Here is a 144,179-nt window from a genome sequence, read left to right as displayed (position 1 = left end):
ACAGCACAGCTTTCATGTTGCCTCAGCAGTATAATATATAGCAACCAATCACAGCACAGCTTTCATGTTACCTTAACAGTATAAAAAATAGCAACCAATCACAGCACAGCTTTCATTTTACCTCAGCATTGGCTGCGGAATCTGCTTTTTTTTTCAATAACCAACGCATCGGGTAAAATTGGCGCGACTTTCCCGCCGGTTTGAAACCACCCTAGAGAAAATTAGGGCAAAAAGATGGAGAACTGGGAGGTGACCCGCTAATCTCCATGGTGCTGTAATTTGGGTAAATCCAATAGGAGGTGCAGCACGTTTCTGTAAAACCAATAGAGGGCGTTGTTATGTTACTGTAGAAACCAATGGACAGCATGGCAGAGGGGCGGAGAAGGGGTGGAGAGGAGGCAGAGAGGAGGTGGGAGCTCAGTTCTCGCTCCTGGCTCTTCCAGCCTCCCCCCCCCCCCCGCAGATGAGGACGACGTATATCGGCTCGGCGTGAAAACCGAGCCGATATACATTCGTGTGAATGTACCCTCAGTCTGTGAGGGGCCTGTGATGTGGATTATAAGCAGTGTCGTATCTCCGTATCCCCTGACTCACTCACCCCCTAGGTGTCTCCACACACTTTTCGGGTGCTCACCTTAAGGAGATACGACACGGCTTATAATCCACATCACAGGCCCCTCACAGACTAAGGGTGCATTCACACGAACGTATATCGGCTTGGTTTTCATGCCAAGCCGATATACGTTGTCCTCATGTGCAGGGGGTGGAGGCTGGAAGAGCGCAGGAGCAGGAACTGAGCTCCCGCCCCCTCTCTGCCTCCTCTCCGCCCCTCTGCACTATTTACAATGAGAGGAGGCAGAGCGGAGGCGGGGCTAAGTTCCAGGTATTAGCCCTGCCCCTGTTCCGCCTCTCCCCATTGCAAATAGTGCAGAGGGGTGGAGAGGGGCGGGAGCTCAGTTCCTGCTCCTGGGCTCTTCCAGCCTCCCCCCCCCCCCCGCATATGAAGACAACGTCTATCGGCTCGGCGTGAAAACCGAGCCGATATACGTTCGTGTGAATGCACCCTAAGCCAGAAGCCTGCTGCACACTGAGGAGGGCCAATCACCATGAAACAGTGTGTCTGTGCATGGCTTCCTGGCTTGGTTTAATATTCCCAATCATTGTTAAGGCTTGTGATAAATCACTTGGATTTGAAGGAATGCTGCATCCAATAGATGGCGCTATAGAGGTATTGTCTTATCCTTATTTGCATAGATATCCCAGAGGAGCTAGCATCACCTTATAAGCTTTCTTACTCATTTTTTAGGTTTTCAAACCCCTCTTCTGTGTGCAGTGCTTGGGTAGTGACTATACTATCCCCTGACCCATTTACCCCATGGGTGTCTCCACATACTTTTTGGGTGCTCTCCTTAAGGAGACACAACACCGCTTCTGACCCACATAGGAATGTGAACCACAGGCCAACTAGGGCTGAGGATGGGTGCATTGTCCAGTATCACATGTGTAGTCTAACAGAGCTTACTTTGGGTAAGTGAGAGTTTTGGCCCATGTGAAAGGGGAATTACTGTATGCTAAACTGTTCACTTCATTTTCATTACCTTCTATGACATTTATGGAAATGACACGGCACAGATTATTGTTAGGGGTTCCATCACAGTCCCCTTGTGTAGCCGCACCACCTCCACGCTCCCCTCATGTAAGCCCACTTTCCTAGTGTAACCGTATTGTCACCACACTCCCCACATGTAACCATACCACGGTTCGAAAAGTGTCATAAAAGAGCCTTAAAGGGGTTCTGTCATTAAAAACAAAAAAATATATACTTACCTATTGCTCCCCAGGCAGCCTGCTTACCTCTTCTTCTTATCCCAATTCTTCTCCTGGAGCCGCTTGTCACTTCGGTCACGTGACCTCCAGCAACCCGATTTTCCTCCATCCGGTCAAAAAGCGTACATTGCGCTACCTTCCGCTTCCTTCAGGTCAATGTACGCATACGTCACTAGTGACGTATGCGTACATTGCCTTGTCAGGAAGCGCGGAATGAAAGCAGCCGTGTGAGACAATGGCGCGACTGTGCATGCAGCTATCCTGGAGATAGCTATAGTCTATGGAATATACACGGGCTTTAGCCTTGGCAGTCGTCGTCATTAAAATCTATGTATAGCTACCTGCCATGCTGTCCATTGGTTTCTACAGTAACATTGCAGCGCCCTCTATTGGTTTTACAGAAACGTGCTGCACCTATGCTCCCTTTAATATATGATCCCCAGATAGGGGACGTATCAGATGCAACACGCTCAGGCAGCATTCCGGGCGTACCCACAATGCACTGAGGGAGCTGGAAGACCCTGGAATCTTCTGACATGCCTCTGCAGTCGAGTTGGATGCTGTCTGACAACATATATCTTCTGTGAGTACTGGTTCATAACTACAAGAGAAGTTACTTCAGCCGATACGCTTACAGCCATGTTATTGAGTCAGAATAGGAAGATAGGCCAGTACATTTCTGCCCAATTCCATCTCCAATGGAGACTGGCTGTAAATGGCTGCCATGCATGAGTGTTTATGGTTCCAAGCTGTACGTGTCAAAATAGAGCCTTAATGACATCACCAGTCAGCTTCAACTGTCAGACATCCAGGGTTATTGCATACAGTCTATCTATCTATCTATCTATCTATCTGTCTCTGTGTATAGATAAATATCTATATAAATATATAGAAATACATATATATCGATATATATTTTTATGGATTTCTACCCAAATATATGGATGTATACATATATAGATATATAGTCATGTAAGGCTGAAGAAAAGATGTGCCGTGCGTATAATTTCTTCAACCTATGATGTGTTTTATTTTCATTATTCTCAGTATTGCTAGGATCTTCCCGGTATAATATATAGCAACCAATCGCAGCACAGCTTTCATGTAACCTGAGTAGTATAAGAAGTATCAACCAATCACAGCACAGCTTTCATGTTGCCTCAGCAGTATAATATATAGCAACCAATCACAGCACAGCTTTCATGTTACCTTAACAGTATAAAAAATAGCAACCAATCACAGCACAGCTTTCATTTTACCTCAGCATTGGCTGCGGAATCTGCTTTTTTTTTCAATAACCAACGCATCGGGTAAAATTGGCGCGACTTTCCCGCCGGTTTGAAACCACCCTAGAGAAAATTAGGGCAAAAAGATGGAGAACTGGGAGGTGACCCGCTAATCTCCATGGTGCTGTAATTTGGGTAAATCCAATAGGAGGTGCAGCACGTTTCTGTAAAACCAATAGAGGGCGCTGTTATGTTACTGTAGAAACCAATGGACAGCATGGCAGAGGGGCGGAGAAGGGGTGGAGAGGAGGCAGAGAGGAGGTGGGAGCTCAGTTCTCGCTCCTGGCTCTTCCAGCCTCCCCCCCCCCCCCGCAGATGAGGACGACGTATATCGGCTCGGCGTGAAAACCGAGCCGATATACATTCGTGTGAATGTACCCTCAGTCTGTGAGGGGCCTGTGATGTGGATTATAAGCAGTGTCGTATCTCCGTATCCCCTGACTCACTCACCCCCTAGGTGTCTCCACACACTTTTCGGGTGCTCACCTTAAGGAGATACGACACGGCTTATAATCCACATCACAGGCCCCTCACAGACTAAGGGTGCATTCACACGAACGTATATCGGCTTGGTTTTCATGCCAAGCCGATATACGTTGTCCTCATGTGCAGGGGGTGGAGGCTGGAAGAGCGCAGGAGCAGGAACTGAGCTCCCGCCCCCTCTCTGCCTCCTCTCCGCCCCTCTGCACTATTTACAATGAGAGGAGGCAGAGCGGAGGCGGGGCTAAGTTCCAGGTATTAGCCCTGCCCCTGTTCCGCCTCTCCCCATTGCAAATAGTGCAGAGGGGTGGAGAGGGGCGGGAGCTCAGTTCCTGCTCCTGGGCTCTTCCAGCCTCCCCCCCCCCCCCCCGCATATGAAGACAACGTCTATCGGCTCGGCGTGAAAACCGAGCCGATATACGTTCATGTGAATGCACCCTAAGCCAGAAGCCTGCTGCACACTGAGGAGGGCCAATCACCATGAAACAGTGTGTCTGTGCATGGCTTCCTGGCTTGGTTTAATATTCCCAATCATTGTTAAGGCTTGTGATAAATCACTTGGATTTGAAGGAATGCTGCATCCAATAGATGGCGCTATAGAGGTATTGTCTTATCCTTATTTGCACAGATATCCCAGAGGAGCTAGCATCACCTTATAAGCTTTCTTACTCATTTTTTAGGTTTTCAACCCCTCTTCTGTGTGCAGTGCTTGGGTAGTGACTATACCATCCCCTGACCCATTTACCCCATGGGTGTCTCCACATACTTTTTGGGTGCTCTCCTTAAGGAGACACAACACCGCTTCTGACCCACATAGGAATGTGAACCACAGGCCAACTAGGGCTGAGGATGGGTGCATTGTCCAGTATCACATGTGTAGTCTAACAGAGCTTACTTTGGGTAAGTGAGAGTTTTGGCCCATGTGAAAGGGGAATTACTGTATGCTAAACTGTTCACTTCATTTTCATTACCTTCTATGACATTTATGGAAATGACACGGCACAGATTATTGTTAGGGGTTCCATCACAGTCCCCTTGTGTAGCCGCACCACCTCCACGCTCCCCTCATGTAAGCCCACTTTCCTAGTGTAACCGTATTGTCACCACACTCCCCACATGTAACCATACCACGGTTCGAAAAGTGTCATAAAAGAGCCTTAAAGGGGTTCTGTCATTAAAAACAAAAAAATATATACTTACCTATTGCTCCCCAGGCAGCCTGCTTACCTCTTCTTCTTATCCCAAATCTTCTCCTGGAGCCGCTTGTCACTTCGGTCACGTGACCTCCAGCAACCCGATTTTCCTCCATCCGGTCAAAAAGCGTACATTGCGCTACCTTCCGCTTCCTTCAGGTCAATGTACGCATACGTCACTAGTGACGTATGCGTACATTGCCTTGTCAGGAAGCGCGGAATGAAAGCAGCCGTGTGAGACAATGGCGCGACTGTGCATGCAGCTATCCTGGAGATAGCTATAGTCTATGGAATATACACGGGCTTTAGCCTTGGCAGTCGTCGTCATTAAAATCTATGTATAGCTACCTGCCATGCTGTCCATTGGTTTCTACAGTAACATTGCAGCGCCCTCTATTGGTTTTACAGAAACGTGCTGCACCTATGCTCCCTTTAATATATGATCCCCAGATAGGGGACGTATCAGATGCAACACGCTCAGGCAGCATTCCGGGCGTACCCACAATGCACTGAGGGAGCTGGAAGACCCTGGAATCTTCTGACATGCCTCTGCAGTCGAGTTGGATGCTGTCTGACAACATATATCTTCTGTGAGTACTGGTTCATAACTACAAGAGAAGTTACTTCAGCCGATACGCTTACAGCCATGTTATTGAGTCAGAATAGGAAGATAGGCCAGTACATTTCTGCCCAATTCCATCTCCAATGGAGACTGGCTGTAAATGGCTGCCATGCATGAGTGTTTATGGTTCCAAGCTGTACGTGTCAAAATAGAGCCTTAATGACATCACCAGTCAGCTTCAACTGTCAGACATCCAGGGTTATTGCATACAGTCTATCTATCTATCTATCTATCTATCTGTCTCTGTGTATAGATAAATATCTATATAAATATATAGAAATACATATATATCGATATATATTTTTATGGATTTCTACCCAAATATATGGATGTATACATATATAGATATATAGTCATGTAAGGCTGAAGAAAAGATGTGCCGTGCGTATAATTTCTTCAACCTATGATGTGTTTTATTTTCATTATTCTCAGTATTGCTAGGATCTTCCCGGTATAATATATAGCAACCAATCGCAGCACAGCTTTCATGTAACCTGAGTAGTATAAGAAGTATCAACCAATCACAGCACAGCTTTCATGTTGCCTCAGCAGTATAATATATAGCAACCAATCACAGCACAGCTTTCATGTTACCTTAACAGTATAAAAAATAGCAACCAATCACAGCACAGCTTTCATTTTACCTCAGCATTGGCTGCGGAATCTGCTTTTTTTTTCAATAACCAACGCATCGGGTAAAATTGGCGCGACTTTCCCGCCGGTTTGAAACCACCCTAGAGAAAATTAGGGCAAAAAGATGGAGAACTGGGAGGTGACCCGCTAATCTCCATGGTGCTGTAATTTGGGTAAATCCAATAGGAGGTGCAGCACGTTTCTGTAAAACCAATAGAGGGCGCTGTTATGTTACTGTAGAAACCAATGGACAGCATGGCAGAGTGGCGGAGAAGGGGTGGAGAGGAGGCAGAGAGGAGGTGGGAGCTCAGTTCTCGCTCCTGGCTCTTCCAGCCTCCCCCCCCCCCGCAGATGAGGACGACGTATATCGGCTCGGCGTGAAAACCGAGCCGATATACATTCGTGTGAATGTACCCTCAGTCTGTGAGGGGCCTGTGATGTGGATTATAAGCAGTGTCGTATCTCCGTATCCCCTGACTCACTCACCCCCTAGGTGTCTCCACACACTTTTCGGGTGCTCACCTTAAGGAGATACGACACGGCTTATAATCCACATCACAGGCCCCTCACAGACTAAGGGTGCATTCACACGAACGTATATCGGCTTGGTTTTCATGCCAAGCCGATATACGTTGTCCTCATGTGCAGGGGGTGGAGGCTGGAAGAGCGCAGGAGCAGGAACTGAGCTCCCGCCCCCTCTCTGCCTCCTCTCCGCCCCTCTGCACTATTTACAATGAGAGGAGGCAGAGCGGAGGCGGGGCTAAGTTCCAGGTATTAGCCCTGCCCCTGTTCCGCCTCTCCCCATTGCAAATAGTGCAGAGGGGTGGAGAGGGGCGGGAGCTCAGTTCCTGCTCCTGGGCTCTTCCAGCCTCCCCCCCCCCCCCCGCATATGAAGACAACGTCTATCGGCTCGGCGTGAAAACCGAGCCGATATACGTTCGTGTGAATGCACCCTAAGCCAGAAGCCTGCTGCACACTGAGGAGGGCCAATCACCATGAAACAGTGTGTCTGTGCATGGCTTCCTGGCTTGGTTTAATATTCCCAATCATTGTTAAGGCTTGTGATAAATCACTTGGATTTGAAGGAATGCTGCATCCAATAGATGGCGCTATAGAGGTATTGTCTTATCCTTATTTGCATAGATATCCCAGAGGAGCTAGCATCACCTTATAAGCTTTCTTACTCATTTTTTAGGTTTTCAAACCCCTCTTCTGTGTGCAGTGCTTGGGTAGTGACTATACTATCCCCTGACCCATTTACCCCATGGGTGTCTCCACATACTTTTTGGGTGCTCTCCTTAAGGAGACACAACACCGCTTCTGACCCACATAGGAATGTGAACCACAGGCCAACTAGGGCTGAGGATGGGTGCATTGTCCAGTATCACATGTGTAGTCTAACAGAGCTTACTTTGGGTAAGTGAGAGTTTTGGCCCATGTGAAAGGGGAATTACTGTATGCTAAACTGTTCACTTCATTTTCATTACCTTCTATGACATTTATGGAAATGACACGGCACAGATTATTGTTAGGGGTTCCATCACAGTCCCCTTGTGTAGCCGCACCACCTCCACGCTCCCCTCATGTAAGCCCACTTTCCTAGTGTAACCGTATTGTCACCACACTCCCCACATGTAACCATACCACGGTTCGAAAAGTGTCATAAAAGAGCCTTAAAGGGGTTCTGTCATTAAAAACAAAAAAATATATACTTACCTATTGCTCCCCAGGCAGCCTGCTTACCTCTTCTTCTTATCCCAAATCTTCTCCTGGAGCCGCTTGTCACTTCGGTCACGTGACCTCCAGCAACCCGATTTTCCTCCATCCGGTCAAAAAGCGTACATTGCGCTACCTTCCGCTTCCTTCAGGTCAATGTACGCATACGTCACTAGTGACGTATGCGTACATTGCCTTGTCAGGAAGCGCGGAATGAAAGCAGCCGTGTGAGACAATGGCGCGACTGTGCATGCAGCTATCCTGGAGATAGCTATAGTCTATGGAATATACACGGGCTTTAGCCTTGGCAGTCGTCGTCATTAAAATCTATGTATAGCTACCTGCCATGCTGTCCATTGGTTTCTACAGTAACATTGCAGCGCCCTCTATTGGTTTTACAGAAACGTGCTGCACCTATGCTCCCTTTAATATATGATCCCCAGATAGGGGACGTATCAGATGCAACACGCTCAGGCAGCATTCCGGGCGTACCCACAATGCACTGAGGGAGCTGGAAGACCCTGGAATCTTCTGACATGCCTCTGCAGTCGAGTTGGATGCTGTCTGACAACATATATCTTCTGTGAGTACTGGTTCATAACTACAAGAGAAGTTACTTCAGCCGATACGCTTACAGCCATGTTATTGAGTCAGAATAGGAAGATAGGCCAGTACATTTCTGCCCAATTCCATCTCCAATGGAGACTGGCTGTAAATGGCTGCCATGCATGAGTGTTTATGGTTCCAAGCTGTACGTGTCAAAATAGAGCCTTAATGACATCACCAGTCAGCTTCAACTGTCAGACATCCAGGGTTATTGCATACAGTCTATCTATCTATCTATCTATCTATCTGTCTCTGTGTATAGATAAATATCTATATAAATATATAGAAATACATATATATCGATATATATTTTTATGGATTTCTACCCAAATATATGGATGTATACATATATAGATATATAGTCATGTAAGGCTGAAGAAAAGATGTGCCGTGCGTATAATTTCTTCAACCTATGATGTGTTTTATTTTCATTATTCTCAGTATTGCTAGGATCTTCCCGGTATAATATATAGCAACCAATCGCAGCACAGCTTTCATGTAACCTGAGTAGTATAAGAAGTATCAACCAATCACAGCACAGCTTTCATGTTGCCTCAGCAGTATAATATATAGCAACCAATCACAGCACAGCTTTCATGTTACCTTAACAGTATAAAAAATAGCAACCAATCACAGCACAGCTTTCATTTTACCTCAGCATTGGCTGCGGAATCTGCTTTTTTTTTCAATAACCAACGCATCGGGTAAAATTGGCGCGACTTTCCCGCCGGTTTGAAACCACCCTAGAGAAAATTAGGGCAAAAAGATGGAGAACTGGGAGGTGACCCGCTAATCTCCATGGTGCTGTAATTTGGGTAAATCCAATAGGAGGTGCAGCACGTTTCTGTAAAACCAATAGAGGGCGCTGTTATGTTACTGTAGAAACCAATGGACAGCATGGCAGAGTGGCGGAGAAGGGGTGGAGAGGAGGCAGAGAGGAGGTGGGAGCTCAGTTCTCGCTCCTGGCTCTTCCAGCCTCCCCCCCCCCCGCAGATGAGGACGACGTATATCGGCTCGGCGTGAAAACCGAGCCGATATACATTCGTGTGAATGTACCCTCAGTCTGTGAGGGGCCTGTGATGTGGATTATAAGCAGTGTCGTATCTCCGTATCCCCTGACTCACTCACCCCCTAGGTGTCTCCACACACTTTTCGGGTGCTCACCTTAAGGAGATACGACACGGCTTATAATCCACATCACAGGCCCCTCACAGACTAAGGGTGCATTCACACGAACGTATATCGGCTTGGTTTTCATGCCAAGCCGATATACGTTGTCCTCATGTGCAGGGGGTGGAGGCTGGAAGAGCGCAGGAGCAGGAACTGAGCTCCCGCCCCCTCTCTGCCTCCTCTCCGCCCCTCTGCACTATTTACAATGAGAGGAGGCAGAGCGGAGGCGGGGCTAAGTTCCAGGTATTAGCCCTGCCCCTGTTCCGCCTCTCCCCATTGCAAATAGTGCAGAGGGGTGGAGAGGGGCGGGAGCTCAGTTCCTGCTCCTGGGCTCTTCCAGCCTCCCCCCCCCCCCCGCATATGAAGACAACGTCTATCGGCTCGGCGTGAAAACCGAGCCGATATACGTTCGTGTGAATGCACCCTAAGCCAGAAGCCTGCTGCACACTGAGGAGGGCCAATCACCATGAAACAGTGTGTCTGTGCATGGCTTCCTGGCTTGGTTTAATATTCCCAATCATTGTTAAGGCTTGTGATAAATCACTTGGATTTGAAGGAATGCTGCATCCAATAGATGGCGCTATAGAGGTATTGTCTTATCCTTATTTGCATAGATATCCCAGAGGAGCTAGCATCACCTTATAAGCTTTCTTACTCATTTTTTAGGTTTTCAAACCCCTCTTCTGTGTGCAGTGCTTGGGTAGTGACTATACTATCCCCTGACCCATTTACCCCATGGGTGTCTCCACATACTTTTTGGGTGCTCTCCTTAAGGAGACACAACACCGCTTCTGACCCACATAGGAATGTGAACCACAGGCCAACTAGGGCTGAGGATGGGTGCATTGTCCAGTATCACATGTGTAGTCTAACAGAGCTTACTTTGGGTAAGTGAGAGTTTTGGCCCATGTGAAAGGGGAATTACTGTATGCTAAACTGTTCACTTCATTTTCATTACCTTCTATGACATTTATGGAAATGACACGGCACAGATTATTGTTAGGGGTTCCATCACAGTCCCCTTCTGTAGCCGCACCACCTCCACGCTCCCCTCATGTAAGCCCACTTTCCTAGTGTAACCGTATTGTCACCACACTCCCCACATGTAACCATACCACGGTTCGAAAAGTGTCATAAAAGAGCCTTAAAGGGGTTCTGTCATTAAAAACAAAAAAATATATACTTACCTATTGCTCCCCAGGCAGCCTGCTTACCTCTTCTTCTTATCCCAAATCTTCTCCTGGAGCCGCTTGTCACTTCGGTCACGTGACCTCCAGCAACCCGATTTTCCTCCATCCGGTCAAAAAGCGTACATTGCGCTACCTTCCGCTTCCTTCAGGTCAATGTACGCATACGTCACTAGTGACGTATGCGTACATTGCCTTGTCAGGAAGCGCGGAATGAAAGCAGCCGTGTGAGACAATGGCGCGACTGTGCATGCAGCTATCCTGGAGATAGCTATAGTCTATGGAATATACACGGGCTTTAGCCTTGGCAGTCATCGTCATTAAAATCTATGTATAGCTACCTGCCATGCTGTCCATTGGTTTCTACAGTAACATTGCAGCGCCCAATATTGGTTTTACAGAAACGTGCTGCACCTATGCTCCCTTTAATATATGATCCCCAGATAGGGGACGTATCAGATGCAACACGCTCAGGCAGCATTCCGGGCGTACCCACAATGCACTGAGGGAGCTGGAAGACCCTGGAATCTTCTGACATGCCTCTGCAGTCGAGTTGGATGCTGTCTGACAACATATATCTTCTGTGAGTACTGGTTCATAACTACAAGAGAAGTTACTTCAGCCGATACGCTTACAGCCATGTTATTGAGTCAGAATAGGAAGATAGGCCAGTACATTTCTGCCCAATTCCATCTCCAATGGAGACTGGCTGTAAATGGCTGCCATGCATGAGTGTTTATGGTTCCAAGCTGTACGTGTCAAAATAGAGCCTTAATGACATCACCAGTCAGCTTCAACTGTCAGACATCCAGGGTTATTGCATACAGTCTATCTATCTATCTATCTATCTGTCTCTGTGTATAGATAAATATCTATATAAATATATAGAAATACATATATATCGATATATATTTTTATGGATTTCTACCCAAATATATGGATGTATACATATATAGATATATAGTCATGTAAGGCTGAAGAAAAGATGTGCCGTGCGTATAATTTCTTCAACCTATGATGTGTTTTATTTTCATTATTCTCAGTATTGCTAGGATCTTCCCGGTATAATATATAGCAACCAATCGCAGCACAGCTTTCATGTAACCTGAGTAGTATAAGAAGTATCAACCAATCACAGCACAGCTTTCATGTTGCCTCAGCAGTATAATATATAGCAACCAATCACAGCACAGCTTTCATGTTACCTTAACAGTATAAAAAATAGCAACCAATCACAGCACAGCTTTCATTTTACCTCAGCATTGGCTGCGGAATCTGCTTTTTTTTTCAATAACCAACGCATCGGGTAAAATTGGCGCGACTTTCCCGCCGGTTTGAAACCACCCTAGAGAAAATTAGGGCAAAAAGATGGAGAACTGGGAGGTGACCCGCTAATCTCCATGGTGCTGTAATTTGGGTAAATCCAATAGGAGGTGCAGCACGTTTCTGTAAAACCAATAGAGGGCGCTGTTATGTTACTGTAGAAACCAATGGACAGCATGGCAGAGTGGCGGAGAAGGGGTGGAGAGGAGGCAGAGAGGAGGTGGGAGCTCAGTTCTCGCTCCTGGCTCTTCCAGCCTCCCCCCCCCCCCGCAGATGAGGACGACGTATATCGGCTCGGCGTGAAAACCGAGCCGATATACATTCGTGTGAATGTACCCTCAGTCTGTGAGGGGCCTGTGATGTGGATTATAAGCAGTGTCGTATCTCCGTATCCCCTGACTCACTCACCCCCTAGGTGTCTCCACACACTTTTCGGGTGCTCACCTTAAGGAGATACGACACGGCTTATAATCCACATCACAGGCCCCTCACAGACTAAGGGTGCATTCACACGAACGTATATCGGCTTGGTTTTCATGCCAAGCCGATATACGTTGTCCTCATGTGCAGGGGGTGGAGGCTGGAAGAGCGCAGGAGCAGGAACTGAGCTCCCGCCCCCTCTCTGCCTCCTCTCCGCCCCTCTGCACTATTTACAATGAGAGGAGGCAGAGCGGAGGCGGGGCTAAGTTCCAGGTATTAGCCCTGCCCCTGTTCCGCCTCTCCCCATTGCAAATAGTGCAGAGGGGTGGAGAGGGGCGGGAGCTCAGTTCCTGCTCCTGGGCTCTTCCAGCCTCCCCCCCCCCCCGCATATGAAGACAACGTCTATCGGCTCGGCGTGAAAACCGAGCCGATATACGTTCGTGTGAATGCACCCTAAGCCAGAAGCCTGCTGCACACTGAGGAGGGCCAATCACCATGAAACAGTGTGTCTGTGCATGGCTTCCTGGCTTGGTTTAATATTCCCAATCATTGTTAAGGCTTGTGATAAATCACTTGGATTTGAAGGAATGCTGCATCCAATAGATGGCGCTATAGAGGTATTGTCTTATCCTTATTTGCATAGATATCCCAGAGGAGCTAGCATCACCTTATAAGCTTTCTTACTCATTTTTTAGGTTTTCAAACCCCTCTTCTGTGTGCAGTGCTTGGGTAGTGACTATACTATCCCCTGACCCATTTACCCCATGGGTGTCTCCACATACTTTTTGGGTGCTCTCCTTAAGGAGACACAACACCGCTTCTGACCCACATAGGAATGTGAACCACAGGCCAACTAGGGCTGAGGATGGGTGCATTGTCCAGTATCACATGTGTAGTCTAACAGAGCTTACTTTGGGTAAGTGAGAGTTTTGGCCCATGTGAAAGGGGAATTACTGTATGCTAAACTGTTCACTTCATTTTCATTACCTTCTATGACATTTATGGAAATGACACGGCACAGATTATTGTTAGGGGTTCCATCACAGTCCCCTTGTGTAGCCGCACCACCTCCACGCTCCCCTCATGTAAGCCCACTTTCCTAGTGTAACCGTATTGTCACCACACTCCCCACATGTAACCATACCACGGTTCGAAAAGTGTCATAAAAGAGCCTTAAAGGGGTTCTGTCATTAAAAACAAAAAAATATATACTTACCTATTGCTCCCCAGGCAGCCTGCTTACCTCTTCTTCTTATCCCAAATCTTCTCCTGGAGCCGCTTGTCACTTCGGTCACGTGACCTCCAGCAACCCGATTTTCCTCCATCCGGTCAAAAAGCGTACATTGCGCTACCTTCCGCTTCCTTCAGGTCAATGTACGCATACGTCACTAGTGACGTATGCGTACATTGCCTTGTCAGGAAGCGCGGAATGAAAGCAGCCGTGTGAGACAATGGCGCGACTGTGCATGCAGCTATCCTGGAGATAGCTATAGTCTATGGAATATACACGGGCTTTAGCCTTGGCAGTCGTCGTCATTAAAATCTATGTATAGCTACCTGCCATGCTGTCCATTGGTTTCTACAGTAACATTGCAGCGCCCTCTATTGGTTTTACAGAAACGTGCTGCACCTATGCTCCCTTTAATATATGATCCCCAGATAGGGGACGTATCAGATGCAACACGCTCAGGCAGCATTCCGGGCGTACCCACAATGCACTGAGGGAGCTGGAAGACCCTGGAATCTTCTGACATGCCTCTGCAGTCGAGTTGGATGCTGTCTGACAACATATATCTTCTGTGAGTACTGGTTCATAACTACAAGAGAAGTTACTTCAGCCGATACGCTTACAGCCATGTTATTGAGTCAGAATAGGAAGATAGGCCAGTACATTTCTGCCCAATTCCATCTCCAATGGAGACTGGCTGTAAATGGCTGCCATGCATGAGTGTTTATGGTTCCAAGCTGTACGTGTCAAAATAGAGCCTTAATGACATCACCAGTCAGCTTCAACTGTCAGACATCCAGGGTTATTGCATACAGTCTATCTATCTATCTATCTATCTGTCTCTGTGTATAGATAAATATCTATATAAATATATAGAAATACATATATATCGATATATATTTTTATGGATTTCTACCCAAATATATGGATGTATACATATATAGATATATAGTCATGTAAGGCTGAAGAAAAGATGTGCCGTGCGTATAATTTCTTCAACCTATGATGTGTTTTATTTTCATTATTCTCAGTATTGCTAGGATCTTCCCGGTATAATATATAGCAACCAATCGCAGCACAGCTTTCATGTAACCTGAGTAGTATAAGAAGTATCAACCAATCACAGCACAGCTTTCATGTTGCCTCAGCAGTATAATATATAGCAACCAATCACAGCACAGCTTTCATGTTACCTTAACAGTATAAAAAATAGCAACCAATCACAGCACAGCTTTCATTTTACCTCAGCATTGGCTGCGGAATCTGCTTTTTTTTTCAATAACCAACGCATCGGGTAAAATTGGCGCGACTTTCCCGCCGGTTTGAAACCACCCTAGAGAAAATTAGGGCAAAAAGATGGAGAACTGGGAGGTGACCCGCTAATCTCCATGGTGCTGTAATTTGGGTAAATCCAATAGGAGGTGCAGCACGTTTCTGTAAAACCAATAGAGGGCGCTGTTATGTTACTGTAGAAACCAATGGACAGCATGGCAGAGTGGCGGAGAAGGGGTGGAGAGGAGGCAGAGAGGAGGTGGGAGCTCAGTTCTCGCTCCTGGCTCTTCCAGCCTCCCCCCCCCCCGCAGATGAGGACGACGTATATCGGCTCGGCGTGAAAACCGAGCCGATATACATTCGTGTGAATGTACCCTCAGTCTGTGAGGGGCCTGTGATGTGGATTATAAGCAGTGTCGTATCTCCGTATCCCCTGACTCACTCACCCCCTAGGTGTCTCCACACACTTTTCGGGTGCTCACCTTAAGGAGATACGACACGGCTTATAATCCACATCACAGGCCCCTCACAGACTAAGGGTGCATTCACACGAACGTATATCGGCTTGGTTTTCATGCCAAGCCGATATACGTTGTCCTCATGTGCAGGGGGTGGAGGCTGGAAGAGCGCAGGAGCAGGAACTGAGCTCCCGCCCCCTCTCTGCCTCCTCTCCGCCCCTCTGCACTATTTACAATGAGAGGAGGCAGAGCGGAGGCGGGGCTAAGTTCCAGGTATTAGCCCTGCCCCTGTTCCGCCTCTCCCCATTGCAAATAGTGCAGAGGGGTGGAGAGGGGCGGGAGCTCAGTTCCTGCTCCTGGGCTCTTCCAGCCTCCCCCCCCCCCCCCCCGCATATGAAGACAACGTCTATCGGCTCGGCGTGAAAACCGAGCCGATATACGTTCGTGTGAATGCACCCTAAGCCAGAAGCCTGCTGCACACTGAGGAGGGCCAATCACCATGAAACAGTGTGTCTGTGCATGGCTTCCTGGCTTGGTTTAATATTCCCAATCATTGTTAAGGCTTGTGATAAATCACTTGGATTTGAAGGAATGCTGCATCCAATAGATGGCGCTATAGAGGTATTGTCTTATCCTTATTTGCATAGATATCCCAGAGGAGCTAGCATCACCTTATAAGCTTTCTTACTCATTTTTTAGGTTTTCAAACCCCTCTTCTGTGTGCAGTGCTTGGGTAGTGACTATACTATCCCCTGACCCATTTACCCCATGGGTGTCTCCACATACTTTTTGGGTGCTCTCCTTAAGGAGACACAACACCGCTTCTGACCCACATAGGAATGTGAACCACAGGCCAACTAGGGCTGAGGATGGGTGCATTGTCCAGTATCACATGTGTAGTCTAACAGAGCTTACTTTGGGTAAGTGAGAGTTTTGGCCCATGTGAAAGGGGAATTACTGTATGCTAAACTGTTCACTTCATTTTCATTACCTTCTATGACATTTATGGAAATGACACGGCACAGATTATTGTTAGGGGTTCCATCACAGTCCCCTTGTGTAGCCGCACCACCTCCACGCTCCCCTCATGTAAGCCCACTTTCCTAGTGTAACCGTATTGTCACCACACTCCCCACATGTAACCATACCACGGTTCGAAAAGTGTCATAAAAGAGCCTTAAAGGGGTTCTGTCATTAAAAACAAAAAAATATATACTTACCTATTGCTCCCCAGGCAGCCTGCTTACCTCTTCTTCTTATCCCAAATCTTCTCCTGGAGCCGCTTGTCACTTCGGTCACGTGACCTCCAGCAACCCGATTTTCCTCCATCCGGTCAAAAAGCGTACATTGCGCTACCTTCCGCTTCCTTCAGGTCAATGTACGCATACGTCACTAGTGACGTATGCGTACATTGCCTTGTCAGGAAGCGCGGAATGAAAGCAGCCGTGTGAGACAATGGCGCGACTGTGCATGCAGCTATCCTGGAGATAGCTATAGTCTATGGAATATACACGGGCTTTAGCCTTGGCAGTCGTCGTCATTAAAATCTATGTATAGCTACCTGCCATGCTGTCCATTGGTTTCTACAGTAACATTGCAGCGCCCTCTATTGGTTTTACAGAAACGTGCTGCACCTATGCTCCCTTTAATATATGATCCCCAGATAGGGGACGTATCAGATGCAACACGCTCAGGCAGCATTCCGGGCGTACCCACAATGCACTGAGGGAGCTGGAAGACCCTGGAATCTTCTGACATGCCTCTGCAGTCGAGTTGGATGCTGTCTGACAACATATATCTTCTGTGAGTACTGGTTCATAACTACAAGAGAAGTTACTTCAGCCGATACGCTTACAGCCATGTTATTGAGTCAGAATAGGAAGATAGGCCAGTACATTTCTGCCCAATTCCATCTCCAATGGAGACTGGCTGTAAATGGCTGCCATGCATGAGTGTTTATGGTTCCAAGCTGTACGTGTCAAAATAGAGCCTTAATGACATCACCAGTCAGCTTCAACTGTCAGACATCCAGGGTTATTGCATACAGTCTATCTATCTATCTATCTATCTGTCTCTGTGCATAGATAAATATCTATATAAATATATAGAAATACATATATATCGATATATATTTTTATGGATTTCTACCCAAATATATGGATGTATACATATATAGATATATAGTCATGTAAGGCTGAAGAAAAGATGTGCCGTGCGTATAATTTCTTCAACCTATGATGTGTTTTATTTTCATTATTCTCAGTATTGCTAGGATCTTCCCGGTATAATATATAGCAACCAATCGCAGCACAGCTTTCATGTAACCTGAGTAGTATAAGAAGTATCAACCAATCACAGCACAGCTTTCATGTTGCCTCAGCAGTATAATATATAGCAACCAATCACAGCACAGCTTTCATGTTACCTTAACAGTATAAAAAATAGCAACCAATCACAGCACAGCTTTCATTTTACCTCAGCATTGGCTGCGGAATCTGCTTTTTTTTTCAATAACCAACGCATCGGGTAAAATTGGCGCGACTTTCCCGCCGGTTTGAAACCACCCTAGAGAAAATTAGGGCAAAAAGATGGAGAACTGGGAGGTGACCCGCTAATCTCCATGGTGCTGTAATTTGGGTAAATCCAATAGGAGGTGCAGCACGTTTCTGTAAAACCAATAGAGGGCGCTGTTATGTTACTGTAGAAACCAATGGACAGCATGGCAGAGTGGCGGAGAAGGGGTGGAGAGGAGGCAGAGAGGAGGTGGGAGCTCAGTTCTCGCTCCTGGCTCTTCCAGCCTCCCCCCCCCCCGCAGATGAGGACGACGTATATCGGCTCGGCGTGAAAACCGAGCCGATATACATTCGTGTGAATGTACCCTCAGTCTGTGAGGGGCCTGTGATGTGGATTATAAGCAGTGTCGTATCTCCGTATCCCCTGACTCACTCACCCCCTAGGTGTCTCCACACACTTTTCGGGTGCTCACCTTAAGGAGATACGACACGGCTTATAATCCACATCACAGGCCCCTCACAGACTAAGGGTGCATTCACACGAACGTATATCGGCTTGGTTTTCATGCCAAGCCGATATACGTTGTCCTCATGTGCAGGGGGTGGAGGCTGGAAGAGCGCAGGAGCAGGAACTGAGCTCCCGCCCCCTCTCTGCCTCCTCTCCGCCCCTCTGCACTATTTACAATGAGAGGAGGCAGAGCGGAGGCGGGGCTAAGTTCCAGGTATTAGCCCTGCCCCTGTTCCGCCTCTCCCCATTGCAAATAGTGCAGAGGGGTGGAGAGGGGCGGGAGCTCAGTTCCTGCTCCTGGGCTCTTCCAGCCTCCCCCCCCCCCCCGCATATGAAGACAACGTCTATCGGCTCGGCGTGAAAACCGAGCCGATATACGTTCGTGTGAATGCACCCTAAGCCAGAAGCCTGCTGCACACTGAGGAGGGCCAATCACCATGAAACAGTGTGTCTGTGCATGGCTTCCTGGCTTGGTTTAATATTCCCAATCATTGTTAAGGCTTGTGATAAATCACTTGGATTTGAAGGAATGCTGCATCCAATAGATGGCGCTATAGAGGTATTGTCTTATCCTTATTTGCATAGATATCCCAGAGGAGCTAGCATCACCTTATAAGCTTTCTTACTCATTTTTTAGGTTTTCAAACCCCTCTTCTGTGTGCAGTGCTTGGGTAGTGACTATACTATCCCCTGACCCATTTACCCCATGGGTGTCTCCACATACTTTTTGGGTGCTCTCCTTAAGGAGACACAACACCGCTTCTGACCCACATAGGAATGTGAACCACAGGCCAACTAGGGCTGAGGATGGGTGCATTGTCCAGTATCACATGTGTAGTCTAACAGAGCTTACTTTGGGTAAGTGAGAGTTTTGGCCCATGTGAAAGGGGAATTACTGTATGCTAAACTGTTCACTTCATTTTCATTACCTTCTATGACATTTATGGAAATGACACGGCACAGATTATTGTTAGGGGTTCCATCACAGTCCCCTTGTGTAGCCGCACCACCTCCACGCTCCCCTCATGTAAGCCCACTTTCCTAGTGTAACCGTATTGTCACCACACTCCCCACATGTAACCATACCACGGTTCGAAAAGTGTCATAAAAGAGCCTTAAAGGGGTTCTGTCATTAAAAACAAAAAAATATATACTTACCTATTGCTCCCCAGGCAGCCTGCTTACCTCTTCTTCTTATCCCAAATCTTCTCCTGGAGCCGCTTGTCACTTCGGTCACGTGACCTCCAGCAACCCGATTTTCCTCCATCCGGTCAAAAAGCGTACATTGCGCTACCTTCCGCTTCCTTCAGGTCAATGTACGCATACGTCACTAGTGACGTATGCGTACATTGCCTTGTCAGGAAGCGCGGAATGAAAGCAGCCGTGTGAGACAATGGCGCGACTGTGCATGCAGCTATCCTGGAGATAGCTATAGTCTATGGAATATACACGGGCTTTAGCCTTGGCAGTCGTCGTCATTAAAATCTATGTATAGCTACCTGCCATGCTGTCCATTGGTTTCTACAGTAACATTGCAGCGCCCTCTATTGGTTTTACAGAAACGTGCTGCACCTATGCTCCCTTTAATATATGATCCCCAGATAGGGGACGTATCAGATGCAACACGCTCAGGCAGCATTCCGGGCGTACCCACAATGCACTGAGGGAGCTGGAAGACCCTGGAATCTTCTGACATGCCTCTGCAGTCGAGTTGGATGCTGTCTGACAACATATATCTTCTGTGAGTACTGGTTCATAACTACAAGAGAAGTTACTTCAGCCGATACGCTTACAGCCATGTTATTGAGTCAGAATAGGAAGATAGGCCAGTACATTTCTGCCCAATTCCATCTCCAATGGAGACTGGCTGTAAATGGCTGCCATGCATGAGTGTTTATGGTTCCAAGCTGTACGTGTCAAAATAGAGCCTTAATGACATCACCAGTCAGCTTCAACTGTCAGACATCCAGGGTTATTGCATACAGTCTATCTATCTATCTATCTATCTATCTATCTGTCTCTGTGTATAGATAAATATCTATATAAATATATAGAAATACATATATATCGATATATATTTTTATGGATTTCTACCCAAATATATGGATGTATACATATATAGATATATAGTCATGTAAGGCTGAAGAAAAGATGTGCCGTGCGTATAATTTCTTCAACCTATGATGTGTTTTATTTTCATTATTCTCAGTATTGCTAGGATCTTCCCGGTATAATATATAGCAACCAATCGCAGCACAGCTTTCATGTAACCTGAGTAGTATAAGAAGTATCAACCAATCACAGCACAGCTTTCATGTTGCCTCAGCAGTATAATATATAGCAACCAATCACAGCACAGCTTTCATGTTACCTTAACAGTATAAAAAATAGCAACCAATCACAGCACAGCTTTCATTTTACCTCAGCATTGGCTGCGGAATCTGCTTTTTTTTTCAATAACCAACGCATCGGGTAAAATTGGCGCGACTTTCCCGCCGGTTTGAAACCACCCTAGAGAAAATTAGGGCAAAAAGATGGAGAACTGGGAGGTGACCCGCTAATCTCCATGGTGCTGTAATTTGGGTAAATCCAATAGGAGGTGCAGCACGTTTCTGTAAAACCAATAGAGGGCGCTGTTATGTTACTGTAGAAACCAATGGACAGCATGGCAGAGTGGCGGAGAAGGGGTGGAGAGGAGGCAGAGAGGAGGTGGGAGCTCAGTTCTCGCTCCTGGCTCTTCCAGCCTCCCCCCCCCCGCAGATGAGGACGACGTATATCGGCTCGGCGTGAAAACCGAGCCGATATACATTCGTGTGAATGTACCCTCAGTCTGTGAGGGGCCTGTGATGTGGATTATAAGCAGTGTCGTATCTCCGTATCCCCTGACTCACTCACCCCCTAGGTGTCTCCACACACTTTTCGGGTGCTCACCTTAAGGAGATACGACACGGCTTATAATCCACATCACAGGCCCCTCACAGACTAAGGGTGCATTCACACGAACGTATATCGGCTTGGTTTTCATGCCAAGCCGATATACGTTGTCCTCATGTGCAGGGGGTGGAGGCTGGAAGAGCGCAGGAGCAGGAACTGAGCTCCCGCCCCCTCTCTGCCTCCTCTCCGCCCCTCTGCACTATTTACAATGAGAGGAGGCAGAGCGGAGGCGGGGCTAAGTTCCAGGTATTAGCCCTGCCCCTGTTCCGCCTCTCCCCATTGCAAATAGTGCAGAGGGGTGGAGAGGGGCGGGAGCTCAGTTCCTGCTCCTGGGCTCTTCCAGCCTCCCCCCCCCCCCCGCATATGAAGACAACGTCTATCGGCTCGGCGTGAAAACCGAGCCGATATACGTTCGTGTGAATGCACCCTAAGCCAGAAGCCTGCTGCACACTGAGGAGGGCCAATCACCATGAAACAGTGTGTCTGTGCATGGCTTCCTGGCTTGGTTTAATATTCCCAATCATTGTTAAGGCTTGTGATAAATCACTTGGATTTGAAGGAATGCTGCATCCAATAGATGGCGCTATAGAGGTATTGTCTTATCCTTATTTGCATAGATATCCCAGAGGAGCTAGCATCACCTTATAAGCTTTCTTACTCATTTTTTAGGTTTTCAAACCCCTCTTCTGTGTGCAGTGCTTGGGTAGTGACTATACTATCCCCTGACCCATTTACCCCATGGGTGTCTCCACATACTTTTTGGGTGCTCTCCTTAAGGAGACACAACACCGCTTCTGACCCACATAGGAATGTGAACCACAGGCCAACTAGGGCTGAGGATGGGTGCATTGTCCAGTATCACATGTGTAGTCTAACAGAGCTTACTTTGGGTAAGTGAGAGTTTTGGCCCATGTGAAAGGGGAATTACTGTATGCTAAACTGTTCACTTCATTTTCATTACCTTCTATGACATTTATGGAAATGACACGGCACAGATTATTGTTAGGGGTTCCATCACAGTCCCCTTCTGTAGCCGCACCACCTCCACGCTCCCCTCATGTAAGCCCACTTTCCTAGTGTAACCGTATTGTCACCACACTCCCCACATGTAACCATACCACGGTTCGAAAAGTGTCATAAAAGAGCCTTAAAGGGGTTCTGTCATTAAAAACAAAAAAATATATACTTACCTATTGCTCCCCAGGCAGCCTGCTTACCTCTTCTTCTTATCCCAAATCTTCTCCTGGAGCCGCTTGTCACTTCGGTCACGTGACCTCCAGCAACCCGATTTTCCTCCATCCGGTCAAAAAGCGTACATTGCGCTACCTTCCGCTTCCTTCAGGTCAATGTACGCATACGTCACTAGTGACGTATGCGTACATTGCCTTGTCAGGAAGCGCGGAATGAAAGCAGCCGTGTGAGACAATGGCGCGACTGTGCATGCAGCTATCCTGGAGATAGCTATAGTCTATGGAATATACACGGGCTTTAGCCTTGGCAGTCGTCGTCATTAAAATCTATGTATAGCTACCTGCCATGCTGTCCATTGGTTTCTACAGTAACATTGCAGCGCCCAATATTGGTTTTACAGAAACGTGCTGCACCTATGCTCCCTTTAATATATGATCCCCAGATAGGGGACGTATCAGATGCAACACGCTCAGGCAGCATTCCGGGCGTACCCACAATGCACTGAGGGAGCTGGAAGACCCTGGAATCTTCTGACATGCCTCTGCAGTCGAGTTGGATGCTGTCTGACAACATATATCTTCTGTGAGTACTGGTTCATAACTACAAGAGAAGTTACTTCAGCCGATACGCTTACAGCCATGTTATTGAGTCAGAATAGGAAGATAGGCCAGTACATTTCTGCCCAATTCCATCTCCAATGGAGACTGGCTGTAAATGGCTGCCATGCATGAGTGTTTATGGTTCCAAGCTGTACGTGTCAAAATAGAGCCTTAATGACATCACCAGTCAGCTTCAACTGTCAGACATCCAGGGTTATTGCATACAGTCTATCTATCTATCTATCTATCTGTCTCTGTGTATAGATAAATATCTATATAAATATATAGAAATACATATATATCGATATATATTTTTATGGATTTCTACCCAAATATATGGATGTATACATATATAGATATATAGTCATGTAAGGCTGAAGAAAAGATGTGCCGTGCGTATAATTTCTTCAACCTATGATGTGTTTTATTTTCATTATTCTCAGTATTGCTAGGATCTTCCCGGTATAATATATAGCAACCAATCGCAGCACAGCTTTCATGTAACCTGAGTAGTATAAGAAGTATCAACCAATCACAGCACAGCTTTCATGTTGCCTCAGCAGTATAATATATAGCAACCAATCACAGCACAGCTTTCATGTTACCTTAACAGTATAAAAAATAGCAACCAATCACAGCACAGCTTTCATTTTACCTCAGCATTGGCTGCGGAATCTGCTTTTTTTTTCAATAACCAACGCATCGGGTAAAATTGGCGCGACTTTCCCGCCGGTTTGAAACCACCCTAGAGAAAATTAGGGCAAAAAGATGGAGAACTGGGAGGTGACCCGCTAATCTCCATGGTGCTGTAATTTGGGTAAATCCAATAGGAGGTGCAGCACGTTTCTGTAAAACCAATAGAGGGCGCTGTTATGTTACTGTAGAAACCAATGGACAGCATGGCAGAGTGGCGGAGAAGGGGTGGAGAGGAGGCAGAGAGGAGGTGGGAGCTCAGTTCTCGCTCCTGGCTCTTCCAGCCTCCCCCCCCCCCGCAGATGAGGACGACGTATATCGGCTCGGCGTGAAAACCGAGCCGATATACATTCGTGTGAATGTACCCTCAGTCTGTGAGGGGCCTGTGATGTGGATTATAAGCAGTGTCGTATCTCCGTATCCCCTGACTCACTCACCCCCTAGGTGTCTCCACACACTTTTCGGGTGCTCACCTTAAGGAGATACGACACGGCTTATAATCCACATCACAGGCCCCTCACAGACTAAGGGTGCATTCACACGAACGTATATCGGCTTGGTTTTCATGCCAAGCCGATATACGTTGTCCTCATGTGCAGGGGGTGGAGGCTGGAAGAGCGCAGGAGCAGGAACTGAGCTCCCGCCCCCTCTCTGCCTCCTCTCCGCCCCTCTGCACTATTTACAATGAGAGGAGGCAGAGCGGAGGCGGGGCTAAGTTCCAGGTATTAGCCCTGCCCCTGTTCCGCCTCTCCCCATTGCAAATAGTGCAGAGGGGTGGAGAGGGGCGGGAGCTCAGTTCCTGCTCCTGGGCTCTTCCAGCCTCCCCCCCCCCCCCCCCGCATATGAAGACAACGTCTATCGGCTCGGCGTGAAAACCGAGCCGATATACGTTCGTGTGAATGCACCCTAAGCCAGAAGCCTGCTGCACACTGAGGAGGGCCAATCACCATGAGGGCGAGCACCCACTGGCGTTTTTTTACCTGCGTTTTGCGTTTTGCGTTTTGCGTTTTGCGTTTTCCCTGCACAGGCATAGAGATAACATGTGTTCCTGTCCACTGGCGTTTTTTTTGCGTTGCGTTTGCGTTTTTAACATAGGAGCTGTCAGTTGCATATGTGTCCTTATTTTTCTCCATGGAAATTAATAGAAAAGCCGCGAAAACGCCGCGGAAAACGCCGCGGAAAACGGGCGGAAAAACGCGGGAAACGCGGCGAAAACGCTGCGTTTTTTCCCCGCGGAAAACGCAAACGCCAGTGGGTGCTCGCCCTGAAACAGTGTGTCTGTGCATGGCTTCCTGGCTTGGTTTAATATTCCCAATCATTGTTAAGGCTTGTGATAAATCACTTGGATTTGAAGGAATGCTGCATCCAATAGATGGCGCTATAGAGGTATTGTCTTATCCTTATTTGCATAGATATCCCAGAGGAGCTAGCATCACCTTATAAGCTTTCTTACTCATTTTTTAGGTTTTCAAACCCCTCTTCTGTGTGCAGTGCTTGGGTAGTGACTATACCATCCCCTGACCCATTTACCCCATGGGTGTCTCCACATACTTTTTGGGTGCTCTCCTTAAGGAGACACAACACCGCTTCTGACCCACATAGGAATGTGAACCACAGGCCAACTAGGGCTGAGGATGGGTGCATTGTCCAGTATCACATGTGTAGTCTAACAGAGCTTACTTTGGGTAAGTGAGAGTTTTGGCCCATGTGAAAGGGGAATTACTGTATGCTAAACTGTTCACTTCATTTTCATTACCTTCTATGACATTTATGGAAATGACACGGCACAGATTATTGTTAGGGGTTCCATCACAGTCCCCTTGTGTAGCTGCACCACCTCCACGCTCCCCTCATGTAAGCCCACTTTCCTAGTGTAACCGTATTGTCACCACACTCCCCACATGTAACCATACCACGGTTCGAAAAGTGTCATAAAAGAGCCTTAAAGGGGTTCTGTCATTAAAAACAAAAAAATATATACTTACCTATTGCTCCCCAGGCAGCCTGCTTACCTCTTCTTCTTATCCCAAATCTTCTCCTGGAGCCGCTTGTCACTTCGGTCACGTGACCTCCAGCAACCCGATTTTCCTCCATCCGGTCAAAAAGCGTACATTGCGCTACCTTCCGCTTCCTTCAGGTCAATGTACGCATACGTCACTAGTGACGTATGCGTACATTGCCTTGTCAGGAAGCGCGGAATGAAAGCAGCCGTGTGAGACAATGGCGCGACTGTGCATGCAGCTATCCTGGAGATAGCTATAGTCTATGGAATATACACGGGCTTTAGCCTTGGCAGTCGTCGTCATTAAAATCTATGTATAGCTACCTGCCATGCTGTCCATTGGTTTCTACAGTAACATTGCAGCGCCCAATATTGGTTTTACAGAAACGTGCTGCACCTATGCTCCCTTTAATATATGATCCCCAGATAGGGGACGTATCAGATGCAACACGCTCAGGCAGCATTCCGGGCGTACCCACAATGCACTGAGGGAGCTGGAAGACCCTGGAATCTTCTGACATGCCTCTGCAGTCGAGTTGGATGCTGTCTGACAACATATATCTTCTGTGAGTACTGGTTCATAACTACAAGAGAAGTTACTTCAGCCGATACGCTTACAGCCATGTTATTGAGTCAGAATAGGAAGATAGGCCAGTACATTTCTGCCCAATTCCATCTCCAATGGAGACTGGCTGTAAATGGCTGCCATGCATGAGTGTTTATGGTTCCAAGCTGTACGTGTCAAAATAGAGCCTTAATGACATCACCAGTCAGCTTCAACTGTCAGACATCCAGGGTTATTGCATACAGTCTATCTATCTATCTATCTATCTGTCTCTGTGTATAGATAAATATCTATATAAATATATAGAAATACATATATATCGATATATATTTTTATGGATTTCTACCCAAATATATGGATGTATACATATATAGATATATAGTCATGTAAGGCTGAAGAAAAGATGTGCCGTGCGTATAATTTCTTCAACCTATGATGTGTTTTATTTTCATTATTCTCAGTATTGCTAGGATCTTCCCGGTATAATATATAGCAACCAATCGCAGCACAGCTTTCATGTAACCTGAGTAGTATAAGAAGTATCAACCAATCACAGCACAGCTTTCATGTTGCCTCAGCAGTATAATATATAGCAACCAATCACAGCACAGCTTTCATGTTACCTTAACAGTATAAAAAATAGCAACCAATCACAGCACAGCTTTCATTTTACCTCAGCATTGGCTGCGGAATCTGCTTTTTTTTTCAATAACCAACGCATCGGGTAAAATTGGCGCGACTTTCCCGCCGGTTTGAAACCACCCTAGAGAAAATTAGGGCAAAAAGATGGAGAACTGGGAGGTGACCCGCTAATCTCCATGGTGCTGTAATTTGGGTAAATCCAATAGGAGGTGCAGCACGTTTCTGTAAAACCAATAGAGGGCGCTGTTATGTTACTGTAGAAACCAATGGACAGCATGGCAGAGTGGCGGAGAAGGGGTGGAGAGGAGGCAGAGAGGAGGTGGGAGCTCAGTTCTCGCTCCTGGCTCTTCCAGCCTCCCCCCCCCCGCAGATGAGGACGACGTATATCGGCTCGGCGTGAAAACCGAGCCGATATACATTCGTGTGAATGTACCCTCAGTCTGTGAGGGGCCTGTGATGTGGATTATAAGCAGTGTCGTATCTCCGTATCCCCTGACTCACTCACCCCCTAGGTGTCTCCACACACTTTTCGGGTGCTCACCTTAAGGAGATACGACACGGCTTATAATCCACATCACAGGCCCCTCACAGACTAAGGGTGCATTCACACGAACGTATATCGGCTTGGTTTTCATGCCAAGCCGATATACGTTGTCCTCATGTGCAGGGGGTGGAGGCTGGAAGAGCGCAGGAGCAGGAACTGAGCTCCCGCCCCCTCTCTGCCTCCTCTCCGCCCCTCTGCACTATTTACAATGAGAGGAGGCAGAGCGGAGGCGGGGCTAAGTTCCAGGTATTAGCCCTGCCCCTGTTCCGCCTCTCCCCATTGCAAATAGTGCAGAGGGGTGGAGAGGGGCGGGAGCTCAGTTCCTGCTCCTGGGCTCTTCCAGCCTCCCCCCCCCCCCCCGCATATGAAGACAACGTCTATCGGCTCGGCGTGAAAACCGAGCCGATATACGTTCGTGTGAATGCACCCTAAGCCAGAAGCCTGCTGCACACTGAGGAGGGCCAATCACCATGAAACAGTGTGTCTGTGCATGGCTTCCTGGCTTGGTTTAATATTCCCAATCATTGTTAAGGCTTGTGATAAATCACTTGGATTTGAAGGAATGCTGCATCCAATAGATGGCGCTATAGAGGTATTGTCTTATCCTTATTTGCATAGATATCCCAGAGGAGCTAGCATCACCTTATAAGCTTTCTTACTCATTTTTTAGGTTTTCAAACCCCTCTTCTGTGTGCAGTGCTTGGGTAGTGACTATACTATCCCCTGACCCATTTACCCCATGGGTGTCTCCACATACTTTTTGGGTGCTCTCCTTAAGGAGACACAACACCGCTTCTGACCCACATAGGAATGTGAACCACAGGCCAACTAGGGCTGAGGATGGGTGCATTGTCCAGTATCACATGTGTAGTCTAACAGAGCTTACTTTGGGTAAGTGAGAGTTTTGGCCCATGTGAAAGGGGAATTACTGTATGCTAAACTGTTCACTTCATTTTCATTACCTTCTATGACATTTATGGAAATGACACGGCACAGATTATTGTTAGGGGTTCCATCACAGTCCCCTTCTGTAGCCGCACCACCTCCACGCTCCCCTCATGTAAGCCCACTTTCCTAGTGTAACCGTATTGTCACCACACTCCCCACATGTAACCATACCACGGTTCGAAAAGTGTCATAAAAGAGCCTTAAAGGGGTTCTGTCATTAAAAACAAAAAAATATATACTTACCTATTGCTCCCCAGGCAGCCTGCTTACCTCTTCTTCTTATCCCAAATCTTCTCCTGGAGCCGCTTGTCACTTCGGTCACGTGACCTCCAGCAACCCGATTTTCCTCCATCCGGTCAAAAAGCGTACATTGCGCTACCTTCCGCTTCCTTCAGGTCAATGTACGCATACGTCACTAGTGACGTATGCGTACATTGCCTTGTCAGGAAGCGCGGAATGAAAGCAGCCGTGTGAGACAATGGCGCGACTGTGCATGCAGCTATCCTGGAGATAGCTATAGTCTATGGAATATACACGGGCTTTAGCCTTGGCAGTCGTCGTCATTAAAATCTATGTATAGCTACCTGCCATGCTGTCCATTGGTTTCTACAGTAACATTGCAGCGCCCAATATTGGTTTTACAGAAACGTGCTGCACCTATGCTCCCTTTAATATATGATCCCCAGATAGGGGACGTATCAGATGCAACACGCTCAGGCAGCATTCCGGGCGTACCCACAATGCACTGAGGGAGCTGGAAGACCCTGGAATCTTCTGACATGCCTCTGCAGTCGAGTTGGATGCTGTCTGACAACATATATCTTCTGTGAGTACTGGTTCATAACTACAAGAGAAGTTACTTCAGCCGATACGCTTACAGCCATGTTATTGAGTCAGAATAGGAAGATAGGCCAGTACATTTCTGCCCAATTCCATCTCCAATGGAGACTGGCTGTAAATGGCTGCCATGCATGAGTGTTTATGGTTCCAAGCTGTACGTGTCAAAATAGAGCCTTAATGACATCACCAGTCAGCTTCAACTGTCAGACATCCAGGGTTATTGCATACAGTCTATCTATCTATCTATCTATCTGTCTCTGTGTATAGATAAATATCTATATAAATATATAGAAATACATATATATCGATATATATTTTTATGGATTTCTACCCAAATATATGGATGTATACATATATAGATATATAGTCATGTAAGGCTGAAGAAAAGATGTGCCGTGCGTATAATTTCTTCAACCTATGATGTGTTTTATTTTCATTATTCTCAGTATTGCTAGGATCTTCCCGGTATAATATATAGCAACCAATCGCAGCACAGCTTTCATGTAACCTGAGTAGTATAAGAAGTATCAACCAATCACAGCACAGCTTTCATGTTGCCTCAGCAGTATAATATATAGCAACCAATCACAGCACAGCTTTCATGTTACCTTAACAGTATAAAAAATAGCAACCAATCACAGCACAGCTTTCATTTTACCTCAGCATTGGCTGCGGAATCTGCTTTTTTTTTCAATAACCAACGCATCGGGTAAAATTGGCGCGACTTTCCCGCCGGTTTGAAACCACCCTAGAGAAAATTAGGGCAAAAAGATGGAGAACTGGGAGGTGACCCGCTAATCTCCATGGTGCTGTAATTTGGGTAAATCCAATAGGAGGTGCAGCACGTTTCTGTAAAACCAATAGAGGGCGCTGTTATGTTACTGTAGAAACCAATGGACAGCATGGCAGAGTGGCGGAGAAGGGGTGGAGAGGAGGCAGAGAGGAGGTGGGAGCTCAGTTCTCGCTCCTGGCTCTTCCAGCCTCCCCCCCCCCCGCAGATGAGGACGACGTATATCGGCTCGGCGTGAAAACCGAGCCGATATACATTCGTGTGAATGTACCCTCAGTCTGTGAGGGGCCTGTGATGTGGATTATAAGCAGTGTCGTATCTCCGTATCCCCTGACTCACTCACCCCCTAGGTGTCTCCACACACTTTTCGGGTGCTCACCTTAAGGAGATACGACACGGCTTATAATCCACATCACAGGCCCCTCACAGACTAAGGGTGCATTCACACGAACGTATATCGGCTTGGTTTTCATGCCAAGCCGATATACGTTGTCCTCATGTGCAGGGGGTGGAGGCTGGAAGAGCGCAGGAGCAGGAACTGAGCTCCCGCCCCCTCTCTGCCTCCTCTCCGCCCCTCTGCACTATTTACAATGAGAGGAGGCAGAGCGGAGGCGGGGCTAAGTTCCAGGTATTAGCCCTGCCCCTGTTCCGCCTCTCCCCATTGCAAATAGTGCAGAGGGGTGGAGAGGGGCGGGAGCTCAGTTCCTGCTCCTGGGCTCTTCCAGCCTCCCCCCCCCCCCCCCCGCATATGAAGACAACGTCTATCGGCTCGGCGTGAAAACCGAGCCGATATACGTTCGTGTGAATGCACCCTAAGCCAGAAGCCTGCTGCACACTGAGGAGGGCCAATCACCATGAGGGCGAGCACCCACTGGCGTTTTTTTACCTGCGTTTTGCGTTTTGCGTTTTGCGTTTTGCGTTTTCCCTGCACAGGCATAGAGATAACATGTGTTCCTGTCCACTGGCGTTTTTTTTGCGTTGCGTTTGCGTTTTTAACATAGGAGCTGTCAGTTGCATATGTGTCCTTATTTTTCTCCATGGAAATTAATAGAAAAGCCGCGAAAACGCCGCGGAAAACGCCGCGGAAAACGGGCGGAAAAACGCGGGAAACGCGGCGAAAACGCTGCGTTTTTTCCCCGCGGAAAACGCAAACGCCAGTGGGTGCTCGCCCTGAAACAGTGTGTCTGTGCATGGCTTCCTGGCTTGGTTTAATATTCCCAATCATTGTTAAGGCTTGTGATAAATCACTTGGATTTGAAGGAATGCTGCATCCAATAGATGGCGCTATAGAGGTATTGTCTTATCCTTATTTGCATAGATATCCCAGAGGAGCTAGCATCACCTTATAAGCTTTCTTACTCATTTTTTAGGTTTTCAAACCCCTCTTCTGTGTGCAGTGCTTGGGTAGTGACTATACCATCCCCTGACCCATTTACCCCATGGGTGTCTCCACATACTTTTTGGGTGCTCTCCTTAAGGAGACACAACACCGCTTCTGACCCACATAGGAATGTGAACCACAGGCCAACTAGGGCTGAGGATGGGTGCATTGTCCAGTATCACATGTGTAGTCTAACAGAGCTTACTTTGGGTAAGTGAGAGTTTTGGCCCATGTGAAAGGGGAATTACTGTATGCTAAACTGTTCACTTCATTTTCATTACCTTCTATGACATTTATGGAAATGACACGGCACAGATTATTGTTAGGGGTTCCATCACAGTCCCCTTGTGTAGCCGCACCACCTCCACGCTCCCCTCATGTAAGCCCACTTTCCTAGTGTAACCGTATTGTCACCACACTCCCCACATGTAACCATACCACGGTTCGAAAAGTGTCATAAAAGAGCCTTAAAGGGGTTCTGTCATTAAAAACAAAAAAATATATACTTACCTATTGCTCCCCAGGCAGCCTGCTTACCTCTTCTTCTTATCCCAAATCTTCTCCTGGAGCCGCTTGTCACTTCGGTCACGTGACCTCCAGCAACCCGATTTTCCTCCATCCGGTCAAAAAGCGTACATTGCGCTACCTTCCGCTTCCTTCAGGTCAATGTACGCATACGTCACTAGTGACGTATGCGTACATTGCCTTGTCAGGAAGCGCGGAATGAAAGCAGCCGTGTGAGACAATGGCGCGACTGTGCATGCAGCTATCCTGGAGATAGCTATAGTCTATGGAATATACACGGGCTTTAGCCTTGGCAGTCGTCGTCATTAAAATCTATGTATAGCTACCTGCCATGCTGTCCATTGGTTTCTACAGTAACATTGCAGCGCCCTCTATTGGTTTTACAGAAACGTGCTGCACCTATGCTCCCTTTAATATATGATCCCCAGATAGGGGACGTATCAGATGCAACACGCTCAGGCAGCATTCCGGGCGTACCCACAATGCACTGAGGGAGCTGGAAGACCCTGGAATCTTCTGACATGCCTCTGCAGTCGAGTTGGATGCTGTCTGACAACATATATCTTCTGTGAGTACTGGTTCATAACTACAAGAGAAGTTACTTCAGCCGATACGCTTACAGCCATGTTATTGAGTCAGAATAGGAAGATAGGCCAGTACATTTCTGCCCAATTCCATCTCCAATGGAGACTGGCTGTAAATGGCTGCCATGCATGAGTGTTTATGGTTCCAAGCTGTACGTGTCAAAATAGAGCCTTAATGACATCACCAGTCAGCTTCAACTGTCAGACATCCAGGGTTATTGCATACAGTCTATCTATCTATCTATCTATCTATCTATCTGTCTCTGTGTATAGATAAATATCTATATAAATATATAGAAATACATATATATCGATATATATTTTTATGGATTTCTACCCAAATATATGGATGTATACATATATAGATATATAGTCATGTAAGGCTGAAGAAAAGATGTGCCGTGCGTATAATTTCTTCAACCTATGATGTGTTTTATTTTCATTATTCTCAGTATTGCTAGGATCTTCCCGGTATAATATATAGCAACCAATCGCAGCACAGCTTTCATGTAACCTGAGTAGTATAAGAAGTATCAACCAATCACAGCACAGCTTTCATGTTGCCTCAGCAGTATAATATATAGCAACCAATCACAGCACAGCTTTCATGTTACCTTAACAGTATAAAAAATAGCAACCAATCACAGCACAGCTTTCATTTTACCTCAGCATTGGCTGCGGAATCTGCTTTTTTTTTCAATAACCAACGCATCGGGTAAAATTGGCGCGACTTTCCCGCCGGTTTGAAACCACCCTAGAGAAAATTAGGGCAAAAAGATGGAGAACTGGGAGGTGACCCGCTAATCTCCATGGTGCTGTAATTTGGGTAAATCCAATAGGAGGTGCAGCACGTTTCTGTAAAACCAATAGAGGGCGCTGTTATGTTACTGTAGAAACCAATGGACAGCATGGCAGAGTGGCGGAGAAGGGGTGGAGAGGAGGCAGAGAGGAGGTGGGAGCTCAGTTCTCGCTCCTGGCTCTTCCAGCCTCCCCCCCCCCCGCAGATGAGGACGACGTATATCGGCTCGGCGTGAAAACCGAGCCGATATACATTCGTGTGAATGTACCCTCAGTCTGTGAGGGGCCTGTGATGTGGATTATAAGCAGTGTCGTATCTCCGTATCCCCTGACTCACTCACCCCCTAGGTGTCTCCACACACTTTTCGGGTGCTCACCTTAAGGAGATACGACACGGCTTATAATCCACATCACAGGCCCCTCACAGACTAAGGGTGCATTCACACGAACGTATATCGGCTTGGTTTTCATGCCAAGCCGATATACGTTGTCCTCATGTGCAGGGGGTGGAGGCTGGAAGAGCGCAGGAGCAGGAACTGAGCTCCCGCCCCCTCTCTGCCTCCTCTCCGCCCCTCTGCACTATTTACAATGAGAGGAGGCAGAGCGGAGGCGGGGCTAAGTTCCAGGTATTAGCCCTGCCCCTGTTCCGCCTCTCCCCATTGCAAATAGTGCAGAGGGGTGGAGAGGGGCGGGAGCTCAGTTCCTGCTCCTGGGCTCTTCCAGCCTCCCCCCCCCCCCGCATATGAAGACAACGTCTATCGGCTCGGCGTGAAAACCGAGCCGATATACGTTCGTGTGAATGCACCCTAAGCCAGAAGCCTGCTGCACACTGAGGAGGGCCAATCACCATGAAACAGTGTGTCTGTGCATGGCTTCCTGGCTTGGTTTAATATTCCCAATCATTGTTAAGGCTTGTGATAAATCACTTGGATTTGAAGGAATGCTGCATCCAATAGATGGCGCTATAGAGGTATTGTCTTATCCTTATTTGCATAGATATCCCAGAGGAGCTAGCATCACCTTATAAGCTTTCTTACTCATTTTTTAGGTTTTCAAACCCCTCTTCTGTGTGCAGTGCTTGGGTAGTGACTATACTATCCCCTGACCCATTTACCCCATGGGTGTCTCCACATACTTTTTGGGTGCTCTCCTTAAGGAGACACAACACCGCTTCTGACCCACATAGGAATGTGAACCACAGGCCAACTAGGGCTGAGGATGGGTGCATTGTCCAGTATCACATGTGTAGTCTAACAGAGCTTACTTTGGGTAAGTGAGAGTTTTGGCCCATGTGAAAGGGGAATTACTGTATGCTAAACTGTTCACTTCATTTTCATTACCTTCTATGACATTTATGGAAATGACACGGCACAGATTATTGTTAGGGGTTCCATCACAGTCCCCTTGTGTAGCCGCACCACCTCCACGCTCCCCTCATGTAAGCCCACTTTCCTAGTGTAACCGTATTGTCACCACACTCCCCACATGTAACCATACCACGGTTCGAAAAGTGTCATAAAAGAGCCTTAAAGGGGTTCTGTCATTAAAAACAAAAAAATATATACTTACCTATTGCTCCCCAGGCAGCCTGCTTACCTCTTCTTCTTATCCCAAATCTTCTCCTGGAGCCGCTTGTCACTTCGGTCACGTGACCTCCAGCAACCCGATTTTCCTCCATCCGGTCAAAAAGCGTACATTGCGCTACCTTCCGCTTCCTTCAGGTCAATGTACGCATACGTCACTAGTGACGTATGCGTACATTGCCTTGTCAGGAAGCGCGGAATGAAAGCAGCCGTGTGAGACAATGGCGCGACTGTGCATGCAGCTATCCTGGAGATAGCTATAGTCTATGGAATATACACGGGCTTTAGCCTTGGCAGTCGTCGTCATTAAAATCTATGTATAGCTACCTGCCATGCTGTCCATTGGTTTCTACAGTAACATTGCAGCGCCCTCTATTGGTTTTACAGAAACGTGCTGCACCTATGCTCCCTTTAATATATGATCCCCAGATAGGGGACGTATCAGATGCAACACGCTCAGGCAGCATTCCGGGCGTACCCACAATGCACTGAGGGAGCTGGAAGACCCTGGAATCTTCTGACATGCCTCTGCAGTCGAGTTGGATGCTGTCTGACAACATATATCTTCTGTGAGTACTGGTTCATAACTACAAGAGAAGTTACTTCAGCCGATACGCTTACAGCCATGTTATTGAGTCAGAATAGGAAGATAGGCCAGTACATTTCTGCCCAATTCCATCTCCAATGGAGACTGGCTGTAAATGGCTGCCATGCATGAGTGTTTATGGTTCCAAGCTGTACGTGTCAAAATAGAGCCTTAATGACATCACCAGTCAGCTTCAACTGTCAGACATCCAGGGTTATTGCATACAGTCTATCTATCTATCTATCTATCTATCTGTCTCTGTGTATAGATAAATATCTATATAAATATATAGAAATACATATATATCGATATATATTTTTATGGATTTCTACCCAAATATATGGATGTATACATATATAGATATATAGTCATGTAAGGCTGAAGAAAAGACGTGCCGTGCGTATAATTTCTTCAACCTATGATGTGTTTTATTTTCATTATTCTCAGTATTGCTAGGATCTTCCCGGTATAATATATAGCAACCAATCGCAGCACAGCTTTCATGTAACCTGAGTAGTATAAGAAGTATCAACCAATCACAGCACAGCTTTCATGTTGCCTCAGCAGTATAATATATAGCAACCAATCACAGCACAGCTTTCATGTTACCTTAACAGTATAAAAAATAGCAACCAATCACAGCACAGCTTTCATTTTACCTCAGCATTGGCTGCGGAATCTGCTTTTTTTTTCAATAACCAACGCATCGGGTAAAATTGGCGCGACTTTCCCGCCGGTTTGAAACCACCCTAGAGAAAATTAGGGCAAAAAGATGGAGAACTGGGAGGTGACCCGCTAATCTCCATGGTGCTGTAATTTGGGTAAATCCAATAGGAGGTGCAGCACGTTTCTGTAAAACCAATAGAGGGCGCTGTTATGTTACTGTAGAAACCAATGGACAGCATGGCAGAGGGGCGGAGAAGGGGTGGAGAGGAGGCAGAGAGGAGGTGGGAGCTCAGTTCTCGCTCCTGGCTCTTCCAGCCTCCCCCCCCCCCCCCCCCGCAGATGAGGACGACGTATATCGGCTCGGCGTGAAAACCGAGCCGATATACATTCGTGTGAATGTACCCTCAGTCTGTGAGGGGCCTGTGATGTGGATTATAAGCAGTGTCGTATCTCCGTATCCCCTGACTCACTCACCCCCTAGGTGTCTCCACACACTTTTCGGGTGCTCACCTTAAGGAGATACGACACGGCTTATAATCCACATCACAGGCCCCTCACAGACTAAGGGTGCATTCACACGAACGTATATCGGCTTGGTTTTCATGCCAAGCCGATATACGTTGTCCTCATGTGCAGGGGGTGGAGGCTGGAAGAGCGCAGGAGCAGGAACTGAGCTCCCGCCCCCTCTCTGCCTCCTCTCCGCCCCTCTGCACTATTTACAATGAGAGGAGGCAGAGCGGAGGCGGGGCTAAGTTCCAGGTATTAGCCCTGCCCCTGTTCCGCCTCTCCCCATTGCAAATAGTGCAGAGGGGTGGAGAGGGGCGGGAGCTCAGTTCCTGCTCCTGGGCTCTTCCAGCCTCCCCCCCCCCCCCGCATATGAAGACAACGTCTATCGGCTCGGCGTGAAAACCGAGCCGATATACGTTCGTGTGAATGCACCCTAAGCCAGAAGCCTGCTGCACACTGAGGAGGGCCAATCACCATGAAACAGTGTGTCTGTGCATGGCTTCCTGGCTTGGTTTAATATTCCCAATCATTGTTAAGGCTTGTGATAAATCACTTGGATTTGAAGGAATGCTGCATCCAATAGATGGCGCTATAGAGGTATTGTCTTATCCTTATTTGCATAGATATCCCAGAGGAGCTAGCATCACCTTATAAGCTTTCTTACTCATTTTTTAGGTTTTCAAACCCCTCTTCTGTGTGCAGTGCTTGGGTAGTGACTATACTATCCCCTGACCCATTTACCCCATGGGTGTCTCCACATACTTTTTGGGTGCTCTCCTTAAGGAGACACAACACCGCTTCTGACCCACATAGGAATGTGAACCACAGGCCAACTAGGGCTGAGGATGGGTGCATTGTCCAGTATCACATGTGTAGTCTAACAGAGCTTACTTTGGGTAAGTGAGAGTTTTGGCCCATGTGAAAGGGGAATTACTGTATGCTAAACTGTTCACTTCATTTTCATTACCTTCTATGACATTTATGGAAATGACACGGCACAGATTATTGTTAGGGGTTCCATCACAGTCCCCTTGTGTAGCCGCACCACCTCCACGCTCCCCTCATGTAAGCCCACTTTCCTAGTGTAACCGTATTGTCACCACACTCCCCACATGTAACCATACCACGGTTCGAAAAGTGTCATAAAAGAGCCTTAAAGGGGTTCTGTCATTAAAAACAAAAAAATATATACTTACCTATTGCTCCCCAGGCAGCCTGCTTACCTCTTCTTCTTATCCCAAATCTTCTCCTGGAGCCGCTTGTCACTTCGGTCACGTGACCTCCAGCAACCCGATTTTCCTCCATCCGGTCAAAAAGCGTACATTGCGCTACCTTCCGCTTCCTTCAGGTCAATGTACGCATACGTCACTAGTGACGTATGCGTACATTGCCTTGTCAGGAAGCGCGGAATGAAAGCAGCCGTGTGAGACAATGGCGCGACTGTGCATGCAGCTATCCTGGAGATAGCTATAGTCTATGGAATATACACGGGCTTTAGCCTTGGCAGTCGTCGTCATTAAAATCTATGTATAGCTACCTGCCATGCTGTCCATTGGTTTCTACAGTAACATTGCAGCGCCCTCTATTGGTTTTACAGAAACGTGCTGCACCTATGCTCCCTTTAATATATGATCCCCAGATAGGGGACGTATCAGATGCAACACGCTCAGGCAGCATTCCGGGCGTACCCACAATGCACTGAGGGAGCTGGAAGACCCTGGAATCTTCTGACATGCCTCTGCAGTCGAGTTGGATGCTGTCTGACAACATATATCTTCTGTGAGTACTGGTTCATAACTACAAGAGAAGTTACTTCAGCCGATACGCTTACAGCCATGTTATTGAGTCAGAATAGGAAGATAGGCCAGTACATTTCTGCCCAATTCCATCTCCAATGGAGACTGGCTGTAAATGGCTGCCATGCATGAGTGTTTATGGTTCCAAGCTGTACGTGTCAAAATAGAGCCTTAATGACATCACCAGTCAGCTTCAACTGTCAGACATCCAGGGTTATTGCATACAGTCTATCTATCTATCTATCTATCTGTCTCTGTGTATAGATAAATATCTATATAAATATATAGAAATACATATATATCGATATATATTTTTATGGATTTCTACCCAAATATATGGATGTATACATATATAGATATATAGTCATGTAAGGCTGAAGAAAAGATGTGCCGTGCGTATAATTTCTTCAACCTATGATGTGTTTTATTTTCATTATTCTCAGTATTGCTAGGATCTTCCCGGTATAATATATAGCAACCAATCGCAGCACAGCTTTCATGTAACCTGAGTAGTATAAGAAGTATCAACCAATCACAGCACAGCTTTCATGTTGCCTCAGCAGTATAATATATAGCAACCAATCACAGCACAGCTTTCATGTTACCTTAACAGTATAAAAAATAGCAACCAATCACAGCACAGCTTTCATTTTACCTCAGCATTGGCTGCGGAATCTGCTTTTTTTTTCAATAACCAACGCATCGGGTAAAATTGGCGCGACTTTCCCGCCGGTTTGAAACCACCCTAGAGAAAATTAGGGCAAAAAGATGGAGAACTGGGAGGTGACCCGCTAATCTCCATGGTGCTGTAATTTGGGTAAATCCAATAGGAGGTGCAGCACGTTTCTGTAAAACCAATAGAGGGCGCTGTTATGTTACTGTAGAAACCAATGGACAGCATGGCAGAGTGGCGGAGAAGGGGTGGAGAGGAGGCAGAGAGGAGGTGGGAGCTCAGTTCTCGCTCCTGGCTCTTCCAGCCTCCCCCCCCCCCGCAGATGAGGACGACGTATATCGGCTCGGCGTGAAAACCGAGCCGATATACATTCGTGTGAATGTACCCTCAGTCTGTGAGGGGCCTGTGATGTGGATTATAAGCAGTGTCGTATCTCCGTATCCCCTGACTCACTCACCCCCTAGGTGTCTCCACACACTTTTCGGGTGCTCACCTTAAGGAGATACGACACGGCTTATAATCCACATCACAGGCCCCTCACAGACTAAGGGTGCATTCACACGAACGTATATCGGCTTGGTTTTCATGCCAAGCCGATATACGTTGTCCTCATGTGCAGGGGGTGGAGGCTGGAAGAGCGCAGGAGCAGGAACTGAGCTCCCGCCCCCTCTCTGCCTCCTCTCCGCCCCTCTGCACTATTTACAATGAGAGGAGGCAGAGCGGAGGCGGGGCTAAGTTCCAGGTATTAGCCCTGCCCCTGTTCCGCCTCTCCCCATTGCAAATAGTGCAGAGGGGTGGAGAGGGGCGGGAGCTCAGTTCCTGCTCCTGGGCTCTTCCAGCCTCCCCCCCCCCCCGCATATGAAGACAACGTCTATCGGCTCGGCGTGAAAACCGAGCCGATATACGTTCGTGTGAATGCACCCTAAGCCAGAAGCCTGCTGCACACTGAGGAGGGCCAATCACCATGAAACAGTGTGTCTGTGCATGGCTTCCTGGCTTGGTTTAATATTCCCAATCATTGTTAAGGCTTGTGATAAATCACTTGGATTTGAAGGAATGCTGCATCCAATAGATGGCGCTATAGAGGTATTGTCTTATCCTTATTTGCATAGATATCCCAGAGGAGCTAGCATCACCTTATAAGCTTTCTTACTCATTTTTTAGGTTTTCAAACCCCTCTTCTGTGTGCAGTGCTTGGGTAGTGACTATACTATCCCCTGACCCATTTACCCCATGGGTGTCTCCACATACTTTTTGGGTGCTCTCCTTAAGGAGACACAACACCGCTTCTGACCCACATAGGAATGTGAACCACAGGCCAACTAGGGCTGAGGATGGGTGCATTGTCCAGTATCACATGTGTAGTCTAACAGAGCTTACTTTGGGTAAGTGAGAGTTTTGGCCCATGTGAAAGGGGAATTACTGTATGCTAAACTGTTCACTTCATTTTCATTACCTTCTATGACATTTATGGAAATGACACGGCACAGATTATTGTTAGGGGTTCCATCACAGTCCCCTTGTGTAGCCGCACCACCTCCACGCTCCCCTCATGTAAGCCCACTTTCCTAGTGTAACCGTATTGTCACCACACTCCCCACATGTAACCATACCACGGTTCGAAAAGTGTCATAAAAGAGCCTTAAAGGGGTTCTGTCATTAAAAACAAAAAAATATATACTTACCTATTGCTCCCCAGGCAGCCTGCTTACCTCTTCTTCTTATCCCAAATCTTCTCCTGGAGCCGCTTGTCACTTCGGTCACGTGACCTCCAGCAACCCGATTTTCCTCCATCCGGTCAAAAAGCGTACATTGCGCTACCTTCCGCTTCCTTCAGGTCAATGTACGCATACGTCACTAGTGACGTATGCGTACATTGCCTTGTCAGGAAGCGCGGAATGAAAGCAGCCGTGTGAGACAATGGCGCGACTGTGCATGCAGCTATCCTGGAGATAGCTATAGTCTATGGAATATACACGGGCTTTAGCCTTGGCAGTCGTCGTCATTAAAATCTATGTATAGCTACCTGCCATGCTGTCCATTGGTTTCTACAGTAACATTGCAGCGCCCTCTATTGGTTTTACAGAAACGTGCTGCACCTATGCTCCCTTTAATATATGATCCCCAGATAGGGGACGTATCAGATGCAACACGCTCAGGCAGCATTCCGGGCGTACCCACAATGCACTGAGGGAGCTGGAAGACCCTGGAATCTTCTGACATGCCTCTGCAGTCGAGTTGGATGCTGTCTGACAACATATATCTTCTGTGAGTACTGGTTCATAACTACAAGAGAAGTTACTTCAGCCGATACGCTTACAGCCATGTTATTGAGTCAGAATAGGAAGATAGGCCAGTACATTTCTGCCCAATTCCATCTCCAATGGAGACTGGCTGTAAATGGCTGCCATGCATGAGTGTTTATGGTTCCAAGCTGTACGTGTCAAAATAGAGCCTTAATGACATCACCAGTCAGCTTCAACTGTCAGACATCCAGGGTTATTGCATACAGTCTATCTATCTATCTATCTATCTATCTGTCTCTGTGTATAGATAAATATCTATATAAATATATAGAAATACATATATATCGATATATATTTTTATGGATTTCTACCCAAATATATGGATGTATACATATATAGATATATAGTCATGTAAGGCTGAAGAAAAGACGTGCCGTGCGTATAATTTCTTCAACCTATGATGTGTTTTATTTTCATTATTCTCAGTATTGCTAGGATCTTCCCGGTATAATATATAGCAACCAATCGCAGCACAGCTTTCATGTAACCTGAGTAGTATAAGAAGTATCAACCAATCACAGCACAGCTTTCATGTTGCCTCAGCAGTATAATATATAGCAACCAATCACAGCACAGCTTTCATGTTACCTTAACAGTATAAAAAATAGCAACCAATCACAGCACAGCTTTCATTTTACCTCAGCATTGGCTGCGGAATCTGCTTTTTTTTTCAATAACCAACGCATCGGGTAAAATTGGCGCGACTTTCCCGCCGGTTTGAAACCACCCTAGAGAAAATTAGGGCAAAAAGATGGAGAACTGGGAGGTGACCCGCTAATCTCCATGGTGCTGTAATTTGGGTAAATCCAATAGGAGGTGCAGCACGTTTCTGTAAAACCAATAGAGGGCGCTGTTATGTTACTGTAGAAACCAATGGACAGCATGGCAGAGGGGCGGAGAAGGGGTGGAGAGGAGGCAGAGAGGAGGTGGGAGCTCAGTTCTCGCTCCTGGCTCTTCCAGCCTCCCCCCCCCCCCCCCCCGCAGATGAGGACGACGTATATCGGCTCGGCGTGAAAACCGAGCCGATATACATTCGTGTGAATGTACCCTCAGTCTGTGAGGGGCCTGTGATGTGGATTATAAGCAGTGTCGTATCTCCGTATCCCCTGACTCACTCACCCCCTAGGTGTCTCCACACACTTTTCGGGTGCTCACCTTAAGGAGATACGACACGGCTTATAATCCACATCACAGGCCCCTCACAGACTAAGGGTGCATTCACACGAACGTATATCGGCTTGGTTTTCATGCCAAGCCGATATACGTTGTCCTCATGTGCAGGGGGTGGAGGCTGGAAGAGCGCAGGAGCAGGAACTGAGCTCCCGCCCCCTCTCTGCCTCCTCTCCGCCCCTCTGCACTATTTACAATGAGAGGAGGCAGAGCGGAGGCGGGGCTAAGTTCCAGGTATTAGCCCTGCCCCTGTTCCGCCTCTCCCCATTGCAAATAGTGCAGAGGGGTGGAGAGGGGCGGGAGCTCAGTTCCTGCTCCTGGGCTCTTCCAGCCTCCCCCCCCCCCCCCGCATATGAAGACAACGTCTATCGGCTCGGCGTGAAAACCGAGCCGATATACGTTCGTGTGAATGCACCCTAAGCCAGAAGCCTGCTGCACACTGAGGAGGGCCAATCACCATGAAACAGTGTGTCTGTGCATGGCTTCCTGGCTTGGTTTAATATTCCCAATCATTGTTAAGGCTTGTGATAAATCACTTGGATTTGAAGGAATGCTGCATCCAATAGATGGCGCTATAGAGGTATTGTCTTATCCTTATTTGCATAGATATCCCAGAGGAGCTAGCATCACCTTATAAGCTTTCTTACTCATTTTTTAGGTTTTCAAACCCCTCTTCTGTGTGCAGTGCTTGGGTAGTGACTATACTATCCCCTGACCCATTTACCCCATGGGTGTCTCCACATACTTTTTGGGTGCTCTCCTTAAGGAGACACAACACCGCTTCTGACCCACATAGGAATGTGAACCACAGGCCAACTAGGGCTGAGGATGGGTGCATTGTCCAGTATCACATGTGTAGTCTAACAGAGCTTACTTTGGGTAAGTGAGAGTTTTGGCCCATGTGAAAGGGGAATTACTGTATGCTAAACTGTTCACTTCATTTTCATTACCTTCTATGACATTTATGGAAATGACACGGCACAGATTATTGTTAGGGGTTCCATCACAGTCCCCTTGTGTAGCCGCACCACCTCCACGCTCCCCTCATGTAAGCCCACTTTCCTAGTGTAACCGTATTGTCACCACACTCCCCACATGTAACCATACCACGGTTCGAAAAGTGTCATAAAAGAGCCTTAAAGGGGTTCTGTCATTAAAAACAAAAAAATATATACTTACCTATTGCTCCCCAGGCAGCCTGCTTACCTCTTCTTCTTATCCCAAATCTTCTCCTGGAGCCGCTTGTCACTTCGGTCACGTGACCTCCAGCAACCCGATTTTCCTCCATCCGGTCAAAAAGCGTACATTGCGCTACCTTCCGCTTCCTTCAGGTCAATGTACGCATACGTCACTAGTGACGTATGCGTACATTGCCTTGTCAGGAAGCGCGGAATGAAAGCAGCCGTGTGAGACAATGGCGCGACTGTGCATGCAGCTATCCTGGAGATAGCTATAGTCTATGGAATATACACGGGCTTTAGCCTTGGCAGTCGTCGTCATTAAAATCTATGTATAGCTACCTGCCATGCTGTCCATTGGTTTCTACAGTAACATTGCAGCGCCCTCTATTGGTTTTACAGAAACGTGCTGCACCTATGCTCCCTTTAATATATGATCCCCAGATAGGGGACGTATCAGATGCAACACGCTCAGGCAGCATTCCGGGCGTACCCACAATGCACTGAGGGAGCTGGAAGACCCTGGAATCTTCTGACATGCCTCTGCAGTCGAGTTGGATGCTGTCTGACAACATATATCTTCTGTGAGTACTGGTTCATAACTACAAGAGAAGTTACTTCAGCCGATACGCTTACAGCCATGTTATTGAGTCAGAATAGGAAGATAGGCCAGTACATTTCTGCCCAATTCCATCTCCAATGGAGACTGGCTGTAAATGGCTGCCATGCATGAGTGTTTATGGTTCCAAGCTGTACGTGTCAAAATAGAGCCTTAATGACATCACCAGTCAGCTTCAACTGTCAGACATCCAGGGTTATTGCATACAGTCTATCTATCTATCTATCTATCTATCTGTCTCTGTGTATAGATAAATATCTATATAAATATATAGAAATACATATATATCGATATATATTTTTATGGATTTCTACCCAAATATATGGATGTATACATATATAGATATATAGTCATGTAAGGCTGAAGAAAAGATGTGCCGTGCGTATAATTTCTTCAACCTATGATGTGTTTTATTTTCATTATTCTCAGTATTGCTAGGATCTTCCCGGTATAATATATAGCAACCAATCGCAGCACAGCTTTCATGTAACCTGAGTAGTATAAGAAGTATCAACCAATCACAGCACAGCTTTCATGTTGCCTCAGCAGTATAATATATAGCAACCAATCACAGCACAGCTTTCATGTTACCTTAACAGTATAAAAAATAGCAACCAATCACAGCACAGCTTTCATTTTACCTCAGCATTGGCTGCGGAATCTGCTTTTTTTTTCAATAACCAACGCATCGGGTAAAATTGGCGCGACTTTCCCGCCGGTTTGAAACCACCCTAGAGAAAATTAGGGCAAAAAGATGGAGAACTGGGAGGTGACCCGCTAATCTCCATGGTGCTGTAATTTGGGTAAATCCAATAGGAGGTGCAGCACGTTTCTGTAAAACCAATAGAGGGCGCTGTTATGTTACTGTAGAAACCAATGGACAGCATGGCAGAGTGGCGGAGAAGGGGTGGAGAGGAGGCAGAGAGGAGGTGGGAGCTCAGTTCTCGCTCCTGGCTCTTCCAGCCTCCCCCCCCCCCGCAGATGAGGACGACGTATATCGGCTCGGCGTGAAAACCGAGCCGATATACATTCGTGTGAATGTACCCTCAGTCTGTGAGGGGCCTGTGATGTGGATTATAAGCAGTGTCGTATCTCCGTATCCCCTGACTCACTCACCCCCTAGGTGTCTCCACACACTTTTCGGGTGCTCACCTTAAGGAGATACGACACGGCTTATAATCCACATCACAGGCCCCTCACAGACTAAGGGTGCATTCACACGAACGTATATCGACTTGGTTTTCATGCCAAGCCGATATACGTTGTCCTCATGTGCAGGGGGTGGAGGCTGGAAGAGCGCAGGAGCAGGAACTGAGCTCCCGCCCCCTCTCTGCCTCCTCTCCGCCCCTCTGCACTATTTACAATGAGAGGAGGCAGAGCGGAGGCGGGGCTAAGTTCCAGGTATTAGCCCTGCCCCTGTTCCGCCTCTCCCCATTGCAAATAGTGCAGAGGGGTGGAGAGGGGCGGGAGCTCAGTTCCTGCTCCTGGGCTCTTCCAGCCTCCCCCCCCCCCCGCATATGAAGACAACGTCTATCGGCTCGGCGTGAAAACCGAGCCGATATACGTTCGTGTGAATGCACCCTAAGCCAGAAGCCTGCTGCACACTGAGGAGGGCCAATCACCATGAAACAGTGTGTCTGTGCATGGCTTCCTGGCTTGGTTTAATATTCCCAATCATTGTTAAGGCTTGTGATAAATCACTTGGATTTGAAGGAATGCTGCATCCAATAGATGGCGCTATAGAGGTATTGTCTTATCCTTATTTGCATAGATATCCCAGAGGAGCTAGCATCACCTTATAAGCTTTCTTACTCATTTTTTAGGTTTTCAAACCCCTCTTCTGTGTGCAGTGCTTGGGTAGTGACTATACTATCCCCTGACCCATTTACCCCATGGGTGTCTCCACATACTTTTTGGGTGCTCTCCTTAAGGAGACACAACACCGCTTCTGACCCACATAGGAATGTGAACCACAGGCCAACTAGGGCTGAGGATGGGTGCATTGTCCAGTATCACATGTGTAGTCTAACAGAGCTTACTTTGGGTAAGTGAGAGTTTTGGCCCATGTGAAAGGGGAATTACTGTATGCTAAACTGTTCACTTCATTTTCATTACCTTCTATGACATTTATGGAAATGACACGGCACAGATTATTGTTAGGGGTTCCATCACAGTCCCCTTGTGTAGCCGCACCACCTCCACGCTCCCCTCATGTAAGCCCACTTTCCTAGTGTAACCGTATTGTCACCACACTCCCCACATGTAACCATACCACGGTTCGAAAAGTGTCATAAAAGAGCCTTAAAGGGGTTCTGTCATTAAAAACAAAAAAATATATACTTACCTATTGCTCCCCAGGCAGCCTGCTTACCTCTTCTTCTTATCCCAAATCTTCTCCTGGAGCCGCTTGTCACTTCGGTCACGTGACCTCCAGCAACCCGATTTTCCTCCATCCGGTCAAAAAGCGTACATTGCGCTACCTTCCGCTTCCTTCAGGTCAATGTACGCATACGTCACTAGTGACGTATGCGTACATTGCCTTGTCAGGAAGCGCGGAATGAAAGCAGCCGTGTGAGACAATGGCGCGACTGTGCATGCAGCTATCCTGGAGATAGCTATAGTCTATGGAATATACACGGGCTTTAGCCTTGGCAGTCGTCGTCATTAAAATCTATGTATAGCTACCTGCCATGCTGTCCATTGGTTTCTACAGTAACATTGCAGCGCCCTCTATTGGTTTTACAGAAACGTGCTGCACCTATGCTCCCTTTAATATATGATCCCCAGATAGGGGACGTATCAGATGCAACACGCTCAGGCAGCATTCCGGGCGTACCCACAATGCACTGAGGGAGCTGGAAGACCCTGGAATCTTCTGACATGCCTCTGCAGTCGAGTTGGATGCTGTCTGACAACATATATCTTCTGTGAGTACTGGTTCATAACTACAAGAGAAGTTACTTCAGCCGATACGCTTACAGCCATGTTATTGAGTCAGAATAGGAAGATAGGCCAGTACATTTCTGCCCAATTCCATCTCCAATGGAGACTGGCTGTAAATGGCTGCCATGCATGAGTGTTTATGGTTCCAAGCTGTACGTGTCAAAATAGAGCCTTAATGACATCACCAGTCAGCTTCAACTGTCAGACATCCAGGGTTATTGCATACAGTCTATCTATCTATCTATCTATCTATCTGTCTCTGTGTATAGATAAATATCTATATAAATATATAGAAATACATATATATCGATATATATTTTTATGGATTTCTACCCAAATATATGGATGTATACATATATAGATATATAGTCATGTAAGGCTGAAGAAAAGATGTGCCGTGCGTATAATTTCTTCAACCTATGATGTGTTTTATTTTCATTATTCTCAGTATTGCTAGGATCTTCCCGGTATAATATATAGCAACCAATCGCAGCACAGCTTTCATGTAACCTGAGTAGTATAAGAAGTATCAACCAATCACAGCACAGCTTTCATGTTGCCTCAGCAGTATAATATATAGCAACCAATCACAGCACAGCTTTCATGTTACCTTAACAGTATAAAAAATAGCAACCAATCACAGCACAGCTTTCATTTTACCTCAGCATTGGCTGCGGAATCTGCTTTTTTTTTCAATAACCAACGCATCGGGTAAAATTGGCGCGACTTTCCCGCCGGTTTGAAACCACCCTAGAGAAAATTAGGGCAAAAAGATGGAGAACTGGGAGGTGACCCGCTAATCTCCATGGTGCTGTAATTTGGGTAAATCCAATAGGAGGTGCAGCACGTTTCTGTAAAACCAATAGAGGGCGCTGTTATGTTACTGTAGAAACCAATGGACAGCATGGCAGAGTGGCGGAGAAGGGGTGGAGAGGAGGCAGAGAGGAGGTGGGAGCTCAGTTCTCGCTCCTGGCTCTTCCAGCCTCCCCCCCCCCCGCAGATGAGGACGACGTATATCGGCTCGGCGTGAAAACCGAGCCGATATACATTCGTGTGAATGTACCCTCAGTCTGTGAGGGGCCTGTGATGTGGATTATAAGCAGTGTCGTATCTCCGTATCCCCTGACTCACTCACCCCCTAGGTGTCTCCACACACTTTTCGGGTGCTCACCTTAAGGAGATACGACACGGCTTATAATCCACATCACAGGCCCCTCACAGACTAAGGGTGCATTCACACGAACGTATATCGACTTGGTTTTCATGCCAAGCCGATATACGTTGTCCTCATGTGCAGGGGGTGGAGGCTGGAAGAGCGCAGGAGCAGGAACTGAGCTCCCGCCCCCTCTCTGCCTCCTCTCCGCCCCTCTGCACTATTTACAATGAGAGGAGGCAGAGCGGAGGCGGGGCTAAGTTCCAGGTATTAGCCCTGCCCCTGTTCCGCCTCTCCCCATTGCAAATAGTGCAGAGGGGTGGAGAGGGGCGGGAGCTCAGTTCCTGCTCCTGGGCTCTTCCAGCCTCCCCCCCCCCCCGCATATGAAGACAACGTCTATCGGCTCGGCGTGAAAACCGAGCCGATATACGTTCGTGTGAATGCACCCTAAGCCAGAAGCCTGCTGCACACTGAGGAGGGCCAATCACCATGAAACAGTGTGTCTGTGCATGGCTTCCTGGCTTGGTTTAATATTCCCAATCATTGTTAAGGCTTGTGATAAATCACTTGGATTTGAAGGAATGCTGCATCCAATAGATGGCGCTATAGAGGTATTGTCTTATCCTTATTTGCATAGATATCCCAGAGGAGCTAGCATCACCTTATAAGCTTTCTTACTCATTTTTTAGGTTTTCAAACCCCTCTTCTGTGTGCAGTGCTTGGGTAGTGACTATACTATCCCCTGACCCATTTACCCCATGGGTGTCTCCACATACTTTTTGGGTGCTCTCCTTAAGGAGACACAACACCGCTTCTGACCCACATAGGAATGTGAACCACAGGCCAACTAGGGCTGAGGATGGGTGCATTGTCCAGTATCACATGTGTAGTCTAACAGAGCTTACTTTGGGTAAGTGAGAGTTTTGGCCCATGTGAAAGGGGAATTACTGTATGCTAAACTGTTCACTTCATTTTCATTACCTTCTATGACATTTATGGAAATGACACGGCACAGATTATTGTTAGGGGTTCCATCACAGTCCCCTTGTGTAGCCGCACCACCTCCACGCTCCCCTCATGTAAGCCCACTTTCCTAGTGTAACCGTATTGTCACCACACTCCCCACATGTAACCATACCACGGTTCGAAAAGTGTCATAAAAGAGCCTTAAAGGGGTTCTGTCATTAAAAACAAAAAAATATATACTTACCTATTGCTCCCCAGGCAGCCTGCTTACCTCTTCTTCTTATCCCAAATCTTCTCCTGGAGCCGCTTGTCACTTCGGTCACGTGACCTCCAGCAACCCGATTTTCCTCCATCCGGTCAAAAAGCGTACATTGCGCTACCTTCCGCTTCCTTCAGGTCAATGTACGCATACGTCACTAGTGACGTATGCGTACATTGCCTTGTCAGGAAGCGCGGAATGAAAGCAGCCGTGTGAGACAATGGCGCGACTGTGCATGCAGCTATCCTGGAGATAGCTATAGTCTATGGAATATACACGGGCTTTAGCCTTGGCAGTCGTCGTCATTAAAATCTATGTATAGCTACCTGCCATGCTGTCCATTGGTTTCTACAGTAACATTGCAGCGCCCTCTATTGGTTTTACAGAAACGTGCTGCACCTATGCTCCCTTTAATATATGATCCCCAGATAGGGGACGTATCAGATGCAACACGCTCAGGCAGCATTCCGGGCGTACCCACAATGCACTGAGGGAGCTGGAAGACCCTGGAATCTTCTGACATGCCTCTGCAGTCGAGTTGGATGCTGTCTGACAACATATATCTTCTGTGAGTACTGGTTCATAACTACAAGAGAAGTTACTTCAGCCGATACGCTTACAGCCATGTTATTGAGTCAGAATAGGAAGATAGGCCAGTACATTTCTGCCCAATTCCATCTCCAATGGAGACTGGCTGTAAATGGCTGCCATGCATGAGTGTTTATGGTTCCAAGCTGTACGTGTCAAAATAGAGCCTTAATGACATCACCAGTCAGCTTCAACTGTCAGACATCCAGGGTTATTGCATACAGTCTATCTATCTATCTATCTATCTATCTGTCTCTGTGTATAGATAAATATCTATATAAATATATAGAAATACATATATATCGATATATATTTTTATGGATTTCTACCCAAATATATGGATGTATACATATATAGATATATAGTCATGTAAGGCTGAAGAAAAGATGTGCCGTGCGTATAATTTCTTCAACCTATGATGTGTTTTATTTTCATTATTCTCAGTATTGCTAGGATCTTCCCGGTATAATATATAGCAACCAATCGCAGCACAGCTTTCATGTAACCTGAGTAGTATAAGAAGTATCAACCAATCACAGCACAGCTTTCATGTTGCCTCAGCAGTATAATATATAGCAACCAATCACAGCACAGCTTTCATGTTACCTTAACAGTATAAAAAATAGCAACCAATCACAGCACAGCTTTCATTTTACCTCAGCATTGGCTGCGGAATCTGCTTTTTTTTTCAATAACCAACGCATCGGGTAAAATTGGCGCGACTTTCCCGCCGGTTTGAAACCACCCTAGAGAAAATTAGGGCAAAAAGATGGAGAACTGGGAGGTGACCCGCTAATCTCCATGGTGCTGTAATTTGGGTAAATCCAATAGGAGGTGCAGCACGTTTCTGTAAAACCAATAGAGGGCGCTGTTATGTTACTGTAGAAACCAATGGACAGCATGGCAGAGTGGCGGAGAAGGGGTGGAGAGGAGGCAGAGAGGAGGTGGGAGCTCAGTTCTCGCTCCTGGCTCTTCCAGCCTCCCCCCCCCCCGCAGATGAGGACGACGTATATCGGCTCGGCGTGAAAACCGAGCCGATATACATTCGTGTGAATGTACCCTCAGTCTGTGAGGGGCCTGTGATGTGGATTATAAGCAGTGTCGTATCTCCGTATCCCCTGACTCACTCACCCCCTAGGTGTCTCCACACACTTTTCGGGTGCTCACCTTAAGGAGATACGACACGGCTTATAATCCACATCACAGGCCCCTCACAGACTAAGGGTGCATTCACACGAACGTATATCGGCTTGGTTTTCATGCCAAGCCGATATACGTTGTCCTCATGTGCAGGGGGTGGAGGCTGGAAGAGCGCAGGAGCAGGAACTGAGCTCCCGCCCCCTCTCTGCCTCCTCTCCGCCCCTCTGCACTATTTACAATGAGAGGAGGCAGAGCGGAGGCGGGGCTAAGTTCCAGGTATTAGCCCTGCCCCTGTTCCGCCTCTCCCCATTGCAAATAGTGCAGAGGGGTGGAGAGGGGCGGGAGCTCAGTTCCTGCTCCTGGGCTCTTCCAGCCTCCCCCCCCCCGCATATGAAGACAACGTCTATCGGCTCGGCGTGAAAACCGAGCCGATATACGTTCGTGTGAATGCACCCTAAGCCAGAAGCCTGCTGCACACTGAGGAGGGCCAATCACCATGAGGGCGAGCACCCACTGGCGTTTTTTTACCTGCGTTTTGCGTTTTGCGTTTTGCGTTTTCCCTGCACAGGCATAGAGATAACATGTGTTCCTGTCCACTGGCGTTTTTTTTGCGTTGCGTTTGCGTTTTTAACATAGGAGCTGTCAGTTGCATATGTGTCCTTATTTTTCTCCATGGAAATTAATAGAAAAGCCGCGAAAACGCCGCGAAAAACGCCGCGGAAAACGGGCGGAAAAACGCGGGAAACGCGGCGAAAACGCTGCGTTTTTTCCCCGCGGAAAACGCAAACGCCAGTGGGTGCTCGCCCTGAAACAGTGTGTCTGTGCATGGCTTCCTGGCTTGGTTTAATATTCCCAATCATTGTTAAGGCTTGTGATAAATCACTTGGATTTGAAGGAATGCTGCATCCAATAGATGGCGCTATAGAGGTATTGTCTTATCCTTATTTGCATAGATATCCCAGAGGAGCTAGCATCACCTTATAAGCTTTCTTACTCATTTTTTAGGTTTTCAAACCCCTCTTCTGTGTGCAGTGCTTGGGTAGTGACTATACCATCCCCTGACCCATTTACCCCATGGGTGTCTCCACATACTTTTTGGGTGCTCTCCTTAAGGAGACACAACACCGCTTCTGACCCACATAGGAATGTGAACCACAGGCCAACTAGGGCTGAGGATGGGTGCATTGTCCAGTATCACATGTGTAGTCTAACAGAGCTTACTTTGGGTAAGTGAGAGTTTTGGCCCATGTGAAAGGGGAATTACTGTATGCTAAACTGTTCACTTCATTTTCATTACCTTCTATGACATTTATGGAAATGACACGGCACAGATTATTGTTAGGGGTTCCATCACAGTCCCCTTGTGTAGCCGCACCACCTCCACGCTCCCCTCATGTAAGCCCACTTTCCTAGTGTAACCGTATTGTCACCACACTCCCCACATGTAACCATACCACGGTTCGAAAAGTGTCATAAAAGAGCCTTAAAGGGGTTCTGTCATTAAAAACAAAAAAATATATACTTACCTATTGCTCCCCAGGCAGCCTGCTTACCTCTTCTTCTTATCCCAAATCTTCTCCTGGAGCCGCTTGTCACTTCGGTCACGTGACCTCCAGCAACCCGATTTTCCTCCATCCGGTCAAAAAGCGTACATTGCGCTACCTTCCGCTTCCTTCAGGTCAATGTACGCATACATCACTAGTGACGTATGCGTACATTGCCTTGTCAGGAAGCGCGGAATGAAAGCAGCCGTGTGAGACAATGGCGCGACTGTGCATGCAGCTATCCTGGAGATAGCTATAGTCTATGGAATATACACGGGCTTTAGCCTTGGCAGTCGTCGTCATTAAAATCTATGTATAGCTACCTGCCATGCAGTCCATTGGTTTCTACAGTAACATTGCAGCGCCCTCTATTGGTTTTACAGAAACGTGCTGCACCTATGCTCCCTTTAATATATGATCCCCAGATAGGGGACGTATCAGATGCAACACGCTCAGGCAGCACTCCGGGCGCACCCACAATGCGGGAGCTGGAAGACCTCTGCATAGCCCCACCCAACGCTTTCTCAACCGCACCCCCTCACATCCTCCTCAGTCCTTCCTCTTGCACCGTGCTCACGCATCCTAGGCTTGCAGAGCCTGCAGGACTCGTCACCTCCCTACGCAGGATGGTTAAGCACGCGATGACACTAGAAGCAAGCACTAGTTTGCCTCTGAAGGTGCGTCCGTCGGTCGTTTTGAGAGATCTCTTTTGGTGGACGCATTTCGAGTGGGGACGGACGGAAACTTTTTCCCAAAAATGAGGAAAATTGGCTTCCCCTGGGCTGGCATCAGTAGACCCTAGTAAGAATAAGAATAGATCAGCATGGTCATCTGAAGAAGTTTAAATGTACAGCAGGCCTTTTTTTTTTTTTTTCCCGCCATACATAAATAAATCCATCCCTCCACCCATCCATAACTATAGATAATATAGAGAAATAAATCTTGCTATTTGTATAGCGATAGATAGATAGTGTACATTATAGACATACATTATATCCAGATGATAGATTTTAGATTATTTATATCTATGTAGATTCTATCATGTATATTAATTATATAATAGATCTATGGATTATCTATCTATCAATCAATAGATCTATTATATAATCAACATACATTATAGAATCTACATATATACATAATACAGCTATATGTGTTTGTGTATGTATGTAGATATATAAATATATATATATATATATATCTCATCTAAAATCTATCTTTTATCTATATGCACAAAATCTATAATTCAGATATAATCTATATCTATAATCTACATAATTAATAAATAGATAGATTCATTCATTCATTCATACATACATACATACACACTGTATGCAAATGAGCCAGGTGTCTGGCAGGCTGATGTCACTGCATTGTGATGTCATCAATTTAGAAGTATAAATACCAGACTTGGCAGCCATGTTAGTCAGTCTCCGCTGCAGCTCGGAGACGGGAGGTGGGGGAACCCCTATCTCCTCCGAGAAGCCACAGAACTGGATCCTTTTTATTTTTAGCAGAGTGCATTTTGAATGCAGCACACAAGGGGGAGACAGCGGCCTACCAAAATCCAGTTGGCTGCCGCTGTGGCCTATTTTTTTTATTTTTTTTTAAAAAGGTAGGTTCTGTCCTTCCACGGTGAGGAATAGGCAGGGATGTTCCGTTTTTGCCAGCTGGGGAATGCTTATAGGCAAGGCCTTATTCCTGGTGGTGCATGTAACGTCAGACCAAGTTTCAGACATGCAGCAGCGGCACCAGCAGCATTCAGTCAGTCAGTGGCTCGCAAACGTTTCCCATGCAAGTTTACATTAAACAGACACATTTCTTTATTTCCTTTATTGACTGCGGTCTTTATCGAGCGGTTGAACTGTTGCTGTGTCTAGGCATTGAATAAAGCAATACATCGTTTTAAGGTAGACATCCGTTCATTGGAGTTCTTTGCTCCCCGAATGTCGCTCCATCTAGAAGCGTTGGCTCTGAAGCACGCATCAGGGGCCAGCCTGCATGCTTGCCGCTTTTGAACTAGCAGCGACTGTAGGTCACTCACACAGGCTGGTTGGAATGGCCTAGCATTATCCTAATCCGGAGGTGTAACTTGAAGCTGTGGGGCCCCAGTACGAAGTCTGGAACTGGGCCCCCAACTATAAAGCTTCATTGATAGCATTGGTTTACAATGTGGGAAAGAGAGACTTTATGGGCCCCCTAGGGCTCCGGGCCCCAGGTGCGACCGCATCCACTGTACATACGCCCATGACCCGAATACGTGGAGCATACAGACGTAGGGGGTGTGTGTTGTTGTTTTGCTTCCAGTTAAAATCGCGATTTTGCGCGATTGCGATTTTAACATTACAAGTCCCATAGACGCCTGCAGAAAAAAAACTGCTGTGAATTTCGCAGTGAAAAAAAGAACTGTAGTGGGTAGTCACCTTTATGGGCTGAATAAAACAGCCATTCTGTCAAACATACAATTTGTCCGGCTGCTGTGGCGTCTTGGGAAGTGTCATGTCTCATCTACCTGACTCTATTCATTGACATGTATAACCTGTACTGTATCTGCAAGTGTTTGCCTTCTTTAGTTTGTCCCTTCTGGTCCTCTGTACCCCCTGTATTGCATAACTCCTCCTTTTCCTCCTGCTAGGGAGTTTCCTGTCTATAGCCTATGTGCTAGGTCTCTACTCTGTGCTTTGGCTAATCATCATTCTTTTTACCTACTGCTGAATGTGCATTATACAAGATTTCTACCTGAATAAACCCTGGAATCTTCTGACATGCCTCTGCAGTCGAGTTGGATGCTGTCTGACAACATATATCTTCTGTGAGTACTGGTTCATAACTACAAGAGAAGTTACTTCAGCCGATACGCTTACAGCCATGTTATTGAGTCAGAATAGGAAGATAGGCCAGTACATTTCTGCCCAATTCCATCTCCAATGGAGACTGGCTGTAAATGGCTGCCATGCATGAGTGTTTATGGTTCCAAGCTGTACGTGTCAAAATAGAGCCTTAATGACATCACCAGTCAGCTTCAACTGTCAGACATCCAGGGTTATTCCATGCAGTCTATCTATCTATCTATCTATCTATCTATCTATCTATCTATCTATCTATCTATCTGTCTCTGTGTATAGATAAATATCTATATAAATATATAGAAATACATATATATCGATATATATTTTTATGGATTTCTACCCAAATATATGGATGTATACATATGTAGATATATAGTCATGTAAGGCTGAAGAAAAGACGTGCCGTGCATATAATTTCTTCAACCTATGATGTGTTTTATTTTCATTATTCTCAGTATTGCTAGGATCTTCCCGGTATAATATATAGCAACCAATCGCAGCACAGCTTTCATGTAACCTGAGTAGTATAAGAAGTATCAACCAATCACAGCACAGCTTTCATGTTGCCTCAGCAGTATAATATATAGCAACCAATCACAGCACAGCTTTCATGTTACCTTAACAGTATAAAAAATAGCAACCAATCACAGCACAGCTTTCATTTTACCTCAGCATTGGCTGCGGAATCTGCTTTTTTTTTCAATAACCAACGCATCGGGTAAAATTGGCGCGACTTTCCCGCCGGTTTGAAACCACCCTAGAGAAAATTAGGGCAAAAAGATGGAGAACTGGGAGGTGACCCGCTAATCTCCATGGTGCTGTAATTTGGGTAAATCCAATAGGAGGTGCAGCACGTTTCTGTAAAACCAATAGAGGGCGCTGTTATGTTACTGTAGAAACCAATGGACAGCATGGCAGAGGGGCGGAGAAGGGGTGGAGAGGAGGCAGAGAGGAGGTGGGAGCTCAGTTCTCGCTCCTGGCTCTTCCAGCCTCCCCCCCCCCCCCCGCAGATGAGGACGACGTATATCGGCTCGGCGTGAAAACCGAGCCGATATACATTCGTGTGAATGTACCCTCAGTCTGTGAGGGGCCTGTGATGTGGATTATAAGCAGTGTCGTATCTCCGTATCCCCTGACTCACTCACCCCCTAGGTGTCTCCACACACTTTTCGGGTGCTCACCTTAAGGAGATACGACACGGCTTATAATCCACATCACAGGCCCCTCACAGACTAAGGGTGCATTCACACGAACGTATATCGGCTTGGTTTTCATGCCAAGCCGATATACGTTGTCCTCATGTGCAGGGGGTGGAGGCTGGAAGAGCGCAGGAGCAGGAACTGAGCTCCCGCCCCCTCTCTGCCTCCTCTCCGCCCCTCTGCACTATTTACAATGAGAGGAGGCAGAGCGGAGGCGGGGCTAAGTTCCAGGTATTAGCCCTGCCCCTGTTCCGCCTCTCCCCATTGCAAATAGTGCAGAGGGGTGGAGAGGGGCGGGAGCTCAGTTCCTGCTCCTGGGCTCTTCCAGCCTCCCCCCCCCCCGCATATGAAGACAACGTCTATCGGCTCGGCGTGAAAACCGAGCCGATATACGTTCGTGTGAATGCACCCTAAGCCAGAAGCCTGCTGCACACTGAGGAGGGCCAATCACCATGAGGGCGAGCACCCACTGGCGTTTTTTTACCTGCGTTTTGCGTTTTGCGTTTTTCCTGCACAGGCATAGAGATAACATGTGTTCCTGTCCACTGGCGTTTTTTTTGCGTTGCGTTTGCGTTTTTAACATAGGAGCTGTCAGTTGCATATGTGTCCTTATTTTTCTCCATGGAAATTAATAGAAAAGCCGCGAAAACGCCGCGAAAAACGCCGCGGAAAACGGGCGGAAAAACGCGGGAAACGCGGCGAAAACGCTGCGTTTTTTCCCCGCGGAAAACGCAAACGCCAGTGGGTGCTCGCCCTGAAACAGTGTGTCTGTGCATGGCTTCCTGGCTTGGTTTAATATTCCCAATCATTGTTAAGGCTTGTGATAAATCACTTGGATTTGAAGGAATGCTGCATCCAATAGATGGCGCTATAGAGGTATTGTCTTATCCTTATTTGCATAGATATCCCAGAGGAGCTAGCATCACCTTATAAGCTTTCTTACTCATTTTTTAGGTTTTCAAACCCCTCTTCTGTGTGCAGTGCTTGGGTAGTGACTATACCATCCCCTGACCCATTTACCCCATGGGTGTCTCCACATACTTTTTGGGTGCTCTCCTTAAGGAGACACAACACCGCTTCTGACCCACATAGGAATGTGAACCACAGGCCAACTAGGGCTGAGGATGGGTGCATTGTCCAGTATCACATGTGTAGTCTAACAGAGCTTACTTTGGGTAAGTGAGAGTTTTGGCCCATGTGAAAGGGGAATTACTGTATGCTAAACTGTTCACTTCATTTTCATTACCTTCTATGACATTTATGGAAATGACACGGCACAGATTATTGTTAGGGGTTCCATCACAGTCCCCTTGTGTAGCCGCACCACCTCCACGCTCCCCTCATGTAAGCCCACTTTCCTAGTGTAACCGTATTGTCACCACACTCCCCACATGTAACCATACCACGGTTCGAAAAGTGTCATAAAAGAGCCTTAAAGGGGTTCTGTCATTAAAAACAAAAAAATATATACTTACCTATTGCTCCCCAGGCAGCCTGCTTACCTCTTCTTCTTATCCCAAATCTTCTCCTGGAGCCGCTTGTCACTTCGGTCACGTGACCTCCAGCAACCCGATTTTCCTCCATCCGGTCAAAAAGCGTACATTGCGCTACCTTCCGCTTCCTTCAGGTCAATGTACGCATACGTCACTAGTGACGTATGCGTACATTGCCTTGTCAGGAAGCGCGGAATGAAAGCAGCCGTGTGAGACAATGGCGCGACTGTGCATGCAGCTATCCTGGAGATAGCTATAGTCTATGGAATATACACGGGCTTTAGCCTTGGCAGTCGTCGTCATTAAAATCTATGTATAGCTACCTGCCATGCAGTCCATTGGTTTCTACAGTAACATTGCAGCGCCCTCTATTGGTTTTACAGAAACGTGCTGCACCTATGCTCCCTTTAATATATGATCCCCAGATAGGGGACGTATCAGATGCAACACGCTCAGGCAGCACTCCGGGCGCACCCACAATGCACTGAGGGAGCTGGAAGACCTCTGCATAGCCCCACCCAACGCTTTCTCAACCGCACCCCCTCACATCCTCCTCAGTCCTTCCTCTTGCACCGTGCTCACGCATCCTAGGCTTGCAGAGCCTGCAGGACTCGTCACCTCCCTACGCAGGATGGTTAAGCACGCGATGACACTAGAAGCAAGCACTAGTTTGCCTCTGAAGGTGCGTCCGTCGGTCGTTTTGAGAGATCTCTTTTGGTGGACGCATTTCGAGTGGGGACGGACGGAAACTTTTTCCCAAAAATGAGGAAAATTGGCTTCCCCTGGGCTGGCATCAGTAGACCCTAGTAAGAATAAGAATAGATCAGCATGGTCATCTGAAGAAGTTTAAATGTACAGCAGGCCTTTTTTTTTTTTTTTCCCGCCATACATAAATAAATCCATCCATCCACCCATCCATAACTATAGATAATATAGAGAAATAAATCTTGCTATTTGTATAGCGATAGATAGATAGTGTACATTATAGACATACATTATATCCAGATGATAGATTTTAGATTATTTATATCTATGTAGATTCTATCATGTATATTAATTATATAATAGATCTATGGATTATCTATCTATCAATCAATAGATCTATTATATAATCAACATACATTATAGAATCTACATATATACATAATACAGCTATATGTGTTTGTGTATGTATGTAGATATATAAATATATATATATATATATATCTCATCTAAAATCTATCTTTTATCTATATGCACAAAATCTATAATTCAGATATAATCTATATCTATAATCTACATAATTAATAAATAGATAGATTCATTCATTCATTCATACATACATACATACACACTGTATGCAAATGAGCCAGGTGTCTGGCAGGCTGATGTCACTGCATTGTGATGTCATCAATTTAGAAGTATAAATACCAGACTTGGCAGCCATGTTAGTCAGTCTCCGCTGCAGCTCGGAGACGGGAGGTGGGGGAACCCCTATCTCCTCCGAGAAGCCACAGAACTGGATCCTTTTTATTTTTAGCAGAGTGCATTTTGAATGCAGCACACAAGGGGGAGACAGCGGCCTACCAAAATCCAGTTGGCTGCCGCTGTGGCCTATTTTTTTTATTTTTTTTTAAAAAGGTAGGTTCTGTCCTTCCACGGTGAGGAATAGGCAGGGATGTTCCGTTTTTGCCAGCTGGGGAATGCTTATAGGCAAGGCCTTATTCCTGGTGGTGCATGTAACGTCAGACCAAGTTTCAGACATGCAGCAGCGGCACCAGCAGCATTCAGTCAGTCAGTGGCTCGCAAACGTTTCCCATGCAAGTTTACATTAAACAGACACATTTCTTTATTTCCTTTATTGACTGCGGTCTTTATCGAGCGGTTGAACTGTTGCTGTGTCTAGGCATTGAATAAAGCAATACATCCTTTTAAAGTAGACATCCGTTCATTGGAGTTCTTTGCTCCCCGAATGTCGCTCCATCTAGAAGCGTTGGCTCTGAAGCACGCATCAGGGGCCAGCCTGCATGCTTGCCGCTTTTGAACTAGCAGCGACTGTAGGTCACTCACACAGGCTGGTTGGAATGGCCTAGCATTATCCTAATCCGGAGGTGTAACTTGAAGCTGTGGGGCCCCAGTACGAAGTCTGGAACTGGGCCCCCAACTATAAAGCTTCATTGATAGCATTGGTTTACAATGTGGGAAAGAGAGACTTTATGGGCCCCCTAGGGCTCCGGGCCCCAGGTGCGACCGCATCCACTGTACATACGCCCATGACCCGAATACGTGGAGCATACAGACGTAGGGGGTGTGTGTTGTTGTTTTGCTTCCAGTTAAAATCGCGATTTTGCGCGATTGCGATTTTAACATTACAAGTCCCATAGACGCCTGCAGAAAAAAAACTGCTGTGAATTTCGCAGTGAAAAAAAGAACTGTAGTGGGTAGTCACCTTTATGGGCTGAATAAAACAGCCATTCTGTCAAACATACAATTTGTCCGGCTGCTGTGGCGTCTTGGGAAGTGTCATGTCTCATCTACCTGACTCTATTCATTGACATGTATAACCTGTACTGTATCTGCAAGTGTTTGCCTTCTTTAGTTTGTCCCTTCTGGTCCTCTGTACCCCCTGTATTGCATAACTCCTCCTTTTCCTCCTGCTAGGGAGTTTCCTGTCTATAGCCTATGTGCTAGGTCTCTACTCTGTGCTTTGGCTAATCATCATTCTTTTTACCTACTGCTGAATGTGCATTATACAAGATTTCTACCTGAATAAACCCTGGAATCTTCTGACATGCCTCTGCAGTCGAGTTGGATGCTGTCTGACAACATATATCTTCTGTGAGTACTGGTTCATAACTACAAGAGAAGTTACTTCAGCCGATACGCTTACAGCCATGTTATTGAGTCAGAATAGGAAGATAGGCCAGTACATTTCTGCCCAATTCCATCTCCAATGGAGACTGGCTGTAAATGGCTGCCATGCATGAGTGTTTATGGTTCCAAGCTGTACGTGTCAAAATAGAGCCTTAATGACATCACCAGTCAGCTTCAACTGTCAGACATCCAGGGTTATTCCATGCAGTCTATCTATCTATCTATCTATCTATCTATCTATCTATCTATCTATCTATCTGTCTCTGTGTATAGATAAATATCTATATAAATATATAGAAATACATATATATATCGATATATATTTTTATGGATTTCTACCCAAATATATGGATGTATACAAATATAGATATATAGTCATGTAAGGCTGAAGAAAAGACGTGCCGTGCATATAATTTCTTCAACCTATGATGTGTTTTATTTTCATTATTCTCAGTATTGCTAGGATCTTCCCGGTATAATATATAGCAACCAATCGCAGCACAGCTTTCATGTAACCTGAGTAGTATAAGAAGTATCAACCAATCACAGCACAGCTTTCATGTTGCCTCAGCAGTATAATATATAGCAACCAATCACAGCACAGCTTTCATGTTACCTTAACAGTATAAAAAATAGCAACCAATCACAGCACAGCTTTCATTTTACCTCAGCATTGGCTGCGGAATCTGCTTTTTTTTTCAATAACCAACGCATCGGGTAAAATTGGCGCGACTTTCCCGCCGGTTTGAAACCACCCTAGAGAAAATTAGGGCAAAAAGATGGAGAACTGGGAGGTGACCCGCTAATCTCCATGGTGCTGTAATTTGGGTAAATCCAATAGGAGGTGCAGCACGTTTCTGTAAAACCAATAGAGGGCGCTGTTATGTTACTGTAGAAACCAATGGACAGCATGGCAGAGGGGCGGAGAAGGGGTGGAGAGGAGGCAGAGAGGAGGTGGGAGCTCAGTTCTCGCTCCTGGCTCTTCCAGCCTCCCCCCCCCCCCCGCAGATGAGGACGACGTATATCGGCTCGGCGTGAAAACCGAGCCGATATACATTCGTGTGAATGTACCCTCAGTCTGTGAGGGGCCTGTGATGTGGATTATAAGCAGTGTCGTATCTCCGTATCCCCTGACTCACTCACCCCCTAGGTGTCTCCACACACTTTTCGGGTGCTCACCTTAAGGAGATACGACACGGCTTATAATCCACATCACAGGCCCCTCACAGACTAAGGGTGCATTCACACGAACGTATATCGGCTTGGTTTTCATGCCAAGCCGATATACGTTGTCCTCATGTGCAGGGGGTGGAGGCTGGAAGAGCGCAGGAGCAGGAACTGAGCTCCCGCCCCCTCTCTGCCTCCTCTCCGCCCCTCTGCACTATTTACAATGAGAGGAGGCAGAGCGGAGGCGGGGCTAAGTTCCAGGTATTAGCCCTGCCCCTGTTCCGCCTCTCCCCATTGCAAATAGTGCAGAGGGGTGGAGAGGGGCGGGAGCTCAGTTCCTGCTCCTGGGCTCTTCCAGCCTCCCCCCCCCCCGCATATGAAGACAACGTCTATCGGCTCGGCGTGAAAACCGAGCCGATATACGTTCGTGTGAATGCACCCTAAGCCAGAAGCCTGCTGCACACTGAGGAGGGCCAATCACCATGAGGGCGAGCACCCACTGGCGTTTTTTTACCTGCGTTTTGCGTTTTGCGTTTTTCCTGCACAGGCATAGAGATAACATGTGTTCCTGTCCACTGGCGTTTTTTTTGCGTTGCGTTTGCGTTTTTAACATAGGAGCTGTCAGTTGCATATGTGTCCTTATTTTTCTCCATGGAAATTAATAGAAAAGCCGCGAAAACGCCGCGAAAAACGCCGCGGAAAACGGGCGGAAAAACGCGGGAAACGCGGCGAAAACGCTGCGTTTTTTCCCCGCGGAAAACGCAAACGCCAGTGGGTGCTCGCCCTGAAACAGTGTGTCTGTGCATGGCTTCCTGGCTTGGTTTAATATTCCCAATCATTGTTAAGGCTTGTGATAAATCACTTGGATTTGAAGGAATGCTGCATCCAATAGATGGCGCTATAGAGGTATTGTCTTATCCTTATTTGCATAGATATCCCAGAGGAGCTAGCATCACCTTATAAGCTTTCTTACTCATTTTTTAGGTTTTCAAACCCCTCTTCTGTGTGCAGTGCTTGGGTAGTGACTATACCATCCCCTGACCCATTTACCCCATGGGTGTCTCCACATACTTTTTGGGTGCTCTCCTTAAGGAGACACAACACCGCTTCTGACCCACATAGGAATGTGAACCACAGGCCAACTAGGGCTGAGGATGGGTGCATTGTCCAGTATCACATGTGTAGTCTAACAGAGCTTACTTTGGGTAAGTGAGAGTTTTGGCCCATGTGAAAGGGGAATTACTGTATGCTAAACTGTTCACTTCATTTTCATTACCTTCTATGACATTTATGGAAATGACACGGCACAGATTATTGTTAGGGGTTCCATCACAGTCCCCTTGTGTAGCCGCACCACCTCCACGCTCCCCTCATGTAAGCCCACTTTCCTAGTGTAACCGTATTGTCACCACACTCCCCACATGTAACCATACCACGGTTCGAAAAGTGTCATAAAAGAGCCTTAAAGGGGTTCTGTCATTAAAAACAAAAAAATATATACTTACCTATTGCTCCCCAGGCAGCCTGCTTACCTCTTCTTCTTATCCCAAATCTTCTCCTGGAGCCGCTTGTCACTTCGGTCACGTGACCTCCAGCAACCCGATTTTCCTCCATCCGGTCAAAAAGCGTACATTGCGCTACCTTCCGCTTCCTTCAGGTCAATGTACGCATACGTCACTAGTGACGTATGCGTACATTGCCTTGTCAGGAAGCGCGGAATGAAAGCAGCCGTGTGAGACAATGGCGCGACTGTGCATGCAGCTATCCTGGAGATAGCTATAGTCTATGGAATATACACGGGCTTTAGCCTTGGCAGTCGTCGTCATTAAAATCTATGTATAGCTACCTGCCATGCAGTCCATTGGTTTCTACAGTAACATTGCAGCGCCCTCTATTGGTTTTACAGAAACGTGCTGCACCTATGCTCCCTTTAATATATGATCCCCAGATAGGGGACGTATCAGATGCAACACGCTCAGGCAGCACTCCGGGCGCACCCACAATGCACTGAGGGAGCTGGAAGACCTCTGCATAGCCCCACCCAACGCTTTCTCAACCGCACCCCCTCACATCCTCCTCAGTCCTTCCTCTTGCACCGTGCTCACGCATCCTAGGCTTGCAGAGCCTGCAGGACTCGTCACCTCCCTACGCAGGATGGTTAAGCACGCGATGACACTAGAAGCAAGCACTAGTTTGCCTCTGAAGGTGCGTCCGTCGGTCGTTTTGAGAGATCTCTTTTGGTGGACGCATTTCGAGTGGGGACGGACGGAAACTTTTTCCCAAAAATGAGGAAAATTGGCTTCCCCTGGGCTGGCATCAGTAGACCCTAGTAAGAATAAGAATAGATCAGCATGGTCATCTGAAGAAGTTTAAATGTACAGCAGGCCTTTTTTTTTTTTTTTCCCGCCATACATAAATAAATCCATCCATCCACCCATCCATAACTATAGATAATATAGAGAAATAAATCTTGCTATTTGTATAGCGATAGATAGATAGTGTACATTATAGACATACATTATATCCAGATGATAGATTTTAGATTATTTATATCTATGTAGATTCTATCATGTATATTAATTATATAATAGATCTATGGATTATCTATCTATCAATCAATAGATCTATTATATAATCAACATACATTATAGAATCTACATATATACATAATACAGCTATATGTGTTTGTGTATGTATGTAGATATATAAATATATATATATATATATATCTCATCTAAAATCTATCTTTTATCTATATGCACAAAATCTATAATTCAGATATAATCTATATCTATAATCTACATAATTAATAAATAGATAGATTCATTCATTCATTCATACATACATACATACACACTGTATGCAAATGAGCCAGGTGTCTGGCAGGCTGATGTCACTGCATTGTGATGTCATCAATTTAGAAGTATAAATACCAGACTTGGCAGCCATGTTAGTCAGTCTCCGCTGCAGCTCGGAGACGGGAGGTGGGGGAACCCCTATCTCCTCCGAGAAGCCACAGAACTGGATCCTTTTTATTTTTAGCAGAGTGCATTTTGAATGCAGCACACAAGGGGGAGACAGCGGCCTACCAAAATCCAGTTGGCTGCCGCTGTGGCCTATTTTTTTTATTTTTTTTTAAAAAGGTAGGTTCTGTCCTTCCACGGTGAGGAATAGGCAGGGATGTTCCGTTTTTGCCAGCTGGGGAATGCTTATAGGCAAGGCCTTATTCCTGGTGGTGCATGTAACGTCAGACCAAGTTTCAGACATGCAGCAGCGGCACCAGCAGCATTCAGTCAGTCAGTGGCTCGCAAACGTTTCCCATGCAAGTTTACATTAAACAGACACATTTCTTTATTTCCTTTATTGACTGCGGTCTTTATCGAGCGGTTGAACTGTTGCTGTGTCTAGGCATTGAATAAAGCAATACATCCTTTTAAAGTAGACATCCGTTCATTGGAGTTCTTTGCTCCCCGAATGTCGCTCCATCTAGAAGCGTTGGCTCTGAAGCACGCATCAGGGGCCAGCCTGCATGCTTGCCGCTTTTGAACTAGCAGCGACTGTAGGTCACTCACACAGGCTGGTTGGAATGGCCTAGCATTATCCTAATCCGGAGGTGTAACTTGAAGCTGTGGGGCCCCAGTACGAAGTCTGGAACTGGGCCCCCAACTATAAAGCTTCATTGATAGCATTGGTTTACAATGTGGGAAAGAGAGACTTTATGGGCCCCCTAGGGCTCCGGGCCCCAGGTGCGACCGCATCCACTGTACATACGCCCATGACCCGAATACGTGGAGCATACAGACGTAGGGGGTGTGTGTTGTTGTTTTGCTTCCAGTTAAAATCGCGATTTTGCGCGATTGCGATTTTAACATTACAAGTCCCATAGACGCCTGCAGAAAAAAAACTGCTGTGAATTTCGCAGTGAAAAAAAGAACTGTAGTGGGTAGTCACCTTTATGGGCTGAATAAAACAGCCATTCTGTCAAACATACAATTTGTCCGGCTGCTGTGGCGTCTTGGGAAGTGTCATGTCTCATCTACCTGACTCTATTCATTGACATGTATAACCTGTACTGTATCTGCAAGTGTTTGCCTTCTTTAGTTTGTCCCTTCTGGTCCTCTGTACCCCCTGTATTGCATAACTCCTCCTTTTCCTCCTGCTAGGGAGTTTCCTGTCTATAGCCTATGTGCTAGGTCTCTACTCTGTGCTTTGGCTAATCATCATTCTTTTTACCTACTGCTGAATGTGCATTATACAAGATTTCTACCTGAATAAACCCTGGAATCTTCTGACATGCCTCTGCAGTCGAGTTGGATGCTGTCTGACAACATATATCTTCTGTGAGTACTGGTTCATAACTACAAGAGAAGTTACTTCAGCCGATACGCTTACAGCCATGTTATTGAGTCAGAATAGGAAGATAGGCCAGTACATTTCTGCCCAATTCCATCTCCAATGGAGACTGGCTGTAAATGGCTGCCATGCATGAGTGTTTATGGTTCCAAGCTGTACGTGTCAAAATAGAGCCTTAATGACATCACCAGTCAGCTTCAACTGTCAGACATCCAGGGTTATTCCATGCAGTCTATCTATCTATCTATCTATCTATCTATCTATCTATCTATCTGTCTCTGTGTATAGATAAATATCTATATAAATATATAGAAATACATATATATATCGATATATATTTTTATGGATTTCTACCCAAATATATGGATGTATACAAATATAGATATATAGTCATGTAAGGCTGAAGAAAAGACGTGCCGTGCGTATAATTTCTTCAACCTATGATGTGTTTTATTTTCATTATTCTCAGTATTGCTAGGATCTTCCCGGTATAATATATAGCAACCAATCGCAGCACAGCTTTCATGTAACCTGAGTAGTATAAGAAGTATCAACCAATCACAGCACAGCTTTCATGTTGCCTCAGCAGTATAATATATAGCAACCAATCACAGCACAGCTTTCATGTTACCTTAACAGTATAAAAAATAGCAACCAATCACAGCACAGCTTTCATTTTACCTCAGCATTGGCTGCGGAATCTGCTTTTTTTTTCAATAACCAACGCATCGGGTAAAATTGGCGCGACTTTCCCGCCGGTTTGAAACCACCCTAGAGAAAATTAGGGCAAAAAGATGGAGAACTGGGAGGTGACCCGCTAATCTCCATGGTGCTGTAATTTGGGTAAATCCAATAGGAGGTGCAGCACGTTTCTGTAAAACCAATAGAGGGCGCTGTTATGTTACTGTAGAAACCAATGGACAGCATGGCAGAGGGGCGGAGAAGGGGTGGAGAGGAGGCAGAGAGGAGGTGGGAGCTCAGTTCTCGCTCCTGGCTCTTCCAGCCTCCCCCCCCCCCCCGCAGATGAGGACGACGTATATCGGCTCGGCGTGAAAACCGAGCCGATATACATTCGTGTGAATGTACCCTCAGTCTGTGAGGGGCCTGTGATGTGGATTATAAGCAGTGTCGTATCTCCGTATCCCCTGACTCACTCACCCCCTAGGTGTCTCCACACACTTTTCGGGTGCTCACCTTAAGGAGATACGACACGGCTTATAATCCACATCACAGGCCCCTCACAGACTAAGGGTGCATTCACACGAACGTATATCGGCTTGGTTTTCATGCCAAGCCGATATACGTTGTCCTCATGTGCAGGGGGTGGAGGCTGGAAGAGCGCAGGAGCAGGAACTGAGCTCCCGCCCCCTCTCTGCCTCCTCTCCGCCCCTCTGCACTATTTACAATGAGAGGAGGCAGAGCGGAGGCGGGGCTAAGTTCCAGGTATTAGCCCTGCCCCTGTTCCGCCTCTCCCCATTGCAAATAGTGCAGAGGGGTGGAGGGGGGCGGGAGCTCAGTTCCTGCTCCTGGGCTCTTCCAGCCTCCCCCCCCCCCCGCATATGAAGACAACGTCTATCGGCTCGGCGTGAAAACCGAGCCGATATACGTTCGTGTGAATGCACCCTAAGCCAGAAGCCTGCTGCACACTGAGGAGGGCCAATCACCATGAGGGCGAGCACCCACTGGCGTTTTTTTACCTGCGTTTTGCGTTTTGCGTTTTTCCTGCACAGGCATAGAGATAACATGTGTTCCTGTCCACTGGCGTTTTTTTTGCGTTGCGTTTGCGTTTTTAACATAGGAGCTGTCAGTTGCATATGTGTCCTTATTTTTCTCCATGGAAATTAATAGAAAAGCCGCGAAAACGCCGCGAAAAACGCCGCGGAAAACGGGCGGAAAAACGCGGGAAACGCGGCGAAAACGCTGCGTTTTTTCCCCGCGGAAAACGCAAACGCCAGTGGGTGCTCGCCCTGAAACAGTGTGTCTGTGCATGGCTTCCTGGCTTGGTTTAATATTCCCAATCATTGTTAAGGCTTGTGATAAATCACTTGGATTTGAAGGAATGCTGCATCCAATAGATGGCGCTATAGAGGTATTGTCTTATCCTTATTTGCATAGATATCCCAGAGGAGCTAGCATCACCTTATAAGCTTTCTTACTCATTTTTTAGGTTTTCAAACCCCTCTTCTGTGTGCAGTGCTTGGGTAGTGACTATACCATCCCCTGACCCATTTACCCCATGGGTGTCTCCACATACTTTTTGGGTGCTCTCCTTAAGGAGACACAACACCGCTTCTGACCCACATAGGAATGTGAACCACAGGCCAACTAGGGCTGAGGATGGGTGCATTGTCCAGTATCACATGTGTAGTCTAACAGAGCTTACTTTGGGTAAGTGAGAGTTTTGGCCCATGTGAAAGGGGAATTACTGTATGCTAAACTGTTCACTTCATTTTCATTACCTTCTATGACATTTATGGAAATGACACGGCACAGATTATTGTTAGGGGTTCCATCACAGTCCCCTTGTGTAGCCGCACCACCTCCACGCTCCCCTCATGTAAGCCCACTTTCCTAGTGTAACCGTATTGTCACCACACTCCCCACATGTAACCATACCACGGTTCGAAAAGTGTCATAAAAGAGCCTTAAAGGGGTTCTGTCATTAAAAACAAAAAAATATATACTTACCTATTGCTCCCCAGGCAGCCTGCTTACCTCTTCTTCTTATCCCAAATCTTCTCCTGGAGCCGCTTGTCACTTCGGTCACGTGACCTCCAGCAACCCGATTTTCCTCCATCCGGTCAAAAAGCGTACATTGCGCTACCTTCCGCTTCCTTCAGGTCAATGTACGCATACGTCACTAGTGACGTATGCGTACATTGCCTTGTCAGGAAGCGCGGAATGAAAGCAGCCGTGTGAGACAATGGCGCGACTGTGCATGCAGCTATCCTGGAGATAGCTATAGTCTATGGAATATACACGGGCTTTAGCCTTGGCAGTCGTCGTCATTAAAATCTATGTATAGCTACCTGCCATGCAGTCCATTGGTTTCTACAGTAACATTGCAGCGCCCTCTATTGGTTTTACAGAAACGTGCTGCACCTATGCTCCCTTTAATATATGATCCCCAGATAGGGGACGTATCAGATGCAACACGCTCAGGCAGCACTCCGGGCGCACCCACAATGCACTGAGGGAGCTGGAAGACCTCTGCATAGCCCCACCCAACGCTTTCTCAACCGCACCCCCTCACATCCTCCTCAGTCCTTCCTCTTGCACCGTGCTCACGCATCCTAGGCTTGCAGAGCCTGCAGGACTCGTCACCTCCCTACGCAGGATGGTTAAGCACGCGATGACACTAGAAGCAAGCACTAGTTTGCCTCTGAAGGTGCGTCCGTCGGTCGTTTTGAGAGATCTCTTTTGGTGGACGCATTTCGAGTGGGGACGGACGGAAACTTTTTCCCAAAAATGAGGAAAATTGGCTTCCCCTGGGCTGGCATCAGTAGACCCTAGTAAGAATAAGAATAGATCAGCATGGTCATCTGAAGAAGTTTAAATGTACAGCAGGCCTTTTTTTTTTTTTTTCCCGCCATACATAAATAAATCCATCCATCCACCCATCCATAACTATAGATAATATAGAGAAATAAATCTTGCTATTTGTATAGCGATAGATAGATAGTGTACATTATAGACATACATTATATCCAGATGATAGATTTTAGATTATTTATATCTATGTAGATTCTATCATGTATATTAATTATATAATAGATCTATGGATTATCTATCTATCAATCAATAGATCTATTATATAATCAACATACATTATAGAATCTACATATATACATAATACAGCTATATGTGTTTGTGTATGTATGTAGATATATAAATATATATATATATATATATCTCATCTAAAATCTATCTTTTATCTATATGCACAAAATCTATAATTCAGATATAATCTATATCTATAATCTACATAATTAATAAATAGATAGATTCATTCATTCATTCATACATACATACATACACACTGTATGCAAATGAGCCAGGTGTCTGGCAGGCTGATGTCACTGCATTGTGATGTCATCAATTTAGAAGTATAAATACCAGACTTGGCAGCCATGTTAGTCAGTCTCCGCTGCAGCTCGGAGACGGGAGGTGGGGGAACCCCTATCTCCTCCGAGAAGCCACAGAACTGGATCCTTTTTATTTTTAGCAGAGTGCATTTTGAATGCAGCACACAAGGGGGAGACAGCGGCCTACCAAAATCCAGTTGGCTGCCGCTGTGGCCTATTTTTTTTATTTTTTTTTAAAAAGGTAGGTTCTGTCCTTCCACGGTGAGGAATAGGCAGGGATGTTCCGTTTTTGCCAGCTGGGGAATGCTTATAGGCAAGGCCTTATTCCTGGTGGTGCATGTAACGTCAGACCAAGTTTCAGACATGCAGCAGCGGCACCAGCAGCATTCAGTCAGTCAGTGGCTCGCAAACGTTTCCCATGCAAGTTTACATTAAACAGACACATTTCTTTATTTCCTTTATTGACTGCGGTCTTTATCGAGCGGTTGAACTGTTGCTGTGTCTAGGCATTGAATAAAGCAATACATCCTTTTAAAGTAGACATCCGTTCATTGGAGTTCTTTGCTCCCCGAATGTCGCTCCATCTAGAAGCGTTGGCTCTGAAGCACGCATCAGGGGCCAGCCTGCATGCTTGCCGCTTTTGAACTAGCAGCGACTGTAGGTCACTCACACAGGCTGGTTGGAATGGCCTAGCATTATCCTAATCCGGAGGTGTAACTTGAAGCTGTGGGGCCCCAGTACGAAGTCTGGAACTGGGCCCCCAACTATAAAGCTTCATTGATAGCATTGGTTTACAATGTGGGAAAGAGAGACTTTATGGGCCCCCTAGGGCTCCGGGCCCCAGGTGCGACCGCATCCACTGTACATACGCCCATGACCCGAATACGTGGAGCATACAGACGTAGGGGGTGTGTGTTGTTGTTTTGCTTCCAGTTAAAATCGCGATTTTGCGCGATTGCGATTTTAACATTACAAGTCCCATAGACGCCTGCAGAAAAAAAACTGCTGTGAATTTCGCAGTGAAAAAAAGAACTGTAGTGGGTAGTCACCTTTATGGGCTGAATAAAACAGCCATTCTGTCAAACATACAATTTGTCCGGCTGCTGTGGCGTCTTGGGAAGTGTCATGTCTCATCTACCTGACTCTATTCATTGACATGTATAACCTGTACTGTATCTGCAAGTGTTTGCCTTCTTTAGTTTGTCCCTTCTGGTCCTCTGTACCCCCTGTATTGCATAACTCCTCCTTTTCCTCCTGCTAGGGAGTTTCCTGTCTATAGCCTATGTGCTAGGTCTCTACTCTGTGCTTTGGCTAATCATCATTCTTTTTACCTACTGCTGAATGTGCATTATACAAGATTTCTACCTGAATAAACCCTGGAATCTTCTGACATGCCTCTGCAGTCGAGTTGGATGCTGTCTGACAACATATATCTTCTGTGAGTACTGGTTCATAACTACAAGAGAAGTTACTTCAGCCGATACGCTTACAGCCATGTTATTGAGTCAGAATAGGAAGATAGGCCAGTACATTTCTGCCCAATTCCATCTCCAATGGAGACTGGCTGTAAATGGCTGCCATGCATGAGTGTTTATGGTTCCAAGCTGTACGTGTCAAAATAGAGCCTTAATGACATCACCAGTCAGCTTCAACTGTCAGACATCCAGGGTTATTCCATGCAGTCTATCTATCTATCTATCTATCTATCTATCTATCTATCTGTCTCTGTGTATAGATAAATATCTATATAAATATATAGAAATACATATATATATCGATATATATTTTTATGGATTTCTACCCAAATATATGGATGTATACAAATATAGATATATAGTCATGTAAGGCTGAAGAAAAGACGTGCCGTGCGTATAATTTCTTCAACCTATGATGTGTTTTATTTTCATTATTCTCAGTATTGCTAGGATCTTCCCGGTATAATATATAGCAACCAATCGCAGCACAGCTTTCATGTAACCTGAGTAGTATAAGAAGTATCAACCAATCACAGCACAGCTTTCATGTTGCCTCAGCAGTATAATATATAGCAACCAATCACAGCACAGCTTTCATGTTACCTTAACAGTATAAAAAATAGCAACCAATCACAGCACAGCTTTCATTTTACCTCAGCATTGGCTGCGGAATCTGCTTTTTTTTCAATAACCAACGCATCGGGTAAAATTGGCGCGACTTTCCCGCCGGTTTGAAACCACCCTAGAGAAAATTAGGGCAAAAAGATGGAGAACTGGGAGGTGACCCGCTAATCTCCATGGTGCTGTAATTTGGGTAATTCCAATAGGAGGTGCAGCACGTTTCTGTAAAACCAATAGAGGGCGCTGTTATGTTACTGTAGAAACCAATGGACAGCATGGCAGAGGGGCGGAGAAGGGGTGGAGAGGAGGCAGAGAGGAGGTGGGAGCTCAGTTCTCGCTCCTGGCTCTTCCAGCCTCCCCCCCCCCCCGCAGATGAGGACGACGTATATCGGCTCGGCGTGAAAACCGAGCCGATATACATTCGTGTGAATGTACCCTCAGTCTGTGAGGGGCCTGTGATGTGGATTATAAGCAGTGTCGTATCTCCGTATCCCCTGACTCACTCACCCCCTAGGTGTCTCCACACACTTTTCGGGTGCTCACCTTAAGGAGATACGACACGGCTTATAATCCACATCACAGGCCCCTCACAGACTAAGGGTGCATTCACACGAACGTATATCGGCTTGGTTTTCATGCCAAGCCGATATACGTTGTCCTCATGTGCAGGGGATGGAGGCTGGAAGAGCGCAGGAGCAGGAACTGAGCTCCCGCCCCCTCTCTGCCTCCTCTCCGCCCCTCTGCACTATTTACAATGAGAGGAGGCAGAGCGGAGGCGGGGCTAAGTTCCAGGTATTAGCCCTGCCCCTGTTCCGCCTCTCCCCATTGCAAATAGTGCAGAGGGGTGGAGAGGGGCGGGAGCTCAGTTCCTGCTCCTGGGCTCTTCCAGCCTCCCCCCCCCCGCATATGAAGACAACGTCTATCGGCTCGGCGTGAAAACCGAGCCGATATACGTTCGTGTGAATGCACCCTAAGCCAGAAGCCTGCTGCACACTGAGGAGGGCCAATCACCATGAGGGCGAGCACCCACTGGCGTTTTTTTACCTGCGTTTTGCGTTTTGCGTTTTGCGTTTTCCGTGCACAGGCATAGAGATAACATGTGTTCCTGTCCACTGGCGATTTTTTTGCGTTGCGTTTGCGTTTTTAACATAGGAGCTGTCAGTTGCATATGTGTCCTTATTTTTCTCCATGGAAATTAATAGAAAAGCCGCGAAAACGCCGCGAAAAACGCCGCGGAAAACGGGCGGAAAAACGCGGGAAACGCGGCGAAAACGCTGCGTTTTTTCCCCGCGGAAAACGCAAACGCCAGTGGGTGCTCGCCCTGAAACAGTGTGTCTGTGCATGGCTTCCTGGCTTGGTTTAATATTCCCAATCATTGTTAAGGCTTGTGATAAATCACTTGGATTTGAAGGAATGCTGCATCCAATAGATGGCGCTATAGAGGTATTGTCTTATCCTTATTTGCATAGATATCCCAGAGGAGCTAGCATCACCTTATAAGCTTTCTTACTCATTTTTTAGGTTTTCAAACCCCTCTTCTGTGTGCAGTGCTTGGGTAGTGACTATACCATCCCCTGACCCATTTACCCCATGGGTGTCTCCACATACTTTTTGGGTGCTCTCCTTAAGGAGACACAACACCGCTTCTGACCCACATAGGAATGTGAACCACAGGCCAACTAGGGCTGAGGATGGGTGCATTGTCCAGTATCACATGTGTAGTCTAACAGAGCTTACTTTGGGTAAGTGAGAGTTTTGGCCCATGTGAAAGGGGAATTACTGTATGCTAAACTGTTCACTTCATTTTCATTACCTTCTATGACATTTATGGAAATGACACGGCACAGATTATTGTTAGGGGTTCCATCACAGTCCCCTTGTGTAGCCGCACCACCTCCACGCTCCCCTCATGTAAGCCCACTTTCCTAGTGTAACCGTATTGTCACCACACTCCCCACATGTAACCATACCACGGTTCGAAAAGTGTCATAAAAGAGCCTTAAAGGGGTTCTGTCATTAAAAACAAAAAAATATATACTTACCTATTGCTCCCCAGGCAGCCTGCTTACCTCTTCTTCTTATCCCAAATCTTCTCCTGGAGCCGCTTGTCACTTCGGTCACGTGACCTCCAGCAACCCGATTTTCCTCCATCCGGTCAAAAAGCGTACATTGCGCTACCTTCCGCTTCCTTCAGGTCAATGTACGCATACGTCACTAGTGACGTATGCGTACATTGCCTTGTCAGGAAGCGCGGAATGAAAGCAGCCGTGTGAGACAATGGCGCGACTGTGCATGCAGCTATCCTGGAGATAGCTATAGTCTATGGAATATACACGGGCTTTAGCCTTGGCAGTCGTCGTCATTAAAATCTATGTATAGCTACCTGCCATGCAGTCCATTGGTTTCTACAGTAACATTGCAGCGCCCTCTATTGGTTTTACAGAAACGTGCTGCACCTATGCTCCCTTTAATATATGATCCCCAGATAGGGGACGTATCAGATGCAACACGCTCAGGCAGCACTCCGGGCGCACCCACAATGCACTGAGGGAGCTGGAAGACCTCTGCATAGCCCCACCCAACGCTTTCTCAACCGCACCCCCTCACATCCTCCTCAGTCCTTCCTCTTGCACCGTGCTCACGCATCCTAGGCTTGCAGAGCCTGCAGGACTCGTCACCTCCCTACGCAGGATGGTTAAGCACGCGATGACACTAGAAGCAAGCACTAGTTTGCCTCTGAAGGTGCGTCCGTCGGTCGTTTTGAGAGATCTCTTTTGGTGGACGCATTTCGAGTGGGGACGGACGGAAACTTTTTCCCAAAAATGAGGAAAATTGGCTTCCCCTGGGCTGGCATCAGTAGACCCTAGTAAGAATAAGAATAGATCAGCATGGTCATCTGAAGAAGTTTAAATGTACAGCAGGCCTTTTTTTTTTTTTTTCCCGCCATACATAAATAAATCCATCCATCCACCCATCCATAACTATAGATAATATAGAGAAATAAATCTTGCTATTTGTATAGCGATAGATAGATAGTGTACATTATAGACATACATTATATCCAGATGATAGATTTTAGATTATTTATATCTATGTAGATTCTATCATGTATATTAATTATATAATAGATCTATGGATTATCTATCTATCAATCAATAGATCTATTATATAATCAACATACATTATAGAATCTACATATATACATAATACAGCTATATGTGTTTGTGTATGTATGTAGATATATAAATATATATATATATATATATCTCATCTAAAATCTATCTTTTATCTATATGCACAAAATCTATAATTCAGATATAATCTATATCTATAATCTACATAATTAATAAATAGATAGATTCATTCATTCATTCATACATACATACATACACACTGTATGCAAATGAGCCAGGTGTCTGGCAGGCTGATGTCACTGCATTGTGATGTCATCAATTTAGAAGTATAAATACCAGACTTGGCAGCCATGTTAGTCAGTCTCCGCTGCAGCTCGGAGACGGGAGGTGGGGGAACCCCTATCTCCTCCGAGAAGCCACAGAACTGGATCCTTTTTATTTTTAGCAGAGTGCATTTTGAATGCAGCACACAAGGGGGAGACAGCGGCCTACCAAAATCCAGTTGGCTGCCGCTGTGGCCTATTTTTTTTATTTTTTTTTAAAAAGGTAGGTTCTGTCCTTCCACGGTGAGGAATAGGCAGGGATGTTCCGTTTTTGCCAGCTGGGGAATGCTTATAGGCAAGGCCTTATTCCTGGTGGTGCATGTAACGTCAGACCAAGTTTCAGACATGCAGCAGCGGCACCAGCAGCATTCAGTCAGTCAGTGGCTCGCAAACGTTTCCCATGCAAGTTTACATTAAACAGACACATTTCTTTATTTCCTTTATTGACTGCGGTCTTTATCGAGCGGTTGAACTGTTGCTGTGTCTAGGCATTGAATAAAGCAATACATCGTTTTAAGGTAGACATCCGTTCATTGGAGTTCTTTGCTCCCCGAATGTCGCTCCATCTAGAAGCGTTGGCTCTGAAGCACGCATCAGGGGCCAGCCTGCATGCTTGCCGCTTTTGAACTAGCAGCGACTGTAGGTCACTCACACAGGCTGGTTGGAATGGCCTAGCATTATCCTAATCCGGAGGTGTAACTTGAAGCTGTGGGGCCCCAGTACGAAGTCTGGAACTGGGCCCCCAACTATAAAGCTTCATTGATAGCATTGGTTTACAATGTGGGAAAGAGAGACTTTATGGGCCCCCTAGGGCTCCGGGCCCCAGGTGCGACCGCATCCACTGTACATACGCCCATGACCCGAATACGTGGAGCATACAGACGTAGGGGGTGTGTGTTGTTGTTTTGCTTCCAGTTAAAATCGCGATTTTGCGCGATTGCGATTTTAACATTACAAGTCCCATAGACGCCTGCAGAAAAAAAACTGCTGTGAATTTCGCAGTGAAAAAAAGAACTGTAGTGGGTAGTCACCTTTATGGGCTGAATAAAACAGCCATTCTGTCAAACATACAATTTGTCCGGCTGCTGTGGCGTCTTGGGAAGTGTCATGTCTCATCTACCTGACTCTATTCATTGACATGTATAACCTGTACTGTATCTGCAAGTGTTTGCCTTCTTTAGTTTGTCCCTTCTGGTCCTCTGTACCCCCTGTATTGCATAACTCCTCCTTTTCCTCCTGCTAGGGAGTTTCCTGTCTATAGCCTATGTGCTAGGTCTCTACTCTGTGCTTTGGCTAATCATCATTCTTTTTACCTACTGCTGAATGTGCATTATACAAGATTTCTACCTGAATAAACCCTGGAATCTTCTGACATGCCTCTGCAGTCGAGTTGGATGCTGTCTGACAACATATATCTTCTGTGAGTACTGGTTCATAACTACAAGAGAAGTTACTTCAGCCGATACGCTTACAGCCATGTTATTGAGTCAGAATAGGAAGATAGGCCAGTACATTTCTGCCCAATTCCATCTCCAATGGAGACTGGCTGTAAATGGCTGCCATGCATGAGTGTTTATGGTTCCAAGCTGTACGTGTCAAAATAGAGCCTTAATGACATCACCAGTCAGCTTCAACTGTCAGACATCCAGGGTTATTCCATGCAGTCTATCTATCTATCTATCTATCTATCTATCTATCTATCTATCTATCTATCTATCTATCTATCTGTCTCTGTGTATAGATAAATATCTATATAAATATATAGAAATACATATATATATCGATATATATTTTTATGGATTTCTACCCAAATATATGGATGTATACATATATAGATATATAGTCATGTAAGGCTGAAGAAAAGACGTGCCGTGCGTATAATTTCTTCAACCTATGATGTGTTTTATTTTCATTATTCTCAGTATTGCTAGGATCTTCCCGGTATAATATATAGCAACCAATCGCAGCACAGCTTTCATGTAACCTGAGTAGTATAAGAAGTATCAACCAATCACAGCACAGCTTTCATGTTGCCTCAGCAGTATAATATATAGCAACCAATCACAGCACAGCTTTCATGTTACCTTAACAGTATAAAAAATAGCAACCAATCACAGCACAGCTTTCATTTTACCTCAGCATTGGCTGCGGAATCTGCTTTTTTTTTCAATAACCAACGCATCGGGTAAAATTGGCGCGACTTTCCCGCCGGTTTGAAACCACCCTAGAGAAAATTAGGGCAAAAAGATGGAGAACTGGGAGGTGACCCGCTAATCTCCATGGTGCTGTAATTTGGGTAATTCCAATAGGAGGTGCAGCACGTTTCTGTAAAACCAATAGAGGGCGCTGTTATGTTACTGTAGAAACCAATGGACAGCATGGCAGAGGGGCGGAGAAGGGGTGGAGAGGAGGCAGAGAGGAGGTGGGAGCTCAGTTCTCGCTCCTGGCTCTTCCAGCCTCCCCCCCCCCCCCGCAGATGAGGACGACGTATATCGGCTCGGCGTGAAAACCGAGCCGATATACATTCGTGTGAATGTACCCTCAGTCTGTGAGGGGCCTGTGATGTGGATTATAAGCAGTGTCGTATCTCCGTATCCCCTGACTCACTCACCCCCTAGGTGTCTCCACACACTTTTCGGGTGCTCACCTTAAGGAGATACGACACGGCTTATAATCCACATCACAGGCCCCTCACAGACTAAGGGTGCATTCACACGAACGTATATCGGCTTGGTTTTCATGCCAAGCCGATATACGTTGTCCTCATGTGCAGGGGATGGAGGCTGGAAGAGCGCAGGAGCAGGAACTGAGCTCCCGCCCCCTCTCTGCCTCCTCTCCGCCCCTCTGCACTATTTACAATGAGAGGAGGCAGAGCGGAGGCGGGGCTAAGTTCCAGGTATTAGCCCTGCCCCTGTTCCGCCTCTCCCCATTGCAAATAGTGCAGAGGGGTGGAGAGGGGCGGGAGCTCAGTTCCTGCTCCTGGGCTCTTCCAGCCTCCCCCCCCCCGCATATGAAGACAACGTCTATCGGCTCGGCGTGAAAACCGAGCCGATATACGTTCGTGTGAATGCACCCTAAGCCAGAAGCCTGCTGCACACTGAGGAGGGCCAATCACCATGAGGGCGAGCACCCACTGGCGTTTTTTTACCTGCGTTTTGCGTTTTGCGTTTTGCGTTTTCCGTGCACAGGCATAGAGATAACATGTGTTCCTGTCCACTGGCGATTTTTTTTGCGTTGCGTTTGCGTTTTTAACATAGGAGCTGTCAGTTGCATATGTGTCCTTATTTTTCTCCATGGAAATTAATAGAAAAGCCGCGAAAACGCCGCGAAAAACGCCGCGGAAAACGGGCGGAAAAACGCGGGAAACGCGGCGAAAACGCTGCGTTTTTTCCCCGCGGAAAACGCAAACGCCAGTGGGTGCTCGCCCTGAAACAGTGTGTCTGTGCATGGCTTCCTGGCTTGGTTTAATATTCCCAATCATTGTTAAGGCTTGTGATAAATCACTTGGATTTGAAGGAATGCTGCATCCAATAGATGGCGCTATAGAGGTATTGTCTTATCCTTATTTGCATAGATATCCCAGAGGAGCTAGCATCACCTTATAAGCTTTCTTACTCATTTTTTAGGTTTTCAAACCCCTCTTCTGTGTGCAGTGCTTGGGTAGTGACTATACCATCCCCTGACCCATTTACCCCATGGGTGTCTCCACATACTTTTTGGGTGCTCTCCTTAAGGAGACACAACACCGCTTCTGACCCACATAGGAATGTGAACCACAGGCCAACTAGGGCTGAGGATGGGTGCATTGTCCAGTATCACATGTGTAGTCTAACAGAGCTTACTTTGGGTAAGTGAGAGTTTTGGCCCATGTGAAAGGGGAATTACTGTATGCTAAACTGTTCACTTCATTTTCATTACCTTCTATGACATTTATGGAAATGACACGGCACAGATTATTGTTAGGGGTTCCATCACAGTCCCCTTGTGTAGCCGCACCACCTCCACGCTCCCCTCATGTAAGCCCACTTTCCTAGTGTAACCGTATTGTCACCACACTCCCCACATGTAACCATACCACGGTTCGAAAAGTGTCATAAAAGAGCCTTAAAGGGGTTCTGTCATTAAAAACAAAAAAATATATACTTACCTATTGCTCCCCAGGCAGCCTGCTTACCTCTTCTTCTTATCCCAAATCTTCTCCTGGAGCCGCTTGTCACTTCGGTCACGTGACCTCCAGCAACCCGATTTTCCTCCATCCGGTCAAAAAGCGTACATTGCGCTACCTTCCGCTTCCTTCAGGTCAATGTACGCATACGTCACTAGTGACGTATGCGTACATTGCCTTGTCAGGAAGCGCGGAATGAAAGCAGCCGTGTGAGACAATGGCGCGACTGTGCATGCAGCTATCCTGGAGATAGCTATAGTCTATGGAATATACACGGGCTTTAGCCTTGGCAGTCGTCGTCATTAAAATCTATGTATAGCTACCTGCCATGCAGTCCATTGGTTTCTACAGTAACATTGCAGCGCCCTCTATTGGTTTTACAGAAACGTGCTGCACCTATGCTCCCTTTAATATATGATCCCCAGATAGGGGACGTATCAGATGCAACACGCTCAGGCAGCACTCCGGGCGCACCCACAATGCACTGAGGGAGCTGGAAGACCTCTGCATAGCCCCACCCAACGCTTTCTCAACCGCACCCCCTCACATCCTCCTCAGTCCTTCCTCTTGCACCGTGCTCACGCATCCTAGGCTTGCAGAGCCTGCAGGACTCGTCACCTCCCTACGCAGGATGGTTAAGCACGCGATGACACTAGAAGCAAGCACTAGTTTGCCTCTGAAGGTGCGTCCGTCGGTCGTTTTGAGAGATCTCTTTTGGTGGACGCATTTCGAGTGGGGACGGACGGAAACTTTTTCCCAAAAATGAGGAAAATTGGCTTCCCCTGGGCTGGCATCAGTAGACCCTAGTAAGAATAAGAATAGATCAGCATGGTCATCTGAAGAAGTTTAAATGTACAGCAGGCCTTTTTTTTTTTTTTTCCCGCCATACATAAATAAATCCATCCATCCACCCATCCATAACTATAGATAATATAGAGAAATAAATCTTGCTATTTGTATAGCGATAGATAGATAGTGTACATTATAGACATACATTATATCCAGATGATAGATTTTAGATTATTTATATCTATGTAGATTCTATCATGTATATTAATTATATAATAGATCTATGGATTATCTATCTATCAATCAATAGATCTATTATATAATCAACATACATTATAGAATCTACATATATACATAATACAGCTATATGTGTTTGTGTATGTATGTAGATATATAAATATATATATATATATATATCTCATCTAAAATCTATCTTTTATCTATATGCACAAAATCTATAATTCAGATATAATCTATATCTATAATCTACATAATTAATAAATAGATAGATTCATTCATTCATTCATACATACATACATACACACTGTATGCAAATGAGCCAGGTGTCTGGCAGGCTGATGTCACTGCATTGTGATGTCATCAATTTAGAAGTATAAATACCAGACTTGGCAGCCATGTTAGTCAGTCTCCGCTGCAGCTCGGAGACGGGAGGTGGGGGAACCCCTATCTCCTCCGAGAAGCCACAGAACTGGATCCTTTTTATTTTTAGCAGAGTGCATTTTGAATGCAGCACACAAGGGGGAGACAGCGGCCTACCAAAATCCAGTTGGCTGCCGCTGTGGCCTATTTTTTTTATTTTTTTTTAAAAAGGTAGGTTCTGTCCTTCCACGGTGAGGAATAGGCAGGGATGTTCCGTTTTTGCCAGCTGGGGAATGCTTATAGGCAAGGCCTTATTCCTGGTGGTGCATGTAACGTCAGACCAAGTTTCAGACATGCAGCAGCGGCACCAGCAGCATTCAGTCAGTCAGTGGCTCGCAAACGTTTCCCATGCAAGTTTACATTAAACAGACACATTTCTTTATTTCCTTTATTGACTGCGGTCTTTATCGAGCGGTTGAACTGTTGCTGTGTCTAGGCATTGAATAAAGCAATACATCCTTTTAAAGTAGACATCCGTTCATTGGAGTTCTTTGCTCCCCGAATGTCGCTCCATCTAGAAGCGTTGGCTCTGAAGCACGCATCAGGGGCCAGCCTGCATGCTTGCCGCTTTTGAACTAGCAGCGACTGTAGGTCACTCACACAGGCTGGTTGGAATGGCCTAGCATTATCCTAATCCGGAGGTGTAACTTGAAGCTGTGGGGCCCCAGTACGAAGTCTGGAACTGGGCCCCCAACTATAAAGCTTCATTGATAGCATTGGTTTACAATGTGGGAAAGAGAGACTTTATGGGCCCCCTAGGGCTCCGGGCCCCAGGTGCGACCGCATCCACTGTACATACGCCCATGACCCGAATACGTGGAGCATACAGACGTAGGGGGTGTGTGTTGTTGTTTTGCTTCCAGTTAAAATCGCGATTTTGCGCGATTGCGATTTTAACATTACAAGTCCCATAGACGCCTGCAGAAAAAAAACTGCTGTGAATTTCGCAGTGAAAAAAAGAACTGTAGTGGGTAGTCACCTTTATGGGCTGAATAAAACAGCCATTCTGTCAAACATACAATTTGTCCGGCTGCTGTGGCGTCTTGGGAAGTGTCATGTCTCATCTACCTGACTCTATTCATTGACATGTATAACCTGTACTGTATCTGCAAGTGTTTGCCTTCTTTAGTTTGTCCCTTCTGGTCCTCTGTACCCCCTGTATTGCATAACTCCTCCTTTTCCTCCTGCTAGGAAGTTTCCTGTCTATAGCCTATGTGCTAGGTCTCTACTCTGTGCTTTGGCTAATCATCATTCTTTTTACCTACTGCTGAATGTGCATTATACAAGATTTCTACCTGAATAAACCCTGGAATCTTCTGACATGCCTCTGCAGTCGAGTTGGATGCTGTCTGACAACATATATCTTCTGTGAGTACTGGTTCATAACTACAAGAGAAGTTACTTCAGCCGATACGCTTACAGCCATGTTATTGAGTCAGAATAGGAAGATAGGCCAGTACATTTCTGCCCAATTCCATCTCCAATGGAGACTGGCTGTAAATGGCTGCCATGCATGAGTGTTTATGGTTCCAAGCTGTACGTGTCAAAATAGAGCCTTAATGACATCACCAGTCAGCTTCAACTGTCAGACATCCAGGGTTATTCCATGCAGTCTATCTATCTATCTATCTATCTATCTATCTATCTATCTATCTATCTATCTATCTATCTATCTATCTATCTGTCTCTGTGTATAGATAAATATCTATATAAATATATAGAAATACATATATATATCGATATATATTTTTATGGATTTCTACCCAAATATATGGATGTATACAAATATAGATATATAGTCATGTAAGGCTGAAGAAAAGACGTGCCGTGCGTATAATTTCTTCAACCTATGATGTGTTTTATTTTCATTATTCTCAGTATTGCTAGGATCTTCCCGGTATAATATATAGCAACCAATCGCAGCACAGCTTTCATGTAACCTGAGTAGTATAAGAAGTATCAACCAATCACAGCACAGCTTTCATGTTGCCTCAGCAGTATAATATATAGCAACCAATCACAGCACAGCTTTCATGTTACCTTAACAGTATAAAAAATAGCAACCAATCACAGCACAGCTTTCATTTTACCTCAGCATTGGCTGCGGAATCTGCTTTTTTTTTCAATAACCAACGCATCGGGTAAAATTGGCGCGACTTTCCCGCCGGTTTGAAACCACCCTAGAGAAAATTAGGGCAAAAAGATGGAGAACTGGGAGGTGACCCGCTAATCTCCATGGTGCTGTAATTTGGGTAATTCCAATAGGAGGTGCAGCACGTTTCTGTAAAACCAATAGAGGGCGCTGTTATGTTACTGTAGAAACCAATGGACAGCATGGCAGAGGGGCGGAGAAGGGGTGGAGAGGAGGCAGAGAGGAGGTGGGAGCTCAGTTCTCGCTCCTGGCTCTTCCAGCCTCCCCCCCCCCCCCCCGCAGATGAGGACGACGTATATCGGCTCGGCGTGAAAACCGAGCCGATATACATTCGTGTGAATGTACCCTCAGTCTGTGAGGGGCCTGTGATGTGGATTATAAGCAGTGTCGTATCTCCGTATCCCCTGACTCACTCACCCCCTAGGTGTCTCCACACACTTTTCGGGTGCTCACCTTAAGGAGATACGACACGGCTTATAATCCACATCACAGGCCCCTCACAGACTAAGGGTGCATTCACACGAACGTATATCGGCTTGGTTTTCATGCCAAGCCGATATACGTTGTCCTCATGTGCAGGGGGTGGAGGCTGGAAGAGCGCAGGAGCAGGAACTGAGCTCCCGCCCCCTCTCTGCCTCCTCTCCGCCCCTCTGCACTATTTACAATGAGAGGAGGCAGAGCGGAGGCGGGGCTAAGTTCCAGGTATTAGCCCTGCCCCTGTTCCGCCTCTCCCCATTGCAAATAGTGCAGAGGGGTGGAGAGGGGCGGGAGCTCAGTTCCTGCTCCTGGGCTCTTCCAGCCTCCCCCCCCCCCCCCCCGCATATGAAGACAACGTCTATCGGCTCGGCGTGAAAACCGAGCCGATATACGTTCGTGTGAATGCACCCTAAGCCAGAAGCCTGCTGCACACTGAGGAGGGCCAATCACCATGAGGGCGAGCACCCACTGGCGTTTTTTTACCTGCGTTTTGCGTTTTGCGTTTTGCGTTTTCCGTGCACAGGCATAGAGATAACATGTGTTCCTGTCCACTGGCGATTTTTTTTGCGTTGCGTTTGCGTTTTTAACATAGGAGCTGTCAGTTGCATATGTGTCCTTATTTTTCTCCATGGAAATTAATAGAAAAGCCGCGAAAACGCCGCGAAAAACGCCGCGGAAAACGGGCGGAAAAACGCGGGAAACGCGGCGAAAACGCTGCGTTTTTTCCCCGCGGAAAACGCAAACGCCAGTGGGTGCTCGCCCTGAAACAGTGTGTCTGTGCATGGCTTCCTGGCTTGGTTTAATATTCCCAATCATTGTTAAGGCTTGTGATAAATCACTTGGATTTGAAGGAATGCTGCATCCAATAGATGGCGCTATAGAGGTATTGTCTTATCCTTATTTGCATAGATATCCCAGAGGAGCTAGCATCACCTTATAAGCTTTCTTACTCATTTTTTAGGTTTTCAAACCCCTCTTCTGTGTGCAGTGCTTGGGTAGTGACTATACCATCCCCTGACCCATTTACCCCATGGGTGTCTCCACATACTTTTTGGGTGCTCTCCTTAAGGAGACACAACACCGCTTCTGACCCACATAGGAATGTGAACCACAGGCCAACTAGGGCTGAGGATGGGTGCATTGTCCAGTATCACATGTGTAGTCTAACAGAGCTTACTTTGGGTAAGTGAGAGTTTTGGCCCATGTGAAAGGGGAATTACTGTATGCTAAACTGTTCACTTCATTTTCATTACCTTCTATGACATTTATGGAAATGACACGGCACAGATTATTGTTAGGGGTTCCATCACAGTCCCCTTGTGTAGCCGCACCACCTCCACGCTCCCCTCATGTAAGCCCACTTTCCTAGTGTAACCGTATTGTCACCACACTCCCCACATGTAACCATACCACGGTTCGAAAAGTGTCATAAAAGAGCCTTAAAGGGGTTCTGTCATTAAAAACAAAAAAATATATACTTACCTATTGCTCCCCAGGCAGCCTGCTTACCTCTTCTTCTTATCCCAAATCTTCTCCTGGAGCCGCTTGTCACTTCGGTCACGTGACCTCCAGCAACCCGATTTTCCTCCATCCGGTCAAAAAGCGTACATTGCGCTACCTTCCGCTTCCTTCAGGTCAATGTACGCATACGTCACTAGTGACGTATGCGTACATTGCCTTGTCAGGAAGCGCGGAATGAAAGCAGCCGTGTGAGACAATGGCGCGACTGTGCATGCAGCTATCCTGGAGATAGCTATAGTCTATGGAATATACACGGGCTTTAGCCTTGGCAGTCGTCGTCATTAAAATCTATGTATAGCTACCTGCCATGCAGTCCATTGGTTTCTACAGTAACATTGCAGCGCCCTCTATTGGTTTTACAGAAACGTGCTGCACCTATGCTCCCTTTAATATATGATCCCCAGATAGGGGACGTATCAGATGCAACACGCTCAGGCAGCACTCCGGGCGCACCCACAATGCACTGAGGGAGCTGGAAGACCTCTGCATAGCCCCACCCAACGCTTTCTCAACCGCACCCCCTCACATCCTCCTCAGTCCTTCCTCTTGCACCGTGCTCACGCATCCTAGGCTTGCAGAGCCTGCAGGACTCGTCACCTCCCTACGCAGGATGGTTAAGCACGCGATGACACTAGAAGCAAGCACTAGTTTGCCTCTGAAGGTGCGTCCGTCGGTCGTTTTGAGAGATCTCTTTTGGTGGACGCATTTCGAGTGGGGACGGACGGAAACTTTTTCCCAAAAATGAGGAAAATTGGCTTCCCCTGGGCTGGCATCAGTAGACCCTAGTAAGAATAAGAATAGATCAGCATGGTCATCTGAAGAAGTTTAAATGTACAGCAGGCCTTTTTTTTTTTTTTTCCCGCCATACATAAATAAATCCATCCATCCACCCATCCATAACTATAGATAATATAGAGAAATAAATCTTGCTATTTGTATAGCGATAGATAGATAGTGTACATTATAGACATACATTATATCCAGATGATAGATTTTAGATTATTTATATCTATGTAGATTCTATCATGTATATTAATTATATAATAGATCTATGGATTATCTATCTATCAATCAATAGATCTATTATATAATCAACATACATTATAGAATCTACATATATACATAATACAGCTATATGTGTTTGTGTATGTATGTAGATATATAAATATATATATATATATATATCTCATCTAAAATCTATCTTTTATCTATATGCACAAAATCTATAATTCAGATATAATCTATATCTATAATCTACATAATTAATAAATAGATAGATTCATTCATTCATTCATACATACATACATACACACTGTATGCAAATGAGCCAGGTGTCTGGCAGGCTGATGTCACTGCATTGTGATGTCATCAATTTAGAAGTATAAATACCAGACTTGGCAGCCATGTTAGTCAGTCTCCGCTGCAGCTCGGAGACGGGAGGTGGGGGAACCCCTATCTCCTCCGAGAAGCCACAGAACTGGATCCTTTTTATTTTTAGCAGAGTGCATTTTGAATGCAGCACACAAGGGGGAGACAGCGGCCTACCAAAATCCAGTTGGCTGCCGCTGTGGCCTATTTTTTTTATTTTTTTTTAAAAAGGTAGGTTCTGTCCTTCCACGGTGAGGAATAGGCAGGGATGTTCCGTTTTTGCCAGCTGGGGAATGCTTATAGGCAAGGCCTTATTCCTGGTGGTGCATGTAACGTCAGACCAAGTTTCAGACATGCAGCAGCGGCACCAGCAGCATTCAGTCAGTCAGTGGCTCGCAAACGTTTCCCATGCAAGTTTACATTAAACAGACACATTTCTTTATTTCCTTTATTGACTGCGGTCTTTATCGAGCGGTTGAACTGTTGCTGTGTCTAGGCATTGAATAAAGCAATACATCCTTTTAAAGTAGACATCCGTTCATTGGAGTTCTTTGCTCCCCGAATGTCGCTCCATCTAGAAGCGTTGGCTCTGAAGCACGCATCAGGGGCCAGCCTGCATGCTTGCCGCTTTTGAACTAGCAGCGACTGTAGGTCACTCACACAGGCTGGTTGGAATGGCCTAGCATTATCCTAATCCGGAGGTGTAACTTGAAGCTGTGGGGCCCCAGTACGAAGTCTGGAACTGGGCCCCCAACTATAAAGCTTCATTGATAGCATTGGTTTACAATGTGGGAAAGAGAGACTTTATGGGCCCCCTAGGGCTCCGGGCCCCAGGTGCGACCGCATCCACTGTACATACGCCCATGACCCGAATACGTGGAGCATACAGACGTAGGGGGTGTGTGTTGTTGTTTTGCTTCCAGTTAAAATCGCGATTTTGCGCGATTGCGATTTTAACATTACAAGTCCCATAGACGCCTGCAGAAAAAAAACTGCTGTGAATTTCGCAGTGAAAAAAAGAACTGTAGTGGGTAGTCACCTTTATGGGCTGAATAAAACAGCCATTCTGTCAAACATACAATTTGTCCGGCTGCTGTGGCGTCTTGGGAAGTGTCATGTCTCATCTACCTGACTCTATTCATTGACATGTATAACCTGTACTGTATCTGCAAGTGTTTGCCTTCTTTAGTTTGTCCCTTCTGGTCCTCTGTACCCCCTGTATTGCATAACTCCTCCTTTTCCTCCTGCTAGGGAGTTTCCTGTCTATAGCCTATGTGCTAGGTCTCTACTCTGTGCTTTGGCTAATCATCATTCTTTTTACCTACTGCTGAATGTGCATTATACAAGATTTCTACCTGAATAAACCCTGGAATCTTCTGACATGCCTCTGCAGTCGAGTTGGATGCTGTCTGACAACATATATCTTCTGTGAGTACTGGTTCATAACTACAAGAGAAGTTACTTCAGCTGAAACGCTTACAGCCATGTTATTGAGTCAGAATAGGAAGATAGGCCAGTACATTTCTGCCCAATTCCATCTCCAATGGAGACTGGCTGTAAATGGCTGCCATGCATGAGTGTTTATGGTTCCAAGCTGTACGTGTCAAAATAGAGCCTTAATGACATCACCAGTCAGCTTCAACTGTCAGACATCCAGGGTTATTCCATGCAGTCTATCTATCTATCTATCTATCTATCTATCTATCTATCTATCTATCTATCTATCTATCTATCTATCTATCTGTCTCTGTGTATAGATAAATATCTATATAAATATATAGAAATACATATATATCGATATATATTTTTATGGATTTCTACCCAAATATATGGATGTATACATATATAGATATATAGTCATGTAAGGCTGAAGAAAAGACGTGCCGTGCGTATAATTTCTTCAACCTATGATGTGTTTTATTTTCATTATTCTCAGTATTGCTAGGATCTTCCCGGTATAATATATAGCAAACCAATCGCAGCACAGCTTTCATGTAACCTGAGTAGTATAAGAAGTATCAACCAATCACAGCACAGCTTTCATGTTGCCTCAGCAGTATAATATATAGCAACCAATCACAGCACAGCTTTCATGTTACCTTAACAGTATAAAAAATAGCAACCAATCACAGCACAGCTTTCATTTTACCTCAGCATTGGCTGCGGAATCTGCTTTTTTTTTCAATAACCAACGCATCGGGTAAAATTGGCGCGACTTTCCCGCCGGTTTGAAACCACCCTAGAGAAAATTAGGGCAAAAAGATGGAGAACTGGGAGGTGACCCGCTAATCTCCATGGTGCTGTAATTTGGGTAAATCCAATAGGAGGTGCAGCACGTTTCTGTAAAACCAATAGAGGGCGCTGTTATGTTACTGTAGAAACCAATGGACAGCATGGCAGAGGGGCGGAGAAGGGGTGGAGAGGAGGCAGAGAGGAGGTGGGAGCTCAGTTCTCGCTCCTGGCTCTTCCAGCCTCCCCCCCCCCCCGCAGATGAGGACGACGTATATCGGCTCGGCGTGAAAACCGAGCCGATATACATTCGTGTGAATGTACCCTCAGTCTGTGAGGGGCCTGTGATGTGGATTATAAGCAGTGTCGTATCTCCGTATCCCCTGACTCACTCACCCCCTAGGTGTCTCCACACACTTTTCGGGTGCTCACCTTAAGGAGATACGACACGGCTTATAATCCACATCACAGGCCCCTCACAGACTAAGGGTGCATTCACACGAACGTATATCGGCTTGGTTTTCATGCCAAGCCGATATACGTTGTCCTCATGTGCAGGGGGTGGAGGCTGGAAGAGCGCAGGAGCAGGAACTGAGCTCCCGCCCCCTCTCTGCCTCCTCTCCGCCCCTCTGCACTATTTACAATGAGAGGAGGCAGAGCGGAGGCGGGGCTAAGTTCCAGGTATTAGCCCTGCCCCTGTTCCGCCTCTCCCCATTGCAAATAGTGCAGAGGGGTGGAGAGGGGCGGGAGCTCAGTTCCTGCTCCTGGGCTCTTCCAGCCTCCCCCCCCCCCGCATATGAAGACAACGTCTATCGGCTCGGCGTGAAAACCGAGCCGATATACGTTCGTGTGAATGCACCCTAAGCCAGAAGCCTGCTGCACACTGAGGAGGGCCAATCACCATGAGGGCGAGCACCCACTGGCGTTTTTTTACCTGCGTTTTGCGTTTTGCGTTTTTCCTGCACAGGCATAGAGATAACATGTGTTCCTGTCCACTGGCGTTTTTTTTGCGTTGCGTTTGCGTTTTTAACATAGGAGCTGTCAGTTGCATATGTGTCCTTATTTTTCTCCATGGAAATTAATAGAAAAGCCGCGAAAACGCCGCGAAAAACGCCGCGGAAAACGGGCGGAAAAACGCGGGAAACGCGGCGAAAACGCTGCGTTTTTTCCCCGCGGAAAACGCAAACGCCAGTGGGTGCTCGCCCTGAAACAGTGTGTCTGTGCATGGCTTCCTGGCTTGGTTTAATATTCCCAATCATTGTTAAGGCTTGTGATAAATCACTTGGATTTGAAGGAATGCTGCATCCAATAGATGGCGCTATAGAGGTATTGTCTTATCCTTATTTGCATAGATATCCCAGAGGAGCTAGCATCACCTTATAAGCTTTCTTACTCATTTTTTAGGTTTCAAACCCCTCTTCTGTGTGCAGTGCTTGGGTAGTGACTATACCATCCCCTGACCCATTTACCCCATGGGTGTCTCCACATACTTTTTGGGTGCTCTCCTTAAGGAGACACAACACCGCTTCTGACCCACATAGGAATGTGAACCACAGGCCAACTAGGGCTGAGGATGGGTGCATTGTCCAGTATCACATGTGTAGTCTAACAGAGCTTACTTTGGGTAAGTGAGAGTTTTGGCCCATGTGAAAGGGGAATTACTGTATGCTAAACTGTTCACTTCATTTTCATTACCTTCTATGACATTTATGGAAATGACACGGCACAGATTATTGTTAGGGGTTCCATCACAGTCCCCTTGTGTAGCCGCACCACCTCCACGCTCCCCTCATGTAAGCCCACTTTCCTAGTGTAACCGTATTGTCACCACACTCCCCACATGTAACCATACCACGGTTCGAAAAGTGTCATAAAAGAGCCTTAAAGGGGTTCTGTCATTAAAAACAAAAAAATATATACTTACCTATTGCTCCCCAGGCAGCCTGCTTACCTCTTCTTCTTATCCCAAATCTTCTCCTGGAGCCGCTTGTCACTTCGGTCACGTGACCTCCAGCAACCCGATTTTCCTCCATCCGGTCAAAAAGCGTACATTGCGCTACCTTCCGCTTCCTTCAGGTCAATGTACGCATACGTCACTAGTGACGTATGCGTACATTGCCTTGTCAGGAAGCGCGGAATGAAAGCAGCCGTGTGAGACAATGGCGCGACTGTGCATGCAGCTATCCTGGAGATAGCTATAGTCTATGGAATATACACGGGCTTTAGCCTTGGCAGTCGTCGTCATTAAAATCTATGTATAGCTACCTGCCATGCAGTCCATTGGTTTCTACAGTAACATTGCAGCGCCCTCTATTGGTTTTACAGAAACGTGCTGCACCTATGCTCCCTTTAATATATGATCCCCAGATAGGGGACGTATCAGATGCAACACGCTCAGGCAGCACTCCGGGCGCACCCACAATGCACTGAGGGAGCTGGAAGACCTCTGCATAGCCCCACCCAACGCTTTCTCAACCGCACCCCCTCACATCCTCCTCAGTCCTTCCTCTTGCACCGTGCTCACGCATCCTAGGCTTGCAGAGCCTGCAGGACTCGTCACCTCCCTACGCAGGATGGTTAAGCACGCGATGACACTAGAAGCAAGCACTAGTTTGCCTCTGAAGGTGCGTCCGTCGGTCGTTTTGAGAGATCTCTTTTGGTGGACGCATTTCGAGTGGGGACGGACGGAAACTTTTTCCCAAAAATGAGGAAAATTGGCTTCCCCTGGGCTGGCATCAGTAGACCCTAGTAAGAATAAGAATAGATCAGCATGGTCATCTGAAGAAGTTTAAATGTACAGCAGGCCTTTTTTTTTTTTTTTCCTGCCATACATAAATAAATCCATCCATCCACCCATCCATAACTATAGATAATATAGAGAAATAAATCTTGCTATTTGTATAGCGATAGATAGATAGTGTACATTATAGACATACATTATATCCAGATGATAGATTTTAGATTATTTATATCTATGTAGATTCTATCATGTATATTAATTATATAATAGATCTATGGATTATCTATCTATCAATCAATAGATCTATTATATAATCAACATACATTATAGAATCTACATATATACATAATACAGCTATATGTGTTTGTGTATGTATGTAGATATATAAATATATATATATATATATATATCTCATCTAAAATCTATCTTTTATCTATATGCACAAAATCTATAATTCAGATATAATCTATATCTATAATCTACATAATTAATAAATAGATAGATTCATTCATTCATTCATACATACATACATACACACTGTATGCAAATGAGCCAGGTGTCTGGCAGGCTGATGTCACTGCATTGTGATGTCATCAATTTAGAAGTATAAATACCAGACTTGGCAGCCATGTTAGTCAGTCTCCGCTGCAGCTCGGAGACGGGAGGTGGGGGAACCCCTATCTCCTCCGAGAAGCCACAGAACTGGATCCTTTTTATTTTTAGCAGAGTGCATTTTGAATGCAGCACACAAGGGGGAGACAGCGGCCTACCAAAATCCAGTTGGCTGCCGCTGTGGCCTATTTTTTTTATTTTTTTTTAAAAAGGTAGGTTCTGTCCTTCCACGGTGAGGAATAGGCAGGGATGTTCCGTTTTTGCCAGCTGGGGAATGCTTATAGGCAAGGCCTTATTCCTGGTGGTGCATGTAACGTCAGACCAAGTTTCAGACATGCAGCAGCGGCACCAGCAGCATTCAGTCAGTCAGTGGCTCGCAAACGTTTCCCATGCAAGTTTACATTAAACAGACACATTTCTTTATTTCCTTTATTGACTGCGGTCTTTATCGAGCGGTTGAACTGTTGCTGTGTCTAGGCATTGAATAAAGCAATACATCCTTTTAAAGTAGACATCCGTTCATTGGAGTTCTTTGCTCCCCGAATGTCGCTCCATCTAGAAGCGTTGGCTCTGAAGCACGCATCAGGGGCCAGCCTGCATGCTTGCCGCTTTTGAACTAGCAGCGACTGTAGGTCACTCACACAGGCTGGTTGGAATGGCCTAGCATTATCCTAATCCGGAGGTGTAACTTGAAGCTGTGGGGCCCCAGTACGAAGTCTGGAACTGGGCCCCCAACTATAAAGCTTCATTGATAGCATTGGTTTACAATGTGGGAAAGAGAGACTTTATGGGCCCCCTAGGGCTCCGGGCCCCAGGTGCGACCGCATCCACTGTACATACGCCCATGACCCGAATACGTGGAGCATACAGACGTAGGGGGTGTGTGTTGTTGTTTTGCTTCCAGTTAAAATCGCGATTTTGCGCGATTGCGATTTTAACATTACAAGTCCCATAGACGCCTGCAGAAAAAAAACTGCTGTGAATTTCGCAGTGAAAAAAAGAACTGTAGTGGGTAGTCACCTTTATGGGCTGAATAAAACAGCCATTCTGTCAAACATACAATTTGTCCGGCTGCTGTGGCGTCTTGGGAAGTGTCATGTCTCATCTACCTGACTCTATTCATTGACATGTATAACCTGTACTGTATCTGCAAGTGTTTGCCTTCTTTAGTTTGTCCCTTCTGGTCCTCTGTACCCCCTGTATTGCATAACTCCTCCTTTTCCTCCTGCTAGGGAGTTTCCTGTCTATAGCCTATGTGCTAGGTCTCTACTCTGTGCTTTGGCTAATCATCATTCTTTTTACCTACTGCTGAATGTGCATTATACAAGATTTCTACCTGAATAAACCCTGGAATCTTCTGACATGCCTCTGCAGTCGAGTTGGATGCTGTCTGACAACATATATCTTCTGTGAGTACTGGTTCATAACTACAAGAGAAGTTACTTCAGCTGAAACGCTTACAGCCATGTTATTGAGTCAGAATAGGAAGATAGGCCAGTACATTTCTGCCCAATTCCATCTCCAATGGAGACTGGCTGTAAATGGCTGCCATGCATGAGTGTTTATGGTTCCAAGCTGTACGTGTCAAAATAGAGCCTTAATGACATCACCAGTCAGCTTCAACTGTCAGACATCCAGGGTTATTCCATGCAGTCTATCTATCTATCTATCTATCTATCTATCTATCTATCTATCTATCTATCTATCTATCTATCTGTCTCTGTGTATAGATAAATATCTATATAAATATATAGAAATACATATATATCGATATATATTTTTATGGATTTCTACCCAAATATATGGATGTATACATATATAGATATATAGTCATGTAAGGCTGAAGAAAAGACGTGCCGTGCGTATAATTTCTTCAACCTATGATGTGTTTTATTTTCATTATTCTCAGTATTGCTAGGATCTTCCCGGTATAATATATAGCAACCAATCGCAGCACAGCTTTCATGTAACCTGAGTAGTATAAGAAGTATCAACCAATCACAGCACAGCTTTCATGTTGCCTCAGCAGTATAATATATAGCAACCAATCACAGCACAGCTTTCATGTTACCTTAACAGTATAAAAAATAGCAACCAATCACAGCACAGCTTTCATTTTACCTCAGCATTGGCTGCGGAATCTGCTTTTTTTTTCAATAACCAACGCATCGGGTAAAATTGGCGCGACTTTCCCGCCGGTTTGAAACCACCCTAGAGAAAATTAGGGCAAAAAGATGGAGAACTGGGAGGTGACCCGCTAATCTCCATGGTGCTGTAATTTGGGTAAATCCAATAGGAGGTGCAGCACGTTTCTGTAAAACCAATAGAGGGCGCTGTTATGTTACTGTAGAAACCAATGGACAGCATGGCAGAGGGGCGGAGAAGGGGTGGAGAGGAGGCAGAGAGGAGGTGGGAGCTCAGTTCTCGCTCCTGGCTCTTCCAGCCTCCCCCCCCCCCCGCAGATGAGGACGACGTATATCGGCTCGGCGTGAAAACCGAGCCGATATACATTCGTGTGAATGTACCCTCAGTCTGTGAGGGGCCTGTGATGTGGATTATAAGCAGTGTCGTATCTCCGTATCCCCTGACTCACTCACCCCCTAGGTGTCTCCACACACTTTTCGGGTGCTCACCTTAAGGAGATACGACACGGCTTATAATCCACATCACAGGCCCCTCACAGACTAAGGGTGCATTCACACGAACGTATATCGGCTTGGTTTTCATGCCAAGCCGATATACGTTGTCCTCATGTGCAGGGGGTGGAGGCTGGAAGAGCGCAGGAGCAGGAACTGAGCTCCCGCCCCCTCTCTGCCTCCTCTCCGCCCCTCTGCACTATTTACAATGAGAGGAGGCAGAGCGGAGGCGGGGCTAAGTTCCAGGTATTAGCCCTGCCCCTGTTCCGCCTCTCCCCATTGCAAATAGTGCAGAGGGGTGGAGAGGGGCGGGAGCTCAGTTCCTGCTCCTGGGCTCTTCCAGCCTCCCCCCCCCCCGCATATGAAGACAACGTCTATCGGCTCGGCGTGAAAACCGAGCCGATATACGTTCGTGTGAATGCACCCTAAGCCAGAAGCCTGCTGCACACTGAGGAGGGCCAATCACCATGAGGGCGAGCACCCACTGGCGTTTTTTTACCTGCGTTTTGCGTTTTGCGTTTTTCCTGCACAGGCATAGAGATAACATGTGTTCCTGTCCACTGGCGTTTTTTTTGCGTTGCGTTTGCGTTTTTAACATAGGAGCTGTCAGTTGCATATGTGTCCTTATTTTTCTCCATGGAAATTAATAGAAAAGCCGCGAAAACGCCGCGAAAAACGCCGCGGAAAACGGGCGGAAAAACGCGGGAAACGCGGCGAAAACGCTGCGTTTTTTCCCCGCGGAAAACGCAAACGCCAGTGGGTGCTCGCCCTGAAACAGTGTGTCTGTGCATGGCTTCCTGGCTTGGTTTAATATTCCCAATCATTGTTAAGGCTTGTGATAAATCACTTGGATTTGAAGGAATGCTGCATCCAATAGATGGCGCTATAGAGGTATTGTCTTATCCTTATTTGCATAGATATCCCAGAGGAGCTAGCATCACCTTATAAGCTTTCTTACTCATTTTTTAGGTTTTCAAACCCCTCTTCTGTGTGCAGTGCTTGGGTAGTGACTATACCATCCCCTGACCCATTTACCCCATGGGTGTCTCCACATACTTTTTGGGTGCTCTCCTTAAGGAGACACAACACCGCTTCTGACCCACATAGGAATGTGAACCACAGGCCAACTAGGGCTGAGGATGGGTGCATTGTCCAGTATCACATGTGTAGTCTAACAGAGCTTACTTTGGGTAAGTGAGAGTTTTGGCCCATGTGAAAGGGGAATTACTGTATGCTAAACTGTTCACTTCATTTTCATTACCTTCTATGACATTTATGGAAATGACACGGCACAGATTATTGTTAGGGGTTCCATCACAGTCCCCTTGTGTAGCCGCACCACCTCCACGCTCCCCTCATGTAAGCCCACTTTCCTAGTGTAACCGTATTGTCACCACACTCCCCACATGTAACCATACCACGGTTCGAAAAGTGTCATAAAAGAGCCTTAAAGGGGTTCTGTCATTAAAAACAAAAAAATATATACTTACCTATTGCTCCCCAGGCAGCCTGCTTACCTCTTCTTCTTATCCCAAATCTTCTCCTGGAGCCGCTTGTCACTTCGGTCACGTGACCTCCAGCAACCCGATTTTCCTCCATCCGGTCAAAAAGCGTACATTGCGCTACCTTCCGCTTCCTTCAGGTCAATGTACGCATACGTCACTAGTGACGTATGCGTACATTGCCTTGTCAGGAAGCGCGGAATGAAAGCAGCCGTGTGAGACAATGGCGCGACTGTGCATGCAGCTATCCTGGAGATAGCTATAGTCTATGGAATATACACGGGCTTTAGCCTTGGCAGTCGTCGTCATTAAAATCTATGTATAGCTACCTGCCATGCAGTCCATTGGTTTCTACAGTAACATTGCAGCGCCCTCTATTGGTTTTACAGAAACGTGCTGCACCTATGCTCCCTTTAATATATGATCCCCAGATAGGGGACGTATCAGATGCAACACGCTCAGGCAGCACTCCGGGCGCACCCACAATGCACTGAGGGAGCTGGAAGACCTCTGCATAGCCCCACCCAACGCTTTCTCAACCGCACCCCCTCACATCCTCCTCAGTCCTTCCTCTTGCACCGTGCTCACGCATCCTAGGCTTGCAGAGCCTGCAGGACTCGTCACCTCCCTACGCAGGATGGTTAAGCACGCGATGACACTAGAAGCAAGCACTAGTTTGCCTCTGAAGGTGCGTCCGTCGGTCGTTTTGAGAGATCTCTTTTGGTGGACGCATTTCGAGTGGGGACGGACGGAAACTTTTTCCCAAAAATGAGGAAAATTGGCTTCCCCTGGGCTGGCATCAGTAGACCCTAGTAAGAATAAGAATAGATCAGCATGGTCATCTGAAGAAGTTTAAATGTACAGCAGGCCTTTTTTTTTTTTTTTCCTGCCATACATAAATAAATCCATCCATCCACCCATCCATAACTATAGATAATATAGAGAAATAAATCTTGCTATTTGTATAGCGATAGATAGATAGTGTACATTATAGACATACATTATATCCAGATGATAGATTTTAGATTATTTATATCTATGTAGATTCTATCATGTATATTAATTATATAATAGATCTATGGATTATCTATCTATCAATCAATAGATCTATTATATAATCAACATACATTATAGAATCTACATATATACATAATACAGCTATATGTGTTTGTGTATGTATGTAGATATATAAATATATATATATATATATATATCTCATCTAAAATCTATCTTTTATCTATATGCACAAAATCTATAATTCAGATATAATCTATATCTATAATCTACATAATTAATAAATAGATAGATTCATTCATTCATTCATACATACATACATACACACTGTATGCAAATGAGCCAGGTGTCTGGCAGGCTGATGTCACTGCATTGTGATGTCATCAATTTAGAAGTATAAATACCAGACTTGGCAGCCATGTTAGTCAGTCTCCGCTGCAGCTCGGAGACGGGAGGTGGGGGAACCCCTATCTCCTCCGAGAAGCCACAGAACTGGATCCTTTTTATTTTTAGCAGAGTGCATTTTGAATGCAGCACACAAGGGGGAGACAGCGGCCTACCAAAATCCAGTTGGCTGCCGCTGTGGCCTATTTTTTTTATTTTTTTTTTAAAAGGTAGGTTCTGTCCTTCCACGGTGAGGAATAGGCAGGGATGTTCCGTTTTTGCCAGCTGGGGAATGCTTATAGGCAAGGCCTTATTCCTGGTGGTGCATGTAACGTCAGACCAAGTTTCAGACATGCAGCAGCGGCACCAGCAGCATTCAGTCAGTCAGTGGCTCGCAAACGTTTCCCATGCAAGTTTACATTAAACAGACACATTTCTTTATTTCCTTTATTGACTGCGGTCTTTATCGAGCGGTTGAACTGTTGCTGTGTCTAGGCATTGAATAAAGCAATACATCCTTTTAAAGTAGACATCCGTTCATTGGAGTTCTTTGCTCCCCGAATGTCGCTCCATCTAGAAGCGTTGGCTCTGAAGCACGCATCAGGGGCCAGCCTGCATGCTTGCCGCTTTTGAACTAGCAGCGACTGTAGGTCACTCACACAGGCTGGTTGGAATGGCCTAGCATTATCCTAATCCGGAGGTGTAACTTGAAGCTGTGGGGCCCCAGTACGAAGTCTGGAACTGGGCCCCCAACTATAAAGCTTCATTGATAGCATTGGTTTACAATGTGGGAAAGAGAGACTTTATGGGCCCCCTAGGGCTCCGGGCCCCAGGTGCGACCGCATCCACTGTACATACGCCCATGACCCGAATACGTGGAGCATACAGACGTAGGGGGTGTGTGTTGTTGTTTTGCTTCCAGTTAAAATCGCGATTTTGCGCGATTGCGATTTTAACATTACAAGTCCCATAGACGCCTGCAGAAAAAAAACTGCTGTGAATTTCGCAGTGAAAAAAAGAACTGTAGTGGGTAGTCACCTTTATGGGCTGAATAAAACAGCCATTCTGTCAAACATACAATTTGTCCGGCTGCTGTGGCGTCTTGGGAAGTGTCATGTCTCATCTACCTGACTCTATTCATTGACATGTATAACCTGTACTGTATCTGCAAGTGTTTGCCTTCTTTAGTTTGTCCCTTCTGGTCCTCTGTACCCCCTGTATTGCATAACTCCTCCTTTTCCTCCTGCTAGGGAGTTTCCTGTCTATAGCCTATGTGCTAGGTCTCTACTCTGTGCTTTGGCTAATCATCATTCTTTTTACCTACTGCTGAATGTGCATTATACAAGATTTCTACCTGAATAAACCCTGGAATCTTCTGACATGCCTCTGCAGTCGAGTTGGATGCTGTCTGACAACATATATCTTCTGTGAGTACTGGTTCATAACTACAAGAGAAGTTACTTCAGCTGAAACGCTTACAGCCATGTTATTGAGTCAGAATAGGAAGATAGGCCAGTACATTTCTGCCCAATTCCATCTCCAATGGAGACTGGCTGTAAATGGCTGCCATGCATGAGTGTTTATGGTTCCAAGCTGTACGTGTCAAAATAGAGCCTTAATGACATCACCAGTCAGCTTCAACTGTCAGACATCCAGGGTTATTCCATGCAGTCTATCTATCTATCTATCTATCTATCTATCTATCTATCTATCTATCTATCTATCTATCTGTCTCTGTGTATAGATAAATATCTATATAAATATATAGAAATACATATATATCGATATATATTTTTATGGATTTCTACCCAAATATATGGATGTATACATATATAGATATATAGTCATGTAAGGCTGAAGAAAAGACGTGCCGTGCGTATAATTTCTTCAACCTATGATGTGTTTTATTTTCATTATTCTCAGTATTGCTAGGATCTTCCCGGTATAATATATAGCAACCAATCGCAGCACAGCTTTCATGTAACCTGAGTAGTATAAGAAGTATCAACCAATCACAGCACAGCTTTCATGTTGCCTCAGCAGTATAATATATAGCAACCAATCACAGCACAGCTTTCATGTTACCTTAACAGTATAAAAAATAGCAACCAATCACAGCACAGCTTTCATTTTACCTCAGCATTGGCTGCGGAATCTGCTTTTTTTTTCAATAACCAACGCATCGGGTAAAATTGGCGCGACTTTCCCGCCGGTTTGAAACCACCCTAGAGAAAATTAGGGCAAAAAGATGGAGAACTGGGAGGTGACCCGCTAATCTCCATGGTGCTGTAATTTGGGTAAATCCAATAGGAGGTGCAGCACGTTTCTGTAAAACCAATAGAGGGCGCTGTTATGTTACTGTAGAAACCAATGGACAGCATGGCAGAGGGGCGGAGAAGGGGTGGAGAGGAGGCAGAGAGGAGGTGGGAGCTCAGTTCTCGCTCCTGGCTCTTCCAGCCTCCCCCCCCCCCCGCAGATGAGGACGACGTATATCGGCTCGGCGTGAAAACCGAGCCGATATACATTCGTGTGAATGTACCCTCAGTCTGTGAGGGGCCTGTGATGTGGATTATAAGCAGTGTCGTATCTCCGTATCCCCTGACTCACTCACCCCCTAGGTGTCTCCACACACTTTTCGGGTGCTCACCTTAAGGAGATACGACACGGCTTATAATCCACATCACAGGCCCCTCACAGACTAAGGGTGCATTCACACGAACGTATATCGGCTTGGTTTTCATGCCAAGCCGATATACGTTGTCCTCATGTGCAGGGGGTGGAGGCTGGAAGAGCGCAGGAGCAGGAACTGAGCTCCCGCCCCCTCTCTGCCTCCTCTCCGCCCCTCTGCACTATTTACAATGAGAGGAGGCAGAGCGGAGGCGGGGCTAAGTTCCAGGTATTAGCCCTGCCCCTGTTCCGCCTCTCCCCATTGCAAATAGTGCAGAGGGGTGGAGAGGGGCGGGAGCTCAGTTCCTGCTCCTGGGCTCTTCCAGCCTCCCCCCCCCCCGCATATGAAGACAACGTCTATCGGCTCGGCGTGAAAACCGAGCCGATATACGTTCGTGTGAATGCACCCTAAGCCAGAAGCCTGCTGCACACTGAGGAGGGCCAATCACCATGAGGGCGAGCACCCACTGGCGTTTTTTTACCTGCGTTTTGCGTTTTGCGTTTTTCCTGCACAGGCATAGAGATAACATGTGTTCCTGTCCACTGGCGTTTTTTTTGCGTTGCGTTTGCGTTTTTAACATAGGAGCTGTCAGTTGCATATGTGTCCTTATTTTTCTCCATGGAAATTAATAGAAAAGCCGCGAAAACGCCGCGAAAAACGCCGCGGAAAACGGGCGGAAAAACGCGGGAAACGCGGCGAAAACGCTGCGTTTTTTCCCCGCGGAAAACGCAAACGCCAGTGGGTGCTCGCCCTGAAACAGTGTGTCTGTGCATGGCTTCCTGGCTTGGTTTAATATTCCCAATCATTGTTAAGGCTTGTGATAAATCACTTGGATTTGAAGGAATGCTGCATCCAATAGATGGCGCTATAGAGGTATTGTCTTATCCTTATTTGCATAGATATCCCAGAGGAGCTAGCATCACCTTATAAGCTTTCTTACTCATTTTTTAGGTTTTCAAACCCCTCTTCTGTGTGCAGTGCTTGGGTAGTGACTATACCATCCCCTGACCCATTTACCCCATGGGTGTCTCCACATACTTTTTGGGTGCTCTCCTTAAGGAGACACAACACCGCTTCTGACCCACATAGGAATGTGAACCACAGGCCAACTAGGGCTGAGGATGGGTGCATTGTCCAGTATCACATGTGTAGTCTAACAGAGCTTACTTTGGGTAAGTGAGAGTTTTGGCCCATGTGAAAGGGGAATTACTGTATGCTAAACTGTTCACTTCATTTTCATTACCTTCTATGACATTTATGGAAATGACACGGCACAGATTATTGTTAGGGGTTCCATCACAGTCCCCTTGTGTAGCCGCACCACCTCCACGCTCCCCTCATGTAAGCCCACTTTCCTAGTGTAACCGTATTGTCACCACACTCCCCACATGTAACCATACCACGGTTCGAAAAGTGTCATAAAAGAGCCTTAAAGGGGTTCTGTCATTAAAAACAAAAAAATATATACTTACCTATTGCTCCCCAGGCAGCCTGCTTACCTCTTCTTCTTATCCCAAATCTTCTCCTGGAGCCGCTTGTCACTTCGGTCACGTGACCTCCAGCAACCCGATTTTCCTCCATCCGGTCAAAAAGCGTACATTGCGCTACCTTCCGCTTCCTTCAGGTCAATGTACGCATACGTCACTAGTGACGTATGCGTACATTGCCTTGTCAGGAAGCGCGGAATGAAAGCAGCCGTGTGAGACAATGGCGCGACTGTGCATGCAGCTATCCTGGAGATAGCTATAGTCTATGGAATATACACGGGCTTTAGCCTTGGCAGTCGTCGTCATTAAAATCTATGTATAGCTACCTGCCATGCAGTCCATTGGTTTCTACAGTAACATTGCAGCGCCCTCTATTGGTTTTACAGAAACGTGCTGCACCTATGCTCCCTTTAATATATGATCCCCAGATAGGGGACGTATCAGATGCAACACGCTCAGGCAGCACTCCGGGCGCACCCACAATGCACTGAGGGAGCTGGAAGACCTCTGCATAGCCCCACCCAACGCTTTCTCAACCGCACCCCCTCACATCCTCCTCAGTCCTTCCTCTTGCACCGTGCTCACGCATCCTAGGCTTGCAGAGCCTGCAGGACTCGTCACCTCCCTACGCAGGATGGTTAAGCACGCGATGACACTAGAAGCAAGCACTAGTTTGCCTCTGAAGGTGCGTCCGTCGGTCGTTTTGAGAGATCTCTTTTGGTGGACGCATTTCGAGTGGGGACGGACGGAAACTTTTTCCCAAAAATGAGGAAAATTGGCTTCCCCTGGGCTGGCATCAGTAGACCCTAGTAAGAATAAGAATAGATCAGCATGGTCATCTGAAGAAGTTTAAATGTACAGCAGGCCTTTTTTTTTTTTTTTCCTGCCATACATAAATAAATCCATCCATCCACCCATCCATAACTATAGATAATATAGAGAAATAAATCTTGCTATTTGTATAGCGATAGATAGATAGTGTACATTATAGACATACATTATATCCAGATGATAGATTTTAGATTATTTATATCTATGTAGATTCTATCATGTATATTAATTATATAATAGATCTATGGATTATCTATCTATCAATCAATAGATCTATTATATAATCAACATACATTATAGAATCTACATATATACATAATACAGCTATATGTGTTTGTGTATGTATGTAGATATATAAATATATATATATATATATATATCTCATCTAAAATCTATCTTTTATCTATATGCACAAAATCTATAATTCAGATATAATCTATATCTATAATCTACATAATTAATAAATAGATAGATTCATTCATTCATTCATACATACATACATACACACTGTATGCAAATGAGCCAGGTGTCTGGCAGGCTGATGTCACTGCATTGTGATGTCATCAATTTAGAAGTATAAATACCAGACTTGGCAGCCATGTTAGTCAGTCTCCGCTGCAGCTCGGAGACGGGAGGTGGGGGAACCCCTATCTCCTCCGAGAAGCCACAGAACTGGATCCTTTTTATTTTTAGCAGAGTGCATTTTGAATGCAGCACACAAGGGGGAGACAGCGGCCTACCAAAATCCAGTTGGCTGCCGCTGTGGCCTATTTTTTTTATTTTTTTTTTAAAAGGTAGGTTCTGTCCTTCCACGGTGAGGAATAGGCAGGGATGTTCCGTTTTTGCCAGCTGGGGAATGCTTATAGGCAAGGCCTTATTCCTGGTGGTGCATGTAACGTCAGACCAAGTTTCAGACATGCAGCAGCGGCACCAGCAGCATTCAGTCAGTCAGTGGCTCGCAAACGTTTCCCATGCAAGTTTACATTAAACAGACACATTTCTTTATTTCCTTTATTGACTGCGGTCTTTATCGAGCGGTTGAACTGTTGCTGTGTCTAGGCATTGAATAAAGCAATACATCCTTTTAAAGTAGACATCCGTTCATTGGAGTTCTTTGCTCCCCGAATGTCGCTCCATCTAGAAGCGTTGGCTCTGAAGCACGCATCAGGGGCCAGCCTGCATGCTTGCCGCTTTTGAACTAGCAGCGACTGTAGGTCACTCACACAGGCTGGTTGGAATGGCCTAGCATTATCCTAATCCGGAGGTGTAACTTGAAGCTGTGGGGCCCCAGTACGAAGTCTGGAACTGGGCCCCCAACTATAAAGCTTCATTGATAGCATTGGTTTACAATGTGGGAAAGAGAGACTTTATGGGCCCCCTAGGGCTCCGGGCCCCAGGTGCGACCGCATCCACTGTACATACGCCCATGACCCGAATACGTGGAGCATACAGACGTAGGGGGTGTGTGTTGTTGTTTTGCTTCCAGTTAAAATCGCGATTTTGCGCGATTGCGATTTTAACATTACAAGTCCCATAGACGCCTGCAGAAAAAAAACTGCTGTGAATTTCGCAGTGAAAAAAAGAACTGTAGTGGGTAGTCACCTTTATGGGCTGAATAAAACAGCCATTCTGTCAAACATACAATTTGTCCGGCTGCTGTGGCGTCTTGGGAAGTGTCATGTCTCATCTACCTGACTCTATTCATTGACATGTATAACCTGTACTGTATCTGCAAGTGTTTGCCTTCTTTAGTTTGTCCCTTCTGGTCCTCTGTACCCCCTGTATTGCATAACTCCTCCTTTTCCTCCTGCTAGGGAGTTTCCTGTCTATAGCCTATGTGCTAGGTCTCTACTCTGTGCTTTGGCTAATCATCATTCTTTTTACCTACTGCTGAATGTGCATTATACAAGATTTCTACCTGAATAAACCCTGGAATCTTCTGACATGCCTCTGCAGTCGAGTTGGATGCTGTCTGACAACATATATCTTCTGTGAGTACTGGTTCATAACTACAAGAGAAGTTACTTCAGCTGAAACGCTTACAGCCATGTTATTGAGTCAGAATAGGAAGATAGGCCAGTACATTTCTGCCCAATTCCATCTCCAATGGAGACTGGCTGTAAATGGCTGCCATGCATGAGTGTTTATGGTTCCAAGCTGTACGTGTCAAAATAGAGCCTTAATGACATCACCAGTCAGCTTCAACTGTCAGACATCCAGGGTTATTCCATGCAGTCTATCTATCTATCTATCTATCTATCTATCTATCTATCTATCTATCTATCTATCTATCTATCTATCTATCTGTCTCTGTGTATAGATAAATATCTATATAAATATATAGAAATACATATATATCGATATATATTTTTATGGATTTCTACCCAAATATATGGATGTATACATATATAGATATATAGTCATGTAAGGCTGAAGAAAAGACGTGCCGTGCGTATAATTTCTTCAACCTATGATGTGTTTTATTTTCATTATTCTCAGTATTGCTAGGATCTTCCCGGTATAATATATAGCAACCAATCGCAGCACAGCTTTCATGTAACCTGAGTAGTATAAGAAGTATCAACCAATCACAGCACAGCTTTCATGTTGCCTCAGCAGTATAATATATAGCAACCAATCACAGCACAGCTTTCATGTTACCTTAACAGTATAAAAAATAGCAACCAATCACAGCACAGCTTTCATTTTACCTCAGCATTGGCTGCGGAATCTGCTTTTTTTTTCAATAACCAACGCATCGGGTAAAATTGGCGCGACTTTCCCGCCGGTTTGAAACCACCCTAGAGAAAATTAGGGCAAAAAGATGGAGAACTGGGAGGTGACCCGCTAATCTCCATGGTGCTGTAATTTGGGTAAATCCAATAGGAGGTGCAGCACGTTTCTGTAAAACCAATAGAGGGCGCTGTTATGTTACTGTAGAAACCAATGGACAGCATGGCAGAGGGGCGGAGAAGGGGTGGAGAGGAGGCAGAGAGGAGGTGGGAGCTCAGTTCTCGCTCCTGGCTCTTCCAGCCTCCCCCCCCCCCCGCAGATGAGGACGACGTATATCGGCTCGGCGTGAAAACCGAGCCGATATACATTCGTGTGAATGTACCCTCAGTCTGTGAGGGGCCTGTGATGTGGATTATAAGCAGTGTCGTATCTCCGTATCCCCTGACTCACTCACCCCCTAGGTGTCTCCACACACTTTTCGGGTGCTCACCTTAAGGAGATACGACACGGCTTATAATCCACATCACAGGCCCCTCACAGACTAAGGGTGCATTCACACGAACGTATATCGGCTTGGTTTTCATGCCAAGCCGATATACGTTGTCCTCATGTGCAGGGGGTGGAGGCTGGAAGAGCGCAGGAGCAGGAACTGAGCTCCCGCCCCCTCTCTGCCTCCTCTCCGCCCCTCTGCACTATTTACAATGAGAGGAGGCAGAGCGGAGGCGGGGCTAAGTTCCAGGTATTAGCCCTGCCCCTGTTCCGCCTCTCCCCATTGCAAATAGTGCAGAGGGGTGGAGAGGGGCGGGAGCTCAGTTCCTGCTCCTGGGCTCTTCCAGCCTCCCCCCCCCCCGCATATGAAGACAACGTCTATCGGCTCGGCGTGAAAACCGAGCCGATATACGTTCGTGTGAATGCACCCTAAGCCAGAAGCCTGCTGCACACTGAGGAGGGCCAATCACCATGAGGGCGAGCACCCACTGGCGTTTTTTTACCTGCGTTTTGCGTTTTGCGTTTTTCCTGCACAGGCATAGAGATAACATGTGTTCCTGTCCACTGGCGTTTTTTTTGCGTTGCGTTTGCGTTTTTAACATAGGAGCTGTCAGTTGCATATGTGTCCTTATTTTTCTCCATGGAAATTAATAGAAAAGCCGCGAAAACGCCGCGAAAAACGCCGCGGAAAACGGGCGGAAAAACGCGGGAAACGCGGCGAAAACGCTGCGTTTTTTCCCCGCGGAAAACGCAAACGCCAGTGGGTGCTCGCCCTGAAACAGTGTGTCTGTGCATGGCTTCCTGGCTTGGTTTAATATTCCCAATCATTGTTAAGGCTTGTGATAAATCACTTGGATTTGAAGGAATGCTGCATCCAATAGATGGCGCTATAGAGGTATTGTCTTATCCTTATTTGCATAGATATCCCAGAGGAGCTAGCATCACCTTATAAGCTTTCTTACTCATTTTTTAGGTTTTCAAACCCCTCTTCTGTGTGCAGTGCTTGGGTAGTGACTATACCATCCCCTGACCCATTTACCCCATGGGTGTCTCCACATACTTTTTGGGTGCTCTCCTTAAGGAGACACAACACCGCTTCTGACCCACATAGGAATGTGAACCACAGGCCAACTAGGGCTGAGGATGGGTGCATTGTCCAGTATCACATGTGTAGTCTAACAGAGCTTACTTTGGGTAAGTGAGAGTTTTGGCCCATGTGAAAGGGGAATTACTGTATGCTAAACTGTTCACTTCATTTTCATTACCTTCTATGACATTTATGGAAATGACACGGCACAGATTATTGTTAGGGGTTCCATCACAGTCCCCTTGTGTAGCCGCACCACCTCCACGCTCCCCTCATGTAAGCCCACTTTCCTAGTGTAACCGTATTGTCACCACACTCCCCACATGTAACCATACCACGGTTCGAAAAGTGTCATAAAAGAGCCTTAAAGGGGTTCTGTCATTAAAAACAAAAAAATATATACTTACCTATTGCTCCCCAGGCAGCCTGCTTACCTCTTCTTCTTATCCCAAATCTTCTCCTGGAGCCGCTTGTCACTTCGGTCACGTGACCTCCAGCAACCCGATTTTCCTCCATCCGGTCAAAAAGCGTACATTGCGCTACCTTCCGCTTCCTTCAGGTCAATGTACGCATACGTCACTAGTGACGTATGCGTACATTGCCTTGTCAGGAAGCGCGGAATGAAAGCAGCCGTGTGAGACAATGGCGCGACTGTGCATGCAGCTATCCTGGAGATAGCTATAGTCTATGGAATATACACGGGCTTTAGCCTTGGCAGTCGTCGTCATTAAAATCTATGTATAGCTACCTGCCATGCAGTCCATTGGTTTCTACAGTAACATTGCAGCGCCCTCTATTGGTTTTACAGAAACGTGCTGCACCTATGCTCCCTTTAATATATGATCCCCAGATAGGGGACGTATCAGATGCAACACGCTCAGGCAGCACTCCGGGCGCACCCACAATGCACTGAGGGAGCTGGAAGACCTCTGCATAGCCCCACCCAACGCTTTCTCAACCGCACCCCCTCACATCCTCCTCAGTCCTTCCTCTTGCACCGTGCTCACGCATCCTAGGCTTGCAGAGCCTGCAGGACTCGTCACCTCCCTACGCAGGATGGTTAAGCACGCGATGACACTAGAAGCAAGCACTAGTTTGCCTCTGAAGGTGCGTCCGTCGGTCGTTTTGAGAGATCTCTTTTGGTGGACGCATTTCGAGTGGGGACGGACGGAAACTTTTTCCCAAAAATGAGGAAAATTGGCTTCCCCTGGGCTGGCATCAGTAGACCCTAGTAAGAATAAGAATAGATCAGCATGGTCATCTGAAGAAGTTTAAATGTACAGCAGGCCTTTTTTTTTTTTTTTCCCGCCATACATAAATAAATCCATCCATCCACCCATCCATAACTATAGATAATATAGAGAAATAAATCTTGCTATTTGTATAGCGATAGATAGATAGTGTACATTATAGACATACATTATATCCAGATGATAGATTTTAGATTATTTATATCTATGTAGATTCTATCATGTATATTAATTATATAATAGATCTATGGATTATCTATCTATCAATCAATAGATCTATTATATAATCAACATACATTATAGAATCTACATATATACATAATACAGCTATATGTGTTTGTGTATGTATGTAGATATATAAATATATATATATATATATATATCTCATCTAAAATCTATCTTTTATCTATATGCACAAAATCTATAATTCAGATATAATCTATATCTATAATCTACATAATTAATAAATAGATAGATTCATTCATTCATTCATACATACATACATACACACTGTATGCAAATGAGCCAGGTGTCTGGCAGGCTGATGTCACTGCATTGTGATGTCATCAATTTAGAAGTATAAATACCAGACTTGGCAGCCATGTTAGTCAGTCTCCGCTGCAGCTCGGAGACGGGAGGTGGGGGAACCCCTATCTCCTCCGAGAAGCCACAGAACTGGATCCTTTTTATTTTTAGCAGAGTGCATTTTGAATGCAGCACACAAGGGGGAGACAGCGGCCTACCAAAATCCAGTTGGCTGCCGCTGTGGCCTATTTTTTTTATTTTTTTTTTAAAAGGTAGGTTCTGTCCTTCCACGGTGAGGAATAGGCAGGGATGTTCCGTTTTTGCCAGCTGGGGAATGCTTATAGGCAAGGCCTTATTCCTGGTGGTGCATGTAACGTCAGACCAAGTTTCAGACATGCAGCAGCGGCACCAGCAGCATTCAGTCAGTCAGTGGCTCGCAAACGTTTCCCATGCAAGTTTACATTAAACAGACACATTTCTTTATTTCCTTTATTGACTGCGGTCTTTATCGAGCGGTTGAACTGTTGCTGTGTCTAGGCATTGAATAAAGCAATACATCCTTTTAAAGTAGACATCCGTTCATTGGAGTTCTTTGCTCCCCGAATGTCGCTCCATCTAGAAGCGTTGGCTCTGAAGCACGCATCAGGGGCCAGCCTGCATGCTTGCCGCTTTTGAACTAGCAGCGACTGTAGGTCACTCACACAGGCTGGTTGGAATGGCCTAGCATTATCCTAATCCGGAGGTGTAACTTGAAGCTGTGGGGCCCCAGTACGAAGTCTGGAACTGGGCCCCCAACTATAAAGCTTCATTGATAGCATTGGTTTACAATGTGGGAAAGAGAGACTTTATGGGCCCCCTAGGGCTCCGGGCCCCAGGTGCGACCGCATCCACTGTACATACGCCCATGACCCGAATACGTGGAGCATACAGACGTAGGGGGTGTGTGTTGTTGTTTTGCTTCCAGTTAAAATCGCGATTTTGCGCGATTGCGATTTTAACATTACAAGTCCCATAGACGCCTGCAGAAAAAAAACTGCTGTGAATTTCGCAGTGAAAAAAAGAACTGTAGTGGGTAGTCACCTTTATGGGCTGAATAAAACAGCCATTCTGTCAAACATACAATTTGTCCGGCTGCTGTGGCGTCTTGGGAAGTGTCATGTCTCATCTACCTGACTCTATTCATTGACATGTATAACCTGTACTGTATCTGCAAGTGTTTGCCTTCTTTAGTTTGTCCCTTCTGGTCCTCTGTACCCCCTGTATTGCATAACTCCTCCTTTTCCTCCTGCTAGGGAGTTTCCTGTCTATAGCCTATGTGCTAGGTCTCTACTCTGTGCTTTGGCTAATCATCATTCTTTTTACCTACTGCTGAATGTGCATTATACAAGATTTCTACCTGAATAAACCCTGGAATCTTCTGACATGCCTCTGCAGTCGAGTTGGATGCTGTCTGACAACATATATCTTCTGTGAGTACTGGTTCATAACTACAAGAGAAGTTACTTCAGCCGATACGCTTACAGCCATGTTATTGAGTCAGAATAGGAAGATAGGCCAGTACATTTCTGCCCAATTCCATCTCCAATGGAGACTGGCTGTAAATGGCTGCCATGCATGAGTGTTTATGGTTCCAAGCTGTACGTGTCAAAATAGAGCCTTAATGACATCACCAGTCAGCTTCAACTGTCAGACATCCAGGGTTATTCCATGCAGTCTATCTATCTATCTATCTATCTATCTATCTATCTATCTATCTATCTATCTATCTATCTATCTATCTATCTATCTATCTATCTATCTATCTGTCTCTGTGTATAGATAAATATCTATATAAATATATAGAAATACATATATATCGATATATATTTTTATGGATTTCTACCCAAATATATGGATGTATACATATATAGATATATAGTCATGTAAGGCTGAAGAAAAGACGTGCCGTGCGTATAATTTCTTCAACCTATGATGTGTTTTATTTTCATTATTCTCAGTATTGCTAGGATCTTCCCGGTATAATATATAGCAACCAATCGCAGCACAGCTTTCATGTAACCTGAGTAGTATAAGAAGTATCAACCAATCACAGCACAGCTTTCATGTTGCCTCAGCAGTATAATATATAGCAACCAATCACAGCACAGCTTTCATGTTACCTTAACAGTATAAAAAATAGCAACCAATCACAGCACAGCTTTCATTTTACCTCAGCATTGGCTGCGGAATCTGCTTTTTTTTTCAATAACCAACGCATCGGGTAAAATTGGCGCGACTTTCCCGCCGGTTTGAAACCACCCTAGAGAAAATTAGGGCAAAAAGATGGAGAACTGGGAGGTGACCCGCTAATCTCCATGGTGCTGTAATTTGGGTAAATCCAATAGGAGGTGCAGCACGTTTCTGTAAAACCAATAGAGGGCGCTGTTATGTTACTGTAGAAACCAATGGACAGCATGGCAGAGGGGCGGAGAAGGGGTGGAGAGGAGGCAGAGAGGAGGTGGGAGCTCAGTTCTCGCTCCTGGCTCTTCCAGCCTCCCCCCCCCCCCCCCGCAGATGAGGACGACGTATATCGGCTCGGCGTGAAAACCGAGCCGATATACATTCGTGTGAATGTACCCTCAGTCTGTGAGGGGCCTGTGATGTGGATTATAAGCAGTGTCGTATCTCCGTATCCCCTGACTCACTCACCCCCTAGGTGTCTCCACACACTTTTCGGGTGCTCACCTTAAGGAGATACGACACGGCTTATAATCCACATCACAGGCCCCTCACAGACTAAGGGTGCATTCACACGAACGTATATCGGCTTGGTTTTCATGCCAAGCCGATATACGTTGTCCTCATGTGCAGGGGGTGGAGGCTGGAAGAGCGCAGGAGCAGGAACTGAGCTCCCGCCCCCTCTCTGCCTCCTCTCCGCCCCTCTGCACTATTTACAATGAGAGGAGGCAGAGCGGAGGCGGGGCTAAGTTCCAGGTATTAGCCCTGCCCCTGTTCCGCCTCTCCCCATTGCAAATAGTGCAGAGGGGTGGAGAGGGGCGGGAGCTCAGTTCCTGCTCCTGGGCTCTTCCAGCCTCCCCCCCCCCCCCCCGCATATGAAGACAACGTCTATCGGCTCGGCGTGAAAACCGAGCCGATATACGTTCGTGTGAATGCACCCTAAGCCAGAAGCCTGCTGCACACTGAGGAGGGCCAATCACCATGAGGGCGAGCACCCACTGGCGTTTTTTTACCTGCGTTTTGCGTTTTGCGTTTTTCCTGCACAGGCATAGAGATAACATGTGTTCCTGTCCACTGGCGTTTTTTTTGCGTTGCGTTTGCGTTTTTAACATAGGAGCTGTCAGTTGCATATGTGTCCTTATTTTTCTCCATGGAAATTAATAGAAAAGCCGCGAAAACGCCGCGAAAAACGCCGCGGAAAACGGGCGGAAAAACGCGGGAAACGCGGCGAAAACGCTGCGTTTTTTCCCCGCGGAAAACGCAAACGCCAGTGGGTGCTCGCCCTGAAACAGTGTGTCTGTGCATGGCTTCCTGGCTTGGTTTAATATTCCCAATCATTGTTAAGGCTTGTGATAAATCACTTGGATTTGAAGGAATGCTGCATCCAATAGATGGCGCTATAGAGGTATTGTCTTATCCTTATTTGCATAGATATCCCAGAGGAGCTAGCATCACCTTATAAGCTTTCTTACTCATTTTTTAGGTTTTCAAACCCCTCTTCTGTGTGCAGTGCTTGGGTAGTGACTATACCATCCCCTGACCCATTTACCCCATGGGTGTCTCCACATACTTTTTGGGTGCTCTCCTTAAGGAGACACAACACCGCTTCTGACCCACATAGGAATGTGAACCACAGGCCAACTAGGGCTGAGGATGGGTGCATTGTCCAGTATCACATGTGTAGTCTAACAGAGCTTACTTTGGGTAAGTGAGAGTTTTGGCCCATGTGAAAGGGGAATTACTGTATGCTAAACTGTTCACTTCATTTTCATTACCTTCTATGACATTTATGGAAATGACACGGCACAGATTATTGTTAGGGGTTCCATCACAGTCCCCTTGTGTAGCCGCACCACCTCCACGCTCCCCTCATGTAAGCCCACTTTCCTAGTGTAACCGTATTGTCACCACACTCCCCACATGTAACCATACCACGGTTCGAAAAGTGTCATAAAAGAGCCTTAAAGGGGTTCTGTCATTAAAAACAAAAAAATATATACTTACCTATTGCTCCCCAGGCAGCCTGCTTACCTCTTCTTCTTATCCCAAATCTTCTCCTGGAGCCGCTTGTCACTTCGGTCACGTGACCTCCAGCAACCCGATTTTCCTCCATCCGGTCAAAAAGCGTACATTGCGCTACCTTCCGCTTCCTTCAGGTCAATGTACGCATACGTCACTAGTGACGTATGCGTACATTGCCTTGTCAGGAAGCGCGGAATGAAAGCAGCCGTGTGAGACAATGGCGCGACTGTGCATGCAGCTATCCTGGAGATAGCTATAGTCTATGGAATATACACGGGCTTTAGCCTTGGCAGTCGTCGTCATTAAAATCTATGTATAGCTACCTGCCATGCAGTCCATTGGTTTCTACAGTAACATTGCAGCGCCCTCTATTGGTTTTACAGAAACGTGCTGCACCTATGCTCCCTTTAATATATGATCCCCAGATAGGGGACGTATCAGATGCAACACGCTCAGGCAGCACTCCGGGCGCACCCACAATGCACTGAGGGAGCTGGAAGACCTCTGCATAGCCCCACCCAACGCTTTCTCAACCGCACCCCCTCACATCCTCCTCAGTCCTTCCTCTTGCACCGTGCTCACGCATCCTAGGCTTGCAGAGCCTGCAGGACTCGTCACCTCCCTACGCAGGATGGTTAAGCACGCGATGACACTAGAAGCAAGCACTAGTTTGCCTCTGAAGGTGCGTCCGTCGGTCGTTTTGAGAGATCTCTTTTGGTGGACGCATTTCGAGTGGGGACGGACGGAAACTTTTTCCCAAAAATGAGGAAAATTGGCTTCCCCTGGGCTGGCATCAGTAGACCCTAGTAAGAATAAGAATAGATCAGCATGGTCATCTGAAGAAGTTTAAATGTACAGCAGGCCTTTTTTTTTTTTTTTCCCGCCATACATAAATAAATCCATCCATCCACCCATCCATAACTATAGATAATATAGAGAAATAAATCTTGCTATTTGTATAGCGATAGATAGATAGTGTACATTATAGACATACATTATATCCAGATGATAGATTTTAGATTATTTATATCTATGTAGATTCTATCATGTATATTAATTATATAATAGATCTATGGATTATCTATCTATCAATCAATAGATCTATTATATAATCAACATACATTATAGAATCTACATATATACATAATACAGCTATATGTGTTTGTGTATGTATGTAGATATATAAATATATATATATATATATATCTCATCTAAAATCTATCTTTTATCTATATGCACAAAATCTATAATTCAGATATAATCTATATCTATAATCTACATAATTAATAAATAGATAGATTCATTCATTCATTCATACATACATACATACACACTGTATGCAAATGAGCCAGGTGTCTGGCAGGCTGATGTCACTGCATTGTGATGTCATCAATTTAGAAGTATAAATACCAGACTTGGCAGCCATGTTAGTCAGTCTCCGCTGCAGCTCGGAGACGGGAGGTGGGGGAACCCCTATCTCCTCCGAGAAGCCACAGAACTGGATCCTTTTTATTTTTAGCAGAGTGCATTTTGAATGCAGCACACAAGGGGGAGACAGCGGCCTACCAAAATCCAGTTGGCTGCCGCTGTGGCCTATTTTTTTTATTTTTTTTTAAAAAGGTAGGTTCTGTCCTTCCACGGTGAGGAATAGGCAGGGATGTTCCGTTTTTGCCAGCTGGGGAATGCTTATAGGCAAGGCCTTATTCCTGGTGGTGCATGTAACGTCAGACCAAGTTTCAGACATGCAGCAGCGGCACCAGCAGCATTCAGTCAGTCAGTGGCTCGCAAACGTTTCCCATGCAAGTTTACATTAAACAGACACATTTCTTTATTTCCTTTATTGACTGCGGTCTTTATCGAGCGGTTGAACTGTTGCTGTGTCTAGGCATTGAATAAAGCAATACATCCTTTTAAAGTAGACATCCGTTCATTGGAGTTCTTTGCTCCCCGAATGTCGCTCCATCTAGAAGCGTTGGCTCTGAAGCACGCATCAGGGGCCAGCCTGCATGCTTGCCGCTTTTGAACTAGCAGCGACTGTAGGTCACTCACACAGGCTGGTTGGAATGGCCTAGCATTATCCTAATCCGGAGGTGTAACTTGAAGCTGTGGGGCCCCAGTACGAAGTCTGGAACTGGGCCCCCAACTATAAAGCTTCATTGATAGCATTGGTTTACAATGTGGGAAAGAGAGACTTTATGGGCCCCCTAGGGCTCCGGGCCCCAGGTGCGACCGCATCCACTGTACATACGCCCATGACCCGAATACGTGGAGCATACAGACGTAGGGGGTGTGTGTTGTTGTTTTGCTTCCAGTTAAAATCGCGATTTTGCGCGATTGCGATTTTAACATTACAAGTCCCATAGACGCCTGCAGAAAAAAAACTGCTGTGAATTTCGCAGTGAAAAAAAGAACTGTAGTGGGTAGTCACCTTTATGGGCTGAATAAAACAGCCATTCTGTCAAACATACAATTTGTCCGGCTGCTGTGGCGTCTTGGGAAGTGTCATGTCTCATCTACCTGACTCTATTCATTGACATGTATAACCTGTACTGTATCTGCAAGTGTTTGCCTTCTTTAGTTTGTCCCTTCTGGTCCTCTGTACCCCCTGTATTGCATAACTCCTCCTTTTCCTCCTGCTAGGGAGTTTCCTGTCTATAGCCTATGTGCTAGGTCTCTACTCTGTGCTTTGGCTAATCATCATTCTTTTTACCTACTGCTGAATGTGCATTATACAAGATTTCTACCTGAATAAACCCTGGAATCTTCTGACATGCCTCTGCAGTCGAGTTGGATGCTGTCTGACAACATATATCTTCTGTGAGTACTGGTTCATAACTACAAGAGAAGTTACTTCAGCCGATACGCTTACAGCCATGTTATTGAGTCAGAATAGGAAGATAGGCCAGTACATTTCTGCCCAATTCCATCTCCAATGGAGACTGGCTGTAAATGGCTGCCATGCATGAGTGTTTATGGTTCCAAGCTGTACGTGTCAAAATAGAGCCTTAATGACATCACCAGTCAGCTTCAACTGTCAGACATCCAGGGTTATTCCATGCAGTCTATCTATCTATCTATCTATCTATCTATCTATCTATCTGTCTCTGTGTATAGATAAATATCTATATAAATATATAGAAATACATATATATATCGATATATATTTTTATGGATTTCTACCCAAATATATGGATGTATACAAATATAGATATATAGTCATGTAAGGCTGAAGAAAAGACGTGCCGTGCGTATAATTTCTTCAACCTATGATGTGTTTTATTTTCATTATTCTCAGTATTGCTAGGATCTTCCCGGTATAATATATAGCAACCAATCGCAGCACAGCTTTCATGTAACCTGAGTAGTATAAGAAGTATCAACCAATCACAGCACAGCTTTCATGTTGCCTCAGCAGTATAATATATAGCAACCAATCACAGCACAGCTTTCATGTTACCTTAACAGTATAAAAAATAGCAACCAATCACAGCACAGCTTTCATTTTACCTCAGCATTGGCTGCGGAATCTGCTTTTTTTTTCAATAACCAACGCATCGGGTAAAATTGGCGCGACTTTCCCGCCGGTTTGAAACCACCCTAGAGAAAATTAGGGCAAAAAGATGGAGAACTGGGAGGTGACCCGCTAATCTCCATGGTGCTGTAATTTGGGTAAATCCAATAGGAGGTGCAGCACGTTTCTGTAAAACCAATAGAGGGCGCTGTTATGTTACTGTAGAAACCAATGGACAGCATGGCAGAGGGGCGGAGAAGGGGTGGAGAGGAGGCAGAGAGGAGGTGGGAGCTCAGTTCTCGCTCCTGGCTCTTCCAGCCTCCCCCCCCCCCCGCAGATGAGGACGACGTATATCGGCTCGGCGTGAAAACCGAGCCGATATACATTCGTGTGAATGTACCCTCAGTCTGTGAGGGGCCTGTGATGTGGATTATAAGCAGTGTCGTATCTCCGTATCCCCTGACTCACTCACCCCCTAGGTGTCTCCACACACTTTTCGGGTGCTCACCTTAAGGAGATACGACACGGCTTATAATCCACATCACAGGCCCCTCACAGACTAAGGGTGCATTCACACGAACGTATATCGGCTTGGTTTTCATGCCAAGCCGATATACGTTGTCCTCATGTGCAGGGGGTGGAGGCTGGAAGAGCGCAGGAGCAGGAACTGAGCTCCCGCCCCCTCTCTGCCTCCTCTCCGCCCCTCTGCACTATTTACAATGAGAGGAGGCAGAGCGGAGGCGGGGCTAAGTTCCAGGTATTAGCCCTGCCCCTGTTCCGCCTCTCCCCATTGCAAATAGTGCAGAGGGGTGGAGGGGGGCGGGAGCTCAGTTCCTGCTCCTGGGCTCTTCCAGCCTCCCCCCCCCCCGCATATGAAGACAACGTCTATCGGCTCGGCGTGAAAACCGAGCCGATATACGTTCGTGTGAATGCACCCTAAGCCAGAAGCCTGCTGCACACTGAGGAGGGCCAATCACCATGAGGGCGAGCACCCACTGGCGTTTTTTTACCTGCGTTTTGCGTTTTGCGTTTTTCCTGCACAGGCATAGAGATAACATGTGTTCCTGTCCACTGGCGTTTTTTTTGCGTTGCGTTTGCGTTTTTAACATAGGAGCTGTCAGTTGCATATGTGTCCTTATTTTTCTCCATGGAAATTAATAGAAAAGCCGCGAAAACGCCGCGAAAAACGCCGCGGAAAACGGGCGGAAAAACGCGGGAAACGCGGCGAAAACGCTGCGTTTTTTCCCCGCGGAAAACGCAAACGCCAGTGGGTGCTCGCCCTGAAACAGTGTGTCTGTGCATGGCTTCCTGGCTTGGTTTAATATTCCCAATCATTGTTAAGGCTTGTGATAAATCACTTGGATTTGAAGGAATGCTGCATCCAATAGATGGCGCTATAGAGGTATTGTCTTATCCTTATTTGCATAGATATCCCAGAGGAGCTAGCATCACCTTATAAGCTTTCTTACTCATTTTTTAGGTTTTCAAACCCCTCTTCTGTGTGCAGTGCTTGGGTAGTGACTATACCATCCCCTGACCCATTTACCCCATGGGTGTCTCCACATACTTTTTGGGTGCTCTCCTTAAGGAGACACAACACCGCTTCTGACCCACATAGGAATGTGAACCACAGGCCAACTAGGGCTGAGGATGGGTGCATTGTCCAGTATCACATGTGTAGTCTAACAGAGCTTACTTTGGGTAAGTGAGAGTTTTGGCCCATGTGAAAGGGGAATTACTGTATGCTAAACTGTTCACTTCATTTTCATTACCTTCTATGACATTTATGGAAATGACACGGCACAGATTATTGTTAGGGGTTCCATCACAGTCCCCTTGTGTAGCCGCACCACCTCCACGCTCCCCTCATGTAAGCCCACTTTCCTAGTGTAACCGTATTGTCACCACACTCCCCACATGTAACCATACCACGGTTCGAAAAGTGTCATAAAAGAGCCTTAAAGGGGTTCTGTCATTAAAAACAAAAAAATATATACTTACCTATTGCTCCCCAGGCAGCCTGCTTACCTCTTCTTCTTATCCCAAATCTTCTCCTGGAGCCGCTTGTCACTTCGGTCACGTGACCTCCAGCAACCCGATTTTCCTCCATCCGGTCAAAAAGCGTACATTGCGCTACCTTCCGCTTCCTTCAGGTCAATGTACGCATACGTCACTAGTGACGTATGCGTACATTGCCTTGTCAGGAAGCGCGGAATGAAAGCAGCCGTGTGAGACAATGGCGCGACTGTGCATGCAGCTATCCTGGAGATAGCTATAGTCTATGGAATATACACGGGCTTTAGCCTTGGCAGTCGTCGTCATTAAAATCTATGTATAGCTACCTGCCATGCAGTCCATTGGTTTCTACAGTAACATTGCAGCGCCCTCTATTGGTTTTACAGAAACGTGCTGCACCTATGCTCCCTTTAATATATGATCCCCAGATAGGGGACGTATCAGATGCAACACGCTCAGGCAGCACTCCGGGCGCACCCACAATGCACTGAGGGAGCTGGAAGACCTCTGCATAGCCCCACCCAACGCTTTCTCAACCGCACCCCCTCACATCCTCCTCAGTCCTTCCTCTTGCACCGTGCTCACGCATCCTAGGCTTGCAGAGCCTGCAGGACTCGTCACCTCCCTACGCAGGATGGTTAAGCACGCGATGACACTAGAAGCAAGCACTAGTTTGCCTCTGAAGGTGCGTCCGTCGGTCGTTTTGAGAGATCTCTTTTGGTGGACGCATTTCGAGTGGGGACGGACGGAAACTTTTTCCCAAAAATGAGGAAAATTGGCTTCCCCTGGGCTGGCATCAGTAGACCCTAGTAAGAATAAGAATAGATCAGCATGGTCATCTGAAGAAGTTTAAATGTACAGCAGGCCTTTTTTTTTTTTTTCCCGCCATACATAAATAAATCCATCCACCCATCCATAACTATAGATAATATAGAGAAATAAATCTTGCTATTTGTATAGCGATAGATAGATAGTGTACATTATAGACATACATTATATCCAGATGATAGATTTTAGATTATTTATATCTATGTAGATTCTATCATGTATATTAATTATATAATAGATCTATGGATTATCTATCTATCAATCAATAGATCTATTATATAATCAACATACATTATAGAATCTACATATATACATAATACAGCTATATGTGTTTGTGTATGTATGTAGATATATAAATATATATATATATATATATATCTCATCTAAAATCTATCTTTTATCTATATGCACAAAATCTATAATTCAGATATAATCTATATCTATAATCTACATAATTAATAAATAGATAGATTCATTCATTCATTCATACATACATACATACACACTGTATGCAAATGAGCCAGGTGTCTGGCAGGCTGATGTCACTGCATTGTGATGTCATCAATTTAGAAGTATAAATACCAGACTTGGCAGCCATGTTAGTCAGTCTCCGCTGCAGCTCGGAGACGGGAGGTGGGGGAACCCCTATCTCCTCCGAGAAGCCACAGAACTGGATCCTTTTTATTTTTAGCAGAGTGCATTTTGAATGCAGCACACAAGGGGGAGACAGCGGCCTACCAAAATCCAGTTGGCTGCCGCTGTGGCCTATTTTTTTTATTTTTTTTTAAAAAGGTAGGTTCTGTCCTTCCACGGGGAGGAATAGGCAGGGATGTTCCGTTTTTGCCAGCTGGGGAATGCTTATAGGCAAGGCCTTATTCCTGGTGGTGCATGTAACGTCAGACCAAGTTTCAGACATGCAGCAGCGGCACCAGCAGCATTCAGTCAGTCAGTGGCTCGCAAACGTTTCCCATGCAAGTTTACATTAAACAGACACATTTCTTTATTTCCTTTATTGACTGCGGTCTTTATCGAGCGGTTGAACTGTTGCTGTGTCTAGGCATTGAATAAAGCAATACATCCTTTTAAAGTAGACATCCGTTCATTGGAGTTCTTTGCTCCCCGAATGTCGCTCCATCTAGAAGCGTTGGCTCTGAAGCACGCATCAGGGGCCAGCCTGCATGCTTGCCGCTTTTGAACTAGCAGCGACTGTAGGTCACTCACACAGGCTGGTTGGAATGGCCTAGCATTATCCTAATCCGGAGGTGTAACTTGAAGCTGTGGGGCCCCAGTACGAAGTCTGGAACTGGGCCCCCAACTATAAAGCTTCATTGATAGCATTGGTTTACAATGTGGGAAAGAGAGACTTTATGGGCCCCCTAGGGCTCCGGGCCCCAGGTGCGACCGCATCCACTGTACATACGCCCATGACCCAAATACGTGGAGCATACAGACGTAGGGGGTGTGTGTTGTTGTTTTGCTTCCAGTTAAAATCGCGATTTTGCGCGATTGCGATTTTAACATTACAAGTCCCATAGACGCCTGCAGAAAAAAAACTGCTGTGAATTTCGCAGTGAAAAAAAGAACTGTAGTGGGTAGTCACCTTTATGGGCTGAATAAAACAGCCATTCTGTCAAACATACAATTTGTCCGGCTGCTGTGGCGTCTTGGGAAGTGTCATGTCTCATCTACCTGACTCTATTCATTGACATGTATAACCTGTACTGTATCTGCAAGTGTTTGCCTTCTTTAGTTTGTCCCTTCTGGTCCTCTGTACCCCCTGTATTGCATAACTCCTCCTTTTCCTCCTGCTAGGGAGTTTCCTGTCTATAGCCTATGTGCTAGGTCTCTACTCTGTGCTTTGGCTAATCATCATTCTTTTTACCTACTGCTGAATGTGCATTATACAAGATTTCTACCTGAATAAACCCTGGAATCTTCTGACATGCCTCTGCAGTCGAGTTGGATGCTGTCTGACAACATATATCTTCTGTGAGTACTGGTTCATAACTACAAGAGAAGTTACTTCAGCCGATACGCTTACAGCCATGTTATTGAGTCAGAATAGGAAGATAGGCCAGTACATTTCTGCCCAATTCCATCTCCAATGGAGACTGGCTGTAAATGGCTGCCATGCATGAGTGTTTATGGTTCCAAGCTGTACGTGTCAAAATAGAGCCTTAATGACATCACCAGTCAGCTTCAACTGTCAGACATCCAGGGTTATTCCATGCAGTCTATCTATCTATCTATCTATCTATCTATCTATCTATCTATCTATCTATCTATCTATCTATCTATCTATCTGTCTCTGTGTATAGATAAATATCTATATAAATATATAGAAATACATATATATATATCGATATATATTTTTATGGATTTCTACCCAAATATATGGATGTATACATATATAGATATATAGTCATGTAAGGCTGAAGAAAAGACGTGCCGTGCGTATAATTTCTTCAACCTATGATGTGTTTTATTTTCATTATTCTCAGTATTGCTAGGATCTTCCCGGTATAATATATAGCAACCAATCGCAGCACAGCTTTCATGTAACCTGAGTAGTATAAGAAGTATCAACCAATCACAGCACAGCTTTCATGTTGCCTCAGCAGTATAATATATAGCAACCAATCACAGCACAGCTTTCATGTTACCTTAACAGTATAAAAAATAGCAACCAATCACAGCACAGCTTTCATTTTACCTCAGCATTGGCTGCGGAATCTGCTTTTTTCTTTTTCAATAACCAACGCATCGGGTAAAATTGGCGCGACTTTCCCGCCGGTTTGAAACCATCCTAGAGAAAATTAGGGCAAAAAGATGGAGAACTGGGAGGTGACCCGCTAATCTCTATGGTGCTGTAATTTGGGTAAATCCAATAGGAGGTGCAGTACGTTTCTGTAAAACCAATAGAGGGCGCTGTTATGTTACTGTAGAAACCAATGGACAGCATGGCAGAGGGGCGGAGAAGGGGTGGAGAGGAGGCAGAGAGGAGGTGGGAGCTCAGTTCTCGCTCCTGGCTCTTCCAGCCTCCCCCCCCCCCCCCCCCCGCAGATGAGGACGACGTATATCGGCTCGGCGTGAAAACCGAGCCGATATACATTCGTGTGAATGTACCCTCAGTCTGTGAGGGGCCTGTGATGTGGATTATAAGCAGTGTCGTATCTCCGTATCCCCTGACTCACTCACCCCCTAGGTGTCTCCACACACTTTTCGGGTGCTCACCTTAAGGAGATACGACACGGCTTATAATCCACATCACAGGCCCCTCACAGACTAAGGGTGCATTCACACGAACGTATATCGGCTTGGTTTTCATGCCAAGCCGATATACGTTGTCCTCATGTGCAGGGGGTGGAGGCTGGAAGAGCGCAGGAGCAGGAACTGAGCTCCCGCCCCCTCTCTGCCTCCTCTCCGCCCCTCTGCACTATTTACAATGAGAGGAGGCAGAGCGGAGGCGGGGCTAAGTTCCAGGTATTAGCCCTGCCCCTGTTCCGCCTCTCCCCATTGCAAATAGTGCAGAGGGGTGGAGAGGGGCGGGAGCTCAGTTCCTGCTCCTGGGCTCTTCCAGCCTCCCCCCCCCCCCCCCCGCATATAAAGACAACGTCTATCGGCTCGGCGTGAAAACCGAGCCGATATACGTTCGTGTGAATGCACCCTAAGCCAGAAGCCTGCTGCACACTGAGGAGGGCCAATCACCATGAAACAGTGTGTCTGTGCATGGCTTCCTGGCTTGGTTTAATATTCCCAATCATTGTTAAGGCTTGTGATAAATCACTTGGATTTGAAGGAATGCTGCATCCAATAGATGGCGCTATAGAGGTATTGTCTTATCCTTATTTGCATAGATATCCCAGAGGAGCTAGCATCACCTTATAAGCTTTCTTACTCATTTTTTAGGTTTTCAAACCCCTCTTCTGTGTGCAGTGCTTGGGTAGTGACTATACCATCCCCTGACCCATTTACCCCATGGGTGTCTCCACATACTTTTTGGGTGCTCTCCTTAAGGAGACACAACACCGCTTCTGACCCACATAGGAATGTGAACCACAGGCCAACTAGGGCTGAGGATGGGTGCATTGTCCAGTATCACATGTGTAGTCTAACAGAGCTTACTTTGGGTAAGTGAGAGTTTTGGCCCATGTGAAAGGGGAATTACTGTATGCTAAACTGTTCACTTCATTTTCATTACCTTCTATGACATTTATGGAAATGACACGGCACAGATTATTGTTAGGGGTTCCATCACAGTCCCCTTGTGTAGCCGCACCACCTCCACGCTCCCCTCATGTAAGCCCACTTTCCTAGTGTAACCGTATTGTCACCACACTCCCCACATGTAACCATACCACGGTTCGAAAAGTGTCATAAAAGAGCCTTAAAGGGGTTCTGTCATTAAAAACAAAAAAATATATACTTACCTATTGCTCCCCAGGCAGCCTGCTTACCTCTTCTTCTTATCCCAAATCTTCTCCTGGAGCCGCTTGTCACTTCGGTCACGTGACCTCCAGCAACCCGATTTTCCTCCATCCGGTCAAAAAGCGTACATTGCGCTACCTTCCGCTTCCTTCAGGTCAATGTACGCATACGTCACTAGTGACGTATGCGTACATTGCCTTGTCAGGAAGCGCGGAATGAAAGCAGCCGTGTGAGACAATGGCGCGACTGTGCATGCAGCTATCCTGGAGATAGCTATAGTCTATGGAATATACACGGGCTTTAGCCTTGGCAGTCGTCGTCATTAAAATCTATGTATAGCTACCTGCCATGCAGTCCATTGGTTTCTACAGTAACATTGCAGCGCCCTCTATTGGTTTTACAGAAACGTGCTGCACCTATGCTCCCTTTAATATATGATCCCCAGATAGGGGACGTATCAGATGCAACACGCTCAGGCAGCACTCCGGGCGCACCCACAATGCACCGAGGGAGCTGGAAGACCTCTGCATAGCCCCACCCAACGCTTTCTCAACCGCACCCCCTCACATCCTCCTCAGTCCTTCCTCTTGCACCGTGCTCACGCATCCTAGGCTTGCAGAGCCTGCAGGACTCGTCACCTCCCTACGCAGGATGGTTAAGCACGCGATGACACTAGAAGCAAGCACTAGTTTGCCTCTGAAGGTGCGTCCGTCGGTCGTTTTGAGAGATCTCTTTTGGTGGACGCATTTCGAGTGGGGACGGACGGAAACTTTTTCCCAAAAATGAGGAAAATTGGCTTCCCCTGGGCTGGCATCAGTAGACCCTAGTAAGAATAAGAATAGATCAGCATGGTCATCTGAAGAAGTTTAAATGTACAGCAGGCCTTTTTTTTTTTTTTTCCCGCCATACATAAATAAATCCATCCATCCACCCATCCATAACTATAGATAATATAGAGAAATAAATCTTGCTATTTGTATAGCGATAGATAGATAGTGTACATTATAGACATACATTATATCCAGATGATAGATTTTAGATTATTTATATCTATGTAGATTCTATCATGTATATTAATTATATAATAGATCTATGGATTATCTATCTATCAATCAATAGATCTATTATATAATCAACATACATTATAGAATCTACATATATACATAATACAGCTATATGTGTTTGTGTATGTATGTAGATATATAAATATATATATATATATATATATCTCATCTAAAATCTATCTTTTATCTATATGCACAAAATCTATAATTCAGATATAATCTATATCTATAATCTACATAATTAATAAATAGATAGATTCATTCATTCATTCATACATACATACATACACACTGTATGCAAATGAGCCAGGTGTCTGGCAGGCTGATGTCACTGCATTGTGATGTCATCAATTTAGAAGTATAAATACCAGACTTGGCAGCCATGTTAGTCAGTCTCCGCTGCAGCTCGGAGACGGGAGGTGGGGGAACCCCTATCTCCTCCGAGAAGCCACAGAACTGGATCCTTTTTATTTTTAGCAGAGTGCATTTTGAATGCAGCACACAAGGGGGAGACAGCGGCCTACCAAAATCCAGTTGGCTGCCGCTGTGGCCTATTTTTTTTATTTTTTTTTAAAAAGGTAGGTTCTGTCCTTCCACGGTGAGGAATAGGCAGGGATGTTCCGTTTTTGCCAGCTGGGGAATGCTTATAGGCAAGGCCTTATTCATGGTGGTGCATGTAACGTCAGACCAAGTTTCAGACATGCAGCAGCGGCACCAGCAGCATTCAGTCAGTCAGTGGCTCGCAAACGTTTCCCATGCAAGTTTACATTAAACAGACACATTTCTTTATTTCCTTTATTGACTGCGGTCTTTATCGAGCGGTTGAACTGTTGCTGTGTCTAGGCATTGAATAAAGCAATACATCCTTTTAAAGTAGACATCCGTTCATTGGAGTTCTTTGCTCCCCGAATGTCGCTCCATCTAGAAGCGTTGGCTCTGAAGCACGCATCAGGGGCCAGCCTGCATGCTTGCCGCTTTTGAACTAGCAGCGACTGTAGGTCACTCACACAGGCTGGTTGGAATGGCCTAGCATTATCCTAATCCGGAGGTGTAACTTGAAGCTGTGGGGCCCCAGTACGAAGTCTGGAACTGGGCCCCCAACTATAAAGCTTCATTGATAGCATTGGTTTACAATGTGGGAAAGAGAGACTTTATGGGCCCCCTAGGGCTCCGGGCCCCAGGTGCGACCGCATCCACTGTACATACGCCCATGACCCGAATACGTGGAGCATACAGACGTAGGGGGTGTGTGTTGTTGTTTTGCTTCCAGTTAAAATCGCGATTTTGCGCGATTGCGATTTTAACATTACAAGTCCCATAGACGCCTGCAGAAAAAAAACTGCTGTGAATTTCGCAGTGAAAAAAAGAACTGTAGTGGGTAGTCACCTTTATGGGCTGAATAAAACAGCCATTCTGTCAAACATACAATTTGTCCGGCTGCTGTGGCGTCTTGGGAAGTGTCATGTCTCATCTACCTGACTCTATTCATTGACATGTATAACCTGTACTGTATCTGCAAGTGTTTGCCTTCTTTAGTTTGTCCCTTCTGGTCCTCTGTACCCCCTGTATTGCATAACTCCTCCTTTTCCTCCTGCTAGGGAGTTTCCTGTCTATAGCCTATGTGCTAGGTCTCTACTCTGTGCTTTGGCTAATCATCATTCTTTTTACCTACTGCTGAATGTGCATTATACAAGATTTCTACCTGAATAAACCCTGGAATCTTCTGACATGCCTCTGCAGTCGAGTTGGATGCTGTCTGACAACATATATCTTCTGTGAGTACTGGTTCATAACTACAAGAGAAGTTACTTCAGCCGATACGCTTACAGCCATGTTATTGAGTCAGAATAGGAAGATAGGCCAGTACATTTCTGCCCAATTCCATCTCCAATGGAGACTGGCTGTAAATGGCTGCCATGCATGAGTGTTTATGGTTCCAAGCTGTACGTGTCAAAATAGAGCCTTAATGACATCACCAGTCAGCTTCAACTGTCAGACATCCAGGGTTATTCCATGCAGTCTATCTATCTATCTATCTATCTATCTATCTATCTATCTATCTATCTGTCTCTGTGTATAGATAAATATCTATATAAATATATAGAAATACATATATATATCGATATATATTTTTATGGATTTCTACCCAAATATATGGATGTATACATATATAGATATATAGTCATGTAAGGCTGAAGAAAAGACGTGCCGTGCGTATAATTTCTTCAACCTATGATGTGTTTTATTTTCATTATTCTCAGTATTGCTAGGATCTTCCCGGTATAATATATAGCAACCAATCGCAGCACAGCTTTCATGTAACCTGAGTAGTATAAGAAGTATCAACCAATCACAGCACAGCTTTCATGTTGCCTCAGCAGTATAATATATAGCAACCAATCACAGCACAGCTTTCATGTTACCTTAACAGTATAAAAAATAGCAACCAATCACAGCACAGCTTTCATTTTACCTCAGCATTGGCTGCGGAATCTGCTTTTTTCTTTTTCAATAACCAACGCATCGGGTAAAATTGGCGCGACTTTCCCGCCGGTTTGAAACCATCCTAGAGAAAATTAGGGCAAAAAGATGGAGAACTGGGAGGTGACCCGCTAATCTCTATGGTGCTGTAATTTGGGTAAATCCAATAGGAGGTGCAGTACGTTTCTGTAAAACCAATAGAGGGCGCTGTTATGTTACTGTAGAAACCAATGGACAGCATGGCAGAGGGGCGGAGAGGGGGTGGAGAGGAGGCAGAGAGGAGGTGGGAGCTCAGTTCTCGCTCCTGGCTCTTCCAGCCTCCCCCCCCCCCCCGCAGATGAGGACGACGTATATCGGCTCGGCGTGAAAACCGAGCCGATATACATTCGTGTGAATGTACCCTCAGTCTGTGAGGGGCCTGTGATGTGGATTATAAGCAGTGTCGTATCTCCGTATCCCCTGACTCACTCACCCCCTAGGTGTCTCCACACACTTTTCGGGTGCTCACCTTAAGGAGATACGACACGGCTTATAATCCACATCACAGGCCCCTCACAGACTAAGGGTGCATTCACACGAACGTATATCGGCTTGGTTTTCATGCCAAGCCGATATACGTTGTCCTCATGTGCAGGGGGTGGAGGCTGGAAGAGCGCAGGAGCAGGAACTGAGCTCCCGCCCCCTCTCTGCCTCCTCTCCGCCCCTCTGCACTATTTACAATGAGAGGAGGCAGAGCGGAGGCGGGGCTAAGTTCCAGGTATTAGCCCTGCCCCTGTTCCGCCTCTCCCCATTGCAAATAGTGCAGAGGGGTGGAGAGGGGCGGGAGCTCAGTTCCTGCTCCTGGGCTCTTCCAGCCTCCCCCCCCCCCCCCCCGCATATGAAGACAACGTCTATCGGCTCGGCGTGAAAACCGAGCCGATATACGTTCGTGTGAATGCACCCTAAGCCAGAAGCCTGCTGCACACTGAGGAGGGCCAATCACCATGAAACAGTGTGTCTGTGCATGGCTTCCTGGCTTGGTTTAATATTCCCAATCATTGTTAAGGCTTGTGATAAATCACTTGGATTTGAAGGAATGCTGCATCCAATAGATGGCGCTATAGAGGTATTGTCTTATCCTTATTTGCATAGATATCCCAGAGGAGCTAGCATCACCTTATAAGCTTTCTTACTCATTTTTTAGGTTTTCAAACCCCTCTTCTGTGTGCAGTGCTTGGGTAGTGACTATACCATCCCCTGACCCATTTACCCCATGGGTGTCTCCACATACTTTTTGGGTGCTCTCCTTAAGGAGACACAACACCGCTTCTGACCCACATAGGAATGTGAACCACAGGCCAACTAGGGCTGAGGATGGGTGCATTGTCCAGTATCACATGTGTAGTCTAACAGAGCTTACTTTGGGTAAGTGAGAGTTTTGGCCCATGTGAAAGGGGAATTACTGTATGCTAAACTGTTCACTTCATTTTCATTACCTTCTATGACATTTATGGAAATGACACGGCACAGATTATTGTTAGGGGTTCCATCACAGTCCCCTTGTGTAGCCGCACCACCTCCACGCTCCCCTCATGTAAGCCCACTTTCCTAGTGTAACCGTATTGTCACCACACTCCCCACATGTAACCATACCACGGTTCGAAAAGTGTCATAAAAGAGCCTTAAAGGGGTTCTGTCATTAAAAACAAAAAAAGATATACTTACCTATTGCTCCCCAGGCAGCCTGCTTACCTCTTCTTCTTATCCCAAATCTTCTCCTGGAGCCGCTTGTCACTTCGGTCACGTGACCTCCAGCAACCCGATTTTCCCCCATCCGGTCAAAAAGCGTACATTGCGCTACCTTCCGCTTCCTTCAGGTCAATGTACGCATACGTCACTAGTGACGTATGCGTACATTGCCTTGTCAGGAAGCGCGGAATGAAAGCAGCCGTGTGAGACAATGGCGCGACTGTGCATGCAGCTATCCTGGAGATAGCTATAGTCTATGGAATATACACGGGCTTTAGCCTTGGCAGTCGTCGTCATTAAAATCTATGTATAGCTACCTGCCATGCAGTCCATTGGTTTCTACAGTAACATTGCAGCGCCCTCTATTGGTTTTACAGAAACGTGCTGCACCTATGCTCCCTTTAATATATGATCCCCAGATAGGGGACGTATCAGATGCAACACGCTCAGGCAGCACTCCGGGCGCACCCACAATGCACTGAGGGAGCTGGAAGACCTCTGCATAGCCCCACCCAACGCTTTCTCAACCGCACCCCCTCTTCCTTCTCAGTCCTTCCTCTTGCACCGTGCTCACGCATCCTAGGCTTGCAGAGCCTGCAGGACTCGTCACCTCCCTACGCAGGATGGTTAAGCACGCGATGACACTAGAAGCAAGCACTAGTTTGCCTCTGAAGGTGCGTCCGTCTGTCGTTTTGAGAGATCTCTTTTGGTGGACGCATTTCGAGTGGGGACGGACGGAAACTTTTTCCCAAAAATGAGGAAAATTGGCTTCGACCCCATAGGGCTTTATTGGCTTCCCCTGGGCTGGCATCAGTAGACCCTAGTAAGAATAAGAATAGATCAGCATGGTCATCTGAAGAAGTTTAAATGTACAGCAGGCCTTTTTTTTTTTTTTCCCGCCATACATAAATAAATCCATCCATCCACCCATCCATAACTATAGATAATATAGAGAAATAAATCTTGCTATTTGTATAGCGATAGATAGATAGTGTACATTATAGACATACATTATATCCAGATGATAGATTTTAGATTATTTATATCTATGTAGATTCTATCATGTATATTAATTATATAATAGATCTATGGATTATCTATCTATCAATCAATAGATCTATTATATAATCAACATACATTATAGAATCTACATATATACATAATACAGCTATATGTGTTTGTGTATGTATGTAGATATATAAATATATATATATATATATATCTCATCTAAAATCTATCTTTTATCTATATGCACAAAATCTATAATTCAGATATAATCTATATCTATAATCTACATAATTAATAAATAGATAGATTCATTCATTCATTCATACATACATACATACACACTGTATGCAAATGAGCCAGGTGTCTGGCAGGCTGATGTCACTGCATTGTGATGCCATCAATTTAGAAGTATAAATACCAGACTTGGCAGCCATGTTAGTCAGTCTCCGCTGCAGCTCGGAGACGGGAGGTGGGGGAACCCCTATCTCCTCCGAGAAGCCACAGAACTGGATCCTTTTTATTTTTAGCAGAGTGCATTTTGAATGCAGCACACAAGGGGGAGACAGCGGCCTACCAAAATCCAGTTGGCTGCCGCTGTGGCCTATTTTTTTTATTTTTTTTTAAAAAGGTAGGTTCTGTCCTTCCACGGTGAGGAATAGGCAGGGATGTTCCGTTTTTGCCAGCTGGGGAATGCTTATAGGCAAGGCCTTATTCCTGGTGGTGCATGTAACGTCAGACCAAGTTTCAGACATGCAGCAGCGGCACCAGCAGCATTCAGTCAGTCAGTGGCTCGCAAACGTTTCCCATGCAAGTTTACATTAAACAGACACATTTCTTTATTTCCTTTATTGACTGCGGTCTTTATCGAGCGGTTGAACTGTTGCTGTGTCTAGGCATTGAATAAAGCAATACATCCTTTTAAAGTAGACATCCGTTCATTGGAGTTCTTTGCTCCCCGAATGTCGCTCCATCTAGAAGCGTTGGCTCTGAAGCACGCATCAGGGGCCAGCCTGCATGCTTGCCGCTTTTGAACTAGCAGCGACTGTAGGTCACTCACACAGGCTGGTTGGAATGGCCTAGCATTATCCTAATCCGGAGGTGTAACTTGAAGCTGTGGGGCCCCAGTACGAAGTCTGGAACTGGGCCCCCAACTATAAAGCTTCATTGATAGCATTGGTTTACAATGTGGGAAAGAGAGACTTTATGGGCCCCCTAGGGCTCCGGGCCCCAGGTGCGACCGCATCCACTGTACATACGCCCATGACCCGAATACGTGGAGCATACAGACGTAGGGGGTGTGTGTTGTTGTTTTGCTTCCAGTTAAAATCGCGATTTTGCGCGATTGCGATTTTAACATTACAAGTCCCATAGACGCCTGCAGAAAAAAAACTGCTGTGAATTTCGCAGTGAAAAAAAAGAACTGTAGTGGGTAGTCACCTTTATGGGCTGAATAAAACAGCCATTCTGTCAAACATACAATTTGTCCGGCTGCTGTGGCGTCTTGGGAAGTGTCATGTCTCATCTACCTGACTCTATTCATTGACATGTATAACCTGTACTGTATCTGCAAGTGTTTGCCTTCTTTAGTTTGTCCCTTCTGGTCCTCTGTACCCCCTGTATTGCATAACTCCTCCTTTTCCTCCTGCTAGGGAGTTTCCTGTCTATAGCCTATGTGCTAGGTCTCTACTCTGTGCTTTGGCTAATCATCATTCTTTTTACCTACTGCTGAATGTGCATTATACAAGATTTCTACCTGAATAAACCCTGGAATCTTCTGACATGCCTCTGCAGTCCAGTTGGATGCTGTCTGACAACATATATCTTCTGTGAGTACTGGTTCATAACTACAAGAGAAGTTACTTCAGCCGATACGCTTACAGCCATGTTATTGAGTCAGAATATGAAGATAGGCCAGTACATTTCTGCCCAATTCCATCTCCAATGGAGACTGGCTGTAAATGGCTGCCATGCATGAGTGTTTATGGTTCCAAGCTGTACGTGTCAAAATAGAGCCTTAATGACATCACCAGTCAGCTTCAACTGTCAGACATCCAGGGTTATTCCATGCAGTCTATCTATCTATCTATCTATCTATCTATCTATCTATCTATCTATCTATCTATCTGTCTCTGTGTATAGATAAATATCTATATAAATATATAGAAATACATATATATCGATATATATTTTTATGGATTTCTACCCAAATATATGGATGTATACATATATAGATATATAGTCATGTAAGGCTGAAGAAAAGACGTGCCGTGCGTATAATTTCTTCAGCCTATGATGTGTTTTATTTTCATTATTCTCAGTATTGCTAGGATCTTCCCGGTATAATATATAGCAACCAATCGCAGCACAGCTTTCATGTAACCTGAGTAGTATAAGAAGTATCAACCAATCACAGCACAGCTTTCATGTTGCCTCAGCAGTATAATATATAGCAACCAATCACAGCACAGCTTTCATGTTACCTTAACAGTATAAAAAATAGCAACCAATCACAGCACAGCTTTCATTTTACCTCAGCATTGGCTGCGGAATCTGCTTTTTTTTTCAATAACCAACGCATCGGGTAAAATTGGCGCGACTTTCCCGCCGGTTTGAAACCACCCTAGAGAAAATTAGGGCAAAAAGATGGAGAACTGGGAGGTGACCCGCTAATCTCCATGATGCTGTAATTTGGGTAAATCCAATAGGAGGTGCAGCACGTTTTTGTAAAACCAATAGAGGGCGCTGTTATGTTACTGTAGAAACCAATGGACAGCATGGCAGAGGGGCGGAGAAGGGGTGGAGAGGAGGCAGAGAGGAGGTGGGAGCTCAGTTCTCGCTCCTGGCTCTTCCAGCCTCCCCCCCCCCCCCCGCAGATGAGGACGACGTATATCGGCTCGGCGTGAAAACCGAGCCGATATACATTCGTGTGAATGTACCCTCAGTCTGTGAGGGGCCTGTGATGTGGATTATAAGCGGTGTCGTATCTCCGTATCCCCTGACTCACTCACCCCCTAGGTGTCTGCACACAATTTTCGGGTGCTCACCTTAAGGAGATACGACACAGCTTATAATCCACATCACAGGCCCCTCACAGACTAAGGGTGCATTCACACGAACGTATATCCGCTTGGTTTTCATGCCAAGCCGATATACGTTGTCCTCATGTGCAGGGGGTGGAGGCTGGAAGAGCGCGGGAGCAGGAACTGAGCTCCAGCCCCCTCTCTGCCTCCTCTCCGCCCCTCTGCACTATTTACAATGAGAGGAGGCGGAACGGAGGCGGGGCTAAGTTCCAGGTATTAGCCCCGCCCCCGTTCCGCCTCTCCCCATTGCAAATAGTGCAGAGGGGTGGAGAGGGGTGGGAGCTCAGTTCCTGCTCCTGGGCTCTTCCAGCCTCCCCCCCCCCCCCCGCACATGAAGACAACGTCTATCGGCTCGGCGTGAAAACCGAGCCGATATACGTTCGTGTGAATGCACCCTAAGCCAGAAGCCTGCTGCACACTGAGGAGGGCCAATCACCATGAAACAGTCTGTGCATGGCTTCCTGGCTTGGTTTAATATTCCCAATCATTGTTAAGGCTTGTGATAAATCACTTGGATTTGAAGGAATGCTGCATCCAATAGATGGCGCTATAGAGGTATTGTCTTATCCTTATTTGCATAGATATCCCAGAGGAGCTAGCATCACCTTATAAGTTTACTTACTCATTTTTTAGGTTTTCAAACCCCTCTTCTGTGTGCAGTGCTTGGGTAGTGACTATACCATCCCCTGACCCATTTACCCCATGGGTGTCTCCACATACTTTTTGGGTGCTCTCCTTAAGGAGACACAACACCGCTTCTGACCCACATAGGAATGTGAACCACAGGCCAACTAGGGCTGAGGATGGGTGCATTGTCCAGTATCACATGTGTAGTCTAACAGAGCTTACTTTGGGTAAGTGAGAATAGTGAGAGTTTTGGCCCATGTGAAAGGGGAATTACTGTATGCTAAACTGTTCACTTCATTTTCATTACCTTCTATGACATTTATGGAAATGACACGGCACAGATTATTGTTAGGGGTTCCATCACAGTCCCCTTGTGTAGCCGCACCACCTCCACGCTCCCCTCATGTAAGCCCACTTTCCTAGTGTAACCGTATTGTCACCACACTCCCCACATGTAACCATACCACGGTTCGAAAAGTGTCATAAAAGAGCCTTAAAGGGGTTCTGTCATTAAAAACAAAAAAATATATACTTACCTATTGCTCCCCAGGCAGCCTGCTTACCTCTTCTTCTTATCCCAAATCTTCTCCTGGAGCCGCTTGTCACTTCGGTCACGTGACCTCCAGCAACCCGATTTTCCTCCATCCGGTCAAAAAGCGTACATTGCGCTACCTTCCGCTTCCTTCAGGTCAATGTACGCATACGTCACTAGTGACGTATGCGTACATTGCCTTGTCAGGAAGCGCGGAATGAAAGCAGCCGTGTGAGACAATGGCGCGACTGTGCATGCAGCTATCCTGGAGATAGCTATAGTCTATGGAATATACACGGGCTTTAGCCTTGGCAGTCGTCGTCATTAAAATCTATGTATAGCTACCTGCCATGCAGTCCATTGGTTTCTACAGTAACATTGCAGCGCCCTCTATTGGTTTTACAGAAACGTGCTGCACCTATGCTCCCTTTAATATATGATCCGCAGATAGGGGACGTATCAGATGCAACACGCTCAGGCAGCACTCCAGGCGCACCCACAATGCACTGAGGGAGCTGGAAGACCTTTGCATAGCCCCACCCAACGCTTTCTCAACCGCACCCCCTCACATCCTCCTCAGTCCTTCCTCTTGCACCGTGCTCACGCATCCTAGGCTTGCAGAGCCTGCAGGACTCGTCACCTCCCTACGCAGGATGGTTAAGCACGCGATGACATTAGAAGCAAGCACTAGTTTGCCTCTGAAGGTGCGTCCGTCGGTCGTTTTGAGAGATCTCTTTTGGTGGACGCATTTCGAGTGGGGACGGACGGAAACTTTTTCCCAAAAATGAGGAAAATTGGCTTCGACCCCATAGGGCTTTATTGGCTTCCCCTGGGCTGGCATCAGTAGACCCTAGTAAGAATAAGAATAGATCAGCATGGTCATCTGAAGAAGTTTAAATGTACAGCAGGCCTTTTTTTTTTTTTCCCGCCATACATAAATAAATCCATCCATCCACCCATCCATAACTATAGATAATATAGAGAAATAAATCTTGCTATTTGTATAGCGATAGATAGATAGTGTACATTATAGACATACATTATATCCAGATGATAGATTTTAGATTATTTATATCTATGTAGATTCTATCATCTATATTAATTATATAATAGATCTATGGATTATCTATCTATCTATCAATCAATAGATCTATTATATAATCAACATACATTATAGAATCTACATATATACATAATACAGCTATATGTGTTTGTGTATGTATGTAGTCTATATATATAAAATTGAATGTATGTCTGTGTGCGTGTCTGTCTGCGTGTCTGTTTGTCCTTTATGCGCTACTACACCATTCATCCGATCGCCATGAAACTTTGGGAAGTTGTTGAGTACACTCCTGGGAAGATTATAGGCATAGTACAACTATCCTACGATAAATGGCGCGCGCGCGCGAGCGTCGTCGAAAGTTACCACCCCCCCACGTAGATCGAATAAGTAAGCCACCTGCTATTGTGATGTCATCACTGATGTCATCAACATCGGACGCCCTTGAACATGCCCCAACATGTTCTATAAAGCTGCATTGTGATGTCATTAAGGCTCTATTATGACACATACAGCTTGGAACCACTAGAGCACGCCAGCCAATTACCATTGGAGTTGGAAGTGGGTAAACAAGTACTAGGATATCTTCCTAAGAAGCCACAGCAGCCGGATAAATTGTATGTTCCACCCAACGGCTATTTTATTCAGCCCGCAAGGGGGAAGCAGCGGCCTACAAAATCTAATTCTCTCATTTCCTGATGTCATAGATAGATAGATAGATAGATAGATAGATAGATAGATAGATAGACTGTATGCAATAATCCTGATAGATAGATAGATAGATAGATAGATAGATAGATAGATAGATAGATAGATAGATAGACTGTATGCAATAATCCTGATAGATAGATAGATAGATAGATAGATAGATAGATAGATAGATAGACTGTATGCAATAATCCTGATAGATAGATAGATAGATAGATAGATAGATAGATAGATAGATAGACTGTATGCAATGACACGTACAGCTTGAAACCATAAATACTAGAGCACGCCAGCCATTTACAGTCAGTCTCCATTGGAGTTGGAAGTGGGCAAACATGTACTAGGCTATCTTCCCAAGAAGCCACAGCAGCCGGATAAATTGGATGTTCCACACAACGGCTATTTTATTCAGCCTGCAAGGGGGAAGCAGCGGCCTACAAAACCTCAGTGGTCGCTGCTGCCGTCAACTAGATATATAAAAACGAAGTATGTATGTATGTCTGTCTTCGCAGCAACGCGCGACGGGTACGCTAGTAATTAATAAATAGATAGATTCATTCATTCATACATACATACATACATACACACTGTATGCAAATGAGCCAGGTGTCTGGCAGGCTGATGTCACTGCATTGTGATGTCATCAATTTAGAAGTATAAATACCAGACTTGGCAGCCATGTTAGTCAGTCTCCGCTGCAGCTCGGAGACGGGAGGTGGGGGAACCCCTATCTCCTCCGAGAAGCCACAGAACTGGATCCTTTTTATTTTTAGCAGAGTGCATTTTGAATGCAGCACACAAGGGGGAGACAGCGGCCTACCAAAATCCAGTTGGCTGCCGCTGTGGCCTATTTTTTTTTTATTTTTTAAAAAGGTAGGTTCTGTCCTTCCACGGTGAGGAATAGGCAGGGATGTTCCGTTTTTGCCAGCTGGGGAATGCTTATAGGCAAGGCCTTATTCCTGGTGGTGCATGTAACGTCAGACCAAGTTTCAGACATGCAGCAGCGGCACCAGCAGCATTCAGTCAGTCAGTGGCTCGCAAACGTTTCCCATGCAAGTTTACATTAAACAGACACATTTCTTTATTTCCTTTATTGACTGCGGTCTTTATCGAGCGGTTGAACTGTTGCTGTGTCTAGCCATTGAATAAAGCAATACATCCTTTTAAAGTAGACATCCGTTCATTGGAGTTCTTTGCTCCCCGAATGTCGCTCCATCTATAAGCGTTGGCTCTGAAGCACGCATCAGGGGCCAGCCTGCATGCTTGCCGCTTTTGAACTAGCAGCGACTGTAGGTCACTCACACAGGCTGGTTGGAATGGCCTAGCATTATCCTAATCCGGAGGTGTAACATGAAGCTGTGGGGCCCCAGTACGAAGTCTGGAACTGGGCCCCCAACTATAAAGCTTCATTGATAGCATTGGTTTACAATGTGGGAAAGAGAGACTTTATGGGCCCCCTAGGGCTCCGGGCCCCAGGTGCGACCGCATCCACTGTACATACGCCCATGACCCGAAGACGTGGAGCATACAGACGTAGGGGGTGTGTGTTGTTGTTTTGCTTCCAGTTAAAATCGCGATTTTGCGCGATTGCGATTTTAACATTACAAGTCCCATAGACGCCTGCAGAAAAAAAACTGCTGTGAATTTCGCAGTGAAAAAAAAAAACTGTAGTGGGTAGTCACCTTTATGGGCTGAATAAAACAGCCATTCTGTCAAACATACAATTTGTCCGGCTGCTGTGGCGTCTTTGGAAGTGTCATGTCTCATCTACCTGACTCTATTCATTGACATGTATAACCTGTACTGTATCTGCAAGTGTTTGCCTTCTTTAGTTTGTCCCTTCTGGTTCTCTGTACCCCCTGTATTGCATAACTCCTCCTTTTCCTCCTGCTAGGGAGTTTCCTGTCTATAGCCTATGTGCTAGGTCTCTACTCTGTGCTTTGGCTAATCATCATTCTTTTTACCTACTGCTGAATGTGCATTATACAAGATTTCTACCTGAATAAACCCTGGAATCTTCTGACATGCCTCTGCAGTCGAGTTGGATGCTGTCTGACAACATATATCTTCTGTGAGTACTGGTTCATAACTACAAGAGAAGTTACTTCAGCCAATACGCTTACAGCCATGTTATTGAGTCAGAATAGGAAGATAGGCCAGTACATTTCTGCCCAATTCCATCTCCAATGGAGACTGGCTGTAAATGGCTGCCGTGCATGAGTGTTTATGGTTCCAAGCTGTACGTGTCAAAATAGAGCCTTAATGACATTACCAGTCAGCTTCAACTGTCAGACATCCAGGGTTATTGCATACAGTCTATCTATCTATCTATCTGTCTCTGTGTATAGATAAATATCTATATAAATATATAGAAATACATATATATCGATATATATTTTTATGGATTTCTACCCAAATATATGGATGTATACATATATAGATATATAGTCATGTAAGGCTGAAGAAAAGACGTGCCGTGCGTATAATTTCTTCAGCCTATGATGTGTTTTATTTTCATTATTCTCAGTATTGCTAGGATCTTCCCGGTATAATATATAGCATCCAATCGCAGCACAGCTTTCATGTAACCTGAGTAGTATAAGAAGTATCAACCAATCACAGCACAGCTTTCATGTTGCCTCAGCAGTATAATATATAGCAACCAATCACAGCACAGCTTTCATGTTACCTTAACAGTATAAAAAATAGCAACCAATCACAGCACAGCTTTCATTTTACCTCAGCATTGGCTGCGGAATCTGCTTTTTTTTTTCAATAACCAACGCATCGGGTAAAATTGGCGCGACTTTCCCGCCGGTTTGAAACCACCCTAGAGAAAATTAGGGCAAAAAGATGGAGAACTGGGAGGTGACCCGCTAATCTCTATGGTGCTGTAATTTGGGTAAATCCAATAGGAGGTGCAGCACGTTTCTGTAAAACCAATAGAGGGCGCTGTTATGTTACTGTAGAAACCAATGGACAGCATGGCAGAGGGGCGGAGAGGGGGTGGAGAGGAGGCAGAGAGGAGGTGGGAGCTCAGTTCTCGCTCCTGGCTCTTCCAGCCTCCCCCCCCCTTCCCCGCAGATGAGGACGACGTATATCGGCTCGGCGTGAAAACCGAGCCGATATACATTCGTGTGAATGTACCCTCAGTCTGTGAGGGGCCTGTGATGTGGATTATAAGCGGTGTCGTATCTCCGTATCCCCTGACTCACTCACCCCCTAGGTGTCTCCACACACTTTTCGGGTGCTCACCTAAAGGAGATACGACACGGCTTATAATCCACATCACAGTCCCCTCACAGACTAAGGGTGCATTCACACGAACGTATATCGGCTTGGTTTTCATGCCAAGCCGATATACGTTGTCCTCATGTGCAGGGGGTGGAGGCTGGAAGAGCGCAGGAGTAGGAACTGAGCTCCCGCCTCCTCTCCGCCCCTCTGCACTACTTACAATGAGAGGAGGCGGAACGGAGGCGGGGCTAAGTTCCCGGTATTAGCTCCACCCCGTTCCACCTCCCCCCATTGCAAATAGTGCAGAGGGGGCGGGAGCTCAGTTCCTGCTCCTGGGCTCTTCCAGCCTCCCCCCCCCCTGCACATGAGGACAACGTATATCGGCTCGGCGTGAAAACCGAGCCGATATACGTTCGTGTGAATGCACCCTAAGCCAGAAGCCTGCTGCACACTGAGGAGGGCCAATCACCATGAAACAGTCTGTCTGTGAATGGCTTCCTGGCTTGGTTTAATATTCCCAATCATTGTTAAGGCTTGTGATAAATCACTTGGATTTGAAGGAATGCTGCATCCAATAGATGGCGCTATAGAGTTATTGTCTTATCCTTATTTGCATAGATATCCCAGAGGAGCTAGCATCACCTTATAAGTTTTCTTACTCATTTTTAAGGTTTTCAAACCCCTCTTCTGTGTGCAGTGCTTGGGTAGTGACTATACCATCCCCTGACCCATTTACCCCATGGGTGTCTACACATACTTTTTGGGTGCTCTCCTTAAGGAGACACAACACCGCTTCTGACCCACATAGGAATGTGAACCACAGGCCAACTAGGGCTGAGGATGGGTGCATTGTCCAGTATCACATGTGTAGTCTAACAGAGCTTACTTTGGGTAAGTGAGAATAGTGAGAGTTTTGGCCCATGTGAAAGGGGAATTACTGTATGCTAAACTGTTCACTTCATTTTCATTACCTTCTATGACATTTATGGAAATGACACGGCACAGATTATTGTTAGGGGTTCCATCACAGTCCCCTTGTGTAGCTGCACCACCTCCACGCTCCCCTCATGTAAGCCCACTTTCCTAGTGTAACCGTATTGTCACCACACTCCCCACATGTAACCATACAACGGTTCGAAAAGTGTCATAAAAGAGCCTTAAAGGGGTTCTGTCATTAAAAACAAAAAAATATATACTTGCCTATTGCTCCCCAGGCAGCCTGCTTACCTCTTCTTCTTATCCCAAATCTTCTCCTGGAGCCGCTTGTCACTTCGGTCACGTGACCTCCAGCAACCCGATTTTCCTCCATCCGGTCAAAAAGCGTACATTGCGCTACCTTCCGCTTCCTTCAGGTCAATGTACGCATACGTCACTAGTGACGTATGCGTACATTGCCTTGTCAGGAAGCGCGGAATGAAAGCAGCCGTGTGAGACAATGGCGCGACTGTGCATGCAGCTATCCTGGAGATAGCTATAGTCTATGGAATATACACGGGCTTTAGCCTTGGCAGTCGTCGTCATTAAAATCTATGTATAGCTACCTGCCATGCAGTCCATTGGTTTCTACAGTAACATTGCAGCGCCCTCTATTGGTTTTACAGAAACGTGCTGCACCTATGCTCCCTTTAATATATGATCCCCAGATAGGGGACGTATCAGATGCAACACGCTCAGGCAGCACTCCGGGCGCACCCACAATGCACTGAGGGAGCTGGAAGACCTTTGCATAGCCCCACCCAACGCTTTCTCAACCGCACCCCCTCACATCCTCCTCAGTCCTTCCTCTTGCACCGTGCTCACGCATCCTAGGCTTGCAGAGCCTGCAGGACTCGTCACCTCCCTACGCAGGATGGTTAAGCACGCGATGACACTAGAAGCAAGCACTAGTTTGCCTCTGAAGGTGCGTCCGTCGGTCGTTTTGAGAGATCTCTTTTGGTGGACGCATTTCGAGTGGGGACGGACGGAAACTTTTTCCCAAAAATGAGGAAAATTGGCTTCGACCCCATAGGGCTTTATTGGCTTCCCCTGGGCTGGCATCAGTAGACCCTAGTAAGAATAAGAATAGATCAGCATGGTCATCTGAAGAAGTTTAAATGTACAGCAGGCCTTTTTTTTTTTTTCCCGCCATACATAAATAAATCCGTCCATCCACCCATCCATAACTATAGATAATATAGAGAAATAAATCTTGCTATTTGTATAGCGATAGATAGATAGTGTACATTATAGACATACATTATATCCAGATGATAGATTTTAGATTATTTATATCTATGTAGATTCTATCATCTATATTAATTATATAATAGATCTATGGATTATCTATCTATCTATCAATCAATAGATCTATTATATAATCAACATACATTATAGAATCTACATATATACATAATACAGCTATATGTGTTTGTGTATGTATGTAGTCTATATATATAAAATTGAATGTATGTCTGTGTGCGTGTCTGTCTGCGTGTCTGTTTGTCCTTTATGCGCTACTACACCATTCATCCGATCGCCATGAAACTTTGGGAAGTTGTTGAGTACACTCCTGGGAAGATTATAGGCATAGTACAACTATCCTACGATAAATGGCGCGCGCGCGCGAGCGTCGTCGAAAGTTACCACCCCCCCACGTAGATCGAATAAGTAAGCCACCTGCTATTGTGATGTCATCACTGATGTCATCAACATCGGACGCCCTTGAACATGCCCCAACATGTTCTATAAAGCTGCATTGTGATGTCATTAAGGCTCTATTATGACACATACAGCTTGGAACCACTAGAGCACGCCAGCCAATTACCATTGGAGTTGGAAGTGGGTAAACAAGTACTAGGATATCTTCCTAAGAAGCCACAGCAGCCGGATAAATTGTATGTTCCACCCAACGGCTATTTTATTCAGCCCGCAAGGGGGAAGCAGCGGCCTACAAAATCTAATTCTCTCATTTCCTGATGTCATAGATAGATAGATAGATAGATAGATAGATAGATAGATAGATAGATAGACTGTATGCAATAATCCTGATAGATAGATAGATAGATAGATAGATAGACTGTATGCAATAATCCTGATAGATAGATAGATAGATAGATAGATAGATAGATAGATAGACTGTATGCAATAATCCTGATAGATAGATAGATAGATAGATAGATAGATAGATAGATAGATAGATAGATAGACTGTATGCAATGACACGTACAGCTTGAAACCATAAATACTAGAGCACGCCAGCCATTTACAGTCAGTCTCCATTGGAGTTGGAAGTGGGCAAACATGTACTAGGCTATCTTCCCAAGAAGCCACAGCAGCCGGATAAATTGGATGTTCCACACAACGGCTATTTTATTCAGCCTGCAAGGGGGAAGCAGCGGCCTACAAAACCTCAGTGGTCGCTGCTGCCGTCAACTAGATATATAAAAACGAAGTATGTATGTATGTCTGTCTTCGCAGCAACGCGCGACGGGTACGCTAGTAATTAATAAATAGATAGATTCATTCATTCATACATACATACATACATACACACTGTATGCAAATGAGCCAGGTGTCTGGCAGGCTGATGTCACTGCATTGTGATGTCATCAATTTAGAAGTATAAATACC

Source organism: Eleutherodactylus coqui, chromosome 7 (genome assembly GCF_035609145.1).
Source record: "Eleutherodactylus coqui strain aEleCoq1 chromosome 7, aEleCoq1.hap1, whole genome shotgun sequence".
NCBI classification, from domain to species: domain Eukaryota; kingdom Metazoa; phylum Chordata; class Amphibia; order Anura; family Eleutherodactylidae; genus Eleutherodactylus; species Eleutherodactylus coqui.
Note: the sequence above shows the minus strand (reverse complement) of the source record.